We start from the raw sequence: 143,536 nt of genomic DNA on the forward strand, positions 1-143,536 counted from the left end.
CCCCGTCTCCCCCGTGCAGAACTCCTCCACTCCCGGGCACTGCTGAAAAATGGGCCGGCAGAGATAACTTGGGCCCCATATTGTTTGAACAGCATTTTATTAAGCTGAGCGCTCTCTTTAATATTTACATTGGTGCATCGGAGGCTTCAGAAACGCTTTAGGCAATTACACACATGACCAAGTCGATAGCCACAGAAACAGCAAAAAAGCCTTTATCACGCCGCCAGGAGAGTATTGCCAATTCCGCGGCCTGGCCGTTGATGTAGTTTGCATTTCAATTAAAAAAGGGCTGCAATACTGCTCTTTTATTCAAAGTCAATGTCGTAAGAAGGATCCGCAAAATGCAGGCAGAATAGAGTATTTTGTGTATGTGTGTAACAATGCGGGAACATCACACAAGCCGGCGTTTTGGACTCAACAATGAACGGTTACAGTATTCCAGCGTGAAAGGATGTTCACAGCAGTTTTTAACTCGAAAGAATGAGGGGGGGAAGGAGATGGATGCACTGTTGAGGACTTAAATCAGGAAGTCGTGAGACTGTGGATCGTCTTTAAGAGGAGAGGTGGACATTACAGCTGCGTTTGTGTCTGTTGTGTGTGAATAACTGACGCGCGACACTGTACGTCTGTAGTTGTGTCTCATGACGATGAATTAACCTCTGGGGACAATATTTTGAGGCTTCCAGTGGAAACAGGGGATATTTTTGTCCACACAAAACAAAAAGAGTGACACTTTCTGGCTCTTTGCTCTGAAGTGCTCCCGGCCCTATCTGTACCCCCCCCCCCCCCCCGGTGGTCTTTGCCTGCTCAAGCGACCATCGACAGACAGGCAAGGCAGCAAGTGTGTATATGCTTGGAGGATCATAGGTGGCTTTGATAATCACTCCCATACTCCTAAAACAAACGCAATTACAAAGTTAATTGTGTTCAAAGTGGAGGCTGGCAGTGGAAGGAGCAGTCAGCAATCATGACTGTGCTGACGGTGCAGCGAGCGTGGAGAATAATGGATGCATGTGGGGCAAATGCCGAGGGGGGGTTGTGGTGGCGGCGGCTGGTGGTGTGGGCTGTGATTGCAGAGGGGGTTTTAAGGGGTGGGGGTGGGGGGAAGCGAGAGGGGTTTGAGGAAAAAAGGGAGCGAGGGGGTTTGATGAGCGGTCGGGAGTGCGGGTGACATGGCGCTGAGGGATGTGGCGGTGAACGCCACCCGGCTTGACCTGCCATTTATCAGAGGATAAACAGCGGGTCACCTGACCGGGATCGACGCCGCGCGATTGGCCGGCGGGGCTGTTTAGTATGCAGGTGCTAGTGCGCGGCCGGCGCTCGCCATGCACACACCACGTCTGCTCCATCACAATGAATTATTGGTCAGAGGGATGATCAATTTGAATCGGCTGCATCCTAAGCCGTGGTCAAAGAGGAGGGGAAGGGTGTGGTGTGTGTGTGTGTGTGTGGGGGTGTGTATTTATGTGTGTGAGTCAAAAAGTTGTGTATTTTGTAACTGCAGGGTTCTCTTTCCTCTCGTCTCACTCTAATTTTTTTTTCCTCACTCCAGAGATAGGAAAAGGGGGAGGGAGCGAGGGAGGGAGGAGGTTGGAGGGGTGACAACAGATGTGCTCCCTCCTTCAGAGAGCTGCTTGTTTGATGGTGACAGTGGAGCGTATCATGTAGCCCGAGGTGCTAACAGTAAATATTACAATACCACAAGATGCTCAGTGCAAACACCATTTCTTGCTCTCTGCCAGTCAATTCTTCCGTTTCCCCCCCGTGGTGCTGCTGGTCTGCTCTACATGTATTTATATATATATGTGTAATAAATATATATATATATACGTGAACGTGAGCATCTGGGCGTGCAAGGCCAAACCTCTGGAACACGACATTCAACCACGCGCCTCTTTCAAACACATTATGGTCAACTTAAGTCATGATGGAAAAGAAAGTAAATCAACAAGGCACCATGAGCGAGAAAAAATGGCACTTTAAAAAGGCTTTCTGCAGAATAATAGGCGAGCCCGGGATTCACGGGATTGCATTTGGCTTCCTGTGGCGCTGGGGTGTCTTTGGCTCGCTCAGTCATTTCAGACAGTGCAGTGGTGCCGTCCCACCCTGGGCGCTGTACAGATGGGCTCATGTGTGGAGAAATGAGCCGCGAGCAATCATTCTCTCCTTCTCCTTCTCCCCCCCCCCCCCGCCGCCGCCACCCTCCGTCTCTCTCTGTTTGTCGACTTCTCCTTTGCTGCTTTCTGTTTACCTCTCTCTGTCTCCCCCTCCCCTCGCTCCCTTCTTTCTCATCTCTGTCCCTTCATCTTCTCCACCTCTCATTATCTGCCCCTACCTTTCATGCATCTTCTTCCACTGCCTCTTTCTTCGCCCGCCCTCCATCCCTCTTCCTTCCCTCCCTCTGTTTCCCCCCCTCTCCCTCCCTTTATATCCCCTCTTTCCCCCCGTGGTGACTGTGTCCTGGGGCTGCGGAGTCTCGTCTCTGTGCAGCGGCAGTAGGAGGACTCGACGGGAGGCCGGGCAAAACGAGCTCACTGAGACGCAGGAGCCCATCTCAGGCTTGTGCTACCGGAAAATCTGCCCGTTCACGCTCCGACGCGCAGCCAGACGCGCGATGGGGAGATGCTGCAGCAGGAACACACAGCCTCTGCTTTTGTTTTGGTGAAGTCTTTCATCACAGTGGCTACGGTACAGTCAGGGTGTGTGAATACCTTCACACTGAGCTCCCCTCGGCTTCTCGCTTCACACACACTGACCTCTCGTTTCTTTGTTTTTCATTCAGCATCGGCGAGGTAAACGCTGCGATGTTTAAACTTTACGCTAAGTTTAAACGACACCGCCGCATCTCACTCGATGATGAGTTCGGCGTCCGGATCAATCGTACGCAGCAGCGGTTCAGCGAGGCGCCGGAGGCCACCGAGGGTCAGCCAGTTAAAGTTTCACTCCAGGAAATACGAGCGGCGTCAGCACTCTCCGCTCTCGTCCTCGGACGCCGCTCCTATCAGGTTCACATGCATCCCGGTTTAAATTACAAATAGCATTTTGAGCAAGCGAGCAATAAACGGCGAGCAATAAAAGGAGAATGAGTTTTAAAAAAAGGAGCTGGTTGGTTTCTTACCGGGGAGGAGATTAAATAATGTATTGATCCGGTGATGGGTGATTAGTACGGTCAGCACATGAGTGGATTGTTTCAACGTAATGATGTGATTCTACGTTTCCTTACAGGTCATTAAGAACAGATCAGAGATTCTCCTCCACCGTTGTGTCTTTGCATGTTTATGTGTATTTGTGCTGATTTGGCAAAGAAGACGCACAAACATCTGTGCGTTGTTTTATTGTGTGGATCCTGATGTGCAGTTCATCAACCTATCCCTGATGAGGATTATCAAAACACACAGTTAACCTTAAAGGCCAGGATGTTGTTTTGAAGCCTCGAGTTTGGCATTGTCTCCCGTCGCCATCTTGATTTTCTTTTTAAAGCCAGAAGGTACCATGTTTGAAAGAGTAGGGGGTGGAGCCTGAATGTGAGCTGGAGTATCCAACCTACACCTGCACCCATTGGACGGTGCTCTCTGTCAATCACACGGTATCCACGCCCACAATGCATTCAGTGCTTCATGGTGTATTTGACTCTAAATGGACCATAATTTACAAAATGAACATCAGCTGAATTAAAGAAGACTTGAAACTAGAGACTGAGAAATAAACTCCTTGTTTACTGACGTGATAAAGTGAGAAGTCATTTTCTCATAGACTTCTATAGAAACAACCAGTGGAGTCGCCATCTGCTGGCTATTTCAGAGAATACAGGCTTCAGGCACTCTTTCGGACCTGGAGTCTCGATCAACACGATTTCACGGCAGCTGTCGTGTCGTCCATCTTCATATTGAGCCGCATGTTTGAAACTGCAGGTCGTTATTTCTGAGCCAACTCATATTCATGTGCTTATCAATATAACTGAGGGATTCTGGCTTTACTAGAAAAATAAAGAGTAAGAAATGTGAGAATTGTTTTCCCTGAAAATGCCTTGGCTCTAACAGGTTCTCCCAGAGACACACACACACAGCGTCATGGTCTCACTCCATAAAATCACACCCTCTTACCCTTCAGCTTACAAGATCCGTCACCCTGTTCACTTGTATTTCAGCCCACGGTGCTTCTACACTGGAGAGTTCACCTCCCCGCTGCTGCTGCCCTGCTCGGCTCTGTCTCCTTGTATTATGCTTTATTGTATTACCGGCCCTGTGCTGCCTCGCTCCGTCACGTACAGGTAGCCTTTTCCTGTCCGCTTACATCTCCCCCCGTCTCCCTCTGTTAGCGCCGCTCACGCTTTGTCCCGGCTGGGGTTTTTTTTCTTTTCACTTGGTGGATACCGAAGCCCACGTACAGTACGGGAAAGAGGGGGGGGGGGGATGAATGAGAGAAGATGGAGGGTGAAGGTTTGGGCTACAGTTTGTCCTTCCCCTGGAACTCCCCCCCCACCCCTCTCCCGCCCCCATCTTCCACTATCTGAAAAATTCAATAGACTAACCTTAAGAATTTAATTGATGCTGCCAACGGGATTACAAAAGGGCCGGCTGGCGCAGGCCGGGGACAGCTGATTAGCAGCAGGGGTAATTGTTAATTGATTGATGTATCTCCTTACCTCTCTCGCTCTATGGGTCTTTTAGAGAGTGTTTTGTTTGCCACAGCGGCAGCGCCAGTGCAGCCGGACAGGGCATTACCATACATCTTTGTTTTTTTTTTTCAAACTAGTCCCCTGGATATCTTTGTGTGCTAAGACAAAAGGTGCGTGAGTGAGGTGGGTTTAAGGTCACGGATATGAAGGTAAAGGGCAGCTAGTCCCATTTCTAGTTGACATGCTCAAAGGGGACTGACAACCTGCAGCCACACCGGCTGAAGTACATTCCTCCTTCTTTCTTTTTTTATTTTTTTTTTGCACTCCTTTGAATTCTGCTGTGTTTTACTTCCTGATTCTGCTAACCTGCGTTTTCTATTTTCAGAAATTAGTGCAGAGGAGATAAAAGCCGGCTGATTAAAAAGGAACAGTGATAATGATTTCAGAGGAGCAGGAGGGAGAAGGCAAGAGGAACACGGTGTTAGATTTGTGTGCGTAAAGTGATGCTTTCGGGGTAACACAATCCTCGTTGGGCTCGACAAACAGAAACAGTGTCTCCATTATTCCCTCTCTTCTGCGACTACAAGGCCCCGTTTCATTCCGGTCCCTCTCCCTGTGAAAACCCTGGGCTGTGATTGTCCGAACGGCGACTCCGAAAGCTTCCGCTGCAGCTATTTCTGCTCACCCTCGTCCGAGCCAACACCGAGCCCACTGCCAAGCGCTCCCCCGGCTCTGGCACAGCACCGGGCTGACCATCAAGCAATTACACGGGAACTTGGCAATCGGGAGGAAATCCAGTCATTAAAAGGGCTTAACACTGGCAGAGGGTCTCTGTTGGTGGCGAGCCGAGGCGCCCGCTGCACCCCGTGTTGAATGGGACAACTGAAGGGACTTGTACAGGGGGATTTCATAGACTAAAGATTTGGCAGGGGCCGAGTGGGTTTGTGTCATTGTGTACACGAACACGCATCTGTTCATAAACACGCACGCTCTCCCGCTCCGACCAGATGTTCTCATTCACACACCAGGCGTCCACAGCAGGATACTATATCACGCTGTAGGGTAAAAACCTCCTACTTCTACAATGTGAACTTTTCAGCAACTCCTCAGCTTTTCGCGTGATGACAGCGCGTTCCTCCGCCTCGCCCCGATCGGCACTGAGGCAGTCCGGTGAACCCGAGACGTTTGAAAACGTGCTCTCTTTCAAACTGAGGTGAGAACATGAAATCCAGGCGGTTGTGAGGTTTTTGCACAATGACGGCGGTGGTGAGGAGGCGGGAGCCGCGCCCATGTCCAAGGTTACGGGCTATCGACTGCAGCGGACATAAACAGTATTGGATTAGAAGTAGCACTGGTTGAGGTTTCAACACATTGATTGGGCTTCTCATCAAGGCTCCGGGAGCAAAGGCAAGGCCAGCGCACTCTGGTTCCACGCCAAACAAGTGTGTTTGGTATGCGCGGCACATGGCGGCTATATAGTATTCAGAGAAATATCAATTAGTGGAACCAAAACAGTGGGTGAATAGATATTCTTCACCTGATCTGCATATTGTTTACACGCTACAGATGCGTTTAACATCCACTTATCATCATAATATCTACGATTGTACCACATCGCCGGACAGGAAGTGGATTGTGTGGCATCTTAATATGTCAGGTGACCTCTGACCTCACACTTGTTTCTGAAACATACTTCTAATAATCAGAATCATTGCTTGTTTGGTCAGGATGAAAATTGAAATACTTGAAGAGACATCAAATGGAAGAAATACATGAAAAACTGCATATTTTTTATCCGCTCACGTGTTGTTCTGTGGTGAAACTCTAATATTTATGATGCTGCGTGGAATCTTTAAAATTGATCCTCTGGTTATGAAGAAGCCGACAAGGTTGTGTGGACTTCAGTGTCTTCACTCAAGTCTGTGCACGTGAAACAAGCCGCGATGAATAAAGAGACGCTGCTTTAAAACAACGTGTTTCCTGTTAATGTCCGTATCAAGAGGGACTGGTGTGAAAACCAGTGTCAATAGCTCATCATCCGAGGTCACAACCCTCTAAAATGGCCGTCGACGAGGGTGGCGTCCGCCGGCCGTCCTCTATCGCTCTCTGCTGAGGCCTTGGAAAGTGCACTCCACCGCTGAACTGCCATTGAACTCCTCACAATTAGTTTTCTCCCCTCCCTGTTCTCTCCAGCAGCGGCTGTGAGCAGTGAGCTGAGCACTTTTCAGATGAAGGTATCCCTCAGAGATATTTAAACTCCCTACGTACCGGCGCTGCCTCCGGGAGTGTGGATGGGATGGTTATTAATGCATTATTTACACACGCTTCCTGCTGTCTCCTATTGTGGCTTGGCTTGATTAAAAGGGATATTGCTAAGGAGGCACTTTTTTGCGCACTGTGATAGGAGAAAAGAGGAGTTACTTTGTTGGGAAGGACTTTTCCTTGTTCTTTTTTGGACGTAGTGCGAGTTTCGTGGGCTCCAGATAAAGATACGATCAGGAAACGAGCTCCTGGGTTAAAAACTAGCAGCAGATCCAGGGACTGGGCCCAGATTCAGTGAGAGATGTCAGCAGGTTGAGTTGTTATGTTCAGGGATGAGTGCAGCGGAGTGTGTACTTGCTTGGGTCTGAGGTGAATCGATGACACGTTGTTATTTTACCTGGTAGTTGTCATGCGAGTAAAAAACCAAGTCCTCGTCTGTGCAGAGTCCAAAACGTCAAACTCACAGGTCCCAGAATTCCTTGCGGCCTTTCCTCAGCCAGTCGAGCTAACCAGAAAAATAAGATATTACAACTTAGTAAATTAAAAACATCAGAGGAGAAATACACACCCTCCCTGTCCAGGTTGTATTTAGGCTACTACATATACACTATGACTCAAACTGTGTATAATTACATGAATCTAAATGGAGATTTGAACTGCTAATTGGAAAATATTATATGTGTTTACATTGTGGTAATGTCCCTGCAATTAAGACAATGTTTGTCTGAATCATTTGCTTGATGTCAGACAAACTTCTTTAGTCGTGCTCCGACAAAACGATAAACCTCTGTAAACCCAGAGCTGTCTGCAAAAAGAGTTAATGTAATATTATTAAGTACCATGAAAATGTGGAGGGGGTTCCTGTGATGGAAGGTGTTTCCCTCACTTCTGTTAATGTGCCTTATAACCCACTTCCTTCATCTCTAATTATTTCTACATTACATTGGACTTCAGTGCTTTACACCGCTGCTTTAATTAGAACATTGTGATGTAGTGAGAAGACGGAGGATGAAACGAGGCCTCGCCGTCCCTCAGTAATAATTCCCCAGTTAAATAAATAAAGTCCTCCTTATATTGGACGGTCACGGAGGAGCATGTTTTAGTGGTATTCTAATTGAAATACATGATTCCGACAGCTTGTTTCTGCAGTTAGTCGCACTGAACCATATCTGATTCGTCATTAAGTAATTATGAATGCTAATGCAAATAAAGCACCTTTCAAACGGAGCTCTCCCGCTCTGCATCCCTCCTCGCGAGGAAATTAATCACTCACTCCTCGGCGGAGGGGAAGACGGCAGAGGAAGGCAGCCAGCTGCGGGACGGTCACTTCACTCTCTTTCTGTTGAGATATGAAAGAGAGGGGAGACATTAATGATGTCTTGGGGATTCCACCGGGGAAAGTGGAAAGGGAAAATGAGAGCACCACTCTTTCTCTTCTTCCTCCCTTGTTCCTTGTTGCTTTAATAAAGCAAGGAGAGGAACTAGAGAGGGAGAAGAAAGAGAGAGTCGCTTAGAAGTCTCCCGTAAAGCACAAGCCGGGGCATTTTGCAGCAATTACAGACAGATTGGGGATTTAGATATTAGTGCCCGGTGGTCCATTAGCTGGTAATTTGCCTGTCTTTTTTCTCCACTCTCAGTAAAGGAGTGTTCGTGCTAAGATCTCTTCCACTCTAATCCTGTAAATAATAGCTGCATGGAGGCGAGAGGAGAGAGAGAGAGCGAGAGGAGCGAGAGCTGAGTGACACTGAAAAGAGCTGAGTCGGAGGAGGAGAAGTTGATGGATGGACTGATGGACTGACGGATGGATTCAGGGGGAATTTACACAGTTACAAGCAGCATCACTGCACATCAGTAAAACACCATATTAATCATCACCGTACAATGAGATAACGGCTTGTAATAGGAAAATGTGCGTTTTCCATATTCCAGATTGAATCCACATCTTTCTAACAACCTTCCAGAAGCTTCTCTGATTTACTTACTAAAGAATAAAAGTGTTTTTAAAGCAACGCTATGTAGATTTGACTGAGCAACAGCGCCCTCTGCAGCCACACGTGGGGATTGATTCTGATGGGTTCTGTGTCCGAGCGATTAAGTGGTTTCATGAGGAGAAAGAAAAAAGTTTATCAATCTGAAACACAACTGAACAGTGGATATTACCCATGATCCTCTGCTTCCTGAACCAGAAGAGCTGCGGCTGTAACAAATCCATCAAACTCTGTTTAGAATTCATCATGTTTGAGAAGTTTCCTGCTGAATATTAGAGATAAACTCTGGTTTTTAATAACTTCTAAGTCTTTTTAACTGATCTACAGCTTCACTCTTCAACTGTCTGGAGCTGACAGTTGAAGCTGTGACTCTCAGTCAGTTTCCTGCACAGAAGTCGGACTTGTACCTGCACCTCCACCACCTCAACACCCTTCTCGGGACCAGTTGTCTTTGTCGTCAGTTGAGGCTGCGTCTTCAGTAATAAGTAATAAAACAAAATTAAGAAATAAGAAAGCCTGAGAAACAGGCAGCATGAATATGAAGCGATCTAAGAGGAAGCTCGATGTTAATCATGTCCAATGAAGCAACAGTACAGTAATTGGCTTGTCCATAAAGCCTGTTATGAGCCACTGCTAGCAGTGTATTGAGAGGGGACACTCGTAGTCCCTGTGGCCTCGCCCTGGGACACGCGAGCTCGGGGTGACATTAATCACGGTCCCCCCTCCATCGATCGCCCGGATAATGGTTCTGCTTATCACCTCACTGGTTTCTAAAGGGGCAAATGCCAGAGCCGTACAGAGATGCCCTCAGCATCTTTCATCTCTTTCCTCACTCCCCGTTCCGCTCTTGTTTATTAACTGAGCTGCACTTGGGTTTAAATCTTCCTCCTCTCTCAAAATAACAAGGAGACCTTATTCACATTCCAGCCAATTTACAGGAAACAAATAAAAAAAAAGCCCGGAATACAGTGGGCACTTATTAAAAGGCAGTTTTTTCTACGTTGTTTACATAATGTGTCGTTGGCTCACTATATCAGTGGTGGCATAAAGAGTACCCATCCATCTTTCTTGTCTCCTCCCCTTTTACCGCCTCTAATCTCTGCTCTCTCATCTCTCTTTGCGAGAGGAAGAAGGTTAGCCGAAATCTCCACAGATCAATTAGGAAGGGAAGCTGCCCTTCAGACGGAGGGAGGAGAAGAGCGAGGGAGTGGAAGAAGTGATGAGAGTATAAGTGAGGCAGAGGAGCGGTGGAGGTGATGAAGGGAGGGAGGAGGAGGGAGCAAAGGGCGGGACGGAAGATAGGAGTAGACGATGGATGGAGGACTGGGAGGAGTGAGCGGCGGAGGAGGAAGAGGACGCCGTGACATTTGCATTTTCGGCGCAGCACCCCACAGCAGCGCACAGACTCGCCAATCTCGCTAATAAGTCAGCCGCTAGTTGGCTACTTCCCTGGTCTCCCCTCGGCTCTCTGCCCTAATAGGCCGTCTCCGCGGAACGAGAGGCGTCCGCGCTATTAGTATCTGTCAATCTGGCTGAAGGAGGCGAACTCTGGGGCCCCCGGGGGATCAGTGGCCCTTCGGAGGGGCTTGGTGGCCCCGGCAAATCCTCAGGAGAGATGGCCCCTGGAAGTTGTGAAAGTTAAAACCCTGATCTTGGAGGATCTGCGGTTCAAGGGACGGAGGAGAGAACACGACTAATGAACCTCCACTTGACCCAAACTGTGTCACATCAGGAAATCCTGCTCAAATAGAAAAATAGATCTTGTAATTTCTCACTTTTATCATTTATATTGGTTTGTTGACTTACATAACCTTTTAGCTGAGGTTGATTCAAGGAAATGACATCACAGTCAGAAAAAGTACGAATTTAGACACTGGAGGAACATTTCAACTGCAGATTTCAAAGGGTTAAATACGTGATGCATGTCATATTACGGTTTTAATTCATATACAGATATATAAATAAGAGAGAAATCTACGTCACGGTCCTGAAAAAGAGCCAAAACAAACCTTACATTTAAAAGAAAGTAAGAAGAAGAGCTGGTCCAGTCCCGCCCACACAGATAACAATATAAAACCAATAGTTTCTCCTCAGTTTCTGGGCAGTGGCTGCGTGGTTCTCGTTCTCTGTCAGATCGTCGGGTGACGAGGGTTCAGCTCAGGCCAGTGAATGATTTTGTGAATCACTGCAATTAAACCAGCGCTCTCTCCCCTAATAGAGACATTTTTAGAGCTGAGTCAGAAAAGGAAAACTGCCGTGGGAGGGAACCTCTTGCATTTATGACCTTTCACACTGATAAAACAAACGCAGAAGTTATTCTTCTGTGTAAAAAGTGAATATTTGACTTTCTGTGCCGCATCATAAATTCCCTGTGACGTGTGTTTTCAGTGTTTATGTTAATGGCCGTCCTCCGGCGGGGAGCACATGACACCGGGAGGTTTTCATATATGAACAGTGGCATTAAGTTGTGGATAATCATGTTCTGCTGCTAATTTAAGGTAATGACAGTGCGAGTGTGTAAGTGCACAGTGTCTCCATCTCCTCCCCCCACATCCCTCCCTTATGTATTGGTAATGAGGTGTAGGCTTATTGACTCAGGGTGGAGATATGATTATCTCTCCTCCCCTCCTCCATCCCTTTACATTCTCCCACTCCCTCCCCACCCGGGCCATTCATCAGAGGGGGATAAGGCGTGTTTGTTGCATGTATATTGATTTGTGCTGATTGTACAAAAGCAGGGAGACTCATTACGCATCGGAGATGGAGGAAGAGGCGCGGGGATCCCACCGGGGTCCTGCTGGTGTCTCCCAAGGCCTGTGCGGTCTCCAGCTTCCTCTGTGGATGGATATCTGCACAGAGGATCAGCTCCCAGTGGAGTCAGAAGAATATGGGATGTGTTTGGATATAAACTCCCGCGTCTGGACGTCTGCTTACGTCAGGTGGGGAAACCCTGTGGAGGCTGCAGCTGGAGCAGGTGAATGTGATCTCACTCTATCGGATCATGTCGTGGTGTGTTCGTGTGCGTTTAGGCAGAAGGTGCGTTGGTGAAATAAAGTTTGTGACTTACATTCGGCCGGTGTCGTCCTTTTCAAACTGCTCGTTTTCTTTCTAACAACAGAGAAAAGATGTTTTTAAGTCAGTAAATGACTCGTTCACAGGCCAAACAGTATAATCACGTGTTATTCTTAACTTTCCCACACCTAATGGAAGCTGTGCCACTTAAAAACAACATGTGGTCGACTCTAATCGGGACTCATCTTATCAGTCTGACCCGCTCACCCTGAGAACGGGAGAAACCACGGCACTTGAAAACTATTAAAGCTCAAAAACATCCTCCAGAAGTGCATGTGTTGCTCGCATTGTGTCTATATGAAGAGTTGGGTCACTTCCACTCGGGCTAATGAGTTTGCTGGCAGCATTTGTCTGTGTCTAATGACATCGTTGACACCGACGCTACATATTGTGTCACAGGCCTCTGGCAATCGCTCAGCAGCTGATGTCCTCACTTTGCCACCGGGGGCACACCGCCTGGCACGGCGGAGCGGCGGATTTGGCAGGGCCGGCGAGTAACCCGCTGCTACTGTGGCACAGTTTGCAGGACACATCAATTTGTTCCCTGCTTTTGTGCGAGACGATCTCTCTGGCGCCGATCCAGAGCTCGCCGCCACCGCAGCCTCGGCCTCATCTGCATATCTTTTTTATCTGATGCCGGTTCTGAGCGAAGGGAAAGGTAGAGAGGGAAGATAGACGGAGGGAGGACGAGTTGTGCCTCGCCATCTGGGCTCTGTTTCTTCAACGGCCGCAAATTAAAACTCAACCTGTATGGAGCGGAGAGGAGGAGGAGGGTGGGGGGGGGGGGGGGGGGGGGGGGGGGTGGAATTGTCAAAAGGCAACAATACTTCTAATCTCTTTCTCCCTCTGTGCATTTTCAAAAAAGGAGGAGGGGGGGGATAAAGGCGCTTTAATAATTAGAGGGATAGAAAGCTCAAACAGATGAAACAATGTCCCCCTCCTTCTCCTCTCCCCCGATCGTCTGTAATGACTCGAGCGCTGATGGAGAGGCCTCTTTGAGGATGACATTCAAATGCTGACATTTGAATTATGCCTGTTTATCAGAGGGAGAATGGCCCGCCCGCTTTTGTTGTGCCTCCTTCTGTGCGCAGGCTCGCTGGTTGCAGGTACTCAAGCTGGCGGGTTCATTTCAGTCACACATTGCTACACACACACACACTCACACACACACTCACACACACAATGCATTACGGCTCATAGGAAATCCTGAAGGGGCAATTTTAGATGGTTTTGTAAAAGTATGGGGAGAGTGCAGAGACAGTGTACACTAAAAACTTTAATGGGTTTTATTTCAAGCATTTACAGCGGAAGAGCCATCAAATTGTAACAACCAACATAAAATCACTCATCGTCACTAATCCCCGACTGTATTGCCAGTTTATCTGCATGGCTTATTTCCTCGTGAGCACCGAGCCCGGACGCCGTTCTGTGGCTAAAATGCTAAATTCCATCACAATCCATGTTAACCTTCAGGAAGCATCATACACTTAAGGGAGATAAAAATTTGCATGGGGAAGATTTATTGTCTATCAGTAAATGGGCTGCAATGCAAAACAAAGGCCACTCCATGGTGGTGTGGTCCCTACTCGGCTGCTTGTCAAAGTTGGGATCTGAAATCGGGACGATCCATCACGTTGGCACATGAAAAATTATGGAATTCACCCCCGAGGAAATGTATTCACGGGACGCGGGTGTAAATGGCTGTTTAACAAAGGCATTCAGAAGTCAGCGGTAAACGCAGGTCTGCAAGGTGTGCAAAACCAGGGGGGGGGGGAGAGGAGGAGGAGGAGGAGGAGAAGTGAAGAAGGGAGAGAAAACTGCACCCTCCAATTATCAAACTCACCATCTGAGGGCTCCTCATATGCTGCCCCTGCATATTGCATATCACAAGTGAAATATTTAAACAAGCGTTCATATTGAAGCCATCAGCGAGGCCGGTCAATTACCTACAGCTCTCCATTAATTATTGCACAAGAGTTTTAATGTTCTGACAATGTATAAAGTCGGTCGGTGTGTGTGGGTTGGAGTGATCAGAATATATATATATATTCGCAGAACAGTACTTTTAAAAGCAACAGATTGTTTATGGTTAAATCTTTTACATCCTAACATTGTGCTGCCACAGTTTACAGGAAACCACGATGTCTTGTTGTGACTTATATCTTTAATAAAATGACTAAATTGCTGAGAAACTTCTTAAAATTTGATTTTAATCCAGATTTTATCCAACATTGATTTAATGTAGTTTAAACTTTTTGTGGGTGTACAAACTTTCAAGTTTGCATTTAGGTTTGTTGTTTATATTCTTAATTCTTTATATTTGTGCTTTTCTTTCATATTATAATAAAGTTTATGTTAAAACAGTAAAATATCAAACCTCTTGGGAATCACTGATAAAAACCTTCATTTGCTAAATCAGCTGAAATATGGAATCTGAATTTCTTTACTCTCTAATATCGGTATCAGCCACTTGTAAGTGTACAAAGTGGAAAGTGTGTAGAATCATGTTTGTTACTGCAGTTATGTATCTGTGACGTTCATCTGTTAAACACTTTGCTGAGTTCAGGTTATCTTTTGCACATTGGAGAAGTCATATGTTCATGAGTCGGTTAAAAACCAAAGAAAGTCTTTGTGTGCACACACATTATGTCTGTTCTCCTGCACCTGATAGTCTCGACACTGGAGAACCTGTATGTAAATGCGTCTCCCCTCCGGTGGACGGGCTGTGTGATCACCATATTGGCATGTGAAAATAATATAGATCGGGAACGTGAGAGGGAGACCAAGTGGAAAATGAGATGATTGCTAAAGTATGTTCTGCCCGATAAAGTGAAATTGCATTTGTCTGCGAGCTTGCAGGAGTCGGTTCACATGAGCGTCAGGATGTGGGAACTCCTTTAAGGTGGACGCTGATCTCAATATTCTGTATTTTTATTAACCGAGACCTTTAACAGAAAATTCTCTTATTATTGATTTGATTTGAAAACATTTGTCGTGGGGGTTATTCTATCTTTAGCAGTTTTTATTCTACTCTTGAGGTGAAAGGTCGAACCTCTCTCTCTCTCTCTTGAGTAAAGCATTGTTGGACGTTGCTGCCTCCCAGCAGGCCTGAGAGCCCAGCGTGCTCTGAGTGCCGCCTCATGTCCAGAGCCTTTCAGGACAGTGGGGGGGGCCTCGCTCACCTAGAAACACCAGCAAGGTATTCACCGTCCAGCTGACCGGTTACATCACTCACAAGCTTTTACCTGTTGTTAAAGATAATGTAAAAACTACAGTTCCAAGAAAAGTACTATGCGTTTTTTATCAAATGTCCATGTCAAAAGAAAAAGAAGAGTCCATTAGATTCTGCACCGAGCTGCTGCAGTTTGTTTAACATCATTCTCAAACTATTTATGATTCATAATGCATCCACATTATCTCAGCTACACATTAGTGGTAGTTACACGTTTCTACATCGTACTGCGCAGCGGCTGAGGAAATCCCAACTAACTAAACGTTAACTAACTAATACCCCCAGTTTACTCGGTGTCACTGGCTGAGAGTCGCGGCGCTGTGACTGACAGCAGCTTTGTCGTCCATTACACGAGGTGTAATGTGTCATTTCCAAACAAACAACCGCTTCTCTTACAGGTTAGGGTCAAGCTCGGCTAAGGTCAAGGCCCCTGTACAACACCACGGCTGCTGAAAACACACAACAGCCCCTTTGTTCCGGGAGTTCCTGCTTGAGTGAACACGCTTTGGGTTGAGACTGCTGTTTTCATTTAGTCCTCGCTCCTGGGGCACTTCTTTCCCTCTGCCTGCTCCTCCCTAGATCTCATCGCCATGCGCTGGGAGATGATTTTGTGAATGAAACCATGCATATCCTCGCAGCCTTTATGATGGTAATGACTGGCAGCGCAGGAACAATGGAGGGAGAATGCTGGGATTCAGGGGTTACGGTTGTGGGAAATAGAGGAGGTGCGTGTGAGCGTCTGTTTGTGTGCGTCACTGAAGGGTAAAAAGCTCATATCTCTGAAATGTCAACTCGCTGGCAAATTATTCTTTCTCATTTACCACGAAAACAAATAGTTTGCTCAACCCCTAAAGAGAAATGTGCTCCTGGATTAATCACCTTGTGCAGGGAGGGAGAGAGTTTGCAGACATCCAGGTTCTGGCAGCGTCCTGCTTGTTGGCAGAAACGCAAAGGTAATGATTTTTGGTCTATTAAAACACGTAAGTTGAGCTTTTACGACTCGTCACAATAATTTCCCCACTGTTCGCCTGCTGGGTGATAAAGGGCCTGAAAAAACATAGTTCCAGATTATCTATTTAAAGCTTAATGGTGTATTTAACATTTAAAAATTAATAACAAATAAAAACTTTTCCCCAACACCTGAATCATTATCTTGTGGTAAAAGTAGAGATGCCACGGTGTGATATACTCTATTACAAGTAAAAGTCACAGATTACATTCATCCGTGATGCTTCTTCGTGGCGTTTCCATCCCAACTTGCACGGCGGACGATGTGTGAACGCAACAACGTGCCCGTGCAATGATCCCTTCACCATGGCAACGACAAACAAGGAAGAATTCCATTAGTGCGGGTTAAAGCGAGTGAGGAAGACAGATACGGGGAGAGAGAGAGCGAGAGAGAGAGAGAGAGAGTTGGCAGGAAGTCAAAAATGCCAAGCCGCGGCGGCGCCCTGACAAAGGGCTCTGACAATTAGGATGAAAAATAAGCCGGCTGCCGGATGTTGCTGTCTGTTGGTTGCCCTCCGTCAGATGCTTACACTCAGTCCACCTGAAGGAAACACATCTTGAAACGAGTCCTCGTCCGTCTCGAGGTAAAGTCTCTGACGAGTTCACGTGGAAACGAGATGTTTAACAAGTCGATTTGTGGTCGAATGAGAAGTTGTGACAATGAAGATGTCCCAGAACCACCCATAGTGTTTGATTGACAGGTGATAATTGGGAAGATAATTGCATTACCGCTGCACCAATAGCTTCATACAGCTTTGTAAATTGAATATCGTTAATATTTAAGATCGTTAGTTGATCGAATTATCGCTTGGCCAATGACAAACATCAGATACGAGCCTCTAATAGTCATATCAGTGTCGAGGTTTACCGATACAAAATTAATAAAGCGCTTTTATATTAAAGATTTGACACAAAAATGTATTAGAAATGTTTAATAAGAAGTACAGTATAGGTAAATGTATTTTTTCCTCCTGTATGAAACGTCTCCACACATCTGGCAGAGCTCATCTGGACGGACGGCCGAGAGATTGAGGGGCCGCTGCGGGTTTAATCGCCACGTGATTGTTTGAACATGTTACAGCTCGGAGGCACATCGGCACGGACCACACCAGCTGACAGAAACACACTCAGACATCAACACACACACACACACGCACACACACACGCAAACAGGTGTGCACGGACATATGTGTACTGTATGTGGGGGAGACGGTTTTAACAGATTAGACTGATTCACCACGTCATTGATGTTGACGTGGAAGATTAGCCAATCAACAAGCTGTAAATCCATCAACTGTGACCACGTGTTAGAGACGCCAAAGAAAATACGGACTTTTCATCTAATGGGATATAAACGTACGGATAAAACAAGATTCAGACATTGTTTCAAACATAAACTTCCAGTGTAGAACGAGGGGTCTACGAGGAATTTGATAGTGGTTCATTGTGCCAGTGTGTGTGTGGGTGTGTGTGTGTGTGTGTGTGTGTGTGTGTGTGTGTGTGTGTGTGTGTGTGTGTTAGTATCAGTGTAGGTAGGGCTGAGGGAAGGCCTTGCTAATCCCTCACAGTAGGTCAACCACTCAAGGAACTACAGCCATTATCGGCTTTAGCTTCATTTTATTAAATCACTCGCCACATCCCCGTTGTGTGTTAATGGGCTAATTTGTACCGACACCGAGCAAAGGATACAATCAATGATATGGTTTTATAAGGAGGCTTAATCAGATAACAACTTTGTTCTAGGCGGTAATTAGAAGCAGGAGTCAAGCTGCAAGAGCCGAGCAGACCTTTTCTCAGCCTGTGCCCCGGTGCACCGTGGGAACGGAGGTCGGAGGTCAATTTCAAAATTAGTTAAGCTTGACGGGCTGCCACTGACCTGCACAGGTGCTCCCACTTCCCCTGCTGCTCTGCACTTCCTCCTGCCGACCCCGCCACCCCGGGGTCACAGACATCGGGCCCTGGTTTTCCACGCCTCCCCCCCATCGCCACCTCCTACACCCAGCTCCCCATGACCAGTCTGGATCCATTAGCAGAACCAGGACAAACCCCAGGCCTGCTGAGAAGACCAAAGACCACCATAGGGCTAATGCAAAGCTTAAGCCGATCCAGCAGAAGAACATATTCAGCCTAAGTGTTCGCACACCTTGTACTGTAGGTATGCATTGCTCAGTGAACTGATGCTTTAGTCCTGGCACGCAACTGCAGCGAGATAAACTCTGTCCTGACGAATATCTTTACAGATCCAATAGAAACTGCAGGGGGAATTTAAGAGTTAAATCTGCTCTTACACATAAACATGAAAACAAATTTCCTCCCTCCCTTCTCTTCACCTTCTCTCGCCCTCCCGTCTGTACTCTCAGTATGCTTCTTGTTTTTGGGAGGGGGGGGGGGGGGGGGGTTTTTATTGGCGCGTCCGACCGAGAGACGGGAAGCTAGGCCGTTGTTTTTGAGCCCCGCTGCGGTGTGGCCTCCCGCTGCTTGGCCTGCCATGTGTAATTAAACATTTGGCCTCCACAATTACTCAGCAGTGTACACATGCCAGTGTCGGGCCTTGTGGAATATGCATTTCAAAGAGCAACCAATTCCCTTAAAAGTGCTGAACTGACAGCAGCAAGGAGGGGAGAACCTTTGGGGTGGGGCAGGACGGGTTGGAGGGGAGAACGGGATGGAAGGAGGAGGGTGAGATGTCTGGTGGGCGGGGGTCCACAGGGATGGACTGATTAGAGAATAAATGAAACTTGAAGTCGAACTTGAAAGTGGACCAGACCAGGAAGACGTTGCTTGGCAGGTACTGGGCACAAGTAGGATGCTTGAAATCCACCGACTCCCCCTTTATCCCCTTTGTTTAATCCAAGCATGAAGGTGGATCTGAGTACTCCAGCTAATTAGCACTAAACACCGCAGCACAGAAGCAGATGGGAATGTTTTGCAGGTATGTGGTTGTAAAAGCAAAAGTTTAAAGCGGACAAACCGACTGACGAACCAATCAATCTGTAGAGCCGTGGCCCTGGCTTCAATAAAAAAGATGGCTGCCCTCTGTCGTTACCCCCCCCCCACAAGGCCCCGCCTCCGCGTCAGCACCCCCTGATGTCAGCGGGGCCACATGGCAGAGCTGGAAAACCCGAGGCGGTGGAACATCTCGACATCAAAACCATCCTGGCGCTGCCACTGGCCCCTGTTTACCTCGCTGACAGTAATGAAATTCACACTCAGCCGCCGTCTAACACGGAAACTCTGATTTTATGCAAGCACCCACATTAACATTTGACTTTGTGTGTCCACGGGTGAAAAGGTTCTAAATTGCAGCCTGAAATAAATAAATAACAAACAAAACAACCAATCAAACAGCTGTTCTCGGCACTTGGGATCTTTATGCTGCAATGAAAGGAGTGCAAGAAAAACCGGAGTTTAAAAAAACGCCACTTCTTAGCTTTAAGTTTCTCTCGACCAAGCAGGTTAACACATACAAAGACTTTGCTGTGGTGTATTTGTGTTTATATATAGAAAATGTAAATACTATAAGCACCAGGGGAGGGATTGTGCAACATGTGAATAGTAGCTGCTCAGCTCAGGATGTGTGTTTGCTCTGCATTGATGTGCATGATAAAGTCAACCTGATAAACCACCAGGGGCAGCCATGTTGGGTATTTACACATATCGCCATGGAAACTGTTCTATTTCTTCTCAAAAACATTCTTCTCCTTGTTTATTGGCTGTGGCAACAATCGTCAAGGTGGTTGATGGCCTGCAAATCCTTGGGTGTCAATCAAAGGACAAACTGATCATAGGACGTTAAAAGACATTTTTGTCCTTTAATGTCTAACTACCAAACTTATAGATAACAAGTTCATTGCCTCAAGATATTCGCTCTTCAACTGAGAAGAGCACGGCCCTCATTTGTGAAGACAACAATCCTTTACAACGGAGACAACAACATCAGTAAAACTCATCAAGAAGATGCACCGCTCTTTGAACTACAAATCACCCTATGGCGAGATTGGCCAGCCGGTAAGATTTTCTTTCCAATGCTCTTGGCCATCCTGCTTTCCCAACTTTTAATTCACTGTGCTTCGGTTTTTGTAGGATATGTATGAATTTGAGTTGCCGGCTGTGGCTACATGATGTTCTCTGTTCTGTGTATGCTTCTATTTTTCAGGCTGGTAGACCAACGCCGACAGAGAACCTCAGAAAAGAACTTTTTAAAGCCATAACTGAGATTAAGGCTCTGAAAGAGCAGCTGAAACAGAAGGACGATCTTCTGATGAGGGAGAGGGAGAAAAGGAGAGCTCGTCCCAGAGCCCACGTTGACTTCCTGGCTGAACTGGCTGCAAAGGAGAATGAGCTCCAGAGCTCTGAGGCCAGGTGTGCATATCTAGAGGCCAAGTGTGCAACTCTGAAGGCCGACCAGTACCAGAAGCTGGTTCAGGCTAAGGCAACCTGGAGCAACAAGGTGGAGGCTCTGAAGAAGGAGAACGTGACTCTGCAAGAGCAGGTGAACCTTTTGAAAACTAAACAGAACCAACATCAAGACAAGCTCAAACGGAAAGATGAGCTTGTCTTGAAGGTGGAGGCTCTGAAGAAGGAGAATGTGACTCTGAAGGAGAAGGTGAACCTTTTGAAAACTAAACAGAACCAACTTCAAGATAAGCTCAAACTGAAAGATGAGCTTGTGACAAGTCGTATCAGAGACTACGTCCGCGTCCTGGATAAGCTGGTTGCAAAAGAAAATGAGCTCGAGAGCTCTGAGGACGAGTGTGAAACTCTGGAGTTCTCTGAACCAGGAGCTGGCTCAGGCTGAGGAAGGGAACAGCAGTGATGAAGAGCTGCCTCAGAATGAGGAAGAGAGCAGCAGTGATGAAGAGCTGCCTCAGAATGAGGAAGAGAGCAGCAGTGATGAAGAGCTGCCTCATGATGAGGAAGAGAGCAGCAGTGATGAAGAGCTGCCTCATGATGAGGAAGAGAGCAGCAGTGATGAAGAGCTGCCTCATGATGAGGAAGAGAGCAGCAGTGATGAAGAGCTGCCTCAGGATGAGGAAGAGAGCAGCAGTGATGAAGAGCTGCCTCAGAATGAGGAATGTAGATAAAGGATTCACTGTTACAGTATTGATTTTTAAATGTGTCACTTCTTTTTGACAATAATTGTTAACATCTCATTGTAAATCACTTGTCGATCCCTGGAACTCTCTGTGTGTCGGTGCTCTGTTCACACGGCAGCGTCTCCGCTACTACATACAACCACTCAAAGAAAATCTAAACTGATAAACTAATAAAATCTTGATACAGATCTTGAGACAGTCTGACCTGAAGGTTTGCAGCTTGAGACATTATAAGGTTTAGTAACCGAGGTTTTTTTAAGGATGCAACAACAATAAGATAAAACTCTAATCAAAGGTAATGGCTGCAGTGTATTCTTTGAAATGACCTTCAGGGCCCTTGACGCTGCCTCACACACTCACACACACACAGACACACACACACACTCACACACACACACACTCACACACACACACACACACACACACTCGGTGTAACCCAGTCAGAGCTTCTCAGAGACACTAAAGCTCCTCGTGAAATGACAAACCAGCAGCTCACGCTCCGCCAACAGCATCCAGACAAATACGACACCCGCCGCACTACAACACCGTATCGTGACGCGGGGAGCGGCGCGCTGGCATCCAGCTGTCACTCAGACTTGAAATACCTCAGCATTTCTTTTCACCCCCGCTCCCCCCCCCTCCAGTTTGCTATAACATGTGAATCTGCCACCTCGCTCTTATTGATAAGCCTTGACAAAAGTCTAAAGTTGGTGCAATAACTCAATAAGCTGAGGCAAACAGACAGACAGGGGAGGAAGTTAGATTTCGAGTAAGTGTCTGTGTGTGTGTGTGTGTCTGTGTGTGTGTGTGTGTGTGTGTCTGTGTGTGTGTGTGTGCAGCTCTTTCTGCTGCATGTGTGTGCACTGAGAATGTGAGGAGACTAAGCTCCCCCATTTCTCTGAGAGAAAAAAACAGCACACAAACACTCATCCTCTAGAGTCCCCCATGAACAATGTGGATTTTAAAAGAAGAAACCTCTCTGCCAGCCCCTTGTCAGCAGTGAAAGCTACCGACACGTCGCAGAGACGTTGGCAGCACCACCTGCCTGTGAGGCCCCAGTTTCCCTCCTCAGCCTCTTGTGTGCCATAGAGGTGCCTGTGTTCATGTCCCTCTATTGTAGTGTGGACTGGAGGGGGTATTGTGGACCTTGTCAACGGCGCTGCCATCTCCGTGCCAGCTGGCCGGGTGTGCGCGGCGAAGGGGGCGAGGGAGGACCGAACAATGCAAAGATCTGTGCACAATGGGCAGCCGTGGAAAGGCGGCATTGTTCCGCAATGATCGGCCATGCCAGCTTCCTCGTGCCGACGCCGCACAAAAGCGACACCTCGTTAAAGCGAGCTACCTCGGCTCACATTTCATCCAGAACCATATTTGAGTAAATGTGGAGCAAGGTGCACCTTTTCCTCGACGTGGTTTCCCTTTCCCTCACTCCAGTGTCCACATGTGCACACACACACACACACACACACAGACACACACACACATAGAGAGACGTGCCCTCAGCCTGCAGCCTCAACCAGCCCCAAACTCCCTCTTTTGAAATCAAAGAGCGAAGGAAGGGGAGGAGTGGCTTTAAGGGAACGTCTGGAATCCATCTGAGATTGAGAAATCCGACCATCATGGTTGGATCCAATTGAATGAGGCAGGCCTGAGTAACACGCTCCGACACGGCCTTTCTCTTCCTCTAACACCCCGGCCATGTGGTCCCAGGGCCCTGCCAGGAAAGCATGTCACAGCTCATCACAGTTGCAAATGAATATTCATGCAGCGGAGGGCGCCTGTGTGTAAAGTATTTACATGTGTGCCTGATTTGAGTGCGACAAAGACAGAAAAGATTATGAGTGAGTGCGTGTGTGTGTGTGAATACTGTAAGTTTGTGGAGTTTTTTTTCGCAGGGTCCTGTAAAAGTCCCAGGACGCAGCAACAGGCCTCCGCTTCCGACATGGCCGCCGCCACTTGTAACACGCGGCGCCGCTCCCACTGGCTCGCTGGCCAAACACAGTCCGAGTAAGAGTCGGCGTTGGCTGGAGCGCGAGGTCTCACACACCGACTGGATGCAGAGACACACACACACACACACACACGTGCAAGCTGCCAGAACTCCACAGATGTCCTGGCTGTTGCTGCATGTGAGTCAGAGCGGGCCGAGCTCTTTGATGGCGAGGCCTGGTGCGAGGTTTGGGGTGCGAGGATTGAAATGCAAGGCAGGTGCACTGTCACATTCGGCTTCCAGGACATTTTGATGCCCAGATTGGCCCCTGACCTCTCGAACAACAGCCGGCTCGCCATTTCGAGCAGGATTTTAAAAAAGTGGTGGTGAGAATTTCAAAGGCCGCAAAAAAAAACGAGTCTGTAAAATCCTCTTTTGGACTCAGAGGTTCAAAGTTTTAGACGAGTTCTCACCAAACTCTTCCTCAAGTTGTGATACCAAACGGCATCGCTGATCTAGTTGTTCCCACAGTGACTAGATTAGCTTTGTGGAAACCACAGAGGCTGCAAGCACGAATGTGAGAGGTGACATTTGTAACAGGATAAATTCTAGGATCATAAATGTGCTTCCAGGAGTGAAAGTTCACGCTGATCTCAGAGATGCATGATTTATGTACTTCAGTGAAACTCCCCCACAACTTTAATTCGTAAGTAACGTCTCACCTTGTCCATTTAATAACCATTTAAGTCTTTAAACGGTAGAAGGAAAGAAATGTCCCTCTATTAGTTTGTGTTATCACCCTCAACATTACCTACTTTTAAGGAGGCAATCATTACAGAGATGATGATAGCTGCGACAATAAAGTAATTGCCCATACCCTTCATTTTTGGACAATTGATTTTTAAAGATACTTCACATGAAAGGTGGTTCATGCAGGATTTTAGTCGGGTGGACATAAAACTCAGCCACCCCCTCGCTTGTAGGAAAGTGGAATTCAGCAGCTTTAGTACTTTTCTTAAAGATAATGAACTGTGCCTGTTAGAATGTGTCGGCTAATTGAGTGATATAGAGAAATTATAGGCTGAAGTTACTGAGACTTTAAGAACATTAAGGGCCGTGCACACTTTAGGGTTGTATTGTCAATAACCCTCCCACAGAATTCCTTTTAATATACAGCGGTAGGGGAGTTTCACGTGCACACTCACACACATCAACGTCACGTGCAACAGATTCGGAGTGACAGGTTCAGAGACTAAAGAGTAACAGACAAGCTGTTGCATGAGAAAGAGAAATGCATTGGATTCCCCTTGAGAGAACACACACAACCGCAGATGAAACCACGAGCGAGCATGTGGCGAATAGAGCCGCACACAGCTACACAACAAAAACACCAAGTCTGGTTGATTGTGGAACTGCGGCGCGGTAAATTAGACGGCTCGGTCTGAAGGGAAACTGCGAATGTTCAAAAAGGTCTCGAGCGTGTGTCTACCTTTCGTCCCGTGTGACAAGAACCTCAATCATAGGCTTGTGTGGCCAGAAAAAGGGAAAAAGCCACATGTGGTTCAAAGATACAGAGTAAACACATATTTCACAGGACCTGTCAGCGCTGAATCCACGAAGACGCATGCTGCCCAACTGCTGTTCTTAAGGAAATAGTAGATCTTGAACTAGAACCAGCATCAAATTCTTTGTTTCAGTCTGTTATTGTGAAGTCTAGTGAAAGTGGCCCTCGAAACACACACAGTCGGATAAAGTGACCCTGTGGTTTTTCTGGTTTAACAGCAAGTGACACTTGGATGTCGGGTCATTCTCTACTCAGGACATTGATCCACTATATCTTTACACAGAAATTAGTGGTTGGACGCTATAATAATGTAGAAGTCTTGAATATATAACACACATCTTAAATTGGAGAGGAATCAGCCGATAATTGAAAACACCGGTGCGGGTGCATGAAGTTCACGCGGCGTAGTTTGGATGAATGACAGTTATATGTGAGAAAAGCTCGTGGAACATATTCTATACACTTTTTTAAAAAAGGTTTTTTAATCTCAAGAGGTTCAAGAGATATTTTTGTAACTGTACAGGTACAATGGAAACTATTAGAAGCAGAGACAGTGTAGACAGCACTAAAGTAAAGTGACGTATCCGAACAGAGGGGACATTACACAGATTAATAGAATATATAAATAAATAATATCTTCCTCAGGTCCACACGAGGACTTGAAATGTTATTTTTAAAAGCTAAATAAAGTGCTGAGAGAATCTAATGTTTTTTATTCTGTTTCACCTCATTTAAGGTCCGGTAACATGAATAAAAAGAGATCGGTCCAACAGTAAAGTACAGTTTTCTGTGCCGGGTATTACAACAGCTGTGAAGAAGCAAAAAAGGCAACACTCCATCAAATGCAATTTCTTAAATCCTCATTCTAATGAGATTTAATGGGGATATTCGTAGAGCACGATTGCCTCGAGCACACTTACATGCTCTCATAAAGGTTTCCAGCTGACAGCAGAAATGCATAATGCAGTCTAGATGAAGTGCTACCTTTTCAATTCTTTATCACTCAAACAGTAACAAGATCTACACGCTGAAAAACAGATTTCACCAAAATCTAAGGCTGAACTGTTGCGGTGACACTTTCTGACGTGGCGACAGAGCGGCGCTTACGAGGCGGAGGGCGAGGATGAGGACTGACGGAGACGGGAGTACAGGTGTCAGTGTGATTAATTGCACCGGGGAGGGGAATTAGCAGCCTGCTAATCAGGTCGACCAAACACGGAGGGAAAATTAAGTTTTTAAAGTGTTGGTTTTTCTTACAATCGCGGCCTGTTGCAACAGCAGAGGGAAGTTTGTTAATGGCTCATAAGTCCGTCCCCGAGGACCGAATTATCCTGAAGGAAGCTCTCTGTTTGTCGAGTGCCAGCTCATATTTTGCAGAAGGGGCAGACACCCACACAACGTCTAGTGTTGAAACAGCTTGGCTATTGGTAAACTGGCAGCTCAGCCATGTGAGAAAATAAATCTGTGTCACCGGCTGACTCACGGAGAGACCTCGGCGAGGTTCAGCGATCCCAGTCGGAATCAGAAAACGTCTTAAAATAAAAACAAACTCTGAAAGTCTGGCCACACACACACAACAGGAAGAGGAGATCACATCCAATCATGTGTGGCTATTAATTTTCAGGGTTTTTTCGCTGCCGTTCATTTATGAAAACAACTGCTAAATAATGACTTCTGACACCAGGGTGATGAATGGTAGAAAAACAAACGGCGTTCCCGAGCTCAGCCACCTTCTCCAGATCGGTGTGTGCGAGAACATCTGGCCTCGTCTGAAGAGGCGGCCGCTACTGGACCTGCAGACATTCGGGGTCAGTGAAAATGGCCTTTACTCCTCCCTCTGGCTGAATATTTAAATTTCAACTTCCTCCACCGAAGCGCCTGTGCTCCCTTCACACCTGCCAATGCTTTTGGACTTGGATGTGGAAACACGATCCGCCGCTGACGTGACTTTGTTCAGCGGAGAAGGTAAGAGTCATCTGTCAGGTTCACCTCTAACAAGCTGTGAGGACACAATCCCACACTGTGTTCAGATGGGAATGTGGAGTGAGTCAGAACCTGAGGTCAGTGAATTCAACAACGATAAAAAACCTGCAACACGGCGATATTTAGAGTTTAGCTAAGGACGTACAAATATGTGTTGGTGTTAAAACTAAAGCGATCAAGTTTCAGATCGATAAACTGGGCGTGAGGGTGAAAACAGGGACGCCACTAACTGTCAATCAATCACAAGGTATCCACGTCTGCAGAAGTAACCGGGGGAGTCGCCACCTGCTGGTCATTTGAGAGAATACCGGTTCCACTTCCCGGACGCGGAGTCTTCATCCTCTTCATATAAACTCCAGCATCTCATTCAGCTCCGTGGCTGCATCCCTCATGGATGCAACAAACAAAGAGAAGCAGACTGGGCTTAAATATTTTAAAATCTATTGACGGAAAAAAAGAAAAAACTCAAAATGAATTTCAGAGCCTCAATCACCGACCTTCAAAAGAAATCGATTATGTGAAATATTGATGCCTCATCAGGTGAATGGAGGGTTGTTATTGACGCTGCATCAGGCTACAAGCAGGTTGTCTTACTCCAAAGCAACTTGCAAACTGTTAAGAAGAGTGGACTTATTAATTCCCTTAGTTTTTTTTTCATATTGACAGAGTGTTTGTGGGGTTGATTTATTTTGTCTCTCGTGGTTTTTGACTTTGACTGAAAAGGTCGACTTTTCGGGAGCTTTTTCATTTTCAATCCGTTTTTTGCGATGATTTGAAGCCACTAAAGCTTCTTACATTTAAAGTAAAACTATTAATATATGTACTACAGCTTGTGAAGGAATCCTAACCAGGAGAAGCCGACTGCAATGAGGACTACAACTCCCATGATTCCACGCTGCTTCACGATGACAACAAACTCCCTCTTTTGTTATTGTTTGGATTCAGACGACCCCTAATGGCAGAACATTAATTATTGTGCATTTAAAGGCTGAATTATGTGTATTTGCAGAGCAGTGTTTGCTGACAGAGGCATGGAGTTGGTCTGCATTTGCTCGTCCAGGCAGAGATTTGAATCCGAAATCTCAGACTGAAATGTCCTGGGAATAGTATTTAACACCTCATCTCACAATAAAAATCCATCCAGACGTCCGTTTGTGTCCCAAACTTCAAACACAGCAGCACACAGGCCACGGATAAAGCGCCTGAATCTCTTTGCTGCCGTTCGTTGATGTTCGTTCCCCGGGCTTCACCCCTTCTCCTCTCTCCACCACGACCTCCACCCCACCCAGCCGACCGTCCGTTAAGAGGAAAAAGGAGTTCCTTTTCTTCCCGAGAAGAAAGTCCAACAGGGCGAAAGAGGGAGGAGAGAGAGAGAGCGCGCGGGCAGGACATGAAACCTCTCTTTTCCAACCGCCTCGCCCACCCAGGCCAAAGCCTCTCAACTCGTGGGCCCTTCAGAGCCGCATTTTCTAGCGCTGTGAATTTTTGTGCAGGTAAAGATTAGCAGAGAGCCTCTCCGCAACAAAGCATTCAATCACATTCAAGTGGGGCCCTGTATCAAATGCACCCTCCACCTCCACCTACTTTAGGAGAGCAGGTCTTTCTTCTCGTCTCCCTTTTTACTCTCTTCTTCTCCCCTCTCTTCGGCTTGGTCAGACTGAATTGCCTTTGAAACGGGCATCTCTGCTCCCCCCCCCCTCTCCTCCCCTTCATCTCTTGTCAATCTGAGAAAGCCAGGAAATGAACGCTCTTTGTGGGATTAATTAATAGCGGGAGCTGGTCAGCGCGCTAGCAGAGCTGTAATTGCTACTCAGCAGAGGGAGGAGGAGGAGGAAGGGAGGAAGGGCGGTTGGAGGAAAAAGTTTGGGTTGCAGTTTTTTTTTGAGAGCGGAGGGGGTGTTCCTGAGCGCTTTGAACTGAAGGGCTCTGCTGCAGTGGATTAAAGTGAGAAGAGAGAGATAGAGGAGGGAGGAGGGGGACTTTGAAGTCTGCTGAGAGGTCTGCGAGAAGAAGAAGTGAAGTTGGGTGGTAGAAATTCTGTCTGGCAACATCAAACAGTGTTATCGCCCACTTTCACCTGTTGACACTCAAGGGTGAAGACACTAGATTCGGCTGTGTGAGCTGCAAGGCTACACGTTCCTCCTCTTCTTCTTCCTCTTCTTCTTCTCCGTCTCCTTCTCTTCATTCCGGTATAAATATCTCCGCTGAGGACGGAAGGATAGAGGTTCGTTTAGCCCGCGCGGTTCACGAGGGCTGATTCCACTGCTTTGGTTTATTTCCAAAGAAAAATGCGATTTGCTTTTTCACCTGAACTCAGGGGTCAGCCATGTTGTGCCTAGAACAAATGTGCGGATATGAGTGTTTGTATCATTAGAATATTTTTTTTTTTTTTCCCACTTCGACTCCCACACAGAGGCACATTCGCACGAAAGGATTTTTTACTTAAGTGTGCGGCTGATTGTGGAAAAAAACTCACAAAGGTCATCAACTGATTACTGAACAAGTTCACCTTCTGGATCTGAAGACTTTTGTTCACAACGCCAGAGTTTAACTCATTAATTCTCTCTAACTTTATTCTCCAACAACGCCGAGCAACACAAACCATTATCCGCTCTCGGCTGAGGAACAATCCCGGAGCTGAGGTTCACAGCTAAATAAAACAAATGATGGAGATATAATTATTAAATATGTCAATCACAAGCGGGAGGTGTATGGTCTGAAATGGGAAACCTGTAATTTTCCCCTTTCAAACTTCCGCATTAACTTCATCTAGTGAAAACAGCGTATTTAATAGATTTTGCTGAAAAGTTGCAGCGAGAGTCAAGAGATTCAGCGACGTAGAAAAGAAGCGATCAATATTTAAAATTATGCTGATATGTTTGTAGTTACAATAGAGCTTGATGACCTGAATAACCTTTGAGTAGTTTACTGTAAAAACAGCTCTCACACACACACACACACACACACACACAAACACACAGACACACACACAAAGACACACACTCGCTCGGTCCACTCATGTTCACACCTCCTTGAAAAAAAATGAGGGTTTATGTAAATTTTTTAAAAACTTTGCAAATGGCTTTTTGGTTTTTTTTGCTGAGCTGCCAAATTAGTGTTGGAGCACCGATGCGTTCAGAGAGTTAATCAACAATAATCTTTTCACTTCTGTGAGAGATTATTCATCGAGGCCTTTGCTCCGCCGCCGCTCTTGCACAGAAGAAAACACCTCCGACGCTCCGCGCTGCACTTTGGGCCACGATTGTGTCTTTTGTGTTGAGAAATATCTGTTGAAACTACTTTTTAATGAAGGGAAAATACAGAAAAATACAGTTTTTCTCGTGAACTATGAACATATCATTAGATTGTTTTTCTGTAGTAGACCATAAAAAGTAAGAGAAAAGTTAAATGAGCACAAAGATGTTTTCATTTGGATTTTCCTGATACTGTAACTAATTAATTTTGAGATTTCTTTTAGTTTGGTCACTGCTACACATGTGAAATCTTTACATTGATTTTTAATAAATGCTAAAAGTCAGTAAAAGAAATAAGTTGTGATTTAAATGTGTTATTTCAAACCACGCAGCTTTGAAAGTGTAGATATTCGGTGGTAAGGCAATATCGCCAAAATATCTTATCAGGATAAATATCTAATCAGTTTAAAGACTGACTTTTGACTTTTGATCGATATATATTGGATTTTTGTTATGTAGTGATAATCACTGATATTGTTTTATCACCCGGCTCCATTCAGTGGACACTTCTGCTAAGTCCAGTTCATTTCTATTGACTCAAAAAGCTCCAACAATTTATTCAAACAACTAATTGAAACCTTTAGAGCTCAACAACAAAACCTCATTAATTGTAAAATATAAAAAAAAGGACTATTTTTAGAGAGTCAAAAAACCTAAAATTAAAACCACAGCGAATGCGGAATACGCAACGGGAGAATTGCTTAAAAAAAAAATCCCCAAACAACGAAAGAACGCAAAAGAAACGAAGTGGGAGTGTGACCGCGCAGCTGCAGAAAATAAATAGATCAGCCGTGTGCAGCTCATGGGAGTGGACAAGTGCAAATGAATGCCCTCAAAGTCAAAAATATGCACTAGACGGAGAAATGGTATGCATATCCAGTGAAGTGAGCCCACATTCACTCATCCATTATACTAGCCTGGCACATTTCGAACACACACACACACACACACACACACTGGACAGATAGTGGGTATCAAAATTCAGGAGGGAGCGAGATGTGGGGGGGCGGGGTGGGCGGTCCGAGGAAACAGTGTGATCCTTGATTTTTATGCAACCTATGCCTATTCAAAATGCAGCTATCCTTGAGGCTCGCTTGTGCACCACTTTGCTGATGTCTGGAGGCCTGTAATTGTGCACACACATCAATTATGGATCGGGGCTCTGGTCCTCCTCGCCGCCGCCGCCGCCGGCTCCAATCAGATCGGAGGGGCAGTAGCTGGTCACGCTCCCCCGGTGGTTTCTCTTCTTTTTTTCCCCCCCAGTTTGATTACAGGTGTAGTACAGGCAGACTTGTTATGGACCAGTGGACGGAGGGGGGGGTGTTTTCAGAGGAGCGCTGGTCCCCCTTCTCCTCCTTCCCTGTCCCGATGAGGGGCATGTTGGTGGGTGGGGGGAATTAGGGAGGAAGCAGGGGTGGAGGGAGCGGCGGCGGTGGTGGGGAGGGGCGTCTGATTCGGCCATCACATCCCGCTAACAATTTCTGTCAGGTCCCTGGAGGTTCCCTAATGAGCCCCACCGACACGGCCGAAGGCGAGATCCCCGCGCCGGCCCACTGAAGTGAGAAGCCAGAAGATCGGCACCTAGCAGCCTCGCAATTATTAATCAGACTTCACTCTTCTTTCTCTTCCACCTCTCTCTCTCTCTCCCTGTGTTCACTCACTCTCTCTTTCACTCTGTTCATCCCCGAGTGTTCCCTTTCTTTCTTTCCCTCTTTGCCTCCTTTCTTTTTTTCCCCCGCAATAGGTACAGTGGGTTTTTTTATCTACTGGTTGAAAGACGACAAGAAAAGGATTGTGAGTTTCTCACCGTTAAATTTGAAAGAAAAACAAAAGAGAGATTTGATCTAAAATACAAAGACAGAAACGATCACATGTAATAACAAGTGATTCAAACTCCCACGGCCTGAGATTAGAAACATTTAGCAGTTTGCAGATTGACATTTTATATGGAAACAAATATAAAACAGGTATTTTTACATATATATAAATATAAAGTGCATCAACAGTACATTTTGCTGTAATTAATAACTTTTATACTCTGGTATAAATAGTTTTTATTTCAAGTTAAAGTTCACAACTGTGTGAATATAGCTTATTAACTTCAAGTTACCAGTTGGAGTATTTTTTAAGTAACTGTAACTTAATGCTCTGCTTGACTAAATAAACTTAAAAAATTATGCCAGTGTTGAATAATAAATCCTGAACTGTCAGAATATATTTCAGGAGAAATATCGACTCTTCTCATTTAACCAGAGGAAAACAAATCCAGTTTCTCAAATGATGTTTTCTATGTTCACACACTTTAACAGAAAGTGTGCATACAATTTAAATAGTCATAGAATATTATGTAAAGTAATTTGCTCTTTCATCTGCGTGTGATCGCAAATGTTCAGTGTCCAGATGCAGGTCCACACACCAGGGGTTGGTCCCCTGCTCTGTTTACAGATGACTGGTAGCTGCTGGATGTCGGAACACATTGATCATTATGCTTATTGCATGTATAGAATATAGAAACATTAGTTTTTTGAGCGGAGCTGTGAAAGGGAAACGAGGCAGGATATGTCTTCGTGTAGCTAACAGTAGTGAAACAGCTAAAACTAGACCCTTTCCTGAACAGTGTCACACCTCTTCCTCCTCTTTTCCACTGGTACACAGTGAGTCTTTGCAGAAATCTATCGGTTAGAAAAAAAGAGAGGAGACAAAAAGCACGGGTCTGGGTGGCACTTTGAGCGAACACCCCCATGAAGCCATTAAAACAGCCCCATTAACAGCAGGATAATGTACAGGCTCTGTTTTGTGTGTGAGCCCTTTCACACACACACACACACACACTCGTATGCAGACAGACTCTCGCCCACACACACACACACAGACACACACACTTTTATCCCTCCACGGAGAAAAAAGGGAAAGTTGCTTGTCTAAGTCTGGGCTGACTTGGCCTGAGGCGGAACCTGACCTTTGCACCACAAAGGTGAAAAGCTCTGTTGTCATTGGTTTGAGAAAAATGCCTCCAGAAGTAACATTTCTACCTCCTCACATCTCATCTTTTCATGTTACTGTGGGTTTTTTCCTCCTCTCCTCTGCCCCCTTTCTTTCCTCCGCTGAGTGAAAACCTCCTGTAGCCTCCCCAGCCCACCCCCTCCGACCCTGACTCCCCCACCGCCGCCGCCGCCGCCACCGCCTCCCCTCCCGTCTCCTTCCCTGACAGGCCCTGCTGCTGCTGTAACGTTTTTATCACCGGGCGGCTGCACACCTAGGAGCCGTGCAGGACGGAGCGTGCACTGTAGCTCGTGGGACGGAGAGAGGGGGAAGATTGAGTGTAAGTGCTCGCTAAACAATGTTCCAGGTTTTCCTCGGGAGCCGCGGGGTCGCCGCTTCGGGGTCAAGTTCACGACCTTGCTAAGATGTGGATGGTTGACCTCGACCCGGGTGAAATTATATATATTCTTCCCCTCGGATGACGCGGGATGATTGAACAGCAGATTTTACAATAAATAGCATCTGTTCTTGTTTTGATCCGTTGCTTTGTCACAACAGTAGAGATGCAGGTGCAGTAGGTGTTTCTCCGTTTGATTTAGACTTTTGATTTTGTGTTTGTTGAATTTCAGTGAAGAAATAAGCGTCGTAATTTGGAGATAGAAATGTTTGTAGACACGTTTAAATACCTGATGAGTCAGAGACGTGTAAAACAAACTTTCAGGGGAATGTCGAATCACATTGAAATCGCTATCTGATATTTAAATTCACTTTTAAAAATTTTCAATTCTCAAAAATGCTAATAAAAATCTAATTATTGTTTTATTATTACTTATAAAAGGCAAATATATATATTTTTTAATTGGATTAAACTCATGACGGCATGCTTGTCATAAAACGGTCGTAATTTGCATATACAGAAAAATGTATAAATCACTTTTTGACATTTGAACGTCTGTATTTTTGAGGAGCTACTTTCCCATTGCATTTGCTACCAGATCAATAATATAAGCATTTATTCACTATGACTATTTATTTGTTCATCGATATCTATATTGTCTGAAATTGTCTAAAAGAGCTGCTGTCATAAATAAAATAATAAAAGCTAGTTTTACGATCCTGAGCAAATGTTTGAGTCACATTAACATAAACTCACGAGGTTAAATTGTTCAGTCACATTCGGGGGAACAAGGCCACTCGCTGAAGTCAAATGTTCCCAGAGACACAAAGAGAGGTTCCAGTTAATTCTTTGATTGAAACGACAGAAATAAAATCTCTCTCCTTCATCTCTGGACTTCAACTTTAGCGTCTGAGCTCTGTGTCTCTGCTGAGCGCTGATTGATGAGTGCAGACCTGACTGTGTAGTAAACAGAGAGGGTCTTTCCTGAAGAGGGGTGAGGAAGGGAGGAGGAGGAGGAGGAGGAGGAGGAGGAGGAGAAGGGGGGAGAGAGAGCCTGCCTTAATGAGAGCTGAAGACAATGCCAGTGTGATGAAAGAATAAAAGTCGCTCTGCTGGGATTCAGAATTAGAGGCAGAAATTGATGCTGCGAGTGAATCTAAAGAGCGAAGGAGAGTGAAAATTAGGCCACTTGCTTTAATAGCGTGCTTGTGCATCAGCTAAAATGTTCTGTCTGGGCCTTAAAGGGACACGTGCACGGAAATTACCTCGACCTCGGCGACCTGTGAATATGCATCCGTGTGTTTATTCTACTTTTTTGTGAAGGAGCTTTACAATGAACCTGGAGCTGAAGGTGTGTAATTACAGGAACAAACATTTTCAGTTTCCTTTAACGTGAGGAAGGTGAGCAGCGAGGAGCAGAGGAGGGAGGAGGTGTGCAGGATAAGAAGTAGGACGCCCCCCCCCCTCCCTCCCCTTGCAACCGCCTGACTCACACCTTCATGTACAGGAAATACATTACGGCTGCACGCACCACGAGAGAAGATGATTGGTTGGAAAGATGACGGGTTCAAGATGCTGGATATGAATGGTGCTTGAATTCTAAATATCTATTTCCAGATAGAGTTCAACACTTTGTGCACAAATGGAAAACAACAGGCTTCACCTTGTTTTGGATGAAGTCATTGAGCCGTTATTTAATATTTAATATTCTTAACTTTAACCAGAACCAGGTAGAAAAACTACAACAACACCACCACCAGGCTGTTTGACCAGGAGTTTGTATTTATGGGGTTTTTAATCAAAGCTAAAATCTGGTGAATGTACTAATGTTCTTTATTTATTACTGATTGTTAATAATATCTTTATTCTCTGATAATAATAAAAAAGATTAAACTTGAGCTTGTTGTGTTTAACACTGGATTAAAATAACTGGATTTTAGTTTTCATGATCTAAACAGAAACACTGGGTCAAAATTACATATTAGCACTGGGTATGATTTTTACTGTTAAATGACATATGGCAATAATATTTTACTCTCTTATTTTGTTAATACCTTACAATATAAATATATTTTACTATCTTATAATCTAAAACTGTGTCCAGTGATTTCTTTATTTAAAATCCAAACAGTATCACAGTGTGTTATTGTTTTAAGTCCCAGAGAAAATACACTTTATTACCTTATGATTCAGAATAACATCACTTCAATCTTTTTAGTTTCTGATATCTCCACCTGTGGCTCATCTACACAACGAAGATACATGTCTAATATATTTAAATATATGGGGATAAATAAATCTGATTATTGGTTTCTCTTTAAAATAATATTAACACATTATCATACATCTCGAGTTTATAAATTGAAAGTCATTATTCAATAATAATGAAATGAAATCTATCTTATTTACTTTATGTCCAACTCAGGATGAGAGGAATATTTTTCAGTGTTTGATTAAAAAATGCACAACACACAATAAGCATCCATATATAAATATACTATTTGTTTTGTGCTAACAAGCTCAGGTTCGCTGAGAAACTATTTACACACAATTCATCAATTTCTCCAGGAACTCACACACGTGACCAAACTTTCTCTGGTGAGTTTCATCCCTTCACAGAGAATCGAGCTGCAGAACCGCACATGATAAATATTTAAATATGAGGCGGCACAGAGGAAGAGGATTTGAGGTGTGTGTGTGTGTGTGTGTGTGTGTGTGTGTGTGTGTGTGTGTGCGTGTGTGTGTGAGGCGTTGTGAGTGAGAGAAGAGGGTGGAATTGGGTGTGTGTTGACAAGGGAGATATTGTGTATTGGTTTGTGTGTGTGTGTGTGTGCTGAAGGGGGTGAGTGATGGAGAGGGGTGAGGAGAAGGAGGTGATGGTGGGGGAGTCGGGGTAGCAGTGGGGTGGGGTAGGTGGGGGGGGGGGGTTTGGGTGGTAGCCCCGCTGTTTGGCCATACGCTCCTGCCTTCTCTTGCCTTTTCAGCCTGGCTGACCAGAGAGCTCATTTGCATTAGCGGTGTGTGTGTGTGTGTGTGCGTGGGGGGGTGACGGAGAGGGAGGGGGGGGGGGGGTTGGATTTCGCTCGAGGCCTGTCTACTCTTCCAGGCAGTAGACTGGTGTGTGCGTGTGTGTGTGTGTGTGTGGCAGCATGGAGGCGGGGGGGATCACGCGCTGGCAGAGAGGACGTGTCACGTCCATGTAGCCCCTGCTAATCAGGGCCGGTTTGAGCCGCGGCCAACGAGCTCTTCCACACCATGTGAAGAAATGCAGATAATGGCGCACGCTATGGACAGAGATGCATGCTGGGAAAATGCTACATACATGCAGAGGTGAGAGCTGCTGGTGGGTTAGCACGGAGTTCAGCATATGGGGTGGTATCCTGTGTGTGTGTGTGTGTGTGTGTGTGTGTGTGGAAAGGCCACGAGCACACACGCACTCACATGGCTACACTCCACCAGCAGCTCTTTTCCATTGCAAATCCTCAGCCATTTGGTGAAGTGCTAGTGACCCCTATGGGCAAGATGCTGAGATTTTTGGCTATTCATGATGTGCATGGCTGAATCTGCACCGGCCCCATGAAAAAAGGGGGGGAAAGCAGAAAGGGGGGAACATGCACATGTCATGTAAAACCTTTACGACAAGCGACAAGAAGAAGAACATTGGAGTCACGCTCGCAAAGTGCTGCACAAAGCCTGCGCCTGATTTAATGCTCAGCTTCAGTTCTCGATATAACCATGCAACAATATTTTAAAAACAAATGGAAAGCAGGAGTGTTAGCATCAACCCGAGGGCAGAGTATCTGTGCTCCGAGAGGCAGAGGAAGACGTGGATGAAATACTGAAGGAGCCTGTGTCCTTAAATCCGGGAGAAAACATAGAAAACACTTCCTGCTTCTCTGCAGACGGAAGGAGAAACTTCTTCGTCAAAATAAAAGTCACAAACTTGACTTTGAATTGTGCTTTTTCTTCCTGGATTTTCACAATAACCCTTGAATTTAACCCAACATCTCTCTATGTTATTTTCTCCTGTAAATGTTTGATTATTAGCTTGTGATGAATTGTTTATCTCTCAGTCTAATCTCGAGCAGCAGCAGCGTTTGTTTTTATCTAACCCTCGTACGACCTTCTTCGACAAGACTGTACTTCTGGTCATGCCAATAAAGCAATTTTTGAATTTGAATGGGAGTGCGTATGTGAGACGGAGGGAGGGAGGGAGGGAGGATTGTGACAGCAGCAGTATCAGCGGCGAACAGCACCGACCCCCTCCCCTCCCTCCAGCTTCACCTCCCTCAGGTCTCCAGAAAAAGACGACTTTGCCTGAGCCGAAAACCTGCCGCTCTTATTCCGCCGTCTACAAACAAAAAGCGGCCGAGCGAGCGAGAGACACGCAGACAGAGAAAGTGAAGGAGAGAGAGAGGGAGAGAGAGAGAGGGAGGGACGGAGGAGTGAACCACGGGGAGAGATTTAGCCGGCGAGGATCAGATTTGGAAGCGACCCCTGCGTTGTTCTCCCTCGCCCTCGCGGTGGCGAACGGGCGGAGAGCAGATGTGGCAAACACAAGCCAACCTCCGCCCTCGCTCCCCCCGCAGGTCCCTCTAAACCCCGTCTGATCTGCATCTTAACCGGAATGAAAAAATACACATAATGTATTCCAAAGGCAGAGGAAAATAATACGACACAAAGGGACGATAAATAGGAGGATGAGGCCTGTAATAAGCTAAAGAGGCTACATGGATAATAACCACGGAGTCGGAGATGTGGAGACCTGGGCCTATATGTTCCTCCTCTGCCCGCTCGGGATCTTTAATCCTGGGCTTTGATGGGGGGGGGCTGCGAGGGGAAGGGGCTGAGGGTGAAGTTAGTGTAAGATGCATTAGTGTCTTCTACACATGTGCGCCCTAATCCCTGCTCTCCAGCTTTTTCTGAGCTGCTTTTGTATTTCATTTTCTCTCTCTCTCCCTCTCGCCTCCTCCCTCCCCTCGCTGCCCTCCATCCTCTTTTCTCTCCTCCTCTCCTCTCGCTCTCTCTCTCTCCCTCTCTTGACCAGTTAAATCCCGACGGGGCCGGCGGAGTGACAGGCTCCATTCAGCGGTGTGCTGGGGGTGACAGCTGGTGAGAGGCCCGTGTGAAAGAGCGTTGCCCCCATGATGCCTCCGCCACCCCTCCTCTGAACACACACACACGCACACACACAGACACACACACACACACTTACACAGACTCTCACACACACACACACACACACACACATACAGAGCTCAGGCAGGAGAAGGGCTGAGCAGCATCTCTGCCCCATCAACCCCCTTTGCGTCCTTTTCCCCCCTTCGAGTCTCGTTGGACACACCGAGAACGGTTCTGGCACACGAGGAGCAGGTAGTTGTCATTTTGTCCGTGTCAATCTACGGTGGGTTTTGTGGGGGGGGGGGGGGGGGGGGGGGGTTGGCGCCGCGGCGGTCATCGCTGCACAGAGATCACCTGTCAGTCAAAGCGTGTGAGCAGCTACTATCTGTCTGCATCTGTTCGGCCGCTTCCTGCTCCCGTTGAAGTCGGACTCTAACGTCCAACAGAAGAAATCACAGGTGGATCAATTTAATAAACTCAAACTGGAAGGTCGCTCTATCTCCCCACGTTATATACATATAATAACCAGAGGAATGTTTTAATAGCAAACTATAAAAATATGAATAAAGAACCTCACTCTGGGGTTTTTTCCCCGAAACAAGAACCTCCTGTATTTATTATTCATATCTAAGAAAAAACTGCACTCGGCGTAAAAATAACGACTTTTGTCAACACCGCCTGAACAAACCCACATTTATTTGTGTCGAAATGTCGAGAAGTGTGACGTCGGTTACCGGAGCCCGGAACAGTCTGAACTTGCTCCATGGATTTCAACGAGGCTCCACAGTTTCCAGCTACTTGATCCAACCGCCCTCCCCAAAGTACAGTAGTTGGTCCGCTCTCAGCACGGCTCTCTAGTTAGTTCGGTTCATTAACAAGGGGGAGCTTGTGTTGCTCTGAGGCCTGTGGTATTGTACGTGTGTGTCTGTGTGTCTGTGTCTGTGTGTGAGTGTGTGTGTGTGTGTGTGAGGCCCGTCTGGTGCAGCCCTCATGTCGTCCATGACAGCATGTTCTTTCTCTGCCCCCAGCTTGCTTGCACTGCCTCATGTCCATCACTCTGTGTGTGCGCCCTCACCTGCACCTGTTTGTGTGTGTGTGTGTGTGTTTCCTCCCACATTATGGCATCTGTGTGTGTGTGTGTGTTTCCCTGCCCGCCTGCCTAACGAGGGTCCCTAGTCCATATGTGACTTCCTCATTAACGGGCCCACATGACAGGGACAGAGGCTCTGGCCGCTGGCCCAGAGTAGGGCTGACACCACCGGACCCCCAGACGCTAGTGGGACCGTGTGTGTGTGTGTGTGTGTGTGTGTGTGTGTGTGTGTGTCTGTGAGTGTGTGTGTGTGTGTGTGCGTTGCCACAGATGCCCTAAACATGTGGCCCCCTGTTCTCTCTTCCAGTTAGGGCCACTAATTACAGGCTGGATCTCTCCCTCCATCCCTCCATCCCTCCGTCCTCTCTCTTTTTGTCTGTTTTTGAAGTGATAATGGCGTCACTGGCTCTTAACTGGCCCGGCGGATGATTGATAGTAATTGATAGGAGAGGCTGGAGATGCGCCGCTCGGTGTTGTCGCCCGAGAAAGCGTTTGGTTGACTGTCGGCTGAACAGTCGGGGAAAGTGAGATTCATCGGGCGAAAATAAGCAGAAGGAGAAGCTGCGACCAAACCGACAGGTACAGTATCTCTGCGAGCGGCACACACACGGCAGTTTGAACCGCAGCGCCAGGCAAGCAGCACCAGGTGATGATTGACAGGCTGTCACACGCTGAGCCTGCTCTCCACTACTTCCAGTCAACTCTGCAAACACTGTACTCCCGCCTGCCGTACCTGGCAGACGCACAATTGGATAACAAGCGGGGCTGTTTGTGCTGCCGCTGCCACACTCGCTGAGAATCACCCGCAAGAACAAATAATGTCAGCAAAGCTTGGTGTTTTTGTGCAGTTGGTGGTCCCAGTGTGTGTGTGTGTGTGTGTGTGTGTGTGTGTGTGTGTGTGTGTGTCTGTGTGTGAGGACACACAAACATGAACTTACACTCCTCTCTGCCCAAACCACCGTCACCACAGTGCCTCTGAAAATGCTGACTATAGAAAATGATCTTTCTATCAATTTAGGAGCTGTGGTGAAACAATAAGTCCAAAGGTCCAGATCATCAAGTGAAGTGAAGTCTCACCATCATTGATTTATGCTACAGGAATAATTTACAGAATCTACAGCTACTTTATATAATATCTTTTTCTGTACTACTAATAAATGTTCCTAAAATATTATAATGTGCATGTGGTCAGATATTTAAGCGTTCCAACTTTTTTTGTAAACAGAAATTACAAACGGACTGTTGAATTTACATTTCCTCTAATTTCTGCAGCATTATAGTATATTTAATATTTATGAATTTAGATTTAGACAATGAAGTAAATGTCCGTCAATCTTCACCGACCCCAACTCTCTGAAAACACAACTCTCAAACCTAATTGCTTCTGATGAAATATTATTCGAGCTAATTACATTTTTCTTGCCCGTGTGCTCTCCCACACAGTCCACACTTCAAAAATCAGCATCTAAAGTGTGTTTTATCAAACATAATATTCCACCCTTCATTAGATGTGTAAAGTTAATCTTTAATTTCAACGTATTCTGGTTATTTTGCACTACTTCACATATATTACCTCAGCTGTTTGTGGCCAGAAAGGGTGAAAATAGCCAATAATGTCTATTAAATCTCTGAATCAGCAGTTTGAAGGCTCTGGAAATTGATTATTGATTTATGTATTTGATCTGATTGATTTGGAGCTGTTCACCCTGACAGGAAAGATGTTTTTGTCCATATGATGGAGCAGCAAAGTAAAACAGGAGCCAGTGTAATAATAACTCAACTTTAGAAATAGTTAGAGTAACACTTTCTCCACGTGTCATCGCAGCCCAGCTGCCTGCTGATCTACATTTGCGGAGGAAACATGACGGCGACACTACTTCAAGGATTCCCCACATTTAAAACAGTGACAAATCCTCAGATTCAGGATAAGAACGTGTCCACGCTCGGGTCGCCGCGCCGTGCGGTTAGGTTTCTCGTGTCCGGGACGTGTTTGCCACCTCTGACAACCACCAGCTGCTCCTCGCCACCCTTCTCTGACCTCGGGTCTGAGCGGTGACGGCTCCAGTACCGGTGTACCTGTCAGGCTCACACATGTAGACCTGCCTTCTTACACATATGATCATTTCAGGGTCGCAGCGATTCTGTCACAGCACTGAGGGTTTTAACGTGTGCAGCATCTTTGAGTCGGGATAAATCCTCAAACAAGTGACGGTGAACAGTTTGACTAAAAGATGAAGGGTTAAATCAGTCTAATCAAAAGTAATAAAATAATGATTCTACCATTGCTGCTGTAGAAAAAGAAGGGAATGTAAAAAATAAATTTAAATATATAAATATTCCACAATTAACAGGAAAGAGTTCAAGTTCTGGTTACGATCGACTGGTGATGTGCAGGTTTATTAATCCGTGTGTGTGTGTGTGTGAGGCAGCTGACGGTGTTGAACACGCACGCTCAGTTTCCACACGTTTTATTTCTCCACGTCGTCCGTCTGAGATTTCTCTGTTTACTTCTAAATAATGACCTGTCACACTAACGCTCAGGCCCCTGGGGCACTTTAACGCTCTCAGCACATATCGTTTTTCCCCTAAGCGGGTCTTAAACTACCTCCTGGTGTTAAAATTAATGCCCCTGCCCAGACGCAGCGTTGACCCCAGACAGCCGTTTGACCTCTGACCCCTCAGTTGTCTTGCTGCCGATGCAGGGTAAACAGAGACAGAAGGCTGCCTGTCTGTCAACGTAACGATCCGTCTGTCTGCTGACGTGCTGCGTTCGGGTTGGGATGGATTCACCACAGAAATTAGACGGAGAGAAAAAACCTTCATTCAGTCATTTAGCAGGACGTAAACTACAAATGTCAAATATATTAATGTCGTGCCTGATAATTATGTTATTGTATAAAATAAACCTGGAAGAAACATCTTTAGAAACTCCACAAGATCCCCAAATAAGATACCAGACAAATAAAAGTCTATATTTACTAAGTATTAATCAATTATTCACCGTAAAAGCATTAAAATTAAGTTATTGTTTTAAATAAAATACATTTTTCTCAAAGATAGCTTCAGTCTTTTCACTGTCTTCGATATTTTGGATTAATTTCTGGATAGTGGGAGGAAGTGGAGACGCGTCATCCATCTTCATTTACAGTCGATATTGTGGCACAATTAAAAATGGAATAATCAGGACAATAAAAACCAAACCTAGACAGTTGTGTCTTTCTACTGACTAATTTAATTTAATATCTATAGAGTGAGTAATAAATCAACACTGAACATTACGTCTGTGACAGAAATACGACACGATCGTGTACATGTACACACTGCTGTGTAGCTGTGGGGTAACTTAGAGGGGTTTAGTTTGCCAACCTGCCTGTGTGTGTGTGTGTGTGTGTGTGTGTGTGTGTGTGTGTGTGTGTGTGTGTGTGTGTGTGTGTGTGTCAATCAAAGCGTCTGTCAGTCAGTCGACAAGCTGCAGAGATAAAGAGAAAAAACCTGTTCTCAGAATAGAATCAGCTGTTGTGTTTCACTCTCACTCGTCATTCGACACAGATAAAACCAGGTTTTCTTTGCGGCAGCAGTCAAAATGAAAGGTGGCGTTCCTACAGCGCGGTTGTTGAGGTGCGACGCCCGGGCCTGACGAAGCTCCGTCCTCCCTCTGAGCCACGTCCCCTCTCCACCGTGATTGCCCTCTCGAGACATCTCGTGCGGCTGATCTGAATGATTCAACCTGGTGCAATCCCAACCCTTTAAAAAAAAAAACGTCCCCTCCAGTGTTTGGGTTAAAGAAATCAAGTGAGGAGAGGAAGTTAATTTTGTTTTCACTCATTTCACCTCTGAATGTGGCCCCGGGCAGACGCAGGGTAACGAGAAGTGAGGCTGGTTGTGATAAAGGCTATCTGCACTTCTCTCTCCCCCACAATGCACCAGCACAACGACTGGTCGGGGGTCATTTGAGATTCATTTAACGTCTGTTCCATAGACTGGAAGAGGTATTCACACATGGCAACCGATTTGTCTCAATTAAACCTGCACGGTATTCACAGTAGTATGTTTTTAGCTCTTTAAAAACATGAAGTTTTGTCCAAAGCACCTCACAACAATACTTCTTATAAATGCATCCGTCGGATTTTCACTCCTTACAACACTTGTATGTAAAGAAGTTGTTTGTTTACTAGGAACCAAGTGGATCCATGAAATGTACATGTGATTATTATCTGCAGGTATTTTCAGTGGAGGAAAGTAAATAATAAAACAACTCTGAGGTACTTTTCACCGTACTACGTTCATCTGACAGCTACAGCTACTAGTCAGTGTTGTACTTTGAGTAGAAGTACAGGAGGAAGGAAGAAATCAGGGTGTTGACGTCCTCTTTCGTCCCGAGCTGCCACTGGAAATGACTTCCTGTCTGCTACGGCTTTAAAGCTGAGCAGATGTGAACATCTGGATTCACAGGAGCTCTGGTGTGAATTTATGCGAGTCCGTGGCGTTTCCAGCAGACTACACTATTCTTCTCTGCTGTGTTTTGTGTATACATTAGCGGACATGAATGAAAAGGAAGACAAATCGGGGGCTTGGGGGGGGAGTGAAAGAAAAGAAAGGAGCGACTGATAGGATCAGGAGAAAGAAGCCAGAGGTTGTTAAAGGTAATGAATTTATACCTGTGTCTGTGCAGCCTTTGTCGTTTATAATTGCCGCTGTGTTCTTCAGCGGCTGAGAAATGCCAAAGAGGAGCGCTCAAACAAAACACCTGCCCCTGCTGTTATTTTACGACAATATTTCCTCCCTGACAATCCCGTCTCGGGCTTTCACCGGCTCCCCCGCCAAGAGTCTGCGAGAGAAAGGCGCGTTTTTTTTTTTGTCGAAGAGGGAGAAGGGCTACCACTCGGGACACAAAAGGGAAAAGTGGTGACATTATGATGAGCCCGCGATGTTAATTAAAATAAGAGAGAAGAGTCCATTCAGCAGCGTTTCACTGACGCGAAAACAATAAGCTTTTGTGTTAAGAGAAATGTGATTTGTGCGACATGAGCGAAGCAGCGGACATGTCCCTTAAATAAGGAGCTTTTCAGTGAAACGTCACTTCCCCACCAGGATCCAGGCTTATGTGCTGATGGGTTTATCTGAGGTGAGGCGTTACACCGCATCTCATTCTAGTCCCTTTGCTTGTCATTTAAGCGTTTTGTAATTGGTACTGTATATCACACTGCTCTGTGTGTTTCTTGTCATTTAGGTCTCTGTTATCCAATTCAGCTTTTCCTTTGCTTGTCATCTTTTTATTTAAAGAGGTGATGTTTGATATTTTTCTTTCACGGGGCCCTAAGGGTTTGTTTTGTTTCACGTCAAGAAAATTTATATTTCTGACATGCCGTATCAGCGAGCATGTAAACACTGTAAGCCAATCTGTGCGTTCGCCTTCAAGTGTTTGGGTGTCGGCGGATGTCAGGCGCGCATTCTGTCACTTTCTATCTCGTATTCATTGGCAGGATGAATGCATTAAGACACACAATGCTTTTTTCTATATCGCTGCTCTCCTCGGGCTGTGTGTGTGGGCACCAATCAGTCCAAAAATACATTAAGACAAGTCGTGAACTTCCCGGCGTCTTGGGCCAACGCGAGCCGAGGTGGGAGAGTGTCTCTAAAACGGCTCGGTAATGTTTAGATGTGGTGATTCAGGGCGACATTAAGAGGCGTTTGACTTCCTCCCGCTGTTAATGATCCACTTGCCGGTGTGAACGGGGACATTATGGTGTTGAAATATGGAAAACTTCGTGAATGGAAAGCACCAACACCACAGGGTTCACCTGTAAAACGGCCTCTTATCCCTTCGTCGTTATTCCACCGTGCGGAGGAATCACTGGGAGTGTGGTTCCCTACAGATCGATCCTCACACATCTACAGTTCATTTAAAGATGTGTCTGCAGGTTTAAATGTTACAACAGCTGCTGCTAATGGCCACACTGCCCCCCCCCCCCCCCATGATTTCCAGTCGTACTGCCCTGTATCGTCCGTATTCGTAAGCTTTCAGAAGACATTAGCGTTGAGCTCAAAGCAACGCTGGCCCTCGTGGAGCTGTAAAAGTGTAAAATCACGATCTGAACACCGTATTCACAGAATCACTTAAGACAAGTTCTGTGTTCCTCGGCCATAGATTCTCTTCAGTCTTTGTTCGAGCTTCTGAGACGTTATCTTTATCTTCAGGATCCAGCTTCCGTCCATCACTGCCGCAGACCTGGATTTCTTTGGTGTTTTAAGTTGTCACATTCTCTTCATTATCATTTTTATTATTATTGTTGTTGTTGTTATTTTGTCTACCTGATGTACCGCAGTACAAAGACTGTATGGATTCACTTTGATATGACAATGATGCAAATAAAATGATGGCTTGAAATGACAGGAAACTACAATGAGCTGCTGCTTCTCTGAAAACAGAACTGGGCCAATTTATATACCGAGTAATTATCAGTATTTTTCTTCCAGCCTGCGCGGACACGGCAACTTGACAAGTGAGAGGGTTTCATTTTCCTCTCAGTTCTGCTGTTTTATTCTATGGTTAACAAAATACTATAAAGTAATAAAATATTATTATTTGACGCTGACCTTTCTTCCCCCTTTTCAGTCCAGACCTGCTAACCGCCCGTCGCACACGCTAAACGCCACACGCCACACGCTCTATCAAAACCAGGATGATGGACAGTAATAGCAGGTTCAAGCCTCGCTGAAAACTTGCAGCTTAAATGAAAAAAGGCACATTCATTTGCTTAAAGTGCTGCCTTCTCTTTTTGACTCTCAGAGGTGTCTAATTACTACCTTTTAAAAAATGAGTATTTCAACCACGAAATATCACTTCCTCAAAGTCTCTTTTTAAAAAAAAAGGGGAGACCTGTCTCGAGTCACTGAAATCACCGCCTGGGGGATGGAGGAAAAAAAAAAACCACACACAAGCGCCTACGAGGAAAATGATCAATCTTGTTTGATGAAACGCACCAGAAGGAAAGAGGAAGTGGATACAAGCAGGAAAGCAGCGTGTGGAGGTGGAAGGGGTGGACGGATCAACACATGCACCAACCAAGCTTGAACTCCGCAGTCGTGCAAAGCAGTTTTTTCAATTTGAGCGAAAAAGTATTTGCTTTTTAACTCGAGGGAGGCTTCACCCGACGTTACCAAACATTAAACAATGTTTTGGTCTAACCTCGACCCCGATTCTTCTTTCCAAAGTTAACTCATGTGCATATTTTCGGACTTTTATCAGCGTAGCGCCCGCGCTCCCTTCAGCTCGGGCGGCTCTGACTGCTCGCGCTCCCCTGCCCTGCGGTCTGCTGGCAGCACCGGCGTCTACACGTATGATAAAGAGAACGCAGAGTTGAAAAGAAAATCAAGAAAGCAAGGGAAGTCTGACAGGGAGCATAAGTGGTGCAAGGCGCCGCAGAAGTGGATGAAGCTGTAGGTGGTGGTGGTGAACACTTGGTTAAAATACACTCTGCAACTCTGTGTTTCCTCTGGAGAGACAGAGCAGCGAGTGCATTTTCCTTTCACACAATAAACAACATAAAACGTCTCTTTCCTTCCTCTCTTCTCTAACTCGATGCCTTCGCCCCTTTAGGACGCTGTGGGTAAACAAAGTGTGTAATGTTTACTTGGCTGCGGTCACCTGGGAACCTGTGAGCAGTGGCTCCGACTTGTTTCGGCATCAGGTACATCTGAGTGGTCTGCGGCATCTGAAGGTATCAGGGATGGCGAGGAAGGAGTGGAGGATGGCGGCGGCAGCGGTGGAGGGGCGGTGGTAAGACGGGAATCGATTCCGAGCTCTTTCAGGCTCACTTCCCCGGCTGTGCAGCTGCTAGCAATTACCTGAGAGGGAAAGGAAAGACTGTGAAGTAACCCAGCGCTGAAGGCCTCTCCTCGGCTCGCACCCCGAGGCTCTAATTACTTCACCAAAAGCCTGAATATCTGTCAGAACCAATCAGAGGCAGCCGGGAAACAAGAACACGGCAGAGCATTCATTTGTTTGCGAGGAAAACACTCGCCAGGTACTTAGCACTGAATCAATGTTTGATTTATTAATGCGCGTATGCAGGTCAGAGCACCGAGCTTTATTATGACAATTCTCCCGCTCGCAAATAAAAGCTGTGGAAAATAAAATTATCAGAAGGAATCGCTTTTTGTTTTGTTTCCCTCGTTTGCAGGAGATTTGAGTCGTGTGCGAGAGAGGAAGTGAGAAAAGTTCGTCGGGAGTTGTCGGCAAAGGGCAAAAAGTAAAGTGAAGCAAACAGGAGAGGTGCTACTTCCAGATGATAATCTTCATTCATGTGTCCTTTTCCCAGACTCTCCTTTCCTCCCCCCTCTTCCTCCTCCTCTTCATCTCCTCCGTGGGATTGGCTTTGGAGTGCGGCCGTCCCCCCCGCCATATGCTTGGCGCCACTCGTCTTTTAGAACCACTTTGTCACTCTCCCTGGTTTGGAGCTACACTTTGAAAGCGATGTCGCCGGATGCAAAACACCCGGGGAAGGTGGGCCAGCACCAGACAATGATTAATACGGCTCTCAGCCATCTCCTTGAAGGAAATCGAGGCATCATTGCATCGCGGTAGAATTACTTTGGTTTAGAAGGAAGGAAGGGGATGAGAAAGCAGCACCATAATTCTTTGAATCGCCATATACGGATGTTTTTTAATTAAAATGTTTAGTGCAAACACATTATTCACAACCTTGAATTGCGCGGGCGAAACTTATACTTTATGCATCGGGGGAAAGTGTTGAGACTTTGTCACATCCATGAAAGCCTCATCTTGATTTCCCCGCCGTTCCTCCAAGGTTGAGCAGGTATTTTTACACCTTCCACTTGAGTTATAGAGTAATAAATGATGAGAATACATTTGCAGCACTTTTCTAAACTTTGGGCTCCTGCGGAGGAGAGGGGGACGCGGTGAGAAACAAACGCCGGCTGTCGTGGAGGTGGAAGGAGGGTTTTTGTCTGGGAATGTCGGGGGTGTGCTGATGCATTAAAGGAATCTTAATGAAGTCTCTGTGCACGACCTGGTCACTCTGGACATGAGGTCGGGGATCAATGAGCCCTGCTAATATGTGTTAATGTAAGAGAAGCCTAATTAAGACCAACAGGACACAGTGATGAAGGTGTAATGCAGCTGCCCTGCGACGGGGAAGGTGTTGACTTACATGTTCGCTGTGGAAACATCTGGGAGGCCGTGATGTCATCTTCACACCTGAGGAAGACATCATGGTGTCATCACAATGTGAACACAGCTACAAACACCGGGACAGAGTTTAGAGCTGCAATCATCTTTATCATCGCTTCGTTTGTTCATTATTTTCTTTTCACAGATGAAACCTCAGTTGCGGTGCCATGCAAATGAGAGCCACGCAGCCCATACTCCATCACACATATCATTATAAACCTCTGCCCCACTTCAAAACCCCTGCTACCAATAATCAATCTTTCCATGTTGGGGAATAAAATGCAAAGCGCTGAATTAACAAGCGGGCGTGACAGGCTGATTATTGATTTAATGTCAGCGGCTGGCTGGCACATACATCTCTGAGGCGCAGCGCACTATTAAAACGTCCTAACTAGGGTAATTGCATTAGACACCTTTTTATACCACTTTGTGTGGCTAATCGGCGTGTAATAAGGAGCGAGGGGAGACAGGAGCCATTCGCTGAGTCAGTGGCCGAGCGATGTCACATCTGAAGGTGGAGATAAAGAGAAGTGGTGACAGACGGAGGACAAACACACATCATCACTCTTGACTCTGCACATTGATCCTGATGACGGACGGAACTTATTGCTAATTTCCCTCGTTTCTTTCTTTTAAATACCACATAATAAATCTTTGCTTTAAAAAGGTCCACGGTCAAGAGAGGAAGGAAGCAGCAGCAGCTCCCACTTCAGACTGTCCTGCAGCATCAAGTACAGAGTCCCTGAAATATCCAACTGCGTCACTGCAGCAGCTTGATCGTGCTCCAGGCCTGGACGACTTCCTGTTGCTCGCTGAATGAAGATGTGAAAACTTCAGCGTGGACCCCCCCCCCCCCCCGACGAGGCCGCCTGAAAGGGAGGAAGGGGGTGGAAATAGGGGCAGAGAGGAGGGAAGGAGGTGGCCAGGTGCCAGGTGCTCCGTGTGACGGGACTCCCCATCGTCAAGGAGACATGGGTCAGGGGGCATGCGGGGGGGAGGGGAGCGGTGCTCTGGGAGGGCGCGTGCTCCGAGCAGCGGGGGCGGCCGGGCTTTGGCATGAATTGCCCGCCCGCTGAGCCGCTGCTTTGGGGATGCTGGAGGAGAGGTCACGTACCCAGTGGCCCTCAAACGCACACACACACTCACTCAGCAATAACAAGGAGGCTCTGTGTGCGCCGAGCTAGTCACAACAGCTATTCTGCATTTAGCACAAACACACACACACACACACACACACACACACACACACACACACACACACTTGGAGGGGATGAATTAGGTCGGCTTCGCTGGTCAAACAGGACAGCTCTCTCCGCAGCAGGGCACTAAACACAAATTATTCTCACTAGAATGCCTCTAATATCAAAGAGGAGAGGGACAATCAGCGGCTGGACCTCCAGCGCTCAGACTGTCCCGCCGCTCAGTGTGGCGCCGCATAAGGCACCTTGTCCGGAAAAGCACCTGGACACAAGAACACTGCGGACGAACGGACAACGCTACAGCCCGCTGCAGAACACTGAGGTCAGCTTCTTTGTCATTCAAAGATTAAGCTTAGATACTTAAATGGAGAAACTGTTGAAACTATTGTACATCAATGATGCCGTGCAGGACTAAACTAATAATGTTAGTTAACCTTGTGAATTATAAATACACATACATATATTTTAAAAGGTTTGAGATGTAGATGGAAAACTGCCATGTGATAAAAAATGTAACGGCCGTAGATCTTGTTTACAACATTAAAAATCACGCTTTTATAGATAAGCCTTTATTAGACAAATATATATCTTTCATTGGCCAAGATCTCCTTCACAGACGGATAAATGTTGAGTTAAATATGGACACCACTCACTTTCAAAGGTCGCCATCTTGGATACGTAGCAGAAGAGGAAGGACCACCAACATATTCTCAAACTTGTAGGCGAGCACGTAGCATCTGAAACAAGTCCACGACAAAGTAAAGCGTTCATGTTAGTTATTTTGGTGGGTGACAATGACCCTGATTGGCTGATAGCACCAGCTACTTTAATCACAATAGAAGAAATGTGAAAAGATGTTGGCAATTTACAAGTCAGGAGATGAATTCATTGCAGAATTTGTTCCAGATTTACAGAATGGATGTGGAAACTTAACCGACTCAATATTCACGTCTCTTTCCCAAAGTCAAATACTCAAGATAAGTGTTTATTATTCAGGGAAGAAAACAAGCACTCTTGGTTAGTAATGACGGAGGATCATGAACCTCCCCCTCACCATGACACTGCTGCTAAACTGGAGGCTTGTTCTCGCCAACGGTGCGTGATGATCTCACTCTGGCGGAGGAGGCCAGGAGAGGAACAGTGAGGCCTGGCCGCGCCGCTCGGTGATAAACTGAATCAAAGGCCAGAGGTGGCTGCGTCTGCCTCCAGCCGCCTGATTGCCAGAGACCCTGGATCCCTGCCTTCATCATCCGACAACCTGCGAGAGAGAGACTCATTCATTCACTCAGTCCTCTTCCACACACCGCCGGGACCTCACCAACACCTCGCCACGCAATGAATCAAACACTGTGCCAGGAAAGAACACAAACCCCCACGCACAATCACACACACACACACACACACACACACACACGTGAGCGGCACATCCACGATTGTCAGCGAAGACAAAAGAAAGTTTGCTGACGAGTTTATGACTTATTCCGAGGGCAAATTGCCGCAGCAGATGGATGCACAGCAGTAACAATCCGGCACGACGTTTCTTTTTGATATCTAATCACGGCAGACGTCAACAACGCCGTCCTTATTATGGCGGTAATGAAAACCGAATCAGTCTCACACGGATTAATTTGTAAAAGAGAAATAATTAAGACAAAGGTCCTGCATCAGGCAGACAAATCAGAAAGACAACAAAGTATGATGCGTGACAGTTTCCCGGCGTCCTCCCGCGGTGATGCAGGCCTGTCCTTTGTGTCATGACTCGTCGCTCTCTGGCATTAATCAGAGCGTCGTCCTATCTTGTTAGGCTGAGCTGGGAGATGATAGGGAGACTGCAGGTCTTTAATCAAGGTTAGAATAATCTGCGATGGTAGCTGATTATAAAGCTGATCATCAGCAACATATTGTCACCTCCTAATCATCCAAATAAACAGAGAGACCTGCCCTCAGCCCCACATGGAGGAATAAATTACACGTGCCCACATGCATGTGCACGCTGTAAAAACACACACAGGAACGTCTACACACGTGCACGCTCAGATACGCAATCTGCAGCACGCAGCACTTTTACATCAAATACTTTTTAATGCAAATATCACATTTTGCGGAGCCTTTTGAAATTCCCTGCCTCTCAGCGATTGAGAGATGAACACACAGCCGCTAAGAAACCGTCGGCTTGAAAGACATCCATCAAGACAGCAGATAAACAATGAAACGGCTCCTCTGAAGTCGATGATATCCTCAACTTCTTTCTAATCTACTTTCATGTGCTTTGTCTCCTTTTTTTATTTACTCCCTCTTTTATTTCACCTCTCCCGGGGTGAGCCTCTCCTCTCCTCCCTCTCTCCCAGAAGCTCATTACCTTGGGACCGAGTCTCGGCTGTTTTCAACACAGCGAAATTATAACACGCCCGGCGACGGCACTCGTTAGCAGGCTTGTCAATCATCGGAGCGGGCAGGGGGAGAAGCAATCGGCGCCGGGGTCAGCGATGAAGATGTTCATTCTCTATTCATCCATCACATCTTCCGGGAAATCAATTTACACCGCATCAGCGTCACAGTGCCTCGACAACAGCGGTGATATGAAAGAGGAGGGAAACAACTTCTGAGGGAAAGACAGAGGAGAGTGGTAGATTCGTTTAGATACAATCTAATAAACGTCACTCATCTTGTTTTTTTCTTTACCGTCACCTCCGGGTTACCTGAATCCTTTGTCCTCCACTGGAAATTCTGATCATAATAACTTTTATCAACAGTCTATTTTGAAGGAATAGCTAAGTTAGCGCTTACTAGTTAGCAACACGTTTATCTTCATCCCGCCATAAGTTACTCGACCTCCTTCCTTAAATGTGCTTCCTCTTCCCATGTCCCCGTTACTTATGTATTCTCTTTGCCAGGTGGCAGGTGACGAGACAGAGACTCAGGATGTCGCTGCCGCTCACATTAATGTAGTTGTTGCTTTCGTGCAGATGTCATCTTCATGGTTCATTAACGCTGTTTGGTTTAGGGAAACCTGAAGAGCGAGCGGATGAAAGACAAAAAAGACAGGTAGAGATGGAAGGGACTCGGCGGCGGGGAAAAGTAATTGGCAACGTAAATGAACCCCGATGTCGCGCTGACACTGTCCACGGGCGCAGACTGCAGATGAAAACGCCTTTGAACAGCGATTCTGTGCAGGACATGGCGGCTTTGAGGAAACCTGAAGTGCGAGGTGGGAAATAGTCAAGTAGAAGGAAGTGACAGAGCAGGAGAAGGAGGACGGCGTGCCAGTTTGTGTGCATGGAAGCGAAGACGGGCGTGTGTTGCCAGGAGTGTGTATTGTGCGAGTGTGTGGGTGCTTTCATTCCAGGAGATGTCATGCTGCTTGAGCAAACGGTTCTCCGTTAAGGCCATCCACCGCCTGCTGCCGGCGCCGCCACCCCTGCTGTACCCAGCCAGCCTCGTGCCAACGCCTCCGACACGGCGGCCGCCAATGCCAGGAGCCCGCCTGCCCCTCGTCTCAGCAGAGCAGATGTCACTCAATTGCCCTCCACCTCCCACGAAAAGATGCACCACCACCACCGCCACCAACTCCTCGCCTCCCTGACAGGCAGCCGTGCTGGCATGCCAAGCAGGCGACACCCAACGTGTGAAGAGAGAGGGGTGGCGGGCATATCGACGGGACGGTGAGGGGGAGGAAGGGAGGAAGGAATGCACAGTGTGGGAGCGTTGTCGATTTTTCGCACTCCCTCCATCGCCTCCCCCTCAAGCCCGTGAGGCGCCCACCTCTCCCGAACAAACACCACCGCTACGCACATGCCACATGCACAGGCTCACAAACACATGCACAGTCCTCCTCTCTCCCCCGCCCCCCCCACGCCTCACCCTATTTCTCTCCCCCGTTTAGCAAAAAAAGAGACACACTTTCCCCTCTTTCTCCCGAGATGACACCCCCTGCAGGCCTTTGGAATATTCTAATTCTGTTTCCCTAACTCTTATTATGTGTAGAGTGTGTGACATGTGAATTGTAATTAGTCGCTCTGGGGTGAGCAGAGAGCGAAACCCCCACCTCGCAAGAAAATAGAACCAAAAAAGGAAGAAGAAAAAAACACTGGAGGGCGAATAATCTTTCCAAATACCCCATCCAATTTTAACCCCCCAATCACCACCTCGCGCTCCTGTCGCAGACTTTGATTTTCGCACATGCTGTAGGTGTACGCACACACTCCCTCAGCCCTGCAGCGCTCTTTGTTTCCCCTTCCAGCGCTGATCCCAGACCACTCACCTCCTCCTCCGTGCACACGGTACAGTAGCGTGCCTCCTTCACAGCGTCATGGATCTTATCTGCAGGGGAGGCCTGTATCAATAACCTCGCAGCCTCCGGTTCCTCCAATACAAAGGGCCCGGGCGACAGGGGCTAGCTGTAGGGATGGGAGATAATGGGATTGAGGTGGTACTTAAATCTCAGCGAACCACGGCAGCTCAAGTAATTAGTGGATGGGATCCATACTGGGGGCGCTAAGCAGAGCTAATGCTACCCTGGGCTCTGCCACTGGAGCAAAATTAGCAGTATGGGAATGTGTGGAGCTATCGCACAGATTATCTGCTCCGCTCGCAGATCTGTCTCTCCATCGTTCTGCCTCAACTTCAGCTTCGCCTCTCAGAGAAACCCAACAGGAAAAGAAAAGGGAGGAATCAGGCCAGGGGAGGGGTGAGTCGGGGGGGGGGGGGGTGAGGTAAGGGGATTGTAATTTCACAGCCATGTCAGAAGAGCCAGCCGAGGCCCTGTCTTTCCATTGAGGCTTCATTAGGGCGAACAATGGACTTCCCTGCCATCTAATTAGACGAGGTTAATGAGGAGAGGAGGGCGGCGGACGATCCCCACCGCGCACGCCGTGTCACGGGCGGGGGAGGTGGTCAAGGGGTCCTGGAGGTGTGAGGAGGGGGTCACCACGTGGCAATCTCACAGATTATCGGGTATTTGAAAAAGGAAACAAGGGACAGTGCCGGGGCTAAACGCGCTGATGTGGGGGGGTGTAAACGTCACGGGCGTCACAACTTAACCTTAACTTTATTGATCCCTGAAGCAAAAACAAAGTCAGTCAGACTATGATGCTAATGAATACAAGAAGAAGACGTAGATATTGAGAGAAGTGAACACAGTAAAGTGAAAAAATAAATATTCGTCAGTGCTGAGACACCAATAATTATAATCAAATTAAAAGTACTATAATGACATAGATCATTCTCTTTTACTTAAAGACAATAAGTTGCATCGCTGGTTTAACAGTTTAAAAACAGAATTTGCGGGTGATGGCCGACTTCCTGAAGGTTGGACCATCGTTACACTTCAGTGACTACATCAGAAAGTGGAAAGATGAACTCCACTGGAGACTGAACTTAGTTTGATGCTGAGCGTTTCCTCCAGACTGGTAAGTTGATGCTAAAAGTAACAAATAACTCACGTGCAGCCGCTTTAATCACAGGTGAGAAGGAGATGTTGCAGAAGACTTATCGAACATCACAACCCCTGAAGGAGAAGAAAACACAACACAGAAAATCAGCTTGTGAACTAACTGCGGTTAGTAAATTCCACAACAACACAACGTGCTACTCGTTGTGTTGTTTGCTGTTAAGAATACAGCTGATTATCTGTTTTAGAGAAAAGGAAGAGGAGTGTGAATTCACCATTAGAGATGTGACAGACACAGGAACGGGTTTATTTGTGTCGCAGCAGCAGGAGCAAATGTAAAGAAACTAGTGTTTTGATTTTATGAGAGGATTGTAAACCAGATAGATAGAAAGTCAACTGGATAGACGACTAGACGGATAGATAGATGGATAGATAGACAACATATAGACAGGCCGACAGACAGATATATACTATATTCTACAGTTTACTCAGCCGCAGCTCTTTTCATTTCCCAGTAGAAACGATGCCGCCGCCGCCGCAGCTGACATGCGCGAGCAAAATGTTAATCAAACAAACCCCATTTCTCCTCAACAGCTAAACCAAACAAACGGGCCTCAACTTTTCCATTCAAGTCGGAATGACAGCGTAACACAACACAACAGCAGCGAACGCACTTTTTCTTTATTCAGGGAACGTCAGCCGCGCGCTATTCTGTTGAAAATATCAACTTCAGATGTTGATGGGAGGAAAAAAGACGGGCGTTTTGTCTGCCTTTGTTGGTTCGGGCTTGATATGCTGCCTTGAGCCTTTCAAGCCATTTGTTAGACTCAATTTCTTCCTCTGTTACATCTGCAGATTACGTTTCAAGCAAACAACGAACAACATGAAGGCACAGAGGCGCTATTATGGTGAGAGAATGACAACTTGCATAGGAAGAGAGCGAGAGGAAATACAAGAGAGGGATGGAGAGAAAAAAGAAAAGAATTGACGTAAAGAGGGCCAGGAAGACTGGGAAGAGGCGGGGATATAAGTGATGAGACACTACAGTGATGGGATGTATGCGTGTGTGTATTGTAAATGCATTCATGCAGGTTATGCAAATGTCGGCGCTTTGATTCTCTGGCCTTAAACATAGTCTCCCTCTTATTGTCGTCTTTTCTTTGACTCGCACTCCTTGTTTTTTTCTGCCTTCCGCTGTGTTTTTGTTGATTAAACGTTACAGACAAGTGTTTCGGCTAAACTTGAAGTCTGAGTAGTGATTTGAGGACGTGTTTACATGTGATGTGTTTTCCCTGTCCGTCCATAACGCACAACTTTACCACAAAACCTCATTAAGTGAGTTTCGTTTGGCAGCAAAGCACGAGAGAAGGTGCAGGAGATGTTGTTTTTGCCCCAAAAAACGAGAACATATACAGTGACAACCTGTTTTCTAAGAGTAAACATGGAAAGTTATGACATGTCCAGGAGGAGATATTGCAATTTCCAATTAGAAAGTCTCTATGTAGCATATCCCTCCGCCAAGGCCAAGAATTCCTTTACCTGATTGTCTAGTTCTTATAAATATCAAAGAAGAGTAAAGTTGAGTAAAGTAAAATTCAACGATTAGCACAAGTGTAAAGGAATAAAGTCTGATGAAGTATTTCAGATTATTAGTTACATGTTCTGATTTGAACAGCTGTAGCTCCACCCACTCAGGTGCAGCTCAACCAATCAGATTCCGGCACCAGCAGTTGTTCCATGTATATAAACAATATTGTTTGCTTCTCTTCTGGTTCAGTTTTTTAAATTGCAGATACTTTTAGTCGATATTTACAACATGTTAATTCATGTTTGACTTTAGAATCCCCCGATGGAATAAATCTTGGGTTTATCCTGCTGCTGTTTCGTGTGTTAAAGGTGCTGCTGCTGTTTTTAAGTCCCATGTATTGATTTCTAGTTTAAATATTAAAATTTGGAGCAAGAAGCAGAGTTTGATGAGGCCATCGGGAACCTTGTTATGTCTTTGGGATTATCGGGACACTTTCCCCCCTGAATCCATCACAAATGTATTTTTAATTCATCTCCTCGTGTTCCAATCGCTTCTCCACTAACAAATAAACAAATTAAACCAAAACCCCAGACGTGGATGTGTCACCCTGATCTGGTTTAAGCCTAACTGAGCTATCTGGGGGTCAAAAAACAATCTTCCCCAATTCAGAATCAGACATTAGCTGTGGTGTGATCTCACCCCGCTGATGAATTTGTTCAGTGTTGTTTTTGTGCTTTCAGGCCTCGAGGAACATGCATCCCCGAGAAAAATCCTGGATCCCCAGCGAGAGTGAGACCGAAGTCCTGTTTCCATATTCCACAGCTCCACATGCTGTGAGTGCGCACACTTCAATGAGGAGGATCACTTGCTACAGAGCGGCTGACGAGGCCCGTGTTCCTGCTGCTCAACACAAACACACACTGCTTTAACCTGGATCGCCATCTAGTGATCGGATTCCGTACAGCTCCTCGCACCGACCTGCACCGTGGACAGATAAAAGGAATGATTATCAGGACAAATATAAACTATATTTATCTAATCATCACAGAAAGATCTCAGATTGCGAATCAATACAATTAAACCACTAATTTCCAAGTAAGGGTTTTCAGGGGAAATGAGCAATAACACATAAGTTGTCTCTGGTGTTATATTTCTGCTGCAGCCTTATATCTTTAAAACAGCGAAGTTTAGAACTGTGACCTTGTTTCGAGCTTTTTAATCGATGCCGTTTGAAATGGAGCAGATGTTGAATCGCGTTGTCGCCGCCTTGTATTTTCAAAAAAGGCAATTTTGAAAGAAACACGTACTCCAGATCGTTTCTGGCATTGTCCTATTTCAGTACGATTTCTCAGGATTTAAGAAATACAACTTCGATTTTGGCTTTTTGTTAATACGCATTTGAATAGGATTTATAGGATTTGAAAAATACAGCATTGTTTTAAAGTTTCCGTCAGAATAACAAGTCTAATTCTGACATTTTTTAAATGCAGTTTTGAATGGGGACGGATTCTTCGGCTTATTTCTAGTGTTGTAAGTTTTCAATGCATTTTATTTTTTATATATTTATTTAATACTTCATTAATAAAACATTGTTCTCAACTTCTGGTCAATGTGATTTTTAATGGATAGGTTACTGTGGCTTGTTGGTGTTGCATCATGTTGACATTGTCTCGCGTCCCGAAAATAATTACGATTTATTTTTTTACAATAACATCACTAATAATGTTCAGGATTCCAGAAATCTAAACTTTTCTTAAAGAACCATCGACCACAACAGACGAAGCTGCTTGTTAGAAACAAAGAAGAAAATGTCAGTGACTTCATTCTAGATGTTTTTATGCACATGTGCAGATTCCTGTATAATGAAAGTTTGCCCGAGTGCATGTACCATATACATATATATGCCACTTATACCTCCATATGGGTATGTGACTGTGTGTGTGTGTGTGTGTGTGTGTGTGTGTGTGTGTGTGTGTGTGCAGAGGCCATGCGCCTCACCTCTCTATAATGAAATCATGCGGGTCAGTGAGGCCGGCGAGGCTCGGGCAGGTCACCCAACAGATCGGAACTAAGCTGCTTTGACCCGGGCTGGTACTGCACATGGACGCACACACTCACACTCACACACACACACACACACAAGCGCACACACCCTATATAGTGCTTACAGCACAATGGAACCACTGTACAGAGGGGAGGGTGTTTGGCAATGATTAAAAAGCGAGTCCAGGCTGTTACACACACTCCAGCATATTTACAATACAGGAACTCGCTCACAGCTCTTCTCTTTTTTTATTTATCTCCCAAACTAATACAACCCATCAGAGGAGATGTCCCGAAAAGATGGTTTGAGAAATTACAGCAGGAAATTAAATCAACAATGGAAGTGATCAAAGTTGCGGCGGTGTGTAAACACTGAAACGCTGCAGCAGATTACAGTAGAGCAAGTTGTGTTTCAGCAGGGTTATTATAGAGAAAGCTTTAATCATTTCTCTTCCATTAGCTGCTGCTTGTATCGCCCAGGGACTTCTATTAGAATTAAATTAAACAGTGGAAATGTAAATATTGACAACATATGCATAATTATTTATTCCACACACACACACAACAAGATCAGAATATTACTGCCTCAGTATTGTGTTAATATGAAAACTGAAATATTTGCATTTGTCTGCAATAAAAACGCAAATCGCATGACAGCACAACCAATAGAACTGTAACAATAATCTGAACAATAATAATTATAATAAAAAAAAACTATTTAGTGCAAGAAAACTGTCAAAATTTACATTTTAAAATATGTCACGGCCGCATTTTATATTTTGAACCCTTCCGATGTCAAAGGTCAACGGCCTCAGGACCGCACTCCTCTGGAGGTTGTCCCTTTCCTCTAAGAGGATAATCAATTACCAGAAGACTGATCTTTGCCGTCGTGTCCCCGCTCATTGCTGCTTCCTCAGATCAGCGAGGTCCCCATAAATTTGAATGTAAAACAAGCTCACCAGCACAGGGTTAAACACGTAATTAGCCACGACAAGTGAATATGAGGAGCAGACTTAGTCAGGAAGGGAGCTATGGTAATGCGGGAGACTCCGCGGCCCTGCGAGGCATCGAGACGGGACGCAGGGAGGGGAGGGTGTGCGAGGAAGATTTCACATGCAGATATTAGAAATGCAATTGTCTTCCGCACACGGGCATCAGTCTGGAAATTGACTTTTTCATTATTCAGTTAGTGCAATAATTAAATATTCGATGCCCTGGGTTGGTGAAACTACTGAACCACACTGAGGATATTTAACCGGGCCTGACAGATGTTTTAAATAATGTTTATTTATCAATACTAATATAAACTGCCCTAAACTGTCACTCTCCTGTGACCTGCCTCGGTTTTCCCTAGGCTTTGCATCACTAACTCAAATCCAACAATAACTAGTAGAAGAGAGAGAAGGAACTTTTAGTTTTGGTGAAGTTTCTCCATTTATTCCCTGAAAAAGTCTTAAAACACGTGTCCCGACGTCTGATTGGCTGATTTCTCAGACTTCCGGTGACACGATTCAAACAGAAACTCAGAAGGAAGTGCTTCATGTGGCGGCGGCGGCAGCCTTGTTTGTGCGGACGCAACAACGACCCAAATGTATAAATTAATAAATGAATACATGAGCAAACACCAAATAAATATCCACACAGATGAATTAATACATAAATACACGTCCATATTTATTCATTATCTCCATAGTAACACATTCGCCAGCCCCGGCAGATCTGAGATGGAAAAATATCATTATACGATAATTAGACTTCCATCCACTTTCCATTGCCCATTACCAGTTATGAAATATTCTATGTATTTACATCTGAAAATGTCAATTCCACTCAATATCACGGGCGCGATTTGCAAGTCATGGCGCTCAGAGGAGCCATCAAAGCCGAGCATAAAAGGGAAAAAGGAAAGAGATCTGCTTCTTTGCAAGTCCGGCCAGAACAAGGCTCAGAACCAAAGTACAGGAGAGCCGGGGCGGCGAGGGATTCAAGAAAAAGAAAAAACTGAAGGAGGGCGCTCAACACGCTTGGAACGGCTACAAACGACAAACGCATGGACGCCGATGTTTCCAGCGAGGAAGAGGAGAAGCGCCGGGGTCTGAGGTCGTTCCCTCGTGGCTTTCATGTGGGTAAGTGCTCTTTGTCTTCATACTCCTCTTATATACGGAATCTGTAGCATAACATTACATTACGTAGCATAACATGTAACATTATATCAACCGTCTGCACAAACTATTTTTTGCGCTGCCGGAACATTCGCTTCCAGCTTCTCCATAATCTTCTGTCTGCACCGCTGGAAAATCTTTGAACTGCCATGTGCGGCCGAACGCGGCGCCGGGTGCAACTGCAGGGTCACGCCGCAGCTTTTCTTCTTGATGTAGCCGAGGTGGCGTTCCCCCGGCGAGAGGAAAACAACATGCAAGTGGACTCAGACACTCAGCGGTGGAACAATACACTTCCTTTGGATCTTTGGAGGCCATTTGCATTGGCAACAGGTAGCGGCGCTCAATGGGGACCCCCCCCCAACCCCCCACCGGCCCCCCCACACACACACACAAAAAAACAATGTCTGGTTAGAAATTCATCTGCTCCTTCACATCAGAGATCTCCAGCGGGCTCAACGAGGGAGAACAGGCGGGACAAAGTGGTAGAGTGCTTTTGTTGACAGGCTCCAACAACTTATCGTGATCCTTCATCGCCGCGTTTGATGGACATCTGAGCACCACTTGTGAAAGCGTGGGGGATGGTGAGGAGAGGGTGGCATGAGAGGGAGGGGAGGACGGCGCGGGGAGGAGGGGGTGCACGAGGTGTCAACACAGAGACTGATGGAGTGTGCGTTAAAGCACTGTATTGAAAAAAATAAACAAATCAGAAACAATTAAGTGTGAACTCTCATGGAATATTCATAGGCGAGCAGCCTTTGCGTGACAAGCCATCACGCCACCTCCAGTCCATTTTTTTTTAATTCCTCCTCTCCATGTCCTGCACACATGGAGATGTGCCTGCCACTTAAATCAAATTAGTCATTAGCAAATTGAATCAACAATTAGAGCAAAAGAGCTACATGGCATTAGCGTCAGTTCACTCATATTTGTCAACCTATCAGAGCAACCTCTGAAGTAGTTTTTCCTGCGGTCCAACTCGTCCCCGGTGCGCTCGTGGTCGACGCCGTAGCTCAGGGCACGAGGCGCCTCCGTCCCTTTCCTGCCAGGGTCACCTAGCATCACTGCAGCTTGAGCACACTGTTGTTTTTTGCACTTGTTTTGTTCGCCCGGCGCTCTGATGGATCCGGTGGCTGCCCTGATCGCCCCTCTTTTCTGCCTCTTCTGGATTATTTGTATCGACATCTCTCACTCCTCTGCGCCGCGGCTTTTAGTTAGAGGCTGTCAAAAACATTGCTGGCGGAAATGGAAGTATCCTCATTATGCAAATGCCGGGCTCCACTGATGGCATGTTCTGTTTTATAAATTGCATCCCCCCCTTGTCAGAAGTCAAATTGTATTTGAGCAACTTAAGAGAACTTGTCACGAAGATTTCAATTCGGTTTGCCTGCGATGCCACCATCAATTTAGTCAGGACAAATATAGACATATGTTTATTTCTTTACAAAGAGCGACATGATTGTGTTGCGTTTCTCCACAATCATATATTATTATATACGGCAAGTACTTCTTGTGTACGGGCTTGTGAATAATGAAAGAACAAAAAGTTGTGCAAGTTGAATAAATTCATTTCCGATTCTGCCCTTTTTTAAATAAAATATGATAAGCAGCGGTGGTTAGTGTATATTTTTAAATGATTTTCTGCACAGAAACTCACTGGGCTCGAAGAGAGTTGACAGGGCGTCCTCCAAGGAAACATTAATAATCATGTTCCATTAGAGGTAACAAGAAAACACATTTAGGAGTGATCCTCTGTAAGCTGCATGAATAAGTGGATAATTATACATTTGTTGATGTATCTCATTTGTAAATTTTTTCCCAAAAGCAGGGTTCCTTGTCTGCATCGCCGTCATCACAAAGTTTATCAACGTATGAATAAAAACCTAATCACAGTTTTGAACTTTGCTTCTCCTACATTTCCCCACAGAGACCTTTCCGATATAAAATATTAAACACATCAAATTTTCCGTTTCCTTTACATCGTTTAATCTTCCAAACTTGATCAATCCCATGAAGGAATATTCGAGGAAATGAACTCACAGCCTCGGTAACGCTGAGGCTGCAGTTTTAAAGACGTTTAAAAACTAATATAGTGTTGTAGGAAGTCACAGAGCTTCCAGTGTCGCTCAGCCCCGTCAGCAAAGGTCAATAGAAATCCAGTTTATGGGATTCAATTTGAAACAAAACTTCTTTAACAAGTTTCCTCTGTGAAGTGAGGAATTATCCAGAGAGCAGCAGGGGATTCGACCTAATGGTGTTTATGTGTTTATGTGTTTACGTCCTCTGCAGCGTTCAGGGTTGAAACCCAGGTGGGTTTCGTGTCTGCTTCACTTACCGGACGGTTTCAAAGTAAAATTCAAACGCCCGGCGAAGTGAAAAAACAGAGAAACATCAAAGTGACGCGGAAAAAAAACTCTCAGTTCACTTCAAATTGGCAAAATACGACGGCGTTGCCGACCGTCCTCCATCATTGTAACAACTGTGAGAAGTGGGAAGGAAACATGACGCCTTAAATCTCCGACAGCAACAAAAATAAATGGCGCCTGGCTATTACTGTAGACAAGCCAAAAAAAAAAAAAAGAGGAGAAAGCGAGAAAAAACATCAGGGTCGATTTTAATATTCATGAATTTTCTACCAGCTCAGTTCAGCAGTTTCGATTAAGCATTAATTAGGAGCCAGAGGGGAAACCAAACAAAAATAAGGAGCTGAATGACTAATGAAGGTGGTGGAGATGTGGGTAGACTGCCACGCCACTAATGGGTCGGTGCTATGGGTGCTGCATGGGCAGGAGTGCCAGTGGTGTGGGCGGCTAGACGCACCTCTGCCCACACCAGAGATCACACTGGGAGAGAAAAACACACTCTGGCCATGAAAGAACAACACACACTCGCTTCCAAACAGTGAGCAGCCGCCGCGCTCTCTCTTTAAATGTTTCTCCTGCAGCCCCTGAACACACGCAGCACTTTCCAAACCCAACATGGACGCCGGGGTCACGCTGCTGGAAACCGCTCTTCACTTAGCACCAGGTTTTTTTACGCATTAAAACGCAGCGGCACGGGCAGTTATTTTACTTTTTGAGAGATTTGTTTTTCCTTAAAAAACACAAAAAGTGGACATAAAGTTTAAGGTCACGTGTTCGGGATCTCAGGTTTAAGCTGAATGTATTTGTGGATATTATTTATTCCATACTGGGAGAACAACTAACCCTAACCAGTTCTATCCAGTGGTTTACAGGACGGAATTAATGTATGTGAAATTATTTTACAACATCTCAGCCTCATATAAAGAAAACTGCTTATGTAAATACAAATTTTAAACTCAACTTTGGACAGATTTAGATTAAATTTGAAGATTTTTATCTGCTTTTCATTATTAGTAACTGGAAACTTGTCAATATCGTGATTTTAAAAAATGGTGACACCAAAAAAAAAGAAGGAAAAATTATTATTATTATTAATTATTAATTTATTGAATATTTTATCTTATCATGATGCAGTTTCTAATATAGTACGACTGAAATGTGAGTAATAACAAAGTAATGCAGTACAATTTAATAGCTGGAATATCCTGTTTTTTTAAATACTATTGTTTTGCATGAAAATCTGCAAACAATAAATTAATTCTGTATATTTTTAAAAAGCATTAAATGTATTTCTTATCTAAACAGTCAGGATACGGTTCATTGTATTTATTTATATATTACTATTTAACAATTTAAAATTAACAGACCATCTATAATTATTAGAAAAATATTAAGTTGACAAATAATAAAATAAATAAATAAAAAATATATTTTCAGTTAGTTGATAAATTAGCAGTAAAAGCAACACAGACTGTTACTTTTAAATAAAGCATTTTTTTAAATGTTCTTTTCCTTCAGGTTGTGTTAAACTATCTTAGATTATTATGTAAAAATGGTAATTATTTAAATAATATGATTATGTATTTATTACTATTATTTAGATGAATCAAACTGCCCTTAGGTTCACCTGATATGTCAGTTCTAATACGAGGCTTAATTATTTGTGTACTTACTTCATGCATTTACAAGAACACTATGTATATGTATGACTGCACCACAGTCGAATATATTTATCAAATATGAATAAACAGCATAAATATGAATTTGGCATAAAATTTTCATTCATTATTGTCATGGCTGTAAAATGTCAGCCAGGGCACAATTTACATCCTATAAATATTTCCATCTCCATTATTCCTCCACTTATTTCCCTAAAATATTGAGTTAAAGTGAAGCAAAAACAGTATTTTCCTATATCGCTTTTTGTTTTTATTGGCGCTTTATGAAAACAGCGGGGTTGTGAAAAAGAGAAACCCTAATCCCCACAGGATCAGAGGGAGAGGAAGAGAAGAAAGAAGGTTATCGTTTCTTTTATCTGTTTGAGAAGGAGCTTTGCAGCCTCCTCTCCCAGTAAAACAAGGATAAAGGGAACAGGGGGAAAAATAAATGATATTGTTACAGAGGTATTATCTTTAAGCCTGCCCATGATATTTGAATTGTATTGGTGAATTGTAATCAGGTATTTTAGCTTAGCGGTGCTGGTCTCCGTGTTGAACGCCTACCATCTGGTATTGGACGACAGTGTGACAGACAGAGGGAGGGAAGGAGGAAGAGGGGGGGGTTAGAGAGAGAGAGAGAGAGAGAGAGAGAGAGAGAGACAGGAAGCCCTTATCCAACGGAGAAGCCGGGCGACTTTAGTTTCCCAATCTCTAAATCTACACATTGTAATGTAAGTCCACAGACAGGAAGCCCAGAGCAAACAGTATTTGTATGACCAGATATAGGCAGCAGATCCCTTCCAATCACCAGGAGGAAGTTGTCCTGCGCTGCGGCTTTCGCTCACTCAGGGGTCGGTGAGGAAAAGAGAAACAAAGCTGGAGTTTAAATTACTGGGATCGGCGCGAAGCCCCCGCCGCGTGTTATAATTCACTTTTCATTATTTTGCTTTCAAATTTCCCAAAGCTTGAGATAATGTTCCTGGAGATGGTTTGCAAATAAATGTGGTTCAGCCGGAGATGTTTCTCGAATGAGGAACAGCCGCTGTAAAATGAAGTCGGTGAACTAGTGTTTGTGCTGCTAATTTCCTGTTAGGAAATTCGTAAAGTGGCGTTAAACACGGCTGGATTAACTTATTACGGGGGTGGGGGGGGGGGGGGGGGGGGGGGGGAGGCCTGGAGTAAAATGGTGCTTTTCTGGCTCCTGTGTAGTTAAGCCAATTTCTAAAAGACAATAATTTTGGTATGTGAGCACATTATAGACTTAGACTTAAGACTTTTCTCATGTCAGAGCCTCTCCTGCACATAAACTTCAAGACCTAGTTGAATTGTGATGCGTCAAATGGAGACATCTTCATAAAACCCGCAATAAATCATATGAATTTCCCTTTAATTCTTCTAAATCTGCCTTTGTGGCATGTTTAAGTTCCAAATGGTCAAACACGGCCTTTAAAATAACTGCATATTCCCCGTGTGTTGGTATATTCATCCCCCAGAGAGCGAGAGAGCCTCATCTGTACCGACTAGTTTGACTCCCTGACCTCCGCCTGTCTGATGAGAACTCTTGTTTTACCGTTCGACGGCGCTCCACCGAGGAGAAGTCCTGTTGCAGAAGTCCCTGCCGGCTGAATCATCGCCCCTCGCTCCCCGGCTGCAGCCGCGGCTCGAGTGCCCTTCAGCCGCCTTCGCTCGCTGCTTTTCAAGTGACCGGACCCGGAGTGCCCCTTGGACGAGAAAGCGAGACGCTGATGATTGGTATTTGTCTTTTTGTTTGGCAGCAGCTTGTCGTGCGTGTGCAGGAAAAGGAAGATTTATTGCGATGCGTGTGGGGGGGTTAGAGTCTGTTCTCGTGCAACTTGAACATGATATGAACATCTCGTCTGGTCAGCGAGGGTCAAACACGGAGAATAACACTGATTATCAGCAACAGCTCTGGGTGAGAGGGCCCCAACAATTAACAAAGGGAGGTGTGTGTGTGCATGTGAGGGGGAGGGGGGAGGGGGGGGTGAAGTTTTTCTTTTCTTTCTCTCCGCCTTGCCACCTATCACAATTCATTACCACAAATTAGGGTTCAATAAAATTGCTATTCAGAGATAATTAGGAGTTGGGTTTGCGGTGGCGGGGTCGGGGGAAGGCGGGTGGGAGGTTGGGGGGGGAGGGGGGGGGGGGGCAGAGCGAGGGTGAGGTAGGCGGCGGCAGTGAGGCAAAGGGTGGGGGGGGGGGGGGGGGGGGGGGGGGGGGAGTTGCCTTCCACATGTCATCATGACCCAAACTAACAAACCGAGGGTCCGCAGCTGGGGCAAGTGAAGTGAGACCCTGATCTGCCACCCCCCCCCCCCCCACACACACACACACACACACACACACACACTCACAAAAAGAAAACACACACACACACTTTCTCTCCCCTTCCTCTCACCTGCTGAGTTGGGAGCCGCTCCAAATTAAACAAATTATTTCAGGCCTCTCTTTCATTCTCGTCCTCCTTCAGAAAAAAATAAGTGGAGCAACGGCTCGCCGACAAACAGTGATCCCACATAAGGACGGCGGCTAATAAGGTTGTGTGTGTGAGTGTGTGTGCATGTGCGCGCGTGTGTGTGTGTGTGTGTGTGTGAGTGTATAAGTGGCTGACTAAGAGCAAGAGCTGGGGTCGTGTCTGCGTATGTGTGCACCAAGCTGAAGAAGGTTTGTCTTTCATTAATTAACACTTTTCCTGATAACACAAGCACGACCGATCTCTGCATTTGTGAAGGAGTGAAATATTTGTCAGGTGAGAGAACTTGCCTGAGAGCAGTTTGTGTTTAATTAACATGGAGATTATGTGCAGTATTTCTTTTTTTGTGATTCTCAATTAATTATTCAAATGTGACAATAAACCTAAAGCAACAATGCTGCAAAAAATACAATTTTTGTCAATGTAAGACTTGTAAAATGAGAAAAAAGTGAAGGGATAAATAATTAATAAACCCCCTTGACTGAAAATATTGATTCTCAATGTTTTATCCTCGATTCAACAACTCTGAATTCAACAGTAACAATATGATGAGTGAGTCACTGGCAATAAAAAAGTGTTGTTCTTTTGTTTATCTATGTTTTTAGCTTTAAACTTTCCTATTTTTTGCAAATTGCAGAGCAGAGAAACAAACATGATCTTAAAAACAATGAATAAATCGCCTTAATTTAATGTAAAGAAAAATATATTTTCTTTTTTAGATATTTTAACTGGAATAAAAACAGACTAAAGACATTGTGTGAGGCTAAAAGTTTGACATTTTGGCTTTAAAACAATGTTAACTTTAACCTACGATTTTATTTAATTTGTTATATGTACTCATTTCGGTTGTAATGGCCCATAAATGTAAACAACATCTGATGTAGCAGAGTTAGCTTGAAGCTATTTTCACGTGGAGTCATTTATTGAGACCATAATAAGAACTAACAAGCTTCATGTGGATTTTATCCCTATTTATTTCGCATATCATTGTAAATAGTTTTATTCCTATCCTGATTTTGCTGTTTTCTGATCGTAGCTGTAAGGTGTCTTGAAAGGAACCAATAAATAAAATGCATCATTATTATTATCGATGAAAAATGCATAAAGGTGGCACTGAAATAAAAACCCCCACAGATGAACTTCAACAAGTTTTCCGTGCTCACTCTCAGGCATCGCTTTGGCTGCACTTTCTGACATTCAGCTGCTCTGCTGAACCTGTCAACTTTAACTCCACTTGTTCTCTCTTATGACTGTTTGTGCCCTCCATCCTCCTCCTCTCCTCCTCCTCTCCTCCTCCTCCTCCTCTCCTGCTCCCGTCTCCTCCAGCTGTCTGCGTGCGACTCTGGCTGCAGCCCCAGCGCCACTGGAGGGGCCGTGTGAACAGGCCAGTCCGGTCACCTCGCATCAGTGTCGGGCTGGAATGCGCCGTGGCCCTGGCCCTGGCCGGGGACACTACTCTGGGGGTTGGGGGGTGGGGTGGGGGGGGAGTTGCGGGTGGCGGCTGAGCAGGTGCTCGGTTAGGGAGCGGAGGGGGAAATAATGTTGATGTCATGTCCCCGCCACCCATTGTGGTTGTGGGGGGGGAGGCATGGACACCAAGGGACACAGAGAGCCCGTGGGTGCGCCTCTCTAGAGGTCACCGGTCCAGATCGGAATCACACTGTGAGCCTTTACTTATTAAGTGGCTTTCTGTGCAGCCGACGGTTCGCCAGCGCTACACGACAACCAAGCCTGTTCTCTGGCACAAAAAGACCCCGGTAAAGAGATACCAGCGCGCTATTGAGACATCCACTCCGGCGCTGTGTTCGTCTCAGCTACGACCAGACACTGTGAACAAATATGGCACATGATACCAGAGGTGTAGAATTCCTTCCCCCCTCTCCCTGTTGAAAGAAGTCCTTTACACACCAAACAGAGCATCGCAGACTCTCTGATCAGCAATTATGCACTTTAGAGGTATTAAATACTGCTGAGGGGGGAGAGGGGGGCCTCCAGGGACCACCGGCAGTCCGTAAATACACTTCTCTCCGGGAAAATGAAAGGAAGAGACCTGCCATTTGTAGACATTATTCATGCATTAAATGTAAAACAATTATGTCGCATATATTTCAGCGTATTTACTTGCTGTATCTTGCGGAGCGGCGTGTGTGCACAGAGGATGACAACTCTCCCAAGTTATTTGCCGTGCTTGCGTGCACACATTTGTGTTTATCAGCCGCGGCTATCTATATTTATCACCGGCACAGGTCAGAGATCGCCCATTTCTAAGTGGCGAACTGGCACAAAAGATTATCATCAATTAATATGCCATAATAACCGGGTTCACTTTGATACTCGCTGTGTACATTTGTCTTTTAAAGTGATCTAGTCTGGCAATCTCTCCGCCTCCTCTGTAATGTATGCTAATGTGAGTAAAAACACTTTGGATCGTCTCTGAGGAATAAGAATCCATATTGGGATTCATACCAGCAACATTTTTCCACTTTTGGCTTCGAGAAAAGTTCTCCAGCAGCCAGGGAGTCTCACCAACTTCATATGTATTCTTTTCATATTGTTTCCCCAAAGTTGTGTCTGTGAGCGCAGCCTGGTGAGTAGCCAGAGACTCCATTATTCAAACAGGGGTCCTGACACCAGTTTGTGGCTGAATTGCATTAACTCACATGTAACTTGATTTCAGCAGCGAGAAGGAAATGTTAATATTCACCCCGGACTCAGCAGGGCCTCACCCAGCGCTGGATACTTACAGCGTCTTTTGATATGTTTTTACAAGAGATTTAACTCTGCACTGGATACACGATGAAGATATCATCTGGTAGGAACAGAAAACATGGATTCTGACGGATTCTGATTAATAGAAAAACTCTGAAACTTTAACTGCTTTGTAGAGTTTTGGGTTCTGTGTAACTGACCGACACGTGATATTTGCTGCACCTTTGCTGGCGTCCATTCGGTGAACTGAGTTATTTTAATGGTAATTTTTATGTTAAATGTTGAATTCGTGTGGGAAAATCAAAGTGGCAGTTGCAGCGAGATCATTTAAACAGATTCATGGTGTGAAAATAATGATTTATTGGACTTTTTGCAAAACTAGCTTTTCAGGCTTATACTTCTGTCCAAATGCAACTTTTAAAGATTACTGGAGACAGTATTTTACCTTGGTAAAAGCAGCAATGCAGTAAAGTACTTATCATGCAACAGTGTCGCCACACAATGACACAACTGTCCTGTACTTGAGTAAATTTGTGTTTGATTAGTTGAGGCTTGTTTTTCTTGGTTTATCCGGAGCGTGAACATTTCAGCGTGAGACTTACGACTTCAAATCCGATTGAATAAAACTTCGGTTCATCAAAAGTGAGGAATTACTTGACTTCACAGGCCTCTTGCCACCACTTCCCATTATCAACTTGACAAAAATAACTATCCTGAAGAATAAAACAAACTCCTGTCTCACATCAAGAAACTATGGCTGTTGAGCGGCGAGGCCTCTCCGAGTGCACTCCGCAGTCAGTGCACTCCAGCTGCACGGCAGCTGTGGAGCACCCTGGGCGAGAGGGCTTAAAGGACGGCGTGAGTGACGCAGCGCCTCGACGCGACGGGCGATGAGGAGAGGGGAAGTGACAGGAGACAGTTGCTACACACTGTGTCACGCTGGCAGTGTCACACCTGGCAGCTGTCAATCACCGCGCTGCCTGATATCACCGGAGCCGCTGCCAAACATGCCGTGAGTGGTGTCATCCATCCACACATGAGCACTGGCTCTACTCTGACTGCACTCATCCTGTCACTGCAAGTCAGAGAGAGGGAGAGGAAGAGGGGAAAGGAACGAGGGGAGAGGAAGAGGGGAGAGGGAGGGAAGCATCCATCTATTTACATATGGAAAGGTCACAAATAGCCTGCAGGCACTGTGCTAATTAGAGAATGTGGCAAAAAAAAAAGTCCAAAGATAAATTGAAAGACAAAAATGGAGAGTTATCTAAGTATGCTTGCGTAATGAAAGTGGGGATAAGGTGAATGAAAGGAGAAAGGAAGAGGCTGAACCTTAGAAAAGAACATTCTTTACTGAAGGTGGAAACCAAAAACAAAAAGGAGCCGGTTGAGTTTCAGCTGCTGCAGGATTCTGAACGCGTTTGCACGCTCGCAACGTGGAGAATCGTAGGATTCGAGCGGGATCAGCAACCGACCTCCTGTCGTGCAGCCGATGTAGCTTTAGCTCGGTGGTTAGCGCAGGCCTCCACCAGCAGACGCTGACCATATGATGGTGTTCAGATGACCGGGCGTGTGTGATCTCCCTTAGCCAGATAAGCGAATCAACCTTTATAATTCATTGTGACAAGCTGACAGGGAAAATGAGTGTAAAATTTTATACTTACATGCATTTTTGTGTCAGATCACCGTCTGTGCACTTGTTTTTCTGCCTGGCCATAGCCGAGGGCTCCTTTCTCCGCGGGCGTTTCACGGACTTTGTTTCCAGGCCTTCAGACACATCGCCCTTCGCCCTAGTGAATTTGCTGATTAATTTTGGATGCTCCCCTTAATTAACACCCCAAAGGAAAGTGTAGATTTCCGAGCCCGCCTTTGCTGCAGAACAAACAAAATGAGAGTCTGAAGAAGGATGACCTCAGGGAGACAGACGTGCTGATGTCCAAAATGACATTACAGGAGCAATGTGAAGGCCCCGTGACGCCAGGCCTAGACCTGGACATGGGCGATGCCTCAGGAGCTCCCAGGCCTTTTAATCAGCGGCTGGAAATGAGCTCCCTATTAGTCTCATTTCATTTGCTTTAGCGTCGGTAGAGAACCAGGCCTTGCATGATGCCACCCGACGCTTGAAACATGTTGTTCTTGTGCCAGTGCTGGTGCCGCCTCCGGCCCTCGGTCATTAATTGGTGCCACTCTCTTACTTCCAGTGAAATTGGCAGATGACGGACAGGGGGCGAAATAAAAATGTGATTTCTTTCTCTTTTTTTCCCCCCTCTTCGCAACATCAGAGTGGATTTCACTAATTGGGTTGAATGGCGCCCATCTCTTCTTGTGACAGCCAAGCAGGATGCATGAGAAGCTGCGGGCAGCTTGGAGAGCTCTCACCCTGCCATGCCAGCTCAGAAGACACGCCGGCAGGAGGGGGGCGAAGTTGCAAAAGACACGCTGAGACAAAAGAGCACAGCCAGAGATTGCACGCTCACTTTTCAGAGACCTTGAACAAACAAACTTGCACTTTGTCTCGCTGAGGGCAAGAGGATACGCACGTCAGCGCTCAACCAGAGGGTAGCAAATCAGCTCCCGAAAATAAACCCAACGTGCTCAGAGACGTTTTCTGCCTCCTTCAGCGGTGCATCGCTCGGAACAGCACATGTGAAAAATGGAAACAATACCAACGATGCTACGAGCTGACCATTACAGCATTTTTCCCATTTTAACATATTTATCCTCACTATTTTGAACCTCTGGAGCTGAACCCCCTCATGTCTTCTGACGTTTGACAAGTAATTTCTTTGCATCTTTCTCTGAAGACCACACAGACACCAGGGATTTACCCTCAAATTGTACGAAATGTGAATTAAACGACTCCCCGGTGACGGCAGAAGTTAGACGTACAGTTTACATAACTGCAGACTAATACAGTGTCCAATTAGGGCCATTAAAAGCACATCCGATCTGCCTTCCTCCAGTAAAACAGACATGGATGTTTGAGCAGGTCCTCTCAGCTCCTCGTTGGACAATTGTCCACTTTGTGTTCGGTGCAGTTTCAGGGACAGGAGGGGGGGGGGGGGGGGGGCAGAATTCCCATTACAAAGGGACAAGAAGTGCAGGTGTAATTGGGATATTTGGAAGTGTCTGGTTTCAGGGCCCGTCGGAGCTGCGGTGAAACGAAGCCCTGTAAGACTAGAGCGATGGCAGGAGAGGCTGCCCTCTCGCTCGCCTCTGCTCTTTCACTTTTACTCTCATTTCTCTCGCCACTTTCTTATTTTCTGTCCTTGTTTATCTACGTTCTAGTATCGCTTCCTTCTTTCTGCACGTCTCCGCCGGCCCATGCAAGGCTCACCCCTCCACACACTCCCTCCCGCCCCTCTTAGCAATGATAGCAGCTTGATCGGGCAGGTATGGGTAACAAATGAGATCAATTAACGTGTCCAAGAGGGGCACCAACCCCAGAGTCTGGTTGCACTAAACAGGCTCCTCATCTTTTGTTTCCCCACTGCGGGATTCCATTTGCAACTTCATCACTTTCCCGGCCAGAACAACGGCGCCCATTGTTCCACCGCGCCCCTGAATGGAGAAGGCCCAAAAAAAAAGAAGGCCTGGCCTCTTCCCCTGGCAGCCTCGTGTATCTTTACCATCGACACTCCGACTCGGGGACGGGGGGCAACCTCGGCAAAATGAATCCCCGCTCCGTCCCGCTAACCTTCGGCGCTGCCCCGCCCTCCCCACCCCTCTCTCTCTCCCTCCCTGCCCCGCTCTCGACATCAACGAGCTCGATTTGTAGCAAATTTGTTTCCCCAGCTCCCTTTAATTGAATGACTTTGGCGCTAACAAGGAGCTGATTGAGCTCAATAATGGCACTGTTGAAGGCAGAAATGCCGGAGCAGAGGCCGGGGCTGGTTCTCCGCTTAAATACACACCTCGCTGTGTGTGTCGCAACATCAGATTACACACACACACACAAACTGTGGAAAGGGGCACAATGCAGCTGTATCATATGTATCTGTCGCTGTTTTCTTTAGCTATTTTCACACATGAACTGCGGAGAAATTGGGTCCAGACATTTTTTCAGTTTGTCTCGTCTTTCTCTTCCACGTGTAATATGGCTCCTCCTTCTCGTCCTGTCATTTCTGTGGCCGCTGCGTGTTAGAAACATCATCAACACCCCGACGCCCATTTAACCCCGCGCGACGAGATGACGAATCAATCACTCTTCCAAAAGACGTCACCCTGTACCAGCACTTGGCGATCACTATCAGGTGCTATCATATTCCGACAGCTTTCTGAAAAACATTTACAAATTTCACCCCCTCCAAATATGACAACCTTACTTGCTGGATGGAGAGTAAGCGAATGTCTGCAGAGGAGGAGCAGAGGAGGAGCAGAAATAGGTGCAATTATCATGAGTTGGAGACAGGGGGGGGGGGGGGGGGGGAGCCGGTGATGGCCGACCATCGAACCTCCGAGCGTTCATTTAAATCTGCTTGATGCATGTGATGTTCACCCCCCCTTCAGTCTGTCCACCCCAGTTAGACGGGATTGTTTACGATAACCTTGTAATCAAGTTGGCTTGGTTGACAGCTCACCATTACCCCTGATAACAGGTCTGCTGCAATTCCCCCCCCACCCCCACCCTCCCAAAGTATATATATATATATATATATATTAAAAAAAACAGACAAACCTACACTTTCTGATGCCTTATTGATGGAGCGCTGGCCCCCTGTTATCTTTGCACGTAATTTGTTTTCAAGAACTGTGATTTACATTTCAGTGGGATTACACCTTTTAATGCTGCACGCCGGCCGAGAAGTGGGCAGCCGCTGAATACGCCACAGCTCCAGCGCGGGAGGAGGAAGAGGCAGAGGGGCGGTGGTGTGTGTGTGTGTGTGTGTGTGTGTAGAGAGAGAGAGAGAAGGGGGGGTTCAAACGATGCATTTCCAAGTCCTCAAGTGGAGAGGATTACAATTACAATTAAAAATCAAAAGGCCTGTGTGTCCATCAAACGGCTGCCCATAACCCTTTGTGTACCCACTGCCAAAAAACCGTGGCTAGTGGAGGGTTGGCAGATGCAAAACGCTTTCCCGCTTAATTGTGGCGTATTACCGGAGCTCGTTCATCGGGATATTATGCAATAAGTGTTATTTCAGGCAAGAACGCGGGTTCTAAATGGCATGCTAATGTGAGTCCCTTGGCAACGTGTTAAAGAAAATCCATGCATCACCATTAAAAACAACAGCGGGGCCAGTGGCAAAGTTCAATCATCTTGTTTTGGATATCGCATTGATGTGGTACAACAAGTTCACCACAGGTAGAATACGGGATCGTGCATATGACAATATTTGTCTGTGTAATACGAGAAAACTCTGAAACTTCACGCTGTTTTTTTTAGTTCTTGGATCAATGACAAATATTCTAGCCAACAGAAATACTCAGTAAATAAAATAAAAGAGGAATAAAAGTTGACAAATGTCTTGACGTGTTTTGATTTGCAGGGTAATAAACAGTATTTGACTCATAATCAAATACGTCTCTTTCTTCTCTATAAATATGAGTTTCTAGGAGCTGCTGATTTTTATTCTTTTATATTCTACGTCCACCGACACTCTGCTGCCGGCCGACCGCCCCCTTACACACGTCTTTATCATGTGCATTATTTCAGTAATTCAGATCACAACATTTTACATAATTCCTTGTTTATTCATTTTCGCAGACAGTCGGTGAAATTATGTAAAACTCGCTCTCGACGCCACTCGAATGCAGATCCTGTGTTATTCTAACATATTCGCTGACTTGGAGGCAAAGTGTCCCATTTAAATGAGAATTACACTTAAATGTCACATGGGTTTATCTAAATTTATAAACAGTGCATTTATTATATTAAATTTGGTGAATCCTAAATGTGGATTGCGGGAGCAAGAAGGCGAGACGTGCTCCGAGGGTTATGACTTACTAATGCCTATTTAAACTGTAAACGCTCGCTTCCTCTTTGTTTTATTTACTCGCCGTCCTCTCTCTGAGACGACACGGCACCTGAAGAATCGCTCTTTTTAAATGTACTGCCGTTGGAAAACCTACAGGAACATCATCTGCTTTTGTTGAATTAATGCAATCATTAGCCGGCAGTTGGGGAACCTGCAGCTCCTCGGGAAAAAAAGAGATAAAGCCGCTCCCGCCATTCACGGCGTCGCCTGATAGCCGCCAATCTGTTGCCTCATACATCTCAGGCCAAATTATAAAACGGGATTCCTCATTCAGAGAGGTAGAAAGTGTGAATGCGAGAGGGAGAGAGAGACCCTCTAATGTCTTTTTTTTTTTTTTCAGAATGGGAGCAAAACAAGGAGATTACGGGGGGAGAGGGAAACTCATTTACCTCATCAGTGGCCTTTGTACGCCTTGAGTCAGCTTTCTGAGGCGAGGACGCCTGAACTCAGTCATCATTGGCTGGCCGTGCCGAGACACACTGGTCCCTCCTCACTCAGCGCAGGAGACAACACACTCACGACAATACGCCGTCCTCCATTTGGACGTTCAAGTGAAAGCATTCAAATATAAACCATGAATGAGCTGTAAAGATAAATCTCAATAAAAAAAACGCCACTTTTTTTTTTAACCGCGTGCAAGCGAGTAGCATTTCCCCCGTCACATGCACGGCTACACACACACACACACACGTGCACGGAGGATTGTTTCCATATGGGACAGCAAATATAATAGCAATAGGGTACATTAGATCCCTTCCATACAGATGTTCACCTCCATTGCCGCAGCAGTTCGGTCCATCTGTGTTTACAGTGAGCTGCTTAGCGCGCGCCCGTGTGGAGGGAGGCATATCAAGCATATGGACATTTTACAAAAGGTTACCCTGCATAAATTAGGCTGAATGGCAATCTGTTGAGGAGAGGTGGCTCCCTGTGAGCACGAGGTGGTTCCAAGTAAGACTGGGTAACAAAAGCATCTGGTTTTTTGTGGAGCAGGGGGCCGACGCAAAACGAGAAAACAGCTCAGAATTAAACCTCAAATTGTGCATCTGGGAATGTTGCAATAACAACAGATTGTTTCCCCTTCAATATTTTGCATGTTAAATATTAAGAGATGATAAATTAAAGAGCAGAATTTAAAAATATTAGTCGCAACTGTTAAAAATATTTGTGCTTCATTTAGATCCTCTTGTATTTCTGCCGTCAAGTATTTTTTATTTTAGAATCTGCAATATTAAAAGCTTCCAATTAAAAGTGTTTTTGTTAAATAATATGATTTAATACATTTCATTTGTGGAGATATGTCACAGACTCAAAGTTGTTTTTACTCGACTCTGGAGGAAACCAGGAGCTTTAGATTTTTATCTCGTCTTAGAGTGACATCTAGTGGCCACTCGACTCATGACACCTCAGTGCACCTCAGTGGTGTTCAAAGTGTTTTTATAGCTTTGAAAAACCCAACTTCCGTCTATTTACTGCTTAATAAAGTGTTACTTTTATATATATAGATTTAAATGAGGCTCTTAGTCCATTTAAGGAAATTAAAATGCAATTAAAATGTATTTTTATTGATCATTTTATCAGAATTTCTCATTTAGACCTTTACAAACACATTATTTAATGATATTTTATACTTCCACTCATTCCTGTCAATCCAAAATACATGTTTTCCTTCAAACTGCTGCAGAAGAATCGCACCTGATTAATAAGGAGCGTTTTAAATCTCCAAATCAAAATCAAATCCAGGACTTCAGCACACGGGCATCATGCAAACTGCCCTTTCATACACCCACCAACGCCTCTGATACATTTAGCCTAATCTGCCTATGTTTGCTCTCATCTGTGAGTTACCTTCATCACCGTGTGGGTGGTTAAGATTGATTAACAATAACAGCAGCTGACTACACAGGAATAATTTACCAAAAACAAAGCGTCGGTGAATGGAGGAGGCCCACAATGAGACGGAAGGAGGAGGACAACTCGCCGCCTCCTCGTTCGCCGAGTGTTCTGATGTTGGCTAATTGAAGCTTTGTCACGCAGATCGAGGGCGGAGGGGTTCAAAGGCGAGCGGCCGTCCGGCGACAACGCGCGGCTTTAATTTCGGGAGGTTTCGCCGCGTTTGATGTGAGCTACTTCTGCTGCAGATGCGGCTTTGATAAGAGACGGCGGCGCGGCTGGTCGAGAGGGCTCTGGGAACAAGGAGCGGGCAAGTCACAGCGGGAGAGGAGCGAGCACCGGACACTAGAGCGCTCGAGTGGCACAGAATTCATATTCATGCAAAGATCACACAACATCACACATGTACAGTGGCTGCAAGGACAACGGGGAGATTTCCATCAGGGGGAATTAACCTTATCGTGCAGCGGCGGCCATGTTTCTACAGGAAATACACAACTTTCTAATGCAGAAACTTGCACAACTTTACTTTTTCAGTCTCATATTTGAACACACTGACACCTGGAGGCAGTTGACGATTAAGAGCTGAAATAAACGTCACCTTTATGTTGGTCACGAACGAAGGACAAACGCTACACACCCGAGCTACAGGGGGTTGAAGCGTCATCAACACGTCCACTCGCTCGCAGAGAACCCCTGATTTTACAGTAGCCTTCTCTTCTGTATGGACTCTGTCCTGAAGCAATTCACAGGTGATCTGTATTGACCAGAGTTGACTAATGCCAGAGAAACAAATCAAAAGCTGTTACAATTCCTTCCATCTACCCTCGTAAATTCTGTCTTTGGCAGAACTGTGTGTTTATAAGCGCTGACACCTCGTCGAACAATCCCTTCAGGTTCGTAGCAGCGCGGTAACAGCCCTTAACTCACCCTTCCACCGTCTTTTCATGGCCAGGGCTTTTGTTCTTCCACATAAAAGGAGAAGGGTCTACACGGGGAGGCAGCGAGACACTTTGAATAACATGCAGATCAATAAAGACCATCCAGCATGGAGATAATGTGCAGGTCGTTGAAGTGTCATCCATAGTGCTCAGAGAGAGAGAGAGAGGGTTCACGCTGCAGGTCATCTTCCTGCGCGTCAGAGCGCAGTGATGTCAGCTCCCCGGTACAAATGTTCGCTTTGATGGGGCTCAAGGCTCCGAAGAAACCTCAAGGTTAAATCATTGTCGTGTAAGTGGAACAGTTTGAAGCAGTGGAAGAACTCTGGATGCGCAAAGTGAAACCTCAAGGAAGCTGCAGCTGCTCCGCTGAAGCTGCAGAGACAACTACGACGGGGAAACTAGTTTTCTTTGGGTGAATTAAAATGTGAATGAATATCATAAATAACTAGAATGTCCCCTTCCCCCACATCGCACACTCATAGATATCAGTCCTCTAAATATGTCTGATGTAAAGAAATTATATAAAATTGTTAATTTAACATTTTTAGAAGCAGCAACAGTGTTTTGTTTATTAAAAGGTTTAAGAACCGGGTGTTTAACATGACCAGCAAACGTGTCACTCCCACGGAAAGTCGAGCCCGAACAGGAAATCCGAGGGTAAAGGTGAAAATGTGTGTTTTTCAGTGTCGAAAACAATCTGTTGTCGTGTTCCTTCAGATCTAGAAGTCAGATCTGAACCTGCAGGCCTCATGGTGCGTCTGCTGAGGCCAAGGTCTGCTGAGTGCGGAGGAGATCAGCGTTATCGCCTGCTCCTTTCACTCTCCCCATGATGAGCTGTGCTGCCGAGTGTGTTGTTGCCTAATTCCCTCTAACTACAGCCCTGTGTAATCACATACCCCAATTAACCACCTCGGCTCCCCGTTTCCTGCATCGCGCGCGCCGCCCCGGCTCCTCGCCACGCCGCGTAATTAGCTTTCATCTGAAAATGAAAAGAAAGGAGCACCTCAGCAATTGTGCAGCCACTTTCTCTTCCTCCCCGTCTCTACCCGTCCCTCCATCACTCTACTTCTCATATCATAATGGCCTGCAATTTCAATCAGATGGATTTTAATCGCAGACACTGAGGAGGATTGGCCCTCATCCTGGTCCCTCCTTCCACCGCCCCCCCAAACAAGCAGCCCACCTCAGTTGATAGCTCGTGCTCGTGCTCGTGCATCCGCCATCGAGGAGACTCCTTGTTGTGGCTGCGTGGTCTTAGTTGGATATTTACAACGCATTTGATTCTCTTTTGTGGATGTGTGTGGCATCAAAGTGGAAGTGATCCGACCTGTGCAGCGCTAAAGTGATTTACATCCACCGGAATGTGAAAAAGACAAAGTGAATCCTGTGGAGTTGTATTTAGCGGTGAGATTCCAGGGATTTCATACACAACATGTATAATATTAGATCAGAATATTAGAACATCAGAATTAATTCGTTAAAATAACTCTAAAATGTGTCATGTTGACCTGTTCAATCCCTAAAATCCAGATAAGAGAAGTTGGGTTTATTAAAATCTTAAAAATATGACACAGATGAGTGTCAGCCCGTTTGTGAGCTGCCATCTTGGTTTTTTGAGACCAGAAGTAACGGGGGAACAGGGGGAGGAGCCTGACTGAGCACTACACGGCGACACTGCACGCTCACCTACACCTGCACCCACTGGATGGTGCTAGCTGTCAATCACACCGGGGTTTCAAGGCCTAATACATACTGTGCTCTATTGTACTCTAAATGGATCATAAACTAAAACTTTTACATCATGATGTATTGAAGAAGACTTGAAACTAGACATTGAGACATAAACTCTTTTAGGAAAATGTTTACTGACGTTATAAATCAAGAGAGAAGTAAAGTCATTTTCCTATAGACGTCTTTTTGCACCCTCTGCTGGTCATCTGAGAGAATACAGGTTTCAGGCACTTCCACATTGGCTTTGCGTTATTACGTACATTTTTCTTATGGAGTCTATGAACACAGAGAGATTTCCTACCTCTTGTCTGCTGGATTTTGCCTCTCAGGTAACACACGTGTATCGTCTTGGTGGAGGTTGCGTGTGAGGACGTCAGCAGACGCTGCTCAGGGCCGACAGAAGCTCCTGAACCTTTTCTGGCCTAAAAAAAACAACAAAAAATGATTTAGTATTTTTTGATTTCCTCTAAAAAGACACTAAAACAAATCATGAATCAAAGATGCACAGTAAAAGACAGTAAAGTAAACATATGTCCTTGGTCACAGGTTTGCAATCAAAGTGAATAAAAGTCAATATTTGCAGAGATTTGTAGTTTGGTGTGAGTTTCAAACTCCTGACCTGCCTGTGTTCACTTCCAGGCCTATTTTTCACTTATTTAACACCTTGGAAGTCACAAAGCCTAAATTATTTTACTTCATTTAATCCCGTGACAAAGCTCTCGCGGCCTGAAACTAAAAGTAAAGTTTGTCACTGAGCGAGGCAGAAGCTCCGGCTCAGTGTCAGCACGAGGCCTCCCTGCAGATACAGGGTGCGATGATATCATTAAGAACTTATCAGCAGCGTGAACGCTCCTCACAGGTACGGCGGTAATGTGACACGAACACTGCACTTCGTTGTCACCACAGGAGCAGCTCCAGCCGGGTAAATCATTGTTCAGTCATACAAGTGAGCAGCCTGTTAATGACACCGCCCTGACATTTAACACGTAACAAGGTGTTTCATAGGCATCACCTTCGCAGGCCATTTGCAGGCGGAACGAAGCGAAGACCTTTTAGTTTGAAAACACGGTGAAGGTTAAACACTGTTTGGAGTTTCTGGTTCTCGCCGCTCTTCTTCTCCAGCTGCTCTTTTGCCTCTCGACCTGTTTGTTCTCTTATCTCCTGCTTGTCCTGAACGAATCGATGAGGCGCTGCTCAACCCAGAGATGTTCATCGGCCACTGATTGCTCGAAGAAGAGATTGGTCCAGAGCGGAACAGGGGGGAAAAGATGGATCGAGGTTTACTGTGCAAACCTTCAGAGAAGTGGTGGACAAACATGTCCACCTACTGTCATAAATAGAGTTATTAGCAACATTAGCAGCTGCAGTATAAGTATAAGGAAAGCCTGTAAAAACATTTGTGGCAAACCATAGCTCATATTTTCACCAGCCACACTTTGCATCGCTAAAAATCCTCCAAAAAACGTCCTGTCATGTTACAACTTCCTGCTAAAATCTTCATGATGAAGCTGTTTTGTCACATTTCATTAACATGTGAAGTCCGGGGGGGAAGAAAGTGAAACAGTTTTCATAATCATTTGTTATTTCAACACAATTTCCACTGAATAATGGTCCCATTTGTGCCGATAATCACATCCACAAAGTTTCCACAAGTGCCGAGCTGATGTTTAGTGATCGGGAGCAGACATGGACAGATGGACACGAGCCTGCGAACACATCCTGAGACACAAACTACTTCTGATATCATTACCTTCTCAGCACAATGACAAAACAATGCTGCTAAACATATTTGTGCAATTGATACGCTCTTTCAGTTTCAATAGATTGTGTTTGCAAAGCAGGGCGGCCATTTTTCATTCGTGCATCGCCCTTGTCGAGTAATTTATACACTGGCTTTTCATATCTCATGTGCAATACAGAACAAAAAGTGTGTGTAGGAGGGTTGATCTTCTGTCGTCAGCTTTTGATATCATTCAATCAACTCGGAGTGTGTGGGACGCACGTGTGAAAAGGGGCTTTTCTCCCCGTGTTATCTTTTAAGCTTGTCCAAATCTGACATTTCTGAGCATTTAGCTGGTCGACCTGATGCTTATCTCCCTGTGTATCAACCCTTTATGCTGCATGTGGCAAATTCACATCTGTTTATATCATGGAGAAGATTATATGGAGGTGGAATGGATTTGAGATTAGCACTCCTACTATGATTAGGGGAATACAGACCTTGGATTCTTAGTGTAGATATTTTAAGGATATAAACCACCAAGAAAAAGTACATGATCACATAGAGAATCAGACCAAAATTCTAATTGTATGTTCCTTAAATTACCAATTTCAATCATCAAGTGTCTAAAGTCCCTTTTCCAGTGGTCAGAAAAACCCACTAACACTTTTAATTTCCACTTTTCTGGAGCGACTTTATGACGAACATTGAACTTCCTGGTTATACGCGCTAATTCAGGTGTAAAAGAGATGTTCTTGTTCACGTCTGTGCCGTTATTTGAATTTCCTCAAAGTTACATTGACTCAAGGTGACGCCGTCCCATCTGTACCCACGTCAGATTCCATCGGAGGCCTCCTCTGGGCCATTTGTCGCGGCAGACCCTCATATTAGCAGCGTCCCTGCTGCAGAGTCACGGTGACCCTCTCGCCTCGGAGGTTCGCGTACAGAAGACGAGTTTATCCTCTTAATAAATAAACCTGGAACCTAAAATCACAGGAACACAGGAGGGATCATAGCTCCGCTGCACTCATCTCCTCTCCGTCAGAGAGGGATTATCCCTTTCACTTGGTGCGCACGTCGCTAATTTCTCCTGCCAGGTTCGACTCCCAGAATGCACCAGGGAGATTGGCTGTCTCTGCTTCTTTTCTTTCTTTCTCTCCTCTCTCCTCTCTCCCGTTGCCAGTTTCGCTCCTGCTCCTTCACTCTCTCCTCCCCTCCAAACCTGGCTCCCGGACTCGTTTTATCTCGCGGCTGCTGGTGGGAACACAAACCCCAGTGTTTCTTTCTCCTCATCCTTTTCTTTGATGATGTTTTACTAATTCACTTGACAGGCTACAGAACCGTATTCCTGGGACTCAGGGCTGCACACATGAGCCTAAAAACAAGATTAAGGTGCATACCTCTTGTAAAACAGGTGTTGTCAGCATCTAACAGGTTGAATTTTCCTCCTTTTCTTACCTGATGCAATCCTCGTATTATATTATACCTCACGAGACAGCAGCGGCTTCTTATATTTATTCATTTTACTCCTCTCATGATAAAGAAACCAGGACAAGCCAAGAGAAAAGTCTCATATTTACTTTAAAGCTCCATCAGCGGCAGAAGTCTGACTTTTGACTTTAGTTTGACATTAAATGTGAAATACTCAAGGCAGCTGTGAGTTCGATTAAAACGTCGACATCGATCTTGTGTTTCTCCGTTAAATATCGTGCTATAGCAGCAGGTTAGCTTAGCTTAGCGGAAAAGAGCTAGAATCACACTTTTTGCTTGGACGGTTCAGACAGAACAAGCTCTATCACGTATGGCTCAGAAGGAATAGAAGAAGAACGGTATTGGGAGGTAATGGAACATGTATTTCATCAGTAAAGGATCATAATATCTTATCCACCACTGAAGGTGTGTGAGGTTGTGTAGAAAATCCCATCTACCTCAAGGCATTGTGTTAAATTAAAGTGCTGTTCAGGAAGGCGTCATCTATACGTCCACCTCTGTCTGGCCTGTATTCTCTATAGACTTTGATACACACGGTTAATCATGAAAAAAAATAATACAACAATTTCTGTTCACACCATCAAGTTTGAAATCTTTTTCTCCACCTCTCCTATGTGTGTGTGTTTCTATCCTTTGTGTTTACTCGGTGCCTCCAGCTGGAGTCTCTCACCTCCAGCTAATTCTCACACCTGCTGATGAACCCCACACTGCAGCGACGGACTATGAAATCACACAAGCCACAGAATTTACAGGAGCGATCGGGGGTTTCATGCTCACTCAGCGACTTCTGTTTGAAAGCAAAATCGCAAAGATAGGTTTATATAGAAAGATTGCAGATTTACTTTCCCCTTGATTTTTTTGTGGATCTGAAGGATATTCACATGTGCAACTGAAACACGTTCTTTATATTTAGTTATCGATAAATCTCTCTACGGATTATTTAGAGTAATAAGCAGCTTTTAGTTAAATTGTTTTTGGTTTTCTGGTCTACGACTTTATTGTATTTTGGGATTGATATTAATACATTTGATGTCTAAACCTAATTCAATGAAACAGTGGATGATTTTATTCCTTTTCCTTCCACTTCCTCTCAGTGTCACCCTCAGCTGACCCGGCGTCACCACCTCTTCAAAATTCCTCCCCCCCCTCCTCCCTCCCTCTTTCTTTGTAAACCTCGGCCCGTGAACGCAGCCGGCATCACAAGTGTCGCCGCCGTCACTGCCGCTGTTATCCAGTCTCCCCGGCTCACTGTGGCGGCGGCGGCGGCGGCTGCTGAGCTGTTTGTTTAGGAATCTGGGCCTGAAAATTGTATTCCATCGACCATGCTCGCTATCAACACACAATTATCTGGGTTAATCATGTGGAACTGTGGCAAATTCACCTGGGGCTCAGGAACTAATGACATTCGCGTCTGGCCCTGCTTTAGTGAAATGGCCCCGGCACCTGCAGCAGGAACACAGAGATTGCCAAAGAAAATTTGGTCTCATTTCGCCCACCTCGACGCCCCCCCCCCCCCTCCCTATCCATCCCTTCCCCCTCGCCCTTTCCCTCCGTTGCTAACCGCCGCCACCCTTCCCCCCCTTCGCAATCTACCCGTCTCTCTTCCCATTTCCATCCCACTTTGCGCTTAAATTTGTTAATCTCTCAGGTTTCCTCATTGTTTTTTTTGTTTTTTTCCGTGGCGAAAGAGGGACACCGAGACATCGCACCCGTCCAATCACGGGCGGCAGAGCTAACGCCGATCTTCATGCCTCTTGTATAATCACATGTATATTTCCAGCTTTGCTACCTGTGTAACACCTGCACAGTCGACGGTGAAAAGGTGAGGAGGTGACACCGACGACGAAGATGATATCTCGCAACCAATTTGTGACTTTGGTTCCGGACAGACAGCAACTTGTGTTCTCGCTGTATAATTAAGTAAGTGATTGAGTGCAGTCAGCAGGGTGTTGATGCTCTTTCTCCATCACACTTTCTCTCCCTTGCTCTCTTTGTCTTTCTATCTCTCACACACACACACACACACACTCAATCATACACACCACATAGTCATTCCCACCAACTTAGAGGAAGTAGAGGAGCTCAATGCTCATAATTATACATCAATACAAACATATGTTTCCCAATCACAGATGCCATCCATGTGTGAAATGGGTGTCACACCGTTGGAGGTCTCATTATTTGTGAAGTGTGTGTCTGTGTGTGTGTGTGTGTGTCTCAACACCGTGGCTACCACCCACACCGGTCGCAGTGACTATGTAATATACCTCCTCTGCATTAATCTCCAGCAGGACGTCTGCATGCTGAGTGAGCTGTGCATCGGATTCTATTTCCAACAGCTCTCGTTGGATGTGAGGTGCGAAAACAAATCCCTCATTCCTCTGGGGATGAGTTGGTCAATGTGGATGGATTCATCATTCCGGTGGACGCCGGTACACGAGGTGTACATTGGGCTTTTCTGTCACACCTTGCGTGCTGGATAACTGAAATAGATAACAGTGGCAGGGTGGTTGTGCAGCGAGCTGTGGCAGAACACAGGGGTCAACACTGGGGTCACTGGAGGCTTTGATTTGGAACACAAAGAATTGGTTTTTGCCAGCATCGACCTAATTTACATTATTGTTATGAGTAACGAGACAGCCATCGGCCCCTAAAGGCTTCAGGTTTGCTGTAAAATTAGTAAATAAAACTGGAGAAAATCAAACTCCTGTTCCCCGTGCACACGATTTGAGCTTTTAAAAACAAATTCAGTCTCTTGACTGAGATATATAAGGTGCAGGTTTGGTTGAGGTAGACCAGAATGACCCCTAGGTCCCTTGAAAAGCTCCAGTTCATCATCCTCCCACTACAATTATACTGCATTATTTAAAACTAGGTGTTCCTAATAAACCGACAACATATTTCCACCTACAGCCGCCTCACTGAGCTTTAAATAACCCTGTCTGCGCACATGTCTCCAGTACAAAAGGATGTGTTTGCACTCAGACACATTTCTGCACACAGAAATATATCCGAGGCCATGACTGTGTAGTGCTAATTGAAAAATGTTCTCCAGAATAATCAAATTTAAAGCTTAAGGATGCATTTGAGCCCACATAAGAGGCAGCGTCAGGGCACACACACACACACACTTATAAACACAGGGAGCTTGTCTTGTTGCTCTAGAGTCCGTGACATGGTTTAACAGTCTCATAGGATCCATAAAACGCCCCTGAAGGCTTCATATAATCTCTCCTTTTTTCCTGCTTAATAGGAGATAATACAAGTGCGCACCCCGATGAATCAATATGCAACAGCGGCTTTATTTTGATAATTAATACCAGAGTCGGAAATAGATTTGTGATTTGGCAGGGCAGGTCTGATATGACTCTCTGGTCTCTCCTTCTCCCGTTCCACTCCGTATCCACATCCCATTGAACTAATCTCATTCTTTTTTTTCTCTCTCTCCATAGCGCTAATTCTTTAACTAAAGCCTGTTATCTCATTAAAGGCCCCGCGATGGGATTCGATGGCATCCTGACATCTGTATTCATTCCCCTCGAAATTAGTCCTGACACAAATTTAATGAAAAAACACTCAGAACAGCGGAGATTAGACATCATGCCAAGTATCACAGAAGGGAGAAGAAAAAAAAATCATCTATTTAGTTTTGGTTTCATTTTTGGAAGGGTGGATTAGCGCCGTTCTTTTAGCACCAATAACTCGACTGGTGAGGCCGACGCCTTCTCCGACGCCTGCTTTGACTCTTTTATAGTCGGATTGAGACGTGAAGGTGTCTGCGACTCTCAGGCAGGTATTCTGGAGTAAAAAGCTCTTAAGGTGAGGAATAGTAAGACGAGACAAAGAGGCCGTCACCCCCTGAACCTCAGTAGATAAACGGAGGACGCATGGGAAGTGGATTCCCCTCTCCACCTAACGTCCCACCTCCTTTTCATTTCCCACTCCTCCCTTGTTCCACCAGCACCCTCCTCCCTTCCTGCGCACCATCACCCTCGTCAAAAGCCTGTGTCGGTTGCGGCGCTGATAATTCCCTCTGTTTGAAAAAAAAAAAAGGGAAGAAGATGAAAGCGTTCATGGATGAAAGAAACTTGGATTTAATCTTTCTCGCCGTATTTCGCTCCCTCTTCCAGCGCACAGTGTTGATCGTTTTCTCCGGGAAAAAGGGCGAGGGGCGAGGGGAAGAGGCACGAGCAAGGGAGGGAGGAACGGTTGGGAAATGAGGGGAGAAAATAGAAACAGGGCTAAAGCCCATTTGGAGCCACAAAGCCCAGGTGAGGCGAGGTTGTGGACTAGTTCAATAGAATCAGTTTACCCTTGCGAATGTACACACAGTGACCTGATGAAGTTTCCACCTGTGCCTCATTTGGCCGTCGCCACGATAAGGCCCTCAGCTCTCAGGTATCTGTGGTCACACGGTAAGAGGCCTGTCATGACGGAGAGATAGCGACTACGGAATGAACTGCGAGGGACGGACGCCGCGGAGGAGGAGTGAAAATAGCAGCTGTATTCATTATATGAAATTAGACAAAGACCTATAACTGCTCAAATTGAATCCTCCTGATATCATCCGTGTGCAGGACGTGGAGGGTCTGAGTTTGAGAGAAAAGATCCACTCGTGTTTGCTGAGCTTCTGCATTTACATTTAAAAGTTACATATACATTCAAGTTTTAACAGATTTTAATTTGAAAATCATCATATCTCATGATTAAATCAGAAACTGGGGGTTTGCATTAAAGAAGCTTTTATGTGTAGTTTGCTGATTGTGTTTGAGAAATTTAAACTTTGAGTTAAGGTCCAGTTTTAATGATTTTAAAAACAGAATAAATCTAATCTAAACTTTTTCATAAAGCTGAGATAAAGAAGTGTTTGAGTTAAGAATTAAATATTAGTTTTTCTTTAAGTTTTAATGTTTCCTGAGATGTTTGGTTTTAAAAGTTATTTGATGCTTAAAACAGGGTGAAACATTATGATTGACACCTGTCACTGACTCACGATTGGTTGAGCGGGTGAATCTCCATCGCTCCTCCAGACTCCAGCTCCAGAATGACGTCATCAGTGCAAGATGGCAGAGTTCGTACCCGGGATATTCTGGCTCCATTTCTGGATAGTGGGAGGAAGTGGAGATGCATCATCCATCTTTATTTACAGTCTAGATTTAAGTGTAAACACAAACTATTTTCATTATTTTCAAACCTTTTTCCCAGTGGATCCCTTCTCAACAGCAGAGAAGGTTCCTGTAAGACTCTTGTGATGCAACTGCAAAGTCTTGAGTCTTTTCTGACGGTGCTCAGCGAGTCGGGGGGGGCACAGGGCCGGGCCACAGACCTCATTATCCGCCGCTGACTGGCCTGAATAGATGAAATGGAAGATGGAAAACGCCAAAGACTGACAGCAGGTGAGGAGGGGAGGGGGTGGAGAGGGGGGGGAGAGAGAGGAGGATGTGACAGCACAGACATGAGAAATTGAATCACCTGTAACTCAAAATGATTTTAACGACGAAAAGAGCAAATTACAGGAACAATGAAGTGAAGAATAAAAAAGGGAGGAAGAGAAGCTCTTATTCTTTGCCCTAAGAGAGAACCCACTCTGTCATAATAACACTTATTATATTACCGGCTTCTTTTTTCCATAATTGCTCGTTTAGATATTGACCTGCGGTTGATTTGAAAACTTTGAAATGTAGACTTCCGGGAAATTCAATTTCCAATATTGCTTTTGTAATCACAGCTTTTAAGGCAACAAAGACTGACACCTCTCGGCTCGGCTGCTCGTCACCAAAGACTCTCCGTTGGATTGTTGCGAGCGATTTCATAGCCTGCAGCTCGCCAGGCGGGGCGGGGCGGGGGGGGGGGTGGGGGGACCCATATGGCAGCCAAGCATGGCTCCGGCCAGCTCGGGCTCGTATCTATGGAAAACTCAAGGTCTGGAGAGGGAAGTCACCGGGGGTCATGCTCGTCAGAGAGGCAGCCCGAGGTCCTGGTGCAGGTTAGAAGGTCTTGGGTTCGGGAGAAGAGGCTAATTTCTTCTACTTGGATGAACACAGGCCTGAGTGATTGCGCCCCCTGGGTTTGCTTCTGGGTAATGTGGAGGTAGAGCCACACAGGAAGGTGTGGGATGAGATGGTGGGATGAGGCTGCATCCAGCTCTTTATATTTGATATAATCTATGGATGCAAAATACAGGAAGTGACATCATCGATTTTCCACATCAAGATGCATTAGTTGTGCAAAAATAAAAAAAAACATGTGCTTTGCATTGGGAGACATTAAATAAGTTTATTTCTTGTTTTATACAAAAAGTGACTCAAAGCTGCAATAATTATTTGTATTTTAAAATGATTTTACAAGCTGTAAACATAACGAGGAGCGACATAGATTATGGAATGATTTTTATCCTAATTTAACAATATAGATAATAGCATCTTTAAGATTGTCATTAAATATCACATGTACACCACTGGAAATATTTTTTTTTTAGAGCTAAGCTAACGTTAGCTCTATGAGGTTAACATAAGCTAAATGCTAAACGTCAAATATGTGGGTTGGATGAAAGCAGGTGCTACCGTTAGCTTGCTAAGTAGCTAAAGTTAGCCCCGTTAGCTGGTTGAACACTCACCCTAACGTTAGCTAACAAAGTAAAGAAGCTAATATTAGCTCAATTAGCTGGTTGAAAACTCATGCTAATGTAAGCTAACAGAGTAAAGAAGCTAATATTAGCTCCATTAGCTGTTTAAAACAGTTAATTTATATTAAAACACAAACACTAAGAACTCACCTGACTCAGTGCAGATCTGACTTGTCCCAGTTTCACGTCAGGGACACGGAGCTAATGCTAATGCTAACGCTAACGGTCTCAGAGATGACGCTGCTCAACACAGGTGATAAACTAACCTACGTCATAATTAAGGGGCAGCTTTGATCTTCTCTTTTTGGTTTTAGCCCAAAAATAAAAACTCTACAAACTTTTTAAAGACATAAAATTAGTATATTACATTATATTATATTATATTATATTATATCATGTTATTATATTATATCAATTATATTATATTATATCACTTTATATCACATTGTATATTCTATTATATCACATTATATTATATCACATTATATCACATTAATATAAGATATGATATGAAATTATATCACATTATATCACATTATATCACATAATATTACATTATATCACATTAATATAAGATATGATATGATATGATATGATATGATGACAGCTCCAGCCCCACATCCTCTCCTGGAGCTCATATAATGAATCTGCCAGGATCCAGCTCTGGAAAGAATGAAACCAAGTGATGAGACTGGATCTCCTTGAAAACCCAAGATGAGCCGTGAAGGCCCCGGTTGTCTGCCGGCGAGGAAGAGGAGGTGACAGAGATGTTAAACATGGCGAGGGCCGGGGAAAGTGAATGTGACATGCTCAGGTGTAATTACACCCACCTTGTTCACAGCGGAGATGAGGAGGAGACAGGATGGAGGGATGCAGGAGCGTCAGACGTGAAATAATGTTGAAAGACGCAGTGATGAGCAGTGTCAACTCTCTGTTCTCCCTGCTCCCCCCCCTTTCCCCTTCTCTCCCTTTTGTTCCCCTCATCTCAAGGTCTCACCTCTGTTTGCCTTTTCCAATTATCAAGGTGTGACTGCAGGCCTCCAAACCCCCCCCCCCCCCCCCCGCCCCTCAAATATTATACCAACTACACTGAAACTTGACGAACACAAAAGTCCTTGTCTTTAATTTGCCAGGAGAATTAAAACCATCACTTATCACACATATCGTCCACAGGCCTGATCTGATGTTGTCATAAGTCACTTTAACCTGAGACAACACTGTCCTCTAGTGACCGCTGAGTGTTTTACACACCTCCGAAGTGGCCTCCTCAGAAAATGGATTATGACAGTCTAATTTATTATCATCTCCATCCCTGTGACCCAGTGTGCTTCAGCCTGACGTCCCAGTGACAGGCAGCTCCGCTCACTCTCAGCCCGCTCCATCCTTCAGCGTGCACACCAGCAGCCCGGCAGCCGCCTGCACGCCACGTTATTGTCAGAACTGATTCATCAATTATAATCAAATCAGAGCGAGTGTATCTGGGTATTAATCACAATGGGATCTGTTAAATAGATTAGAAAAACTATTTATCATGACAAGTCTCCAATTAAGGATTCCAATTATCTTCAGTGGAGGGAGAGATCCACATTTGTGATGTTTGGTCCTCGCTGAGTGACCTCCTGTCAATCACAGCTTCAGTCCGGATAGAGTGGATACTACACCGAGGTTTCAGGTTCAGGGACTCTGTCCTTTTTCTGGTCTCGCCGAACAATCCGGCCAATCAGGACGAAGAGCAGGCCGGCGAGCAGGCAGAAGAAGACGGCTGCTGGCGCCAGGAGGAAGGAGGGGCCGTGATGGATGCTGAGGTGGAAGGAGGGACAGACGGAGACACTCTGACGGAGGACAAACTGCTCCAGAGTGTCCAGGACCTGGACCCACATCAGGTACATCAACAGCACGGCCAGCAGACACAGGCCTGACAGGCACAGAGAGAAGTTACCGTTTAATATTTATACGTACAACATCCCTCAGAGGAGGATTGTAATGGCTTTTATTTATCATTTTATTATAAATTTCTGTTTAATATATAATAAACAATCAAAACAAGGTGATTTGCAGGTTTTATTCATGAGTCTCTGCCACAACAACCAACACCTGTGATGAGCTCATTAAAACCTGCTACAGCTGAAGGTCATGACAGAAAACACCCTGAAAAATTAAAACTCAAACTTCCCTCAGATTAGAAATCCTGGATTTAATTTAAAAGAAAAGAATAAACCTACTCACCCCCACAGAGCTGAAGGGCCCCACCAGCTCTAAGGAGTCTGTGATTGGTCAACGAGCCGGCGCAGATGAGCACAAATCCACCTGTGACGACAGAAGCCAAACCGGAGACGAGGAAGATGCTCCAGAAAGTCCTGAAAACTGACAAGACGAGGACAATGAGACACTGTGATTCAGGAAATATCATCATGAGCTGTGAAAAACTTAAAGGAACACGAACCAATGGCAGAGTGATGTTCATATGGCTCAGGAGGAAGTGTGTCCATCGGGGATCTCATTGGCTCGTTCACAGGAAATGGGAAGAGGAAGGCCGCCTGGCAAATCTTTGACGATGGCTGATTGGCTGAGGGTTAAAATAAAGATTATTTATTAGACATTTGGAGGCTTTATAGTATTGTATAAGTTTTAAATGACCACATGACGTGAAGGTTCTCACAGATTCAAAGGTCCCACACAGAGAACTCATGTGACGTGACCACGAAGGAACATCGCCAGAACAAGCCCTCGTGAAAGATCCTCATCTCAGCTCCTCCAGTCTGATGAAAGAAAACTATATGATAATATAGCTTCACTAAACTTGGGGTTCATTTATAACAATAGAGCACTAGAGGTCCAAACACTTTAATCTGACTAATTCAATTTTTGTCTTGTAATATAAAAACAATCATAAAGAAATAGAGAAGTAAAACAATAAATACTTCATGCCACAGTATGTACTGCCTCATCAAGTTTAGCAAAATATTGCTGTTGATTTCTATTCTTTTCTGTAACAGTACTTTAAGATGCTGTACAGATGAAGTGGTGTAGCCGGACGTTCTGGGGACACTCACCTCCCGTCTGTCCTCTGGACGGCTGCAGGACTCGGCAGCCAGCAGCCAGTACTCGGTCCCACAGCACAGCAGCGTGAGCAGAAGTCCTACAGCTCCAAAGAACGAGGCCAGGAAGAGGAGAAGCTTCATCCTCTCTGCAGGAGACATGTCTCAGTCTGTTGCTCTGTCTGTCCACTCTTCCTTTCACAGAGAAAGTCTCTTTTCCTCTTTCTTCACTCTGTCTGTCTTTGCTTCCATGTTCAAACACGCCGAGTAAACAGATTCACTCCTGTTTCTGTGACTTAACCGTGTTTCCTCTTCCACATGAAGCAGCTGATTGAAAATAAATGTTTGCATCATGTGTTGGTCATTTGGACGAGATAGAGTTACAGGACGGGGGGGCAAAAATAGACACCCTGCATGTTTAAAGCAACACTATGCAAAGTATTTTACCTTTAAATAGCAGCTTTAAAAGATGTTTGACGACAGTTTAAGTAACTGAAGTACAATTGTAGTTAAACTGAGAGTAAAACTGAGTTAAAGAGACTCAGAAGTAATTTAAAAACCAGAGTTTATCTCTAATATTCAGCAGGAAACTTCTAAAATATGAATGATTCTACACAGGGTGATATCCATCAGTTGTGTGTTGCTTCCATCCCAAACATGTCCGTGAGAAACAGAAACTACAACAGTGGAAACGTCTCCTTGGCATTTATTGTCATGCCAGCATTGAAATCCAGATTTGGTACAGTACAAGGCTATCCAGTATTACTGAGATCTAGGCAACAGTGATGGTCCACCAACAGTCTTTCAAACTGCATGATCATATATTAACACAATGGTTTTCTTTTTACTTTTTCAGGGCGTTCGTGATACAAATAAAAAAGGTCAAAAGAAAAGCGGAGAAAAGACGACAAGTTGTCTCAATGACACCTGGAGACAAATACTTTAGATACTTCCTCCAGGTACTGAGAGATATTTTAAACACCCACAAAAAAACAGAAGAAAAGAAAATCAGGGAATGGTTTGTTTGTTTAAAACTGTATTTTTGTGTTTGCACCCGTTTGAAGACTAAATGATCAAAAAGGCGTTTGACTCACCGGTGTTTGTTTCTTGGATCTAAGCGTGTCCTGATTCTCCAGACCATCCCTAAGCTTTAATTCTTATCACACATAGCCACAACCCAACCCTTCTACACAGAGAAGTGCATTTATACAGGACTCATGTTGATTAATTACATATTACAACCCTGTGAGGAGAGAATAAGTACATATACGAGGCACACAAATTTAAGATTTATCACCTATTATTAACCTACTTGCAGTAAACATTGTATTTGAGGAACCTTTGGGCTGAGTCACCTCTTTCCTCTGATTTGCGAGGAGATTGCCACACTTTTGATTGGCAGTTTGTTTGGTCCACTGTCGATCAATCCGAATGAACAGGCCTGTCGGAGCATCCGTGCAAAGGCTCATGGGACTTTCCGCAGCGTGTGAGGTCTTGTGGCGCTTCCTCCGCTTCCTCCTCGGGCCTAAGACATGACGCCGAATACGGGGTTGTGGCGGCAGATGCTCGGCCCGATCTCCTCGTAATCTTTCTTAGTGTGGCACACTTGGTAAAACTCAGGCTGCAGAGAAAACAGAAACGATTCTTAACTTATCTTCATGTGAGAACACAAATAATTACGAGATGTCAGAGAAGCTGAAACTCACAGTAGACGCCAGCATTGATCCTCCGAACCAGACGGCGTATCTCTGCATGTGATGAGTGACGACTTGCACATCGATGGGTTTGGGCTGAAAACAAAGATTCGTACATGGAAGAGAAAAGACGAAACTCAAGTTCCTGTTCCGACACATCTGTAAAGTCAATATCAAAGATGTGCAGGTGGATTTATCATCGTCTCACCTTCAACTTCCCGCCGCTGAGCTCTTCGCTCATTTTCAGCCGAGCGTCCACGCTCCTCTTGATGTCCCTCTGCAGGCGCCGGCCGAAGTCCCTGAACATGGTGGAGCCTCCGGAGAGCACGATGTTCTGCGACACAAAGTTCACGTCAACAAAAACAAAAACACGCTAACCTCATGTGTGCGTGACACTAGAGAGATTCCTGTACCTTGTACAGCGGACGCCGGACGTCGATGGGACAGTTCTGGATGACCTCATCCACCACCTCTGAGATTGGCTGAGTGAAATCTGGGTTTGCAAACTGGACGAGAGCAAAAGACAATCAGATGAATCCCTGGATGAATGTTGACATCTAGTGATCATCAGCAGCAGCAGCAGCATGAACACGACATCGCACCTCCGGATGGAAGAAGATCTCCGGCCCCAGGAAGCGCTCGTAGCCGACGTCGATGGTGAACTCCTTCTTGCTGATGGAGTTGACGCCTGTGTACTGTTTGATCCACTTGGAGCCGTCGGTGTCGTACTTGCTGAACTCCTTCACGAGGTCGGGGCAGACGTAGCTGAACCGCTCCTGAAAGACACGACAACACGGTTCAGCTGCTGTAATGTGTGAGCTACAAGCTTCTGCAGCTGCACCGACATCTAGTGGCCAAACTCTGGATTACACCCTCAATCATCTGTTCCTGCTTCTTTTTGCAGTTTTCAGAACAGAAACAGAACGCGGATCAAAATATAAGAATAAAACATCGTCTATCCAACCGTGCTGAAGCTGTGTGGACTGTATAGTTTCATATGTTCACATACATTTTATACCAGGTCAGGGTTTTGTGAAGCGTTCATCAACGTCTGATAAAAACCTTCCAAACAGATTATTAAATTAAATTATTTATGTGCAATAATCTCAATATTTTTACATATATGCAAGTTAAAATAAAGAGCCAGAAATGTCAGTATTAAAATATTGTTGCTGTGAGTTCACGGATGTTGACAGAGAGAGAACATGATACTTTCATTATAGCTGGAGGCAGAGGGCTGATGCAAATTCCATTTTCACAACATTTTACATGTTTAAGTCATTTTTTGTGCTTTACTGGTGAAATATCTTTGATGACACACTAGTGTATAGAAATAGACTTAATAAAACAGAGAGAGGCAAAGAGCCAAGAAGCTTCTAACTTGAAGCAAATGACTTGTCAATTACATAAGACTACTTTTTAAAATTCTAATATTTAAAAAAAAGTCCTGTTTACTTTTGGGTGGAGCATCACATTCAGAGTAAGATGTTCCTCCGGTTTTATCTCTTTACTATAAACCACCAGCTACTGGCAGCTTTTAAAGCCGACGTTCATTGTTTAGAATAAAAACAATAAAAGAAATATAGACGTTAATACCGACCTTGACAGCTTTAGCCGTCTCCAGCGACTGTTCCGGGGGAATCCCCACCTCCCGCTCCCTCAGCAGCTGTTGGATGAAGTAGGTGATGTCTCGACCAGCGATGGGGATGTGTTTGATGCAGCTGCCGATGACGTAGCCTTCAGCCTGGAAAGAAAAGTCTTATGCTTGAGAACAAGGAAGCAGCTAAAAAAGTCGTTCCTGATCATAATAATAACAATAACACTGACCACTGGGATGACGTGTGTGACTCCGTCTCCACTGTCAATCACAGTCCCCGTCAGCGTGCGCTCTCCGACCTGTCGGGACGTCCAGGAGGCAGCCAGCGCCAGAACAGCCTGAAACAGGAAATACACAGTTTAAAAACCAGGATCGAGTGAAGTGGTCAGGTTTCACTGTCTTACAATGACTGAGGCAATCAGGAATTCACGGTGACGACATTGTGCAGGATTTAAATAAAGTGAAAATAGACAATTCCTCATTGACTCATTTTCTGAGTGGAAAGAGTCAAATCTAATATTAACACAAAGTCTGGTTTCACATGTGTGTTGACTAGTTGTGAGTCCTGCAGTTTAAGGTATTTGTTGAATGAAACGTACCTGAACAGCGATGTAGAGCCCGGGGACGTTGAACGACTCGAACATGATCTCTGCTGTGTACTCTCTGTTCTCCGGTGTGTTGAGTGGAGGCTCCGTCTGCAGAGAGAGACGGACACACACAGATTCATTATGTGAGTAGAAAACACAGGGTTTTAAACTTGGCTCAACTTCAGCTAAACAACAGAATCAACAGTGTTTTGGATCAATTTACTCGGTTGTCGTTCTGTTCTTACCAAAAGAAAGTAGTGGTCTTCAGGTTCTGCCCGCAGATACTTGAAGATGATCTGCTCCATAAATCTCTCCATCAGGTCCCAGTCCTCCACTATCCCGTGACGAATGGGCCACTGGGAGAGAGACAGGAAAACAGTTTGAACACAAACAGTTTGTCCACAATCAGACGGATTTACAGAGGAAAACCAAACCTGAACCTCAGCTCTACCTTTGTTGCATATGATGGTTTGTCGATGGCTTCGTCCCCGATGAAGAAGTCCAGGTCATCGACGCCCTTCATCATCCGGCGCTGAGCCTGGTCTCCGACCTTGGCCGATTCTTTGATTGCGATACCTGCAGAGGATCCAGAGTCAGTGTCAGGTCTCAGGTCGTATCACTGAATCAAGTACAAGACTCCTACTGGAACTAAACCATTCGTTATTCTCTCAGACGTCTTTATTCTTCCAGTGAATCCTGTTCAAGTCCCAATGTCCGGGTTCATTTTCATAAAAAACATTTTAAACAGAAGCTGCTGATGTGATTTAAATTATAGTAACTGATTAAAACCTCGTTACACGTTTAAATACTTGTGATACCAGTTCTGGTGGTTTGAGGATTTACTTACATGAAGGAATGATGAACTGTGGTTCTGTGTTTCCTGCATAACCAAGCTTCGTGTACCTGAATGAAGGAAACAAACACAACATTAATATCTAATCATGTTTATTATCCTCAGATTCAAGTGTTTTCTGGAGATTAAGATCCAGAATCATGCGGATAAGGAGTTTTCTGATGGGAGGCTCGTCCAGGAAGTAGCATTAGCTCCAGCAGCTAGCAGCAGCTGATTCCACCGGTGCAGCAGTAATAAGAATAAAAAGACTAAATCACGTCACCGCGTTGATTCATCACACGAACTCGTGTTTACAGACTCGGGAGGTTAAAGAGCAGATGTAGCATGCTAACGTTAGCATCAGGGCGTTAGCTCCGCTCTGACAGACGCTGCTGTGGTCAATGGGAGCAGGCTAATGCTAACTAGCATCTCGCTCACCCCGTGCCACAGTCGACCACACAGGCCGGCAGCCGACCAGCCATGCTCGCTCTGCGCTTCTCTGTCGGCGGGGGAAAGGTTTGTGGCTCCCGGGGAACGCGGTTCTCTCCTCAGGCGCCGGGTTCGAGAGCAGCAGCCGGATGACAAGCGACCAGCGGCCGATCCGCGACAGCTTCCGGGTTCGGTGAGGGGGTTTTCTTCTTCTGCGGAGTCAGCAGCTGTGACGGGGCAACGCTGTCACCGAGTGGACGGAACCTGTAACTGCAACCACGGCTGAATGTAATTGTGTACAATTGTTTTTGTTTTTTTAAATCAAAATAAATAAACATCCTGAGTTTGTATTGATCTGTTATGAGTCAGAGTTTGTAAACAAACACATTCAAATGTAAAACAAAAGAGTTTTACTTGGTCGAAGGAATAAAACACTTTAAATATGAAGGAGGAGCATATTTCATCACTTTAATGATAAATACAAGATACAAAATTCTCCAATTATTTAAAAAAGAAACAAATTACATTTTAAATGTGTGTGGAATATGTGACAGTGTCATTATTTGTCTTTTATATGGTGTTTTGCTTTGATCAGAAAACAGTGAGCGACCTCGTCTCACCCTGCTGACTCCAGATCAGATCATATCAATGACTGAGGGGCCGTCAGGGGCCAGACAGAGTGCTGCTCACCCTCCACGGCTGCATGCAGGGCCACTGATAAAGACGATATATGAGCAGGAGGCAGCTTCATGGCCCGATTCCTGCTCCACAGCAGCTCACCACATTAAAGCCAATCCCAGGGCCGGGGAACAATCGTCCCTTTGTCCTCGGGCAGACTCATCACTCACTCAGGAGTCTCTCCACCGACTCTGGGAGAAAAGCCCCCGGCTCCTCGGCTGCTGATGGAAAAGTCCTCGTCTGCTTCGCCACTTGATGGAAACTCCATCGAAGAGCAGGAGTGAGACATTTGTCTCCTCGCAGAGAGTCAGAGCAGTTTCCTTTCAGCTCAGAGACAAACCACACAACCAGAGAGGTCTCTGTTGAGAGGGAATGAGCAGGACTGATGCAAAACACTGGAGAATATAAAGATAATTAACTTTAAATGCTCAAGATTACACAAAAACTATTCAACCATCTTCCATGAAACTTTGTGGAGGGCTGCAACACCTTGAGTGACTGATGTCCATGAATTTAAAGTGAATGTCAACGTGGTTTTAAAAGGAGACTGTGGATGTATGGGCTCTACTCATTTTAATTTACTTTTAATTCATTTATGGCCTATTTCCTTTCTCAACCTGTTTTTAACGTCACTTTATAAACAAATCTGAATTAATTTAACTCAGTTTCTTTCCTCCTGTGTGTCCCTGTTTGACCACCAGGGGGCTCTAGAGCCCTCGTTTTCAACAATTTAGAACAAAATCCTCACCTGCATATTTCTGACTCTATAAAACATCCTGGAATTAGAGTAATAAGCGTAACCAGGGATTTTTTTATCCTTTTACAACCACTTGTCTTTTATTTTGCAGAGGTGCAGCAGCCTGATGCTTGTTAACGTCTCCACAGCTGCACATTAACATCCTCTCTGCCCTGCTCCTCTAACTGGGAGGGCTTCACTGGGTTGGCTTTATGAGGCCGATGCACTGGAATGAAGATTTGTGCTCGTGCACTAAAGTGGATGACTGCTCTGACATCCTCCAGAGGCTGCATCCCCCAGAGGCTGCATCCTCGAGGCTTCTTCTTTGTCCCACATCTTTAGGCTCAGGAGTTGGTGAAAGGTCAGTCGCTCAGATTTCCTCCCAGAACAGTGAACACTCGGTGGTAACCAGTGGAAATGAAGGAGATGATAACACGTCTGAGTCTCTGGAGGTTTGTGATCTCTCGCCCTCTGTTCCCGGACCTGAAAGGATTCCCGCCCTCGCCTCCACACTCGCCTCCTCGCTCCTGACACAGTAAACAAAGCAGATGAGCGGAGGTCCCTCATCAGCTGCAGAGCCAGCGTGTTTGTGTGCACGTCATTAGAGCCAGGCAGAGGTGGGCCCTTATTATTTTTAATAATCTCCTGTTTTCTGCTGCTTCTTAACCCCGAGAGATCTTCAGTCCGCTCTTCCTCCTCAGTATTCAGACTTAATGATGCTCTGTCACGCTGATAATGGACCCAGAGTTCACACTTCTACACTCACACACACACACAGACACACAACTGAGCTGCAGCTGCTCTTCTTCATCCTGATTCTACAACTCTCACAAAATGCTAAATGACGACGCACCGCTGCATCTGGAGTGGAAATGGTTCCTTGGAAACACGACTGTGGCTCAGCTGGGCCGTGGAAATCTGTCTGTCTGCAAAAGAGTCAGAGATAATAGGGGACGCGATGGCAGGTTGCAGAAGGAGCCAGCACAGTGTTCTACATGTGTGTGTGTGTGTGCACAGTCCTCATGTCGCCTCTTTGATAGATGACCTGACGTCCACTGACATCCTTCTCTCATCCCTTCATCCTCCTTCATCCTCCGTCCCTCATCCCTTCATCCTCATCTGTGGTCCTTGCTCGTGAACACAGGTTTAAATCAGTTATTTCATATAAATCAACAGTTTCAACATCTAAAAGTTAAATTCTTTGTCCCCGAGTGACGACATGAAATCCATCTGAGTTTTTCTGCAACATTTATTTACATCACACGGCAGCGGGACAGTGAAACTCTTCACAGAAGACCAACATTCATCATCTCACATCATATCAAAACAAGATGGAGCCTCGGTGCAGTTACAGGAGAGCGAGTTCATCTCCACAGCAAATTCAACACATGTTCATATTGTTACTGTACAGATTCAAAAAAATAAGGCAAAGCATCGAAATCATCGAGAGGGAATTTAAATGTGTACATTTCCTAAAATGCTGAAATTATGGAAATATGATCCATATGTTTTTTATATTACTCAGCAGGGGCTTCATGCATCAGTGGCTATGATCTGGACGTTAACATTTTATTCTCTTAAATTCTAAATAAATACAAACTTCTGATTTCACCCTGAAGAGATGATTTTGTGCTTTAGCTTCTGACACATTTTGTTATAATTGACTTTACATGTTTCGCTCTATGACAGTTTAATATCTCATTTCACAGAGTAACAGATTAGTGTCGCTAACAAACTGTTCGGATGGAAGAATCAACTCAAACGCAGTATAACTTCATATCCCCTGTAGTAAAACTTCAATCAGTACTGTGTGGCAGTGGAAAATATGCAGAAATAAGCTCAGGAACCTTGTTTATCAGAATCAAAGAGTCTCCATCGTCGTAAAATATGAAGAATATAAGTTTAGCTTTGTAAGATCACTTCTGTTATATTAAGTAAAAGCTTCTTTTCCACAGTAGCGTCGACCTTTTACAGCTTGTTTCAGATCAGCGTCTTCACAGACAGCAGAGGAGTGAAGAGTCGCTCCCTGACGCAGCTCTGCAGAGTCGTTCCGTGGTCGTGATGTCACCGCAGCTCGTTCTGCTCCCTCGCAGCAGCAGCAGCAGCAGCGACCGCAGCCTCCAGCGTGAACCTGCGACGAAAACACACCAGATAAACCGTTCATTCAGTCTGTACGAGGCCAAATACACCAACAGGCCGTTCAGGCTCTTCCAGAATCAACCCACCGGGACGTGGCTCACTCTGAAGCCTCGGTTTGACGTTGTGTTCGGCGCCATCTTGGTTTTTAGGACCAGAAGTGACCATATTTGGAGGAAAAGCAAGAGCGACAGATAGAAACTAATTGAAGTGAATATGAGGGACTGTAGGGTGGACGTGTGGTGGGAGCGTCTACGTCAGTGGGAGGAGGGTCAGTGGCAGCAGGAGAACGGTCAGGAGGAGGCGACGGCTCCTCTGGGGTTGTGCCGCCGCCGCAGAGGGGACGGGGCGCTTCCTCTTGGGCCCGTTGCAGAGCGGCGTGTTGCAGCAGGAGATGCAGACGGAGTTCAACCTCCCGGTGCAGAACTGCTGGTAGCCGGAGGAGGCGATGAGGCACGCCCCCGACGAGGCACACGACTTCCTGTAGTGAATTCCTGCAAAAAGGGGAAAAAGAAAGACGGGAGGAGTTTAGAGTTTCTGATCTTTTTGAGTTCGTCACGTTTGCAAAAGACAAATTCATTTGTGTCATTGCTCAGATTGAAGCTGCAGCGTTTCACTGCTCCACAGGGACTCAGAGCTGTTGACTCGCTGTCGCCTCCTTTTCACTGATGTGCATCTGATTCTAATTCATGCTCGTGTGAAGAAAACTCTTATTGTGTGGAGCTGTGACTCTCTATTGTTCTCCAGTGAGCGTCCTCCATATTGCTGCTGTTTGTTATAGCAGCTGCTTTATAATTTATGAAGGATTCTTATTGTGTTATTTATCTTGTGCTTTCGTTTGAATTAAATTTCCTTTTGCTGGACAAAGAAAGAAAGTTCAGATCAAATCAGATGAATTGAGTCTGTGCCGGCGGAGGGAGGCTTTTTATTGATGAAGGAGCAAAACTCAAAGTCTTTGTGTTCCTGCGTTTCCTCCGTCTGCAGCTTCTCTGACGCAAACATCCAACATCTGAGGTCTCGCTCAAGGACGTGGTCACAAAGCTGCAGCCGCCGAGTCCACAGATCTTCAATCACCAGACCGTGAGTCACAACCTGCTGCTCACACGCGTGTAGGAGTCAACACGACAAACACGTTGACCTCCGGCTAAAGGAAAACGTTTCAAAGAAACAGATCGTTTGGGCCCAAATATCTGAAATGAAACCTGATCTGGACTTTTTACTGAGTCCACACATCAATCACACAAAGCTGCAGGTTTAACACACTAACAGGAAACTGTGTGTGTTTGAATTCAAGTTAATCATGTGTGTGTTTGTTTATCAATTAAAAAACAAATGAAAAATAAATTAATTCTGTTTTTTTTTCAAATTAAATTCATCAATCCTGCTGATACAACTCGTTAATTCTAATTCGGACAAACGTATTATTTGTGTTTTACCAATTCAAGTTAATTATTTGAAGTTTTCTCTCTTCATTTCAAATGAAAATCACTGGTTTTAAACCGACTCTGACTCGGACCTGGATCCTTCAGAGAATATGAGAAACTATGAAAACCTTGTTCCTGCTGCACACGATCCTCCAGAGATTTATCTTATTCATGGAAAATAGAAAACTATGGATCCACTGCAGCTGCAGAGACACTTCGACGTGACTGACAACGACGGGTCCATGTGTCAGACTCGTTTTCTGTCTCCTATTAAATCTGTTAAATCCTTTATTGGAAATCTATATATTCTGAGACGGTTACAAACAATAACACGGTCATCGATATTGAATACAAATGGAATCATGCAAGAAATTCTGAAATAACTTAATCTGATCATTTTATTACTCAGCAACTTTCTCTGATTCTGATTCAACTAACTAAGAACTAACTAATGTCCCGTCTGCTAACATGGAGGAGGCAGGGTTCATGCCCTATACTGCAGCCAGCCACCAGGGGGCGCTGGGTCAGTTGCACGGCCTCTTACCGTCGGGTTTGACCAGAACCTCCTTCTGACACATGTCCTGCACGTTGACGGTGCAGTTGACGATGAACTCTGGTGTGGAGCAGTCGTTGTGCTTCATCTCCTCACACTGGAAACACTGGATCTGAAGAGCATCTCCTGAAACCACACACACAATCAACACACACACCCCCCCCCCCCGTCACATCGGCTCTGGGAAGACATCACACGGGACAACGTTTCGCAGAATTTAAGGAAATTAGCCTAAAATCTGAAGCAGAACTGTTTGTGCAGAGTCCACTGCGTCCACTGCGTCCCTGAGTCCCTGCGTCCCTGAGTCCCTGGAGGGTTGAAGGATGTTCTACAGCCCACCAGGGGGGGCTCCGGGGGCCCATGCAGGCAGAAGGGACCCGGGGGCCCCACCTGCTCGCTGCTGATGTGGACTCACACTTTGTTTGAACGTCCCTGCAGCCGACATCATGCTCAAACCCTTTCAGCTGCAGTGACTCATCTACATTTGGAGATAATAAACTCGTCTCTCCCAGACGGAGGAGAACTAATCTCACGTGGACAGTAAATCCAGGAGGTGTTAACTCGCAGGAACGTGTGAACCAGGGCTCTGTGACAAATCCAGCCCATAATATCATGTTTAACCTGCAGCAAGAACAAGATCTGCTCATTAGCTCCAACATAAATAAAGCAGATCAACAAAAATAAAGCTCCTTTCTTCCGACTTCATTCCTCTTCTCTCTCATCAGGACTTATTATTCCTCCTGAGTGCTTCATCAGCTTTTCTCCACAATATTCCACGTATTCGTTTCTGCACATTTTCTTCCCGGGGTCAAGCTGCACAAGCGTTTCTATAGATTCAGATTCATGTGCAACAGCCTTGGATGAAGCTGCAAACCGGACTGAGAGAGAGAGAGAGAGAGAGAGAGAGAGAGAGAGAGAGAGTGCAGCGTCATGGTCTCCGTCCTCTGCACAGCGTTGAGGGACATCACTCCTCAGGTCCTGTCCTCCTCAGAGCTCTTTATTGTCTGCGTCGTGAGAGGTTATAGATTCACAGTGAAACACAGAGAGCTCTCTTGAAACTGCACTTCAACCTGCCTGGTTTCACAGGTGATGAAGATCCTTTAGCTCGTGTGAGGAGGTCAAACTGTGAGTGTGTCACTGCTGCAGCTCCTGCAAACTTTATCTGATGCACATTAAGCTGCAGGGACGAGCTGTTCATGAAGCTGAGCCTCCGTCAGCTCGGCAGAGAGAACATCCACAGAAGACACGAGGCCGAGGATGGAGAACTCTGCTCCGCTCTGAAACCTCCAGGAACAAATGTCCTCGGTGCCTCACAGCTGAAGGTGACGTGTGTGTGACTGAAGCTCTGATTCACACAAAGCTGCAGGAGAATCACTGATCAACACGTTCAAGCGTTTATTACAAACCCTCATTTCTCATGTATCACAGCTGCGTTCAATCAAAAAGCTGCTGCAAACAAACCTGCCCTTTAAATGCAGATCCCCCCCCTCAGGCCGATCCGTCCCCACCGGCACATTTCACAGGAGTAATTATTGAAATGGCACCAATCATCCATCTAAACTCCAACATGCTGATAAAGGTCCAACGCAGCTTAATTACTTCAGAGTAAGCAAATGCCTGAAACCTGCATCCATCCATCACCTGGAGGAGGGAGGAGGGAGGAGGGGAGGTCCGGCACCTGAGCTCAGAGGACCGGGTTTAGAACCATTACTCAACAGGAGAGAGGGAGAACTGGACAGAACCATAATCCCATCATAGGAAAACATTATTATGAGAATTCAAATGCAGAGAAGCAGCTGGTTCACATCTAACGGTTTTCTCTCTCCCTGAGCCAAAAGGCGCAGAGGACTCACTGCGCCTCCTCTGCGCGTAAACGCGTCTCCAACGCACGCAACACGACGAGTTTCCACGCAAACAGTTTCCAGCCTCAGACACAAACACGGGAGGAGGAACTCCGCTTCGGATTCCTACGTCCGGATAAAGTTGGAGCGGAACATCTGGAGTTGGGTAGTTTTAAATCCGTGCGCAACCAGAACCTGTCCGTTGCGCACGGATGGAAACAGAAAGCAGTTGCGTGTTTCTTTTTTGGGGGGGTGGTGGGGGGGCACGTGCCGCACTCACCTGCGTCCACGAGCGCTGCGAGGAAAGTCGCAAAGAGCAGGAGACGCATCCTCTCCCTCAAGCCGCGCGGGGAGGAAACATCCAGACCAGCTCGCTCACAGGAGGAGGAGGACGAACCCGCGCACGGATCCGTGCATGGTGCTCGGTGCAGGCGGGGAGAGGGAGTGAGGCTCCGGTGGAGAGGGGAAGAGGGAGGGAGAGGGAGAGAGGGAGAGAGAGAGAGAGAGAGGGAGAGAGAGAGAGAGAGGGAGAGAGAGAGAGAGACAGAGGGAGAGAGAGAGAGTGAGAGAGGGAGAGAGGGAGAGGGAGAGAGAGAGAGAGAGAGAGAGAGAGAGAGGGAGAGAGAGAGACGAAAGGAGCACGTGACGCGCGCGCACACATCTCTGACTTCATGAGGAATAAAAGAGGATTTGAACTCTTCGCTGCATTGATTTTTATTCATTTATATTGTTTTTAACCCTCATTTCCTTTATTCTATATTTTTATTATAGAGCCAATAACATCTTCAGTTGGACCGTTATTACTTAATAATCCCTTAATTCTCTACGGTGACCTTTTCTGATATATTAAATATATCTAAGAATATTTTACTTGTGTTTTCTAGATAGTTTTAAGTATTTTTAACATTTGGTGTCACGTTAATGTTCAGTGAAATGTTTTAACTTCTTCTGCTCCTTGAATTAATTAATTAAGACGTTTAACATCTTCTGTGACCAATCAATCAATCAGCCCCCCCCCCCCCCCCCACACACAATACATTGACCTCATCTGGTGACGAATCATCCGCGTACAAACTCATTTCCATCAGATTCACGCACGTAATTGCGCGTCAGGGGCCTGATGGATCCCTCCGCGGTGCAGCGGCCTGAGAGCGGGACTGGAGCCGAGCTGGAGCCGCCTCACGCGCCTCATCTCCGGCTGACACAGTGTGATTACACACGGTGCCCCCGGGGGTGCGCGCACACACACACACACACACACACACACGCACACACACACTGCAGGTTGCAATAGGAAATAGTTTCTCATATTTATTTAGGAAATAGTTACATAAAATATAGCATTAAAGTCTAGTGTAACAGACAGAATTGCACACAGTAATAATAATAATAATAATAATAATAATATTAATAATCATAAAGTAACACTGCTGGCAGCCATTTCTCTTGACACAGGAAGCAGGGACATGGAGGAGACAGGTGACAGTCACACTACAGTCCCGACACACAGTACAAAATGTGGGTATAAATACTGGACATCTAGAAAAATACACAAGTCCTGTGCAGACTCTCTTCATACAATATTAACAGTTTCATAGAAAACACACAGTCGCTCCCATGATTAGCACCAGCTGCTCAAAGTCCAGGTAGAAATTTGGCGAAGCGTCAGCCTAAGGTTCAAAATATGTCCTTAAAATAAAGTGATAAAATATTTGAGTATTAGCTCTTATTGGTCAAAATAAAGACTTTTATTATTATCGTGACGTTTTAAAAAGAATTCCTTAACAAACAGCAGAGTTCAAATAAAAGCTCGGTCGAGAGATCGGCAAACGATTTACATCTTTTTCTTTTTTTATTGTCTCATTTGCATATATCCATCAGCAATGCCCCATTCTGATATTAACTTATAGTCATTTGTATGTACAACATAATATACAGCTATGAACTGAGGTTTGGAGAGTTCAGGTTCTCTACGACAGACTGAGTGGAAACTTTCATCTCAAATATAAAAATCCCAAAAGGAAAAGACGACTTGAGTTGTGTTGGTGTTTTCCTGACGGCTGAATTTTTTACAATCTACACGAGTCCAGTTTGTTCCCTGAGCTACGAACTACGACACTCGAGCCAAAGTCGTGTGTTGTACCTGTGTTTCATTCAAAGACAGCGTTAAAGTACCGCGTGGAAACGCAACGCGCTGCGTCTGCGTCGTCGTGGCGAGAGCAGAGCTGTGGAAACTGAGCCGTGTTGATGTGAGACGACGCTCGAGGAGCTTTATTCACTGGTTTCCTGTCGCTCACACACGAGAGACGAGATTGGCAACGGGTTCATAAGATGAGCAGAAGTTGATTTGTAGAAAATATTGCTTTTTAAAAAGAAGAAGAACCAGGTTTTTTTTTATTCGGAGTTGCGGGCGATGAACTTAGCAGCAAAACATCAAATGAGCCCCGGGTTGATCCGTCAGTGTTGCTTCATCACTGCTTGCTAGTAACTCTCTTTGCTCTCCTCACACACTTTGTCCAGTTCCTGTTACAGTGCAATGATAAGAGGTTCCCCGGCGTCGGGGAACAAGGGGAACGTTGTGTATCGCTGTCCAGTCCACGGCACCCGGACGAGCTACAGTCCTGGTTCGTCCTCGTGTCCTCGTGTCCGCTAAGTGCTTCGTGTTGTGTGTCCAGAGGTCGCAGCTGGAGAACGACGCCTCGGTCCGCCCGCCGGCCTCCAACCCATCACTTCATGGAATCTCAGGAGGAAGAGGAGGAGAACTGGGAGTCTGTGAAACCAGACCTGAGGCCCTACACGTCATTGGATCCCTGACTGGTGCAGGAGGAGAAGCTGTCGTACAGCGAGTCGCTCAGGGAGCCGGGGGCCTTGCTGGAGAAGCTGGAGGACGAGGGCTCGTCCACTCTGCTGCAGTCCTCCGTGCTCCTCCCTGCATCTGCCTGGCAGACGCCTCTGTGGCCGCTGGTGTCGGGATAGAGGCCAACGCCGCCGCCGCCGCCGGAGCTGCTGTGGTTCAGCTTGTTCAGGGACTCCAAGGAGAAGTCCAGGGAGCTGGGCTGGTTGGCACCGGCCGGCGTTTTCTCCAGGGGGATCTCCTTCTGCGGAGAAAGAGAAACAATACTCAGTCTCAGCTGGATATTTACTGTGCACGTCTGACTCTGCACCGCGTCGTGCTGCAAAGCAATAAGACGCACGACACTGATCTAGATGTTTATCACGCTCCAGGACCTAATGTGCATCCTGGGTGTTGGCAGACGGGCACCTCGGGGCGTCCGGGCTCACCCGCTCTCCCCGTTATATTAACTGTGCATTATTTCTTTTCGTCTGTTTTATAGATCAGCGTCATCAGGACGGTTTCACTCAGGGGAAGCGCTGCAGCTGGTTTCTGTGAACGCTGCTTCAATTAGCACGACTCGTTTCATCCTGAGCGACCAGAGCCACCACGTGTCGCAGCAGTTTAGAAAGTAGGATGATTGAAAAATGATTTTATTGTTTTGTATTGTACTTATTGTGGTTTCATCTCCAGAGGAAGTCGGAGCGTGTTGGTCTCCCGCCTTCAGGCTCCGCAGCGATTAGACGAAGGTGCAAAGGTCGGTGTTTACCAACTGCTTCTTTACGGCTAATGAAACAACACACAGACCTAAAAATAGTCCCTTGTTGTTTATGTGGTGACGACTCTTTGAGTTTTTCCTCAAACTGCCCCTCGGGGAGACGGTTACCGTGGCAATCAGCGGCAAACACCTCCTCAGAGGCTGAAACTAAACCCTCAGCCTCCACTCCAGCCCTTCAGGTGTTTCTGCAGGTCGGTGCACTGAGGAGGAGCCGCAGGGTTCAAGCTGCCTCTGGGGAAACACGGACGGTTTAGCATCTTGCTGCGAGGCGTTATCTCCCCGTGAGACACCGACCCACAGCGACTCAGGATCACAGAAACGTGGGACGCAGCTCTGAGGTTCCTCACGATCCAAATACTAATGCAACACTCCTCATTGTGTTGTTTCCTCATCACGTCACGTCGTGTTTTGCTGCAGAATCAACCTCACGCCTTGAAATCCCACCGAGCTCCATTAATGTGAACCCAGGTGACCTCTCTCAGCAGAAACCCGTGGACGTGCGAAGGACGAGATGTGCCCACAGGTGAGAAGTGACTCCCACATGAAATGTTGAGCAGGACTCTGCAGCTGCTGAATTCAGATCAGCTGCAGCTTCACAACACAGACGTTAAAGTTGTTGTGTTTCTGGCTGAGAGCGTGATGGGGATCAGTAATCACCAGATGTGTGCGACGGTGAGAAAGCGTCTTCCTCTGTGTCTCCTTCGGCTCGGGAAACAGGAGGTAAGAAGAAAGGACGGCTGAGTTGTCGCTGATTGGATTTGATTTTCGGAGGAACACAATTACCAGCAGATCGAACCCTCCCCTGCGAGCTCGGCCCAAAAAATGATGGCTGCGCTCGGAGGCTGCAGGCGGACGTCTCGGTGAGAGCTGGAGAACACGAGGGGCCGAATCAGTGAGTCTGCGTCACATCTCAGTGACGAGCTGCTCGCTGCAGAGGCTCGTTACAAACCCTCTCTCAACCTACACTTTCTTTACTGATTCAAATGAAATACGTTTTATTGTCCCAGATGATTTCCTGGTTCCTCTCGACTCCTCAGCACCATCAATCCGTGGAGCTTCTATTCCTGCTGCTGATATTTATTTCTGCTGTCATATTGTTGCGGTTGTGTCTTTATCCACTGGCCCCGTTTCAAATCACAGCTGAAACGTTCCCTCTGCATGTAATCATCGCCCGAGGTAACAAGCTATTACGGCTCCAGAGGAGACGCTGCACATGCTGATTGGAGGAGCACGAACACAGGAGTCTACGTTCTCATGTTGTTCTCCTGCAGCCGAGCAGGAGAAACAGAAGAGGAAACAGAGAGCGAGGGAGAGAAGTTAGTCTGTGAAAAGGAATTCAAGGAAAGGAAAAAAAACAAACGTGAGGAATCTGTTTAAAAGAGAAGCGAGAGAAGTGAAGTATGAAGAGCAGACGGAGAGAGTTGTGCGGAAATAGAGAGGAAGACGAGGGAGGACACGCGGGAGAAAGAGAGAGTGAGACGGAGGAGAGGATAGGAGGCGAAGGGGGCGGGGGCCGCCGTTAGCAGGGCTGTCAGGTGCTGTCAGGATGATGAATGGGAGGCCAGCGCGGGCTGTGAGGGCTCTGATGGGAGCCGCTGAGCTTTACATCACTCTCCTGAGTGTTTGTGAAAGGTTATTAAAAGAGCTTAAATCACCGGCCGCTGACACCGGCCCGCTACCGACCACGAGAACTTGCCCAAACTGCGGCCAATGACAACGTCCCTGGAGTCGAAAGCTGGCGGCGCAGGTAGGAGGCGGGTGAAGAGGCGACGACACGCAGATGGATCGTCTTCTTCAGGAGAACCACGCAGGGTAAACGGGTTCAACAGGCGTCATCCATCATTACAGCTGCTGCTCAGCTTGGAGTCAGAGTTGAGATCCACTTCAGAGGGAAATGAAACTGGACAACCAATCGGCTCAGTCGATTGTTCGGAGGAAGTTTTATCTTTATATTGTTTGGGCTTTAATTGAGCCTTTAAAGTCTTTTTTCTTTGAAACGCAGACGGATGTTTCTCATGTTTCCTGAAGTCGAGTTCATTTTGAATCAAAATAGTTTAATTTCTAAACTCAAGTTCCTCTATTTGTGTTTTCTTCTTATTCATAACAAAGTTCAGGGTTAAACTGTAAAATACCTTCAAATCCTTTTCTGTGAAGATATGAAATAAAGACTCAATATTCTCCAGAATATGAGAAACTGTATCGAGTGCCGTGAAATCACAGTGTAGGTTTAAACACAGGTTCCTTCAGCGTGTGCTCAAGTGATTCGTCCTCTGAAACACAGAATTCACTGAAGGTGAACGGAGCTTGTTGTGCCTGGTCCATTATAAATTGATACCACAGCCCCCCCGGTCGCAGAGGCACAAGATGGCAGCTTCTCTCCTGGATGTTTGTCTTCTTTGCACAAAGAGAGGAAGTGGAGACGCTCCGGTCCTGTTGAACGACATCATTATTCTAATCAATTGGTTGTTAATGTATTAGAAATTATTCAGATGTGATCTCTTCTTCTCCTCCTCCTCCTCCTCCTCTCACACTCGGTTGTTTTTGAACTCGTGTTGAGTCAGAGCCTCTTTTCCTTTTTTTCAGATTATGGATTTTTGTATGAGGGTGGGTGTCGGGGGGGCGGCAGCAGCAGCAGCAGCAGCGTTGGAGAGTCCGTCCCCAGGAGCCGTGTTGGCCGGCTGGAGGCCATTTCATGCTCTCTGATCCTCATTTGTCATTCAGCAGCGTTAAATACTTGTAGGCAAATACCTGCTGACACGAGGGGGCGCGGCGATCGAAAGCAATTAGGGCGTTTTTCTACTCCTATGAAAATCTGCAAACAATTCTAACGGAGGAGAGAACCTCAGAGTTCAGAGTTTCAGAGGTGGAGTCGACATTGTAGCTTCATTTATTCATCTTAATGTTTCTGCTGAAGGAAAATGATCACTCAGGCGAGGGGCGGAGCCTGTGGAGCAGCAGGAGGCCGGATCTAAACTCTGCTGTGGAAAGATCAGAGCTGTTCCAGATGTTTTCCAGCTGTTTTCTTTGTTACTTGGGTTTTTTTTTGTGTGAGGCTGCAGAAACCTCCACCTGAGAGCTGCCTGGATTGTGATTTGGCCTCCGTGAAATGAGCAAACTGATTCAGGCCACACTGCATTATCTCCTTCAGATGGTAGAACGAGGCAAAACAATCAATAAGAACTGACGTCAAAACTTCAAAATGCTGCATCAAAGTTTTCCTCTAACAAACTTCAAGGAGAAGTGTCACGTCACAATAACCAGTACACGTCACACGTGTGGTAATACTCACACTGAGTCGGTCTCCTGCTTTCCCGTCCAGCGACGACTCTTTGTGCAGCAGGTTGTACTGAGACATCCTCCTGCCGTCCAGCTCCAGGTGGGAGAACACGTCGTGTGGGTAGAAGTCCATGATGGACAGCGGCTTCTCCACGCCGCTCCTCGTCAGCGTCTCCTCGTTCGGCTCCACTGCACACGGGGGGGGAATTTGTCAGAGGAGAAAATAAGAATGTGAAATTATAAACGACCTGAAGCTGACGACGACGGGAAGTTTCGTTTAAAAGTTTCCAACCTGAGTCGCTCCTCTTGGTTCTGTGGACGAGGGTCCGCTGTGGCGAGCCCAGAGCGCTGCCGCTCTCCTCCAGCTCGGTCTCGGTGTCGCTGCTGCTGCCGCCCGAGTACGTGCACACTCGCAGAACTCGATCCTGTGAGCAAAGACAAAGTCGTTTTTAAACATCTGTAAAAACTCACACTAAAGTTTGTCACTTTACCCTCATAAATAAAACTTTATTTCTCATTTCAATGGACAGTCTGAGGAAACTGATGTATTTTCTGAACAACTTAAAATGGGAGACGACCCTCTGATTGGTTCATTGTGTGGTTTATGCCTTTTTGAACCAGGTGCAGTGACTCAGTGTCTCCTTTCATCTTGTAAACCTGTTCTTGTAGAGAACTTACACCAGGAATATCGTAGTCCTTGTTTTTCATCTTCCTCTCGGTGTCTTTCTCTTTGTCGTCTGTGGAGTCGTTGCTCGGTGGAACACAAAGACTCGACCTCTTCGTCCTGACGGCGTCTTTCAGGAGAAAGAGACAAAAGAGAAATGAGTCATGGACGTGCACAGTAAACCACACACACACACACACACACACACACACACACACACACACACACACACGGCCTTGTGGTGTCATGCATATGGAGGAAAACATCATTTGAATTCTTGCGCAGTGACAATCGACAGCCTGATGAAACGCGGGACGAGCAGATGCATTCGGCTGAAACCCTCTCAGCCTCCTTCACAACCATCTCTCTGCATATATGAGAGGAGCGGCACAATATCCCAGCCATCAAACATTCATGGCGTCCACGCCGTCACTGTTCAGAGCCGTGACTTCCACGCCTCTCCGCCGGCCGCCGCCTCAGACAGACGCCGCTTTAATTGTCTCTCAGAATTCAGCTGCGTTACGATAACAGGCTGCGTTTGGCCACTGATCTGAAAAGTCTGCATGGAGACAATAAAAGACCTTTCACCTTCAGCTGGCTTCTCTTATCTTTGTGCTTCTACATAAAGAAGTGATGAAAACTGTCTCTTCTCATCTACCTGGTCCTCGGTGGAGTCTGGACAGGAGCAGCTGTGACTCAAAGTGCTGCCTCTGCAGAGCCTCGAGGTGAAATGGACTCAGGCTAATGTCCTGGAAGCACAAATCCCCGGGTGTGATCCCTCATCCCCGTGTGTTACTGTAGCTGTAATCAGCCATCTGACTGCGCCTCACCCACCACCGCTCTGCTGTGCATCAACACCGGGGCAGACGGCGCTTTATGATCTTTGGCTGTGCTGACACGCTCGTCTAATTGCGTTTGTTAGTTTCCTCGGGGGCCGACGGCAGAGGGCTGCTTTCTGTGAGGACACGAGGATTTGCTTCGTCATCTGGGCCGAGCGGCGGACGTCAGTGTCGACACATCAGCTTCAGAACAAACAGGGTTCTTCAAATCAGGAGGAGAACAAAGCAAACCTCCTCTCGCCTGCCTGAGTGGAAGTGTGTTGACGTTTAAATACTTTCTAAACGAGCTGTGTGAGGATTTCAAGGCTCTGAGATAATAACACGACGACAGTCACATGTTCAGACAAACACTTCAGGTTGTTTTCCTCCTCGGCCTCGACTCAGGAAACCAAATCAAAAACTAAATAAACAGCTGAAGCAGACAGGACAGTGACTGAGGAACATCTGGATGTCCTGTTCTTTCCAGTTCCATTTCAGACAAAGAAACAAGCATCTGCTATTTTCTAAATCCACAGAAACTAACAAAAAGGCCAATCATTACATGACGTCTTTAATAAACCAAAGCTGCTCAAATCCCTCGCTACTGATTCTGTATATTCACATGCAGAATCTGTTTAAAGGGATGAGTCACAGGTTGAGATTGTTAACGTCGCTCCTGACTCACCTGAAGCTGCGAGTTTGGGCAGTCGGCTCTGGGCGTCCGGGGGGGCGTCGCTGCTGCAGGTCACAGTGGGGTCGGACAGGGAGTGACCCATGCTAGTGGGGGCATGCAGGCGGGTTTTTGGGAGGGAAGGCACTTTCACGTCGGGGTGAGAGGGGTCTGGGTGAGAAGAGGGAGGCTCCAGGTCGAGCTTGGACGAGCCGGCGGTCACCCCCTCGGGGCTGGATTCAGATTTGGGGATGTGGCGGCCGCTGGCCCGGGTGACGGAATCGGGGAGGGGGAAGGTGCCGATGCCGCTGTCCAGGGTTCTCATCTGACAGCCGGAGCCTGAAGTGACAGGGAGAGGAGTGTGATGTCGGGGAGAAGCAGGGAACAACGACAGCGGAGGAGAAAAGGAGGGCTCGGATTTACATGCATCGGAAGGGGTTGTGAGTAAAGAGCGCGTCTGTAGCAGGGTCAACACGGAGCCGGCAGGAGAAGAGAGAAAAGACAAGTGTTTATATTTGAAACATTCAGAAACTTTGCAGAAGTGTCACCTGCACAAAAAACCCTGCTGCAATGAAAACACAAAAGGGCCGAAACCCGTCTCCTCAGAGTGCATGCTGGGAAGTAATCCAGCGCGAGGATGGCGAGGAGCAGCAGATGGACGTTGTTCAGAAACCAGGAGTCTGCAGATCGTGGACTGGAACAGATGGACGGCTCAGGTCCTTGTAACTGTGATTGTTAATGACCGGCAGTTACAGACGCCAGTTTTTACTGGTGGGTAACTTGTTTTGTTTGTTTTGCTTTGGCTGAAGTTGCGAGCCATTATTCTGCATCTCCCACTGCTCCCTCAGAGATGATGAATCCTCTGCAGTTAAAATACTGGTAAGCTAAAAACTCTGGAAGCCGACCAGCGTGTGTTTTTATTCCTGTTTTTGTGTAGGAGGATCGATATTGACAGGCTCGGCTTCTCAACTGTGCAGCTTTGTCTCGATGGAAGGAACAAACACTCTCTCTCCTCACCAGCGTTTCCCTCTATGAATAAAAACTTTTCTCTGAATTTTGAGGGGAATTCAACACAAACAAACAACAGGCACATTTTCAGAATCAGTTTATCCCTAAAAAAAAAAAACATTTACACTCGGGCCTGAAGCCGAAGCTATTGATCCGTTTTCTCTTTGGATAAACCGGGCTCGTCTCTCGGCGCCAATCTGCAGCCGACCATCAATTTATTCACCGATGAGGGGGTTTAAGGAAGTTGTTCAAAGAGCTCACGCTGTGTCATTAATGTCAGAATGAGTCGTCAGTGTTGGGGCGTGCACGTGAAGCTGGTTCGCTGCACAGATGGTCTGTTGCATGTGCACATATCTGCACGGGGTCGTCCGGGGCTTTATTTATGAGTGAGTGGAAGAGAAAGGCGGAGAGCGCCATAGATTACACAGCTGTATAATTGAATGCCCAGCCTGGCAGCTCAAAACACCCTCTATGACCAAACCATAACAAGGTCCCCAGTAATCCCCCCCGGAGGCAACGGCAACTGGACATAATCTAGTTTTTCACGAGCTCCCTATCACTCCTGTTTACAACCTGCAGGGTTCGAGGGGAGCGAGCGGGGGGGGGGCGGTTTCCTGCACCGCGTGAAATTGGCTTCGTGCGACCAGGAGGTGTCGAAGGGAGGAGAGAGAGTCATCAATAACCGGCGTAACCTCGTGGACGAGATATTCCTGTGTCAACGTTCAGGAGGAAACACGAGGAAAACTGACGCTAATAACACAAAGTCACATTTTTACTGGTATCACACTTTCTTTTTGTTTTCTACTTACTTTTAAATCCCCAAATCTAATTCTTAGAAAGTAGGTTTTGAAGTAAATGTGTTTTTTATCGACTGTAAATAAAGATAAACGATATGAGCACATTAAATGAAAGTTTCTCAAAGATAGTTTCTGTGATTTGAGGTATTTCTCTGGTTTGGTTTTTAATTAGTCACTTGATGATATAATAACAGTGTCTTTGGTTTGTGTCCTGGATATTTTGGTCTTCATTTTGATCATCGATATCATCAACCCCCCTGCAGAGGTATTAAAGCTCTTCTCTACTTTGGACCATTAAAAAGTTCTCCTAATATACGATAAGTCACCAGAGGGAACTTAAAAGTCTGCCTCCATAACTTGAGTGTGAATTTGTTTGCATCATAAACTTCCTGGACGTAAACTATTTCCATGATTGATGTGTTTGTCCACTGCTGCGCTTTAGAGAGACGTGACACCAAAGCTGAGGAGCAGGAACCTTTATGAAACATTGAATTCACTCAGCGTGGAAGTGCCTCGCTGGCAGAATATAAAGGGAGCAGCCAGATAATCGGAACACTGGGACAATTAAGCGTTTTATTTTTGGCCACCGTGACTCCGGCGCGACACGAGCGCCGTGAAAAGAGGCTCAGGCCGGAACTCTGTCTTGTAACGATGCGATTAGTTCGGCTGCTTCTGAGCTGAATCTTCAAAATGAGGAGAACGAGTCAGGCTGAGAGTTTGTTTCTGGTTCTGTGGAGATTATTTCCTCCAACACACTGAGCCTGAGAAGTGGAAGATGAGAAGTTTGAGTCCATTTAAAATTTGCCGCAATCCCCACTGTTGGTATATTTTGAGTAGAATCAAACTCATGATAAAATAAACTACTTTTACAGCTAAAAAAATAGCTTATTGTGATTTTGTTTTGTTGAGACCCTGCAGATATTTGTGCATTTAAGTTATTTCACGTCTTTTTTTATTGTATTTATTGACCTATAACACTAAAGAAATCCTCCATTCCTCGATTCCATCATCTTAAAGCTACGATATAAGAAAGAGCAGCGGAGAGCGGCCTCGTGTGAGAAGACGAATCCCTCTCAGCTCATCTCACTTCACGACTCTGGAGCTTCATGACAAACCTGCTGCTGCTGCTGCACATCCACTGAGCAGCAGCTACGCCCTCTCCACCCACTCGCTCTGTTACATACTACAACGGGCAGGTTCCTTCCGCTGCTATAACAACAATCATCATCCCATCTCACTGCTTGATTCACTTCCTCAGCTGCTCAGGCATCGTACGACACACATCAATCACATGACGGCGACCGGCGTTCGCGGGCCGCTGCCATTTCCCCACAGTGAACACACGTCTGGCAGGGAGGAATTGAGTTGTCAGACACGTCAGGAAATCACAACTGTAAACGTTAATGCTCCGCTGCACCGCTGGACGCCTGATGTGCCGGTGACAGCTTCTTCGTAAGTGAGATGAAAAAAGACAAATAGGTTTTCACCGGCAGAGGTAAATACGAGCCGCAGCGATTTCAAACAGACAACGTGAACTTGAGGCACGGGTCAGAAGTTGGTTAAAAAAAAAGAAAAAGAAAAAGAAGTTGTGCAGCAGATGATTTGTTGTTGTGGAAAACGTCCCGACGGTAAATCAGGAGCTTACCGATCATGTGATCCTGACAAGCTGTGTCCTGGATGTGTGCGTCGTCGTTCTCCGCTCGCAGGTTGATCCTCTGAGTCATGAGCAGGGTCTGGAACATCAACAACAACGCACACGTCAAAGAGTGGATATCAAATCCCATGATGCAGCACTAGAAGTACAGCCCTGTGGATGTACACCCGTCATTGTAGTGACCTTTGACCAGTAAAATCTCAAAACACCATGATATACAATACAAATAAGTATCTTTTATGAGTTATATTATCTCTTTTGAGCTAATTTGCAGAAGAAAAGCCAGATTGAAAGAATCGGCTGCACTAACGACAGATTCCTGTGTTTCTTTCCAGATGAGCTTTGTCGTATTTCGCTCAAAAGGAGCCGAGGTGATTGTCGTTCCCTCCTGCCTGAATTTAATTGGGTTATTTAAAAAAAAAAAAAGGCCGTTTTGGGGTGGTGCGAGAGGAGCTTGTATCATAAAGTGCCGCTCTTTTGTTGTATCTCTGTGGGGAGGGGACAGAGCGTCGGCTCGGCGGACGGCATTAAATGGCAGCTTTGTCGAATTGAGTGGCTGCGATAAGGGCCTCCTCCATGTTATCGAATTCCAACATCGTCCGGATTAAATGTCCTACATTAGGTGGCGAGACTTTCTCTTTGTCGCTCGCCGCCTTTCACTTTCTTTTTTTTCAGCCTCTCAGCCATTTTCAGGCCGTTTGACTGACAGATAATAATGCTAAAGAAAAAATAAACCCCTCAAGGTCATAATTTGAGCGTCTTTCCTGCAAAGTGAAGGTAAAGACGCTGCAGAGAGAAGCCTGATTTGATTTTGTGTAACACGCATGGCCTGATGGGCTGTGGGAGAAGCAGCCTAAAAGCCCTCAGCCTTGTGGAAACAACAACAACAACACCGGGCTCGGCTGCTTAATGAAAAAGTAGCCGATGAATCGTCGGCTGAGTCAGAAAACAATGTGAATCGATGGGGGGCCTTCGGGGGATGTGCTGCCGCGTCGTGGGTTTGTTAGAGAACACGCACACAGAGTTGAAGTGTGGAAACCTGTGGGGATCTGCATGTGTGTGCAAACAGAGACGAGACAGCAGCAGGCCGAGCTGGACGGAGAGACACTCACAGCCGTATCTGGACAGATCTCCATGTCGCCGTGCTTCTTGGGCGTGGACCCTCCCGGCGGCGGCGGTGCAGACACCGAGTTGCCCTTCACAGCCGTCCTGCGAGGAAAAAACATTTGTTTTCTATTACGTAGGGTCGATTTTTCAGGTATCATTTACTTGAGTATTTATTTTTCTGACGACTTCCCTACTTATATGTCACACGTCAGCCGTGTAACAAGCTGCTTCCCCTCCTGCGATTGTTCGGATACGAACCTGTCGGTTGTGATTGTGCGAGTCGCTGGAACGTGGAGATGCTCTAAGTGACGATGTGTGTGTGGACGCCGCTGCAGCAGCAGCAGCAGCTCACTGTGGAGTCGTAACTCAAACAGACAGATGCTGCTGCTGCCGCTGTTTATCACTTTCTCCGAGCACAGCTCTAGAGCAGCGAGGGCTCCAACTTCATTTGATAGAAAAAATCTAGTTGTTTTTAACTGATTCATCTGTTAACTGACACAAAAACCTTCATTTCATAGAATAAAAATGTGTATTTATATCTTTACATGAAAGATATGTGTATTTACTGTTTTAGTAATTTTAAAATCCACATCATTCTTGGTTCTACTGTCAAACTGATCAGCTCAGCGTTGGATCTGTTTCACACACCTGCCGAGAAGCTCCTTCACGAACTGGTCTTTGCCGATGAACGCCGTCGAGCACTGGATCTGACTGGCGATCTGACCCATCTGATTGTTGCAGTGGTCCATGATGGAGCTGAGCTTATTGTTCATCTCGGACAGAGTCTGCGCCTCCTCGTTCTTCTTCTTGTCCTTCTTCTTGTCAGACTTCATCTGTTTCCCTCCGAGCACCGATCCGATCTTCAGCTCTTTCTTCTCCTCCTTCCCCTTGGGGGCGTCCGCCTTCTTGCCGCCCAGCGCCGGGAGTTTGCTCTTGCGGAGGCCGAACCAGTTTGCCAGCGAGGGCCCGGTCTTCTGTTTGGCCTCGCTGGCGCCGACCTTCCCCTGCTCTTGACATTTCTGCAGGTTCTCCTCGATTCCCATCATGACTTTCTCCTCGATAGTGCAGGTCGTGGGGCTGCCTTTTTTCTCCTCCACATCTGTGGGTTTGTTTGGCGAGTCTGTCTGAGGTTTGACTTCCCTGCTGAAGTCTTGCTCATTAGCGGTGGTTGCTATGCCGACCGTCTCCCGCACAGGGTTTTCTGAGCTGTACACACAAGAGGACGGAGGCTGAAACTGTGGATGAGAGGCCACTTTTGCCGGCTTGCGGATGTTGTTGAAACCGGTACTGTCGCTGATGGGTAGGCTACGCGCCTCCTTCTGAGAAGGTGAGGTGATGGCCTCGCCTTTCCCTGCGCCCGGCGACCCTTCACCTTTAGGGCCTGACTTTGAGTTTCTCTCAGGAAGAACGTTCTGACTGTTTGACCCCGTCATGCCGCCGTAGTGGCTCAGCCGGCTCCTGGGAGAGTGGACCGGGCTCTCCGCTGACCCGACACTGGGCACCTCCAGGGAGCTCTGCCTGGAGAGGGAGTTCCCGCGTTCCCCTGAGTTGGTGATGATCTGCGTTCGGATCTTTCCTGGCACATCGAGGGCGTTGATGGTGGGCTTCTCGATGTAGTTGGTGCTGAAACTCTGGCTGCGGGCTTTGGCTCCGTTCATCCCCAGGGCCGGCTTTAGATGAGGTTTGGTGGTGACAGATATGGATCTGGAGAAAAGTTGACTGCTCCTTTTCCCCTTGTCGCAAACATCCCCCTCCTCAGCAGCTGCCTCCTCCTGTAACCTTCTCTGGACGTCCCCTTTCCCCTCTGTCATGGGCATCTTGGAGGGGGAATCAATAGCGTACGCCGGCTGCACGCTGTCACACTGCGTCGAGGCATTTGAAGTCACTGTTTCCTTGGAGACTGAGTTGATATGATCTTTCTCTTGCTTTCCTGCTACAGACAGACTATTTTTATGGCTGGGGGGAGATTTTAAAAACGCTTTAAACCCCATCGGGATTCGAGTCTTTGAGGCTTTTTCCGCTGAGTTGGGCGACATCATGACTGCGCTGGGTGGGCTGACGACAGCCGGCGGCTCCGTCTTACTTTGAGGGGTTTCCTGAAACGCTATAGGTAAACTAATAGACGCCTTCTGCACCGAGTGATGCACATTTTCATGGGTTGATGCTCGTTTACTCGCAAACGAGTTCTGGAGCGCGGAGCCTCTGAGGGCGCTGTAGGGAGGAGGGACATTCTTTGAGCCTTTAGGTGCAGTTTCGGGCTCCGGAGCACACCCTGAGTTCGCAGGAGGGAGGTAGTCTTTCGTGGTCATTCGCTTGGAAGTGCCTTTCGTCGATGTCTGAGTCGTGGCGGGGGACTTCTGAAGGTGCTGACTGGTTTTGTCGACCAGTTTCTGAGGTGAAAGTGCAGTCCCGTAGCCGGCATCCAGGTCTAAACAGTCTTTATCCTTGATGGGCAGAGTACTTTGCATATTTGGTAAGAGAGAGGTGTGGTAACTTGGGGGAGGGCCCCTCACAGAGGTGGGTGTGGATTGTTGAGCTGCGCCCGGTTTATGTGCTTGAGGCGACCCTTCGTAGTTTGGTCTGATGAGTAAGGAGGTGGTGCGGCCCGGGGGAGGGGGAGGAGAAGGGGACCTGAGTTTGTTTTTGCTGGTTTCACAGTGTTTGTCTCTGGTCGGCTGCTCGACGTTGTCAGCGTAGTCCAGGTGCCTCCTCGACAGGAGCGGGGAACCTGCGGAGGAGGAGGCGGCCTTACTCCACTCGGCCCTGTTGGGAAGTTTGGAGTTCAGCGCCTTCGGGCTCTGTGAAGAGTTTCCTGACGTCTTGATGAACCTGGAGATTTTGAGTGTGGAAGAGGAGGTGGGCTTCTCCTGACCAGAGGGCCCTGAGTTACTCTGTTCGGCGGTGCAGCCCTTGGACAGTCTCAGCGGGGACGCAGAGGGTTTGTTACGACCTGGGATCTTTGAGCCGCCGCACTTCGGACTGGAAGTGTCAGTCATGGGGGGGATCGAGAGGCCCTTGCTGGCTCGGCTGCTCGTGGGTTTGATAAGCTTCCGCTGTGGAGTCAGCTGCATGGATAACCTCTCTGCGCTGCCCTCTCTGCTCGTCCTCCTCGTCCTGAGCTGATACTCTGAGGGTTTTTCTGGAGACTCCAGAACGCTGTAGTTCCTTGTGTTTGCTGCCGTCTGCCGCGTTGGTCTCTCTTGTGGCACCAGCTCCGTGTAATCAGCAACCGCTTTGCCACCTTGCACGTCCTGTCGAGACCCAGCACCTGCTGTGAGTCTCTGAGAACAGAGTTCAATGGGCTCTCCTTCTGCGTCGAATATGGCCAGGATACTTTCTTCAGACTGAGTGTGTGTGGTCACCTTGGGCTCCTTGATCAGGCTGAAGGGTCGCGGCCTCCCGTCCGCAGACTGGGTGCGTCCCTGCTCTCGTCTCAAACACTGCTGGACCAGCAGCTTGGCAGCGTCCCTCGACAGCCTCTTGGAGTCCCTCTCTGCCTGCGCTGGTGGCCGGCTGAAGGACATGTGGACGTCACTGGACTCAGAGGTGAGCTCCTCTGGGTCGTCCACGTCAGAGAGGTGGTGTGGACCCTCGGGATCCGGGGGCTTGTAGTGCAGCTTGGTTGGTCTAGAAAAAGCTGACGTCCGCCCTCCCTCAGGGAGGAAACTGTTGATGAAGCTCATGAGTTTCTCAGGATGCTCTTTGGAGTCATAACCCGGGGGCTGCTTCGTAGCCACGGGACCTGAGTCACCCCCCCCTCCACTGTCCTGGAGCCCCTCCCAGCTGCATAAGCTCTCTGAGATGCTGCGGGAGCGTCTCTTACAGTAAAACCACCCGTCCTTGGTGGGGATGTTATCTCCACGGCCGGAATGTGCCAGTTCATCGTCTGCATCATCAGAATCATACGAGAACTTCTTGGCCCCCGCAGCAGAGGGCCTCCCCTCCTGCGTGGGCTTGGAAACCCCTTTGCCAGTGCTCTTGACCCCCAGGGAGTAGATGCCCTCATTGGAGTTCATGCAGTCTTTTTCACCGGACCTTGAGACCCTGGATGAGCACGAGGAGCTCCTGTGTTTCCTCCTCTGGAGCTTCCTGAGTCCCTCCAGGATGTTGCTCTCCTTGCGGCGTGTGGGCGCCTGCTCCTCCGGTGCGGCGCAGATGTTACTGGGAGCCGATGAACCCAAACTCAGCCTCTTCTCCCAGGTCAGGGACGACTACAGGGAGGAAAGTAAAGAAAGAAAGGGTCAACGTCACAGAGGCAATAAAATCAGGAATCTTGTGGAATTGGTGTCAGGGTTTATCGAGTGAGGGGGGCGTACCATTTTTCCACAGGAGCGTCCGTCATTCCAGGTGTACGAGCCGCTGGAGAACTCGCTGCAGGCGCTCGACAGCGACAGCTCGCTGCTGCTGCAGCTGCTGCGCTGGTAAACAGGCGCCGCCACCGTGAGACTCAGCTGGCTCAGACACTTGGTCCCAGGCAGACCGGACTTCCCGTTCGACTGGACCTCCTGAGAGGAGACGTGACGTTAGAGAGACATATCTTGTAACTTGTAACTCATACTCTTTCAGTTCTTAACCTACTCACTACTCAAATAAATTATTCAAAATAAAAGTTCTAGCATTCAGAATAGGAAATAGGATCTATCCACGGTCACAATTTCTCTTCGGTTAATCTCATATAGTGTCACTTGTGTGTATCACTTAACACGTGCTATTCCAGGAGATGTGATTCTCTTGCACATTCAGGTAACGTGAGGATTTATAATTCACAGTATTATTATTTCATTTCCTCAGTCGTCCTGCGAGTTGATCAGGTGACGTTCTCAGAGGAGGAAAAGCATAAAAGAATAGAGCAAACTCATTTTCAGACCTCGATGCATAATACATAAGGTGAGTAATGTCCTATGGAGTCGTTTTTACTGACGACGAGTCTCAATCGATGCTTTTCTGGTAATATGACATGGATTTATTCCTCTTAGTGCCGGCTCTTCCTGCTGAGGGCGGAGGAGGGGTCACGGCCTCCTGCTGTTCGCTCTGTATTTTAATATCTTCTAACGATTTCTTGAGGGGTGCAGTTATGCTACCTGGACGAATTACACGGCGTAGAAAAGGAAAAGGACTCGTGGTCATGCGTGTTTGAGCTCACGTGAGAGGGAGAGTCCGTGTTCCTGGAGAGCAAGAAGGCCTTGCTCCGCTCCGGCTCCAGAAGTAAATCCGCCGCAGACAGATCCATGATGCGGGAGTGGAGTTTCTGAAAGGCAAGAGGAAGGACACGCTGTCGTGAACATCAGGGATTTCAGGAAATTAAAAACGATCCGGGGTTGGACGCAACAACAAACGAGAGAACGATGCGGAGATATGACGTTAAATTATTTTTGTGGCGTCTCAGAAAACCAAAACACAGCTTTTACACTAAATCCTCTGACTCCTCAAATGTCAAAACATGCATTCAAAATATGAAAATGAATTCTTTACAGAACAATAATCTGACTGCGGAACAAGTGCACGTCAGATTCCCTTCAGCGGCGCCACACAGAGCTCGGGTTCTTGCCTCAAAGTCATTAATGTCATTGGCTGAAAAAAAAAAAAAAAGAATGTGAATAGGAAATAATTGCATCAGGGAGTAAGGGATTCCTTTTGATTTTGTTCCTCTAATTCCTACGCTCGTCCGCAGCCTCCTCTGTTATTTAACTCTTCAGGGGTGGGGGGTGGGGGGGGGGATACAGAACCAAATATATTTCCACGTTTTAATCCCTGAGCTTAATTACACAACGTTCCCTGCGCTCACATTAACTTAAACTGGAAATATGGTGGAACAAAACACTTGATCGTACGCCGCGTTTCCTGCCGGAGGTAAAATTAATAAATTAATTCTCTCTCAGGGAGCACACACACACACACACACACATGTATTTGTGTTTTTATAAAAGGCATGACCTTCAGAAAAAGGAAAACCAGCTGCTCGAATCTTTCCATCAGCGTCATAAACATTTTAAAATAGGAACAGGTCGATTTCTGAATGTCTCCGCTTCCTGTAAAACTCTCTGCCGTCATTTTCTCTCCTCAACTTTCAAGCGTAACATCCAGGAAAATGTCCGGTGCGAGCTCGTGATGAAGCTTTCAGAGGGACAGCGACTTTCAACCGCCAGCGACTCGGTGACGGCGCCGTGGAAACACATCGATACCGAGCTCAGAGATAAGAGTAAGTATTCTTTACTATTTGAAGTTATAAAACCTTGATCTCTGCAGAACCTCGTTTGATTGAGCGTATTTCTGAATCGTTGTTAAAATCATAAATAGCTGCAACCAAATATTACTTATTATCTTTAAATATGCAGAAACGGTGGATTTGTATGATTTCGGCTGCACTGGTTTGGACTCTAAAGATGCCAGATGGCTTTTTATCCACTTTTAAAAGTCATGGAATCAACATTTGCTCTGATGCCGCATCCCTGCACCTCCTCGCCCTCCACTCTGGGAGGGAGTGGCGGAGGTGTCACAGGAGGCTCTGATCTTATCGTGGCGTGCCGGATTTCACCTCCTCAGCAGCCTCATCAACGATTCAGTCAATAGTGTCAGAGGGTCACGGTGGGGGGGGCTGGTCAAAGGAAACGGTAGATGACAAGGGCGGGTGTACGCCGCTTGAACTTTACCAGGTTCAAGGCCGAGATCTAAGTCAAGAATGTTAATCACAAAATCCCCATTAATGCAGAGACGGCTGTAATTTATCATGCAAATATTGGCCTTTTATTAATTATTAGATAATGTGGTGAATAATGACATTAGTGCAGGACTGAGTCCTTTTCCAGAAGAAGCCGAGGTTTACTGCGTTTGTTCTGTGTCGGTTCTGGCTTGACAGCGCTCGTATTTCAAGATAATGAATATCAGCCCAGAATAGCAGCATCCAAACAAATACATCAGTATTGGCACCTGCTGTCAGAAACCCAGGGGTTGAGGCGTCCTGAGACACACAACACACACATACAGTCTGATCTGTGTGTCTGATTCAACACAACACACAACAAACAGCCACACAAGGATATCTGAAAAATGTTTTCGTGGAAATGAAAGCTTGAATTCTTCGTGATTTTAAACTCTGCAGAAATCTTCAGCTGATGGATTTATTTGGCCGCGTCGAGCGTGTGACTACACAAGCCGCAGTAATGAGGTCACAGGCGTTCGTGCCGTGTCCTTGGGGCGCTGAAGTAGCTTCGGAAACGGCGAGCATTTGTCCCGGTAATGGGCCGCTCAATTGCCACTTGCCTGTCATACTTGATAAGCAGCATAAGTGGATGGGACTGTGCACTGGTTATTTCCCCTCGGCTGTCGCGGTGTAAAGAAAACAACCGTCATTTTTTAAAGTCAACGCCAGGTTTTTTGCTGAAATGAATACGTGGCGTAATTTTTGAAGTCGCTGGAGGTGCGGTCGCCATCACACGCATCACGGTTCCTTATCAGAGGAACTGAAGACGCCCGCGGGGACGAGAGAACGTTTAATTACTGATAAGCAAAGAGGTCCAGAGAAAGATGGGAAACGATACACTTGTGTCTGTGAAAGTAAATCTCTCTGCTTCAGGCGCCGCGAGAGAGAAAAGAAGCTAAACTCAAACATATTTTCATCAATAAATCTCCGATATTTACACAAAGAGGTTAAAGGGATATTTTGGGGTGAACACACAACCGTCTCAGCCCTGCGTCCGTTTCTTTTCAGCTGCATTAATTTTAAAGAAAACTCTCATGGCTGAATTTCAATGCATTACAACTCCATTGTGGTTCTGAGAGGCTGAATTCCCATCTCCAGGGAGACAGCCCCTCTTGGTCCCCGCAGTGGTATCATCAATATCCCTCTTCAGCCCTTTTATATTGCTGTTTCACTTGACGATCTCCCAGTCTGTCCAATAATGGAGCTGGAAGTAGCAGGAGGTGACAGAGAGCTTTACAACACACCCACAGCCATATTATCTCTCCTTCCTCCTTCCTTTCTTTTTTCTCTTTACTCCATTTACTCCATTTCTGGCCCCGAGTTTTTCACTTCTACCTCCTTGTCGTCTCGGCACTCACGGTCCTCTGCTATCTCATCCCTCTCCATTTTCACCGTCCCGTCCTTCCCCCGCTTATCTACCCTTGCTCGCCTCATCTCTTTTCATCCTCATCTCTACAATTTCTCTTTTCTCCTCCACTCGAGAAGGACTGACGGCTCTGTTTCCCTCTCTTTTCTTCGTGGCTGCATGCTCTTTTCATGTTGACAGCGAGGGGGCCCCGCGGCAATTTGCACTATAAATGAAATCCTACTTCCCAAACTGAGCCCACTGGCCTGCGATGCCAGTTGACAATAACCCGGGTTAAACATACAGTGGCAGGTCTGTCGGTTTCATAATTACACTTTCAGTGAATTAAGCTGCTTTTTTCAAAGCTGCACTGAGATCCGCACATGTTCCTGGAAATTCTCTGGAGGAGCTGGATGTGAGAAGGCAAATGTCTGACGTGAAACTGGAAGAATTAAATATCTCAGGATGAAAAAGAGGAGCCGGAGAATATAAGTACGGTCGTGATTGTCTGCTTCACGTCTTTGTCATTTTGTGGGATGTGAAGGTGAAGAATAATCTCTTCCTGCAGAAAATCTCTCTAGATTTTGGATTTCTGTTTATATGTGAACCCTAGACTTTTAAAAATAAGAACATTTAAGCTGCACATACACAACCTCAGCCTGATAAAGCAAGAAACAACTACAAGGGATTCAGGCTTTTAAACGCCTCCTTCTCTCTGCTTCAGAACAGACCAGAGAACAGCTTCTGACGGAGACAAAAAAAAAAAGATGGATGTAAAGGAGTGAAACTTTTCTTAAATCAAAGTATTTACAGTCTCATGTGCAGCCTCTGTCTGCGGCGGAGACCCCGGAGCACTTCAAGAGAAAAACAACTTCAAATGCATGAGAACAGGCGCTCGGGCGTGTGTGTGCTGCAGGAGCCGCTGCTTCATTTGCAACCCGAGCGAGTGCAGGCGGGGCTGAGTGCGAGCGGGCAGGTTTACGCTGCGGCGTCTGTAGCACCAAGAACAACCATCACTCCTCGGGTCTGTGGAGCTGTTTAGCTCAGTGGCTAATTTATAACTTCTGCATCCAGAGCAGCTCTTTAAAACCCGTGGTTTGGTGGAATAAGACGAGACTGAGCAGCTCCGACTGACTGTGGAAATAAATCACAACTTAGCGTGAGTCCGCCTCCACCTACAGTAATTCGATAATCCCCCCCCCCCACACACTTGCTCCAGTGAATCTCCTTAACGGCCGAGTGGCGGCTCAAGGTGTGAACCTCTGCGTGGGCACTGACCTGGAGGAGCATGTCTGAGGCGGGTTTGATCCGCTGCTGGAACAAAACGCCCAGCGCCCGATTCTGCTGCTCCAGGTCGAAGACTCGGGTCCGAAGCTTCAGACACTCCTCCCTCAGATCCTGGATCAGAGGAACCACAGTCAGAACATCACAATGAAGAATAACTCGTCTTCAAACTGATCGTGAATCTCACAGAAAAAATGTAAATAACAGACAAACCTTCTGGGTGAGAAGCGCCTGCACAACTTGATTGGCCACCTTGAGAAGAAGAAGAAGAAGAAGAGTCACATTAATGTAATTGTGATAGAGTCTGGGGCTTGTATGACCCTCACAGGCTCCTGTAGACACACCCAATATACACATAAGGTGAATTATTATGTTCTCACACACACACACTTCATGTCTTCTGGTGTCTAACTCACTTCCTAATGGGGGTATCGACAGCGGCAGCTTGATGTAGGAGCAGAGACGTTCCCGGTTTAAGTGATGTTGTGCCGAGGCCTCATTGGTCTCACACTCGGCCACATTTAGACCGCAGCGCCGATGGAGAAGCGTCTCCGATTACCGCCCATTGATTGGCCCATTAACGACGTGTGAAGCCACATCAGCTGCTCTGAGTGCGCTCACTTTCGTTTATGGAACGAGCAGAGATGGGAGTAAACGTGGGGAAACGAGGACCCCGGCGTTAACGAGTTACAGATCTGCCTCTTGTAAAACAAGCGAGCGATCCAACAAAAGCCGACTCTAATGGTCTCGGACAGAGAGTTTGAGTTCTTGCAGTCTTTCATGCGAGTGAGTGCACTAAAAACAAGCTTGCCCACGCACAAATATTTAGACGTGCAGCTGGTCTGACATAAAAAACATAGACATCCCTTCTGTTGCAAAGCAGGCTTTAGGTTTGTGTTGTGTGCAGCGGTTGGAGGGACACACACGGCTCCCATCGTTAAATCTACATCATTAGCAAACCTTCCTTCCACGGAAAACAACCACGAAACGGTTGACAGGTAAACACAGAAGACGGCGAGCGGAGTCGTCTCAGCGAGGGCAGGGAGGCAGGGAGGAGACGGGGGCTGAGCTTACCCCCAGATATGATCCGTGGGGGGACGCAGACTCTAACTCGAAAATATATCACAACGCCATCTCATATCTTTTCACTTATTTCCAATCTTCTTCCCCACCCCTCTTCTCTGTCTCTCCCCTGTTCTCTCCTCACCCATCTTCCCCACCCTGCGGGGCGGGGTCGGTTGGTGCAACTCGTCCCCACTGGACATACTTCTCTCCTTACTTAGTGGCGCCCCCCCCCGCCCTCTCTCCTGGAGCCATCCAGCGAGCAGCGGCGCCGGTTTATTCCTCTCACGAGGCTCCCTGAACAACACTTATCAGGCTCCCATTAATAACCAGAGGGCAGAGGAGTGGCACTGTTATGTAAACCACCGGTTCACACCAGGGTAAGGATGAGCCAGACTCAAGTAATGGGCCGATTTAAGCATCGAACATCGTGTGGTTATGATGGTGGTGCAGAAAAGTATCAGAGGGGAGTGGAGCTCTGCTTTTATGATATGAGCAGTAGGTGATTTGTGTATTTTTACCAGGGAGGATGGTCCTCATGTTGCAGGCTGCTTACTTACTTACAGACTCCTGATTTGTGCATTACAGTTTTAAAAAGGATGAAAAATTAAAGTTTTATAAATAATCCAGGCTTCAGGGACATGAGGTTATTGCCTAATTTAGCGCAACTGAAACAAATCTCTTTATTAAAGTGAGATATGAGAGATTTTGGTGCCTCAGAAATATGACACAGTGTTTTTCTAGGTTAATTGTTAATATCAGCGGTTCACCTCCACCTTTCTCAAGTAAATTGTCCACCTGTGGGAGACAGGAAGTGCAGAGCAGGACCTCATTAAACCTGAATGTTCATTCTGTTCACGTGGAGTCAGGACACATCTACACACACTGGTGCTCTTCTCAAGGTGAGTAAAACATCTGCCGGGTCACGCAGCCTCCGTGAGTGCAGCGTGGGTTCAGACAAACAAGACAAACAACACTCACCTCATCCAGACAGCGCTCGTACTGCTCCCTCTGGCTTTCGTTCTCCGAGGCCAGCGTCGAGTTCTGCTCCTGCAAACAACACACGGAGGCGTTCGGTGTCAGCGCGGCACAAACCTCACAGGGACTTTGGTTACATTTGACACAACGAAAACAACGGCGGCGGAGACAGAGGCAGCAATCAAGAGGAGCCGCGGCAACGAGGAGGCCTGCTCCACGAAAGGTCAGATGTCAGTGCTGAGCCAGGAGGGCCAATAAAAATTTTACAAAGAACCACAGAGGGAAAGGTCAAGGGGATGGAAGTTATGATGGTGAACTTTGGGCGGGCAGCGGGCCATTTGGAGTTCGGACCTAATAAGAATATCTTCTCCACTTGCCAAGCTGGCGAGGCGGCGCCCTATTGATCTCTAGGAGTTTCCAATTTGTCAGCGGCGGGCAGCGTATTAGGAGCTGTCAGCCGGCCTTGTTTCCATCGGCCTCTGCCCTTTAGTAGAAACTACCAGACCCTTGATGAAAACGTGGGAAACATAATTACAATCCAAAACATCCAATTACCACAGAGACGGAGACTAATTAAAACTCGGAGGCCCTGGAACATGGACGTAATGGGATTAAACTCCACTGGTGTTTCTCACGTGTCGGTTTGTGCATGAAATTTCGACTTTTAAGCGATAAAAGCAACTTTTCGCATTTAAAATAATCCCTGAAATTGATTTTTTCTTTCTTGCCTAGCAGAAGATAAACCTATTTTCTACCTCAGACACAATACAAAGTGTTTTCTTCACTCTGTCGCTACATGATGCAACGCAAGTGGTGTTTTGTCGGCTCAACCCTGACATGAATCTTCCTGCAGCTTTCATTGTTCAGTGACACACGAGTCTTTAAACGCTGAGACGTCGTTCTGACGGGTCGAGGAAATCAGTTGAGTAGTATTTGAATAATTACATGTGTACATCTACTACATTCCTCCTGCAACAAGTGCAAACCTTTAATTTGCTTTTGCATGAATCGGCCTGCAGGGTTTTCCATCCCAGTTAATGAACAGCACCAGCGGCGCCGGGTAGCGCTCACTTAGTGTCAGTGGACGCCGTGCGCGGAGCGAGGCGATGATGTACGGCTCCTGCTCCGTCCCCACGGAGGTGCATCCATCACGCCGCGCAGGCCGAATGGAATAAGATGGCAGATAGGTTTTGATAAAGCCATTTAAAAAACGTTATGTTTAGGTAATGTGCTTCATCACATCGATTAGCCGGACTCACTGCCAGTCTGCGACGATAACTTAGAGCCGAGCAGCAACACGCAATTATCTGGCACTTTGCTCTAATTAGGGAGAGTTTTCTATCGGGGAGGATTTAGTGTAACGTTGGAGGAAGAAACAGAAAAACAACGTGAAGACTTAATTTGTTCTGTAAATGAGTTTACCATTAAACTCTGTGTGCTTTCAGGGACTTTAGTTTCTTGTTAGAGGACGATGTCAGTCAGATTATTGGACACTGGCTTTGGTTTTACCTCCACAGTGGAAGGTCATGTTTTCACCCCTGGTCTGGTTAACACAAATCACTGGATAACACAAAAACTACTGGACTGATCACAGGTCTTTGTGCAGCAGCGGTGGCTTTAGGGTCTTTAAGAAAAAATTAGTCTCATTTGTTGTTTTGTGTGTCCACTTCCAGCTCGTACTGTGTGTGTCGAATGCCTTGAACCACAACACCATCATCCAGGAGCCACGTGGGGCCACTCAGGAATGATCAGGTCAGACTTGGGGCTTAATTTAATTAAGTCTGAGTCTTTTAATTGCTGAAGAGATCCAAGAGGATGCAAGTCCAGTGGCACGAGGAAAAAAAACACAATCAGCGTGGACGACTGAGGCTTTTGCTGCTGCTCGCGGCTCATGGCGGAGTTCAGCTTCGATTCCCGAGCGTGGAGGAAAATAAAGCAGAGCTGGAGTTCAGCCCGAGGGCCTCGCGGCGACTCTCGTAGGATGACTCTGCCCTGCGAACGATGAAAGCTGCAGAATATGATCAGCCGTCACGCTGTCAGACACAACCAGGCCCGGACTCTGACAACTGTCAGACACGCCGGCCACAGAGGATCGCCAGGGGTGGCTGCAGAGTGAGGAGGCGAAGCGGAGTGGAGGAGTGAACCAGGCCGGGAGAAGGTAGGTGGAGATTAAGGGAACAAAGAGAAAGAAGGTAGAAGGGAAACATAAAAGGTTTGTTGGTGAAGTCGTTACCTCCAGGGCCTTGAGACGCTCCAGAAGGAGCCTGGTTTTGTCTTTGTCCTCTTCTGCTTGGCTGGCTTCGGGATCGGCATCCGGCAGCAGCCTGAGGTCCGGCTCGGCTTGAGGCGCCGGCGGGGATCCGTTCTCTCCGGGGCCGTCGTGCTGCTTCTGCACTTCCTCCGAGAGTTTATCCTGAAGCACAGACAACGACGCAAGGTTAGAGGGAAGGAAACGGAGAAGAAGGAGGATAGGGGGAATTTGGCAAAGTAAAAACCTGAGCAGATGGGAGGAAGGCGTTCAAAAGAGGGGGACGACAACATGAAAAAGGAGCGAGGAGGCAGGAATCGGAGGGAGAGACGTGGGGAGAGGATCAGATGGGCAGATGGGACAACAAGGAGGCAGCTTCAGCGACAGAGCTCCAAAACATCCCCTAATCCCTAATCATGTTTCACTTGTTTTCCAAAGAGTGGCAGTGACCTTGAGGGCGCTCATCTCGTCTGGATGCTCGGCTCTGCCCTCGCCGGGTTTCTCTCGCTCTCTGCCAGATTTCTATTCCTCTCTTTCTCTTTCGGCTGTCTGATCATTTTCTGCCGGTAATAATTAGCTACTAATCAGGCGTGTTCTGGCGAGCACCAAACGGAAGAAAGAAAAACACGACGAGTTCCCCGTCACACTCTAGAGATTTATTTCATCTTTTTCCAAGGACTCTTTGGATCTGACTGCTTTCACTGAGCATCGGGTCACGGCAACGTTCAAGCTAAATAAACACAATTAGAGGTGAAATAAATAGTTCATTGATTTATAATTTGATTGTTTTGTTGTTGGAAGTTGAAAAGCATTCAATTGGGGAATTTCTAGACGTCAGCTGGGGTTCTGGGAAACTACGACGAGCGTTCTTCATTGTTTTCTGCATCGATATTTAAAATAAAGCAGCAGCTGCGTTCAGCTACAAGTCACAAGTCAAATAATTGTTCAGGAAAAGCTTAATTTGAGGTCTGAGGGGGTAAAACTATCCAGTAGAATTAAAAATTAATGAAGAATTAACTGTAAATACAGATGGGAAACATGACAGCTCTTTAAAAGTGAAGCTGGAACATCTGGTTCGCCCCCTGCTGGCTAAAAAACAAAGTTCACGTAATACTTTCAGATTTAGTTTGTCTAACACTTTTTGGGAAGTTTCTCATAGTTTGTGGCCAAAAGGAAACTAAAGAAAAGTCAGAGAAGCTCTAAACTTGAGCAGCAGAACCTTGTTGTTCTTCCTCCTGACCTCTCGATGGAGTCGTGACCTCTCGACTTCATCCTGCGACCTTATGGGCGAGCCCCTCCCTTCCGGTCGGGAGGACTGAACAATTAATCATAAAGTAACTGAGAGATTAACTGATGATGAGAGAAGCCATTAGTCGCAGCCCTAAATGGATCAGCTGCAGGTTTTAATGAAAACAAGAACGATATCAGATTAATCCTGACGACGGTGATTCCTCATCCTCTTAGATGTCCATTAAATTTCAAGTAGAGAAATATTAAAACCTGATTGTGCTCGATAGTGGGAGTGAGATATATCTCTGTGTTTTCTCCCTGATCCGATCTCCTCTGAACATATACAAGGTTTTTCAGTCTTGTTTGAGGCGACGCTTTCCAGTCACGGTTCTAAGTTTGCTTTTGTTTGGACTGTGAAGTCTGCGGTTAGCTCGGAGAGGCGGCTCATCAGATGGCGTAATTATCTCCACAGAGAGAGAGAGCGGGGTGGGAGGGAGGGAGGCGTTTGGCGGGGGTGGAGGGGAACCTCGCTCCTCACGCTGCCCTTTCAAGTTATTGAGTTTGTCTGCTGAATACACAGAATACAGCTGCAGCAAGAGCACATCGCTGCCGAGGAGCGGACGCTGCTCGGTTATACAGCAACTGGGAATAACATAACAAGCCTGCAGGTTTATTCTCCTGGACAGTGTGTGAATACAGCTCAGTACAGAGTGTTCATCGGAGTTTAGCTGCTGGGTGCTCTTTTCAAATGTCGGTGGACTTTATTCTTATCATGGCTTGTCGTCAAATTAGCTTCCACTCAATATTATTAATAAATAACAAGGGCTGATTGAGTGAAAAGGACCTTTGACTTCCAATCAAGACATTTGGCCGTGAACCGATTCTCAAGCTAATAGAAAATCTACTTAACTTTCAGTTAATCATAGAATGAATTGCACCACCTTAACACAACTGTTTTTAATGTTGGATTGAGGTGAGTATCTTCTACTTCAATGTGTAATTACTATTTTATTTTTATAGTTTGATCTGTTTTCTTGTTATCGTGTCAAGTGTCTATGAGGATTATTATTATTATTATTACACCTTGCTGATCCATATGTGGACGAGCACAGAGCTAAAATCAACAGTCAGTTATTAACTGAGTGGACGAAAAGTAAATTAATAAACTCAATCTAATTTAATCAACCTTCTCCTCTTCCAGCAACGAGACAAACAGCCACAGTGACGGCGACATCAATTTGATTTCAATTTCAATTTAACTTTGGTTTTAATAACAAGAATTGAATATATTATGTAATAATAATTACGTATTAATTTGGTCCTGGACCCCTGAACTCTGGACGTGACGAGATTAAAAAAGAAAAATGAATTAAAGTATTTGTGGTAAACCCAGGTTCACAGGGCTGGAGAATATATTTAATGAACCCGACTCATTAAGGATGTGTCTTCACATCATTTGCATTCGAACGCACTGTATTCATTTCACACATGTTTCATAAGAGTCATATCTCCACGATAAAGCTGTCGCACCTCAGGACAGCGTTTCTACCGCAGCTGCTACTCCCATGTTCCTCGTCCACTGGAAAGTGCTCGTTTCTTTCTTACTGCCCACTTTTATTTGCTCTCATCATTCAAAGATTTTCTCTACATCTGTTTCTGTCTTTAAATCACGGCTGACGAACGAATGTACAGCCGCTGGTTTTTATTGCACACGTTCTGTCCTCGTCGTGCCCTTTTCTCCTGCTCCCTGGAGACACGGCTGCTCGGTGGAGACAATAACGTGGTCGCTGTCGCTGTCATGTGCAAAACAAACGCCTCGTGTTTACCCCTTAATAAATATTTGCAGATGTATTATCATGACGGCTGCAAATAAAAGGTTGGAAGCCGGAGAAGTTGTGCTGGTGTAGCTGCAGTCCGGAGGCAACAGCATTTCACCGAGTAAACACGTTAAGATCCAAATCGTGAAGAGCGACCCCGAAGACGACCCCGCGCTTCAGAAATAAACAGAATTACTTATTCTCTCTGCCTCTCCGAGAAATCCCAGCGGCTATTTCTCTTATGTAACAAGGTCGACGGCGAACGCCTTCACCTTGACTCAGTCTGGATTCACCCAACACTCAGAGTCAGATACCTGGAAAACCAGTAAATAAACACACAACATGTCTAATGTGTGCGATCAGTGAATCCACAGGTTCCTTTAGCTCCGGTTTCTTTTCTCATCTTCTTTTGCTTTTCGACCAATTAAATAACTCATGGATTTTTGTGTGAACTATATGTTTCCAACTTTCTTTGGGTATTTTACCTTATAGGCCTTCATGATGTCCACTGTGTCCACAGCAGTCTGCTCCAGGACGCCCTGATTCTGCAGCAGCGTCCGCACCGTCTCTTCCATCCTGCACACACACAACACACGTCCCCACGTTAAAACAAACATGTTGACACTTCTCAGATTTCGGTGTTAAACACTCATCGTGGTGGTATTTTTTGCCAAACACACGTCTTTGATTCAGGCCGCGTCAGGGCTCGTTGCTCTGCGGCTACATGCTCCTCATATTAACTAGATGGTACAGTCGGCCACCTGCCGTCATGTCTCCTCGCTCTGCTTCGTATGATGCTCTCACACGTCCTCGGATAATAAAGTGAAAAGCTGTGGATTCTCCTGAATAAACAGAGCATTGTTTCTTCAGAGACACGGCAGCAGTTTGAGCAGGGATTAGCTTTCTCCTGTAGAAACAGTCAGAGTGATCCTGACCTCAGAGTTACAGAGGTTTAAAATGTGTGAAACGACGTGAGCGGCTTCCGAACGACGAGCGGACGCACTGGTGCTGTGATGGGATCTGTTTTTCTGGCGGTTTGACTATTTTATGTGATGTTTGTTGTTGGAAATGGATCGTTGCGTCCTTCACATGTCATTTTCTGTTTCACACTTTGCGTAATAGCATAAACGACCCCACGGCGAAAATGTAAAGAGAATGGGACTGAACCGGCGCCGGGGACGAAAGAGGGATGAGTGGTGTTTTCTGTTTGGGGACTGAATCCTAACTTCTGCTCCAGTTACTAACTTATTGTGTATGATTTCGTAGGCGGTTGTCTGTGCACGGCCGCATGCGTGTCTGCTGATGGTTTGAATTAAGTGCAATCACGGGCAGCAAACACAGAGCGAGTGACCTTGGCCTTCGAGACCCGGTCTGCTCGAAAAACAATCTGCGCTTCTGTTTTGTGCTGCAAACGCTGCAAGCTGCATGCAAAGCAGGTGCCAGGGAGCGCATGTGGAAAATGCCTCGGCCTATTTCCATCTGAATAAGAGCCGCACGCCATCTTTATCCTTCCAGCTACAAGACGAACTCTGACCCGACATGTATTCACTTTGCGATTCTGTAAAAAAAAATGGAGCAGCACAGCAGCAGATAAGCTACGTGAGCTGATCTCGGACCAGGCCGGGATCATGGAAATGGTAATGATGAGAGATATGTGACATTCAGGAGGAAGTCAGCGGTGGGTGGGGGGGGAGGGGGGGAGACAGACCACAGCCACGTGGGAATAATCTGAAGTTCACGACATTTTCTGCTTCTTATTCTACTTTTTTAGATTCTCAGCGAAGTTAAACCAAACCCAGGACAGACTCCGAGTGAGTCACTCAGTCTGCTGCAAATCATTTGGGTTAACAAGGACCATCACCTCTTTGTCTCGCCAGTCTGCAGCCATGACTCATGTGTTTGTCAGTGTGTTTGTCTGTGTGCGACACAGTGTGCGACTTGTCCAGCCTATAAAACGTGCATGAATCATTGATAAATAGAGTTTAGCCAACGTCTACAGGTTCTTTGCACATTTACAGACAAAAACATTCGTGCATATGTGTGAACCAGAGACTGTAAATACAGATGGATGCCACGACAGCTCCTCCATGTTAGCAGTTATCTCAAAGATGGTGTCTGTCATGTATCAGTTTGTTCCCTCTACATATAACTGTGGCCAGCAGCCAGATAGCTTAGCTTAGCATAAAGACTGGGAACAAGGGGAAACAACTAGCCCGGCTCTGTCCAAAGGTCAAAATAAATGTTGTATATAATAATTTATATGTTACGTAGATTCTGGATCAAACTGCACCGCCTGTAGTTTATTCCTATATGCATATGTTTTATCCAGACTTTGTTCTACAATAACTTTCCTGTTGCGTCTCCCGTGATCGGCCCTGGCAGCGGGTGAGAGCGAGCGCAGGCAGGCAGGACGGCGCTCCACCATCTGTCCCGGCTGAGCCATAAAGCCGCCTGTTAATCAGGCCGCTCGCTGCTGAGTGAGCAGTCGCAGAGCGGAGCTGGTGGCAGATTGCTCCAGTTCCTGCTTTAAATGCTGCCCTTAATCAGCACTTCCTATAGAGCAGGGAGGACGTGACATGATGGCTTTGGAGTCCGGAGACGCCGACACCGGGGTCAAGGTCCGGACGACAGACGTGATCAGCATGAAGAGTTGTTCAGGGCCTGAGGGGGGGGGGGGGGGGGGGGGGGGGGGGGGGGGTGGGGGGGTTGTGTCTCATATCACAGATATCTTTATATTTTAAAAAAAAGGATTTTGAAAGGATTTCCCCGATCCTCAAAGACTCCTCTGCCAATCTGGATCAAAAGTTTTTCGGTCCGCTGCACAATAATAAAGATTTTAAAAGTGTTTCTTAAGTTGTGAACGTGTTTCTTGATCCGCAGCAGAAGGAAACTGGAGGTAAACTATCTCCTTTCAGCTCTCAGGGAAAACAGGAACAGGAAAACAGTGTGAAATGAACGTAAAGCTGGTGTTTGGTGGATTTGGTCAGTGACAGATGTAATGTGAGGTTGATGCAGGATAAATATGCGAATGTGTTTAAAAAAATTACGCCTGAAATGAGAAATGTGGGAAATCATTAGGCGAGCAACAGATGGAGTCAGAATTATCATGACGCTCGTACCTGAAGCCAAATCACCGAAGCGGTGAATGTAAAATGAAACAAATGATGCCGGCGTTTGTTTTCCTAGCTGGTGCGGTCGCACATAAGTTCCAGACAAACTTCCCAGCATGCTCGCTGCGTCTGGTGAGACCTCCGTGACCTTGACATTATTAAGTGGCAGGTTGGTAAGAGGCACTTTGATGCCTGTTTCCTCCTCGTGTGGCGGCGGGAGTACAGACGGAGGGAGGAGGAGGAGGAGGAGCAGGGGTCTGGGTGCAGCTCCTGTTTTCAGAGGGTGTGTGTAGCGTTCGCTCGCACCTGAATGAGACTCTTTGTGTTGATGAACGGGAGCAGACGGCTCTGCAGCTGCATCGCTCTCCGTGTTTCCTGTCGGACGCTCGACCTGACGACACTGAGAGACTTTGAAGTTTCAGCGGCAGGCGATATTTAACGTGGACAGAAAGAGTCTCACTCCATAAACTGTGAGGACGTTTTAGAATCACTTAATATTTAGTGATTTTGAGAATAAAGTCGTAATTCTAGTCGATGTGTCACGACAGAGGTTGAAAAACCAGAAGATCAGACGTCTGTGTTCAAACGAGGAATGTGCAGCATCTTGTTCTACTTTGGTTTCACATATAATAAAACACTTGTTTTCTCCACATGATCAGGACTTTGAAAAGATTGTCTATTGTGAAGAAAGAACCACAGAGACCTGGAGGAAACCGTCTCTTTGGCGGGGGAGGAAACGTTTGGTCGACTGTGACGTTATCGTCGGTCACATCTGTGTCATATTCAAAGATCTTTCAGAGTTTCTCAACAGACAATCAGAGAAGTTATGGCGAGCACATGTTCTCCATGCTGCTTATATCCTGAAACATCTATTTCTACTGTATTCTCACAACTTTCTTCTCAATTATGACTTGATTCTTCTAATATTACGACTTTACTCTCTTAAATTTACGACTTTATTCTCTTAATATTACAACATTATTCTAATCTGGTGTTTTTAGCTCCGCAGAGACGTTTGCTCTTGTGCCTGAACTTCCATTTATCATCTTCCCTTCCTGCTGTGGACAGCTACGTCCCACTAGTCACTACTAATGTCCCACTGACAACTAATACCAACACTGATCAATCAAATCACCAACACGTCCTTGGGAAGTTTTTGTGAGAGATCTAATTACGAGTAAGTAAAACATAGAAAAGCACATTTAAGCAAACAAACATTCGCTTCGGAGGCAGTAAATCCCGCAGAGAGGAGAACGAGACGCGTGGCCGACAAAACATCCCATAAAATAAACAGTGCAATTTGTCAGTATCGTAAATTCCGACACTTGAAAGGTATTTACAGGAAAGACGGAGCTCAATGCAGATGATGGATGGATACAACTCCGAGGACAGAGCATTAGTTGATAGAGAATAAAACCTGTTCTGCTCAGTGTGACGGTGTGATCAATCTCAAAGTGCTCGTCAACGACCTATTGAAAACACCGTCCAGGGAAGGACGAGTGTGTGTGTGTGTGTGTGTGTGTGTGTGTGTGTGTGTGTGTGTGTGTGTGTGTGTGTGTGTGTGTGTGTGTGTGTGTGTTCCGAAGGCACGTATGTGGAGATGAAAGCAAATTCTGACTCTCCTGACCCCGGCGCCGCACGGCCTGAATTTCAAACGCGCCGTTCGTCAGCAGGGCAGGAAACGCAATTAAGGGTCCAATCAATTTCCAGCCTGAGGTGTGACGGTCTTCGGGCGATCACACCCCTCTCACCTCCGCACATACACACACACACACACAGAACACACACATGGCGTCCAGAGCTTTGATGTCACAACGAACCACGGAGACGGACAATGACGGGACACACCAGGACAATTAGAGGAGAAATTCTGCGTGTGGTCTCACGCTGTTCAAAACTTCCTCTCTCCTTCTTCCACTTCACCGTTTAGCCGTCGAGTAACAACGACATCAAACGAAGGAGCGCTTCATTCAAAACTGTGCGTATTCATTGAAAGTGCAAATGACAAATTCCTCCACAGACCTGGGAATGATCAAAAGACCTGCAAACGTAACGGCGTCGGCTCAACACTTACCCCACCCGGCGCTTTTCTCCTTTTTTAACTCCTCCATTCTTCCTGAAGAACGCCAGATAAACCGCGCAGCCGTCCCTGAGCTCCATATGCAGAGGCATGCGAGCGTGTGCGTCCAGCCCTGCGCTCTCACAGCTCTATCAAGTGACCCAGACGCTGCAATGTGGGTCTCCAGGATAAAATAGGCCACGCAGTCGCTCAATCGACAGACAGCATGGTCGGCCCCGTGGCCGGGTTACACAGCCGGGCCTGACAGCAGATCTCCTGCTCTCATTTTCTACTTGCCGTGTCTCCAGTGTGTCATTATCCGACACTGGCCCTGTGCAGAGACAGAGATCTGGCAGGCGAAGACTTTCCCATATGTCCCACGTTAAGCCCTCTCCGAAGGAGAAGGGCCCCTGCTGGGAGGCAAGCAGGCCGGTAGTCTCGGATCAGAAGGGAATCGGGGATGGTTTGTAGGGATGCAGCAGGACTAACAAGAGGGATCCCCCGGTTTTGTCAGCCAGTGTGTGTGTCTGTGTGCAGTTGTGTGTTACTTCGCTGGTGGTTAAGAAGCTTTGGCGTCATTAAAATCAACACTTTCCGAGCGCGGGGGCAGAGCGCCAGGACGCTCGCAGCACGATCACAGATCTCTGCAGGACATCTCAGATTTTTCTTCTCAACGATCTTCTCTCCAAATGTGCCACTTTTCATTAGCACAGGCTTTACATGCTCGTTTGTTGATTCCAGGCGGCGCTCTCCTGCCAATGAGCGCCGGCGTCTTTGCATGTTTCACAGCTCGGACTCGGCAGGAGCTGCTGATCTGCCTCCTGCCACGTTTGGACGTTTTGTGCTGCCAGCCACTTAGTTTATTCTGAATTTAAAAAAATCAAGTGTGGCCTTTTCCACAAACTGTTTTTCCCTGAAACAAACCCGAAGATAAGGATAATAATCTGAGAGTGAAATGAGTTTTACAAAGAGAATTCTAAAGATCAGAGTGAAACAAACGAACATAAAACAAACCTCTTAAACAAGAAAGCAGCTCTAGTGATGGAAAGAAGCTGCAGATCAGCACGTCAGCGCTTCTCTGTCTGTCTCCGCTCACACTCTCACTTTATCTGCGCTGTCAGAGGCTCAGGTCGGCCCGAGACCCTTTAATCAGATTTGAACAAATGTGGAAATCCCACTGCGGCTGAAATGATAGAGGGAGAACAATCACCTGGTTGTGTGGCTGAATCGGGGCCATCGGTAGCCCTCGCATGACCGACGCATCGGCGGCTGCAATCGCCTTATCTGACGTCAGCGAGCTCCCAGAGAAACCTCTCCTTTTTCACACTAAATTATTCCATTCTTCTTCTCAGACTCCGTTCCAGCAAATCACTTATGTACGCCCACCGGGTGATTGCCAGGCTTAACCCAACGCTAAGCCACTCTTATCCTCTTAGAGCTGTTTGGTAGAAAACATGCAAGGAGACCCTTTCTCAGACGTGACCTCAATGAAGAGCGAGAAACTAACTTTTTCCTCTTTCTGCTGAGCGGCTGGGTCCAGCGCCGGAGCCTTGGGGACAGTAAAAGTCGAGCACATCAGTCATGCACGTTACGGCGGGGTCGTATTACAAAGGTCTGCGCCCTCGCGACCGCTGACTCTCGCCGGCGACCTTTGACCTTATCAACAAGACACACATGCCAGAGAAGTAGAGATCAAGAGGCCGGAGCGTTTAGTCGACTCTGACCGTCATATTTCATTCTGATATCTGTCGACCAACCGCTGGGAGAGACCCTCCGACATCTGACGGCTTTATTAAGACACACTTTTGCTCTATTAACCTATTTATCTTAATTATCAGATTTCAAATG

At 46.2% G+C, this 143,536-nt stretch overlaps 3 protein-coding genes, 2 long non-coding RNA genes and 1 pseudogene across 13 annotated transcripts in view; 1 reads left to right on the top strand and 5 right to left on the bottom strand.

The window, feature by feature from the left end:
- Positions 1-44,460: 44,460 nt before the first annotated feature.
- On the top strand, positions 44,461-46,408 carry LOC117775187. The gene is made up of 2 exons (XR_004616210.1): positions 44,461-44,563; positions 44,635-46,408. It is a non-coding gene; the product is annotated as an uncharacterized LOC117775187 (long non-coding RNA).
- A 24,515-nt stretch (positions 46,409-70,923) lies between these two features.
- LOC117775152 lies at positions 70,924-81,293 on the bottom strand. The gene is made up of 3 exons (XR_004616201.1): positions 81,171-81,293; positions 80,035-80,117; positions 70,924-71,404 (listed from the first exon to the last, which is right to left on the bottom strand). It is a non-coding gene; the product is annotated as an uncharacterized LOC117775152 (long non-coding RNA).
- Positions 81,294-91,215: 9,922 nt separating this feature from the next.
- On the bottom strand, positions 91,216-94,293 carry LOC117774947 (annotated as a pseudogene).
- A 140-nt stretch (positions 94,294-94,433) lies between these two features.
- LOC117774737 (actin-related protein 3-like) lies at positions 94,434-99,095 on the bottom strand. The gene is made up of 12 exons (XM_034607361.1): positions 98,892-99,095; positions 98,469-98,524; positions 98,073-98,197; positions 97,867-97,977; positions 97,634-97,729; positions 97,265-97,372; positions 97,038-97,181; positions 96,040-96,213; positions 95,851-95,943; positions 95,646-95,771; positions 95,450-95,533; positions 94,434-95,364 (listed from the first exon to the last, which is right to left on the bottom strand). Exons 1-12 carry the CDS (start codon positions 98,933-98,935, stop codon positions 95,269-95,271), a joined length of 1,257 nt encoding a protein of 418 aa, XP_034463252.1. The 5' UTR covers positions 98,936-99,095; the 3' UTR covers positions 94,434-95,268.
- A 3,319-nt stretch (positions 99,096-102,414) lies between these two features.
- On the bottom strand, positions 102,415-106,709 carry LOC117775057 (ly6/PLAUR domain-containing protein 1-like). 2 transcript variants are annotated; one of them, XR_004616171.1, is made up of 4 exons: positions 106,531-106,704; positions 104,401-104,535; positions 102,522-102,926; positions 102,415-102,427 (listed from the first exon to the last, which is right to left on the bottom strand). XR_004616171.1 is itself a non-coding variant. In XM_034607859.1 (3 exons), exons 1-3 carry the CDS (start codon positions 106,577-106,579, stop codon positions 102,685-102,687), a joined length of 426 nt encoding a protein of 141 aa, XP_034463750.1. In that variant the 5' UTR covers positions 106,580-106,709; the 3' UTR covers positions 102,420-102,684. The 2 variants fall into 2 exon arrangements, 1 of the variants encoding a protein (XP_034463750.1); XM_034607859.1 differs by having other exon boundaries at positions 102,420-102,926; positions 106,531-106,709.
- Positions 106,710-108,489: 1,780 nt separating this feature from the next.
- LOC117773855 (nck-associated protein 5-like) overlaps positions 108,490-143,536 on the bottom strand; it is a 105,616-nt gene continuing 70,569 nt past the window's right edge. For 6 of the 8 annotated variants that reach the window (XM_034605626.1, XM_034605634.1, XM_034605676.1 and 3 more), the window contains 15 exons: positions 137,005-137,095; positions 133,458-133,637; positions 131,228-131,296; positions 129,398-129,436; positions 129,179-129,298; positions 124,999-125,103; positions 124,172-124,360; positions 120,504-124,066; positions 119,861-119,957; positions 118,740-118,827; positions 115,305-115,628; positions 113,816-113,931; positions 113,430-113,562; positions 113,151-113,326; positions 108,490-109,348 (listed from right to left, as the gene is read on the bottom strand). In XM_034605626.1, coding sequence (XP_034461517.1) covers positions 109,043-109,348; positions 113,151-113,326; positions 113,430-113,562; positions 113,816-113,931; positions 115,305-115,628; positions 118,740-118,827; positions 119,861-119,957; positions 120,504-124,066; positions 124,172-124,360; positions 124,999-125,103; positions 129,179-129,298; positions 129,398-129,436; positions 131,228-131,296; positions 133,458-133,637; positions 137,005-137,095 — 5,596 coding nt within the window. In that variant the 3' untranslated portion in view covers positions 108,490-109,042. The remainder of the gene's footprint in view (positions 109,349-113,150; positions 113,327-113,429; positions 113,563-113,815; positions 113,932-115,304; positions 115,629-118,739; positions 118,828-119,860; positions 119,958-120,503; positions 124,067-124,171; positions 124,361-124,998; positions 125,104-129,178; positions 129,299-129,397; positions 129,437-131,227; positions 131,297-133,457; positions 133,638-137,004; positions 137,096-143,536) is intronic. The other 2 variants (XM_034605645.1, XM_034605654.1) reach the window with 2 other exon arrangements.

Source organism: Hippoglossus hippoglossus, chromosome 2 (genome assembly GCF_009819705.1).
Source record: "Hippoglossus hippoglossus isolate fHipHip1 chromosome 2, fHipHip1.pri, whole genome shotgun sequence".
NCBI lineage: Eukaryota > Metazoa > Chordata > Actinopteri > Pleuronectiformes > Pleuronectidae > Hippoglossus > Hippoglossus hippoglossus.

Excerpts from the sequence above, each read along its gene's own strand:
- LOC117774737 (XM_034607361.1), bottom strand. The coding sequence starts at position 98,935 with ATGGCTGGTCGGCTGCCGGCCTGTGTGGTCGACTGTGGCACGGG. Across the intron at positions 97,182-97,264 it reads TCACACACGTCATCCCAGTG|GCTGAAGGCTACGTCATCGG; the intron begins GTCAGTGTTATT and ends TTTTCTTTCCAG. Across the intron at positions 95,944-96,039 it reads AGATCTTCTTCCATCCGGAG|TTTGCAAACCCAGATTTCAC; the intron begins GTGCGATGTCGT and ends GCTCTCGTCCAG.
- LOC117775057 (XM_034607859.1), bottom strand. The coding sequence starts at position 106,579 with ATGCGTCTCCTGCTCTTTGCGACTTTCCTCGCAGCGCTCGTGGACGCA. Across the intron at positions 104,536-106,530 it reads CGCAGCGCTCGTGGACGCAG|GAGATGCTCTTCAGATCCAG; the intron begins GTGAGTGCGGCA and ends GTGTGGTTTCAG. Across the intron at positions 102,927-104,400 it reads GGTTCTGGTCAAACCCGACG|GAATTCACTACAGGAAGTCG; the intron begins GTAAGAGGCCGT and ends CCCTTTTTGCAG.